Source organism: Oreochromis niloticus, linkage group LG7 (assembly GCF_001858045.2).
Source record: "Oreochromis niloticus isolate F11D_XX linkage group LG7, O_niloticus_UMD_NMBU, whole genome shotgun sequence".
NCBI lineage: Eukaryota > Metazoa > Chordata > Actinopteri > Cichliformes > Cichlidae > Oreochromis > Oreochromis niloticus.
Genome location: NC_031972.2, coordinates 32212720 through 32334615, shown reverse-complemented (window position 1 = coordinate 32334615; position 121896 = coordinate 32212720). Strand labels below are relative to the sequence as shown.

General features: G+C 40.6%; 4 protein-coding genes across 9 annotated transcripts; 1 reads left to right on the top strand and 3 right to left on the bottom strand.

Moving 5' to 3' along the window:
* Positions 1–391: 391 nt before the first annotated feature.
* On the bottom strand, positions 392–26696 carry cfap44 (cilia and flagella associated protein 44). Of its 5 annotated transcripts, none has more exons than XM_005470477.2 (35): positions 26611–26695; positions 26424–26518; positions 25455–25608; positions 24683–24845; positions 23774–23876; positions 19140–19356; positions 18855–18969; positions 18271–18435; positions 17333–17488; positions 17201–17248; positions 16868–16967; positions 16468–16562; positions 16173–16382; positions 13122–13232; positions 12872–13024; positions 12329–12541; positions 11425–11567; positions 11036–11315; positions 10711–10760; positions 8864–9026; positions 8554–8684; positions 7592–7803; positions 7371–7515; positions 7111–7264; positions 6715–6956; positions 6350–6578; positions 6051–6254; positions 5181–5376; positions 5004–5108; positions 4671–4801; positions 4433–4549; positions 3457–3658; positions 3062–3222; positions 2786–2920; positions 392–2484 (listed from the first exon to the last, which is right to left on the bottom strand). In XM_005470477.2, the coding sequence occupies exons 2-35, from the start codon at positions 26497–26499 to the stop codon at positions 2263–2265; spliced, it is 5301 nt and encodes a 1766-aa protein (XP_005470534.1). In that variant the 5' UTR covers positions 26500–26518; positions 26611–26695; the 3' UTR covers positions 392–2262. The 5 variants fall into 5 exon arrangements, with proteins under 5 accessions (XP_005470534.1, XP_005470535.1, XP_005470536.1 ...); XM_005470478.2 differs by having other exon boundaries at positions 5004–5105; XM_005470479.2 differs by having other exon boundaries at positions 12872–12994.
* A 241-nt stretch (positions 26697–26937) lies between these two features.
* pum3 (pumilio RNA-binding family member 3) lies at positions 26938–38213 on the top strand. The gene is made up of 18 exons (XM_005470475.4): positions 26938–27200; positions 28499–28583; positions 28665–28853; positions 29182–29365; positions 29456–29531; positions 29995–30088; positions 31240–31306; positions 31505–31679; positions 31825–31928; positions 33088–33166; positions 33290–33388; positions 34461–34514; positions 34947–35027; positions 35330–35472; positions 35585–35807; positions 35956–36043; positions 36766–36856; positions 37281–38213. Exons 2-18 carry the CDS (start codon positions 28511–28513, stop codon positions 37408–37410), a joined length of 1950 nt encoding a protein of 649 aa, XP_005470532.1. The 5' UTR covers positions 26938–27200; positions 28499–28510; the 3' UTR covers positions 37411–38213.
* On the bottom strand, positions 37872–45545 carry kcnv2a (potassium channel, subfamily V, member 2a). Its single transcript, XM_025909214.1, has 11 exons — positions 45241–45545; positions 44254–44391; positions 43110–43288; positions 42815–42998; positions 41588–41779; positions 41255–41509; positions 41053–41169; positions 40845–40970; positions 40248–40442; positions 39971–40112; positions 37872–39840 (listed from the first exon to the last, which is right to left on the bottom strand). Exons 1-11 carry the CDS (start codon positions 45376–45378, stop codon positions 39812–39814), a joined length of 1695 nt encoding a protein of 564 aa, XP_025764999.1. The 5' UTR covers positions 45379–45545; the 3' UTR covers positions 37872–39811.
* A 3614-nt stretch (positions 45546–49159) lies between these two features.
* vldlr (very low density lipoprotein receptor) lies at positions 49160–112686 on the bottom strand. 2 transcript variants are annotated; one of them, XM_005470472.4, is made up of 20 exons: positions 112210–112686; positions 99875–99994; positions 93010–93132; positions 82442–82564; positions 80698–80906; positions 76279–76441; positions 74983–75105; positions 73043–73165; positions 70590–70709; positions 69558–69683; positions 67611–67782; positions 66972–67196; positions 66762–66880; positions 65578–65717; positions 63372–63513; positions 62237–62386; positions 54125–54184; positions 51626–51703; positions 51345–51514; positions 49160–50322 (listed from the first exon to the last, which is right to left on the bottom strand). In XM_005470472.4, exons 1-20 carry the CDS (start codon positions 112280–112282, stop codon positions 50287–50289), a joined length of 2595 nt encoding a protein of 864 aa, XP_005470529.1. In that variant the 5' UTR covers positions 112283–112686; the 3' UTR covers positions 49160–50286. The 2 variants fall into 2 exon arrangements, with proteins under 2 accessions (XP_005470529.1, XP_019216861.1); XM_019361316.2 differs by lacking the exon at positions 54125–54184 and having other exon boundaries at positions 112210–112685.
* Between the last annotated feature and the right edge of the window lie 9210 nt (positions 112687–121896).

Sequence of the window (121896 nt, the reverse complement as noted above, 5' to 3'; positions counted from 1 at the left end):
TAACACACCATAACTGACAAGATAGCAAAGCAAGAAAAAGGAACTGAGTTTTGGTTTGGATCGGGTGGCAGGAAGTGAAACTCTCACACACTCACTATCTCTGAGGTAAAATGGCGCAGCGAGGAATTCAACTCGACCAGGACAAACTCTGCTGTTCAATCTGTTTGGATCTACTGAAAGATCCTGTGACTATTCCCTGCGGACACAACTACTGCATGAACTGCATCAAATGCTGCTGGGATAGAGGCGATCTGAGGGAAATCCCCTGCTGCCCTCAGTGCAGACAGACCTTCATACCAAGACCTGCTCTGGTGAAAAACACCATGTTGGCAGAGTTAGTGGAGGAGCTGAAGAAAACCGGACTCCAAACTCCTCCTGCTGATCACTGTGATGCTGGATCTAAAGATGTGGCCTGTGATTTTTGCATTGGGGAAAAAATGAAAGCTGTCAAGTCGTGTCTGCAGTGTCTGGTCTCGTACTGTGAGCAGCACCTCCAGCCTCACTATGAGTCTCCTGCCTTCAAAAAACACCAGCTGGTAGACCCCTCCCAGATGAGAATTATCTGCCCTCGCCACAATGAGGTGATGAAGATATTCTGCCGCACTGATCAACAGTCCATTTGTTATCTGTGCTCCATGGATGAGCATAAAGGTCACTGCACTGTCTCCGCTGAAGCAGAAAGGAAAGAGAGGCAGAAAGCACTCGGGGCAAGTCATGAAAAACTCCAGCGGAGAATCCAGGAGAGAGAGGAAGCCAAGAGAGTGTTTCAGCAGGAGGTGGAGGCCATTAATCACTCTGCTGATAAAGCTGTGAGGTGCAGTGAGAAGATTTTCACTGAACTGATTAAAACGATTGAGAAAAGAAGCTCTGATGTGACCCAGCAGATCAGACTTCAGCAAAAAACTGAGGTCAGTCGGGTTAAAGAGCTTCAGGAGAAGCTGCAGCAGGAGATCTCTGAGCTGAGGCGGCGAAACACTGAGCTGGAGCAGCTTTTCCACACGGAGGACCACACACAGTTTCTCTGCACTTACACCTCACTGTCACACATCAGCGAATGGACAGATTCACCGAGCATCAACATCCGTCCTCTGCGCTACTTTGAGGATGTGACAGCAGCTGTGGCAAAAGCCAGGGATAAAATGCAGGAAATTTTTAGTGATGTTTATGCCAACATCTCACTGACAGTGAGTGAAGTGGATGTTTTACTGCCACAACCAGATCCCAAAACAAGAGCTACATTCTTACAGTATTCCTGTCAGCTCACACTGGATCAGAGCACGGCAAACTCATTATTGATATTGTCTGAAGGGAACAGGAAAGCAACAGGAATGCCCACTTTGCTAGCGGCAGTGGCACTGGCAGTGGATTTATATGCCAACAAACCAGAATCGCATGCTTTCACTAACAGGTTTCAGGTGCTGAGCAGAGAGACTCTGACTGGACGTTGTTACTGGGAGGTGGAGTGGAGCGGAGGAGGGGTTACAGTGGCAGTCACATACCGGGATATCAGCAGGAAGCAGCAAGATGAAAGTGAATTCGGACACAATGACAAATCCTGGGCTTTGCAATATGTCAACCAAAGATGCTTTTTCAAACATAACAAAATAAAGACTCCCATTTCAGTCTGCCGGCCGTCCAGAGTAGGAGTGTACCTGGATCACAGAGCAGGGATTCTGTCCTTCTACAGCGTCTCTGGCACCATGACTCTCCTCCACAGAGTCCAGACCACATTCACTCAGCCCCTCTGTGCCGGACTCGGACTAGATATGGGATCCACTGCTAAGCTGTCTGACCTCAAATAGACTGGAGTTATTTAACAGCTGGTGTGAGTGGATGGAAGCTACACTAATCATGATGATGTTTGTTATGTTTCTATGATCATTTCTTTGACTAAGTACAGTAATTTGTGGGAAGTCTTGATGCATGCTCAAACATGCAGGTAAGGAAGTCCCAAAAAGTTGATTCTATTCATCTGGTTGTAGTGTTGTGGGATCAAAATACAGAAATACTGCATATTTCATAACTTCATTTATGTTTCTAATCATATCTCATTAAATAAGTGTCCCTGTACTGGGTGCTTATTTGTTTTATGTTTCTTTAAGTGTGTTAATATCTGAAAGCAGCAGTAGAGAAAAGGTGATGGGGGTCACTGAAAAGCAACAGTCCATGATTCTTAAGCCTTATTGGTGTGCAAAGTGTTCATGATATAAATGGGTGCATGTATATTTCGTACTCTGTTCAGCTGCGCTATGTGGACATTCTTTATTTTCCAGTGTTGATGCTGCCTATGTGGGTGCGCAAGGGGGAAAGTGGTGGCAGTCTGGTGTGATCAGGGGGCAACATGTGACCCCCTTTGCACGAAAGGAGGTGGATCTCTCTCCTGAGGGCTTCAGCTTGATGAGACTGCCTTATCACCAGGTCTTGGAGATTCTGGATCGCCTCCTGGTCTGTGCGTCTCCTGTAGTCCTGGAACTGTTGTCTGCCCTGGATACATGCACACATACACAGAGTATAGAGTATATGGGCAAAGTAACATATGATAGCAACAAATACAACTCAAGCTAAAGGGCACATGAGACATCCGGGGCTCAAACTTGACCCAGGACCATTTTGTATAAGTCTCTGGATCCGAATGAGAAAAGCAGAAGTGCATATAATTACAGCAGGATTCACTTTTTTAAACGACACTATTAAAATAAACTGTACACCTGGTGACTGCATTATTTAATTATATATGTCTGTAACACCGTGGATCCCAGGCTCATCAGTCTTGCACGTTGTTTACCATTTTCTTTTGGCTGGTGCTGAGTTTAACCTGTAGATCCTTCTTCTGTTCATTCAGGCTCGTTGCGCTGCGGAGATGCTCCGTATTACACGTGGTCACCTCCATCAAAGCCTGACGTGCCTCTTCTACCTTGGCCTGAACACACACACACACCCCAAGTAGAAAAAAAACTTAACCTGAAGTGGTTTTAAAATGTTCACTTTGCAAATGATGAAAGCACAGCACAGATTTAGACACTTCGCGCACCCACACACACACACACACAGGTAAGCATACATCCCACTGTTTGATCTCCTTGGCATAAGCGGCTTCTTTGAGGAGTTTTTCCTGCTTTAGCTCCTCCAGCCTCCTGTTCCCCGACAGCATCTGCAAAGCTTCCAAATCCACGAGCCTCCCAAACTTTGTCCTCATCAGCTCGTTGCATTGCTGCTCCAGTGCTGCACCAAGATACAAGCAGGCGCCCAACAGCACAGATCAACAAACACTTGATCAAATCTACGCATGAACAAAGTCAGAGGAATGTTTTCTTGAAGCCATGTGGCAAATCCTGCAACACAAATCTGGATTTGTTTTCATCTGCACGTGTGTTTTCTTTTAAAGCCAATGTCTACATGTGACCTGTGAACTTCTCTGTATCTTTACATTTCGGCTTTTCCATGTCAGAGACTTACTCTGGATAGTGGCAGCCATGCTTCTGCGGTCGTGGATGAGCTTGGTGTGCTGCTGGCGAGCTTGACGGTGCAGATCTCTCTGATAGAGCTTTTCCCCCTGCAGTTGCTGGATGCGCCCCTTCAGCCTGTCCAGCTCACTCTTGTCCAGCACCAACGCCTCGCTCAGATCTGACGGCACTGAGCCATTAACAACATACTCAATCTGGAAGACGCAGGGTGAAAGTGGAAGGAAGGAGAAAACAAAAAGAAAAAGTTCAAGAACTTCTGTAATATCCACTAAACTGCACTGTAGCCATTTCTTTTAAATAAAACATCACAAAGTATTGCATGGAAGTTATTATGGTCAATATTCATATAAAATCTGTAAAATCCAAGAAAATGTTTTGTTTTAATCCAGTTTGGCTTTGGATCAATAAATATCAATAAAATCATGCATGCAAAAGAGTGGCAGTTGAGGTGTATATTCTTCTACTTTCTTTTTTCATTTGAATTTTTGTTTTATTCATTTTATTTAAAGACTTAAACATCTGTGGGACTTGATAACTCCACGAGGAAAAAAAACATGTACACAGAATTTTTTTTAATGGCTATTAAAATGTGTGGATATTGTGTGATCGCCACGGTCCAAATACCCATTCTGAGAAAAACGCTTTATTTCCTGCAATATTCTTTTAAAATTTATGATTTCTAAAGTTTGTTTTTAATTAACATACATTTAGAAAAAAAACAATTAATATTCAAAAAAAAAAAAAGCAGGATTCACATAGATTTTGTAAAAGCTTGCATGTTCGGTGAAATGGACCAATCAATTATTTTTGTAGAGACTGATCTGGTTGTACTTTCTCACTATAAGTATTTTTGACAGCAGGCTGACCACTGCACTATTAACCATCTGTTATGTGTTGCTGTATTACTCGAAAGACTTGCTTGAAGCAGTTTTGTCAGCAGTGAATATCCAGCATGACATCCCATTTACCTGGTGCAGTCTCAGAGGAACCACCACATCCAGTTCACTGATTTTCTGCAGTTTCTCCCTGTTGATTAAATCCAAGTCATCTTCTAGTGCAGCCCGGCTGCTCTTCACCGATTTCTCCTGCAGAGCAGATCAAATCCACACAAAAACACATGCACAATAACATGAGTGCAAAGCACGTGAGTGATAACAAAAGCAAGCTACAGAAAGCACAACAGTGATGAAAAGCGATGAGTTTGACCTTCTTTGCGAGGCTGTCGCTCTCCTTCTTCAGAGCTTCAGCGCTCTTTTTCTCCTCTGTTAACAGTTCCTCCAGGTCCAGTCGACGTTCACGCAGCTGCAGTGTGTTCTCAAACAGCTCAGGTTCACAGCCTGAGACACTCAAACACAGACTTATGCTTAAAGTCAAATTAAAGAGAGCTATTTTAAGGCTAAAAAATGAAATGACCTGAAATCTGTCTTTAATGATGTGTTTCAAAGTACCGAAACGTTTCTGTGCTCTTGCTGGAACAACACAAAAGTTTTCACTGTTAAAAAAGTAAAGGAGATGAATGTTTTTCACCACTTTACTGACCTTCAGGGCAAATACTGTCATTCACAGCAGCTCCTCCTTCTTCACTGTCATAATCATCATCCCAGTCATCGTCTTCTTCAGAGTCTCCATCACTGTCCTCTTCATCTACAAACACACACTGTGATCATAAAGTACTGATGCACACATCGTTACATACACTGTGTTAATTTCCCTCACCTTCATTTCCCGTCTGCTCCTTCATCTTCACGCGTTTGATCTTCTTCTTGAAGACTTTGGTCAGAAACTCTTCATATTTATTGTTTTCCCCGAGCGAAGCCTGGAAGGCAGCAGTCAGAGCCTTCTCCCTCTCCTGCAGCTTGGCTATGTCTCTCCTCTTCATCTCCAGCTGTTCATTACACTCTTCCAGCTTTGACTGTGAGTGATCAGAGGAAGGACGTGTGAGGACTACAACAACTGCAGGCCCAGTGTTGTGCTTACACTGTTTTTTGGCAAACATTGATTTCCTGGCCACCAGTGTTTGGCAGCACTCACTACACAATTATTGTAGTTATGTGTGAAAAAATAAATTGTAAATTTGAGTCACAAATCTGAGCCAGTGCAGACTTGTATGACTGCATGGCAAGAAATATCTCCTGTTTAATAAAATCTTCAATGCTTCAAGTCTGTTTTTTTATGTCTTTTTATCAATTTAAAGTAAGTCAGTGGTATTTTAAAGCACATTTAGGAGCAGAAAAAAAATTGAACAGAGAAAAAATAAGGAATATCACTGGAAGATGGCATGATGTATGAAGCCATTGTGCTGACCCTAAACAAACAAACAACGTCTTCCTGTTATGACAGTCACCATCCAAAAACCTCCTCTTTTGCTTTCTCCATCTTTAACATCTACCTTTCAATAAACCCAATATCTCTCCTCTGCTCATGGTCAAATGAGCCACTCTGTTTTATCCCTAAACTGTCCATTCAGAATAACGATGCGTGTGGTTGTGCAAAGGTGAGCTAAAACATAAGAACACTGATATATCCTTTTAAGCAGATTACTAAAGCATATATAACACCAACTCCAGGCTAATGAAATCCACCTACTGTGATGCTGTTCTCCTCCGTAATGCAGGTGTTGAGCTTCTCATGTAAGCCTCCCTCTCTCCTCTGAAATTGTTTGAGGAGCAGCATCTCCTGGAAGAGCGTCACCAGGCGGAGGTCAGCCAGCTTCAGCCGCCAGTCCAGATGCAGCTTCTGTCGACACAGCAGCAGCAGCTCCGCGTCAAACTGACAAACCGCAGTCTCCATCTGAGGAAAAAATCCATCCCCACATCAGTTATTATCCAGAAGACATTCCAACTAGTTGGCCTTTTATTCAGTTAAAAATCATTAATGACAATGACCTCCTCCAGCAGAGTGTTCTGCTCATGCAGCAGTCTGATCTCCTCCTCCTTCTGCAGCTCCTCCTCCAGCTCGCTCAGTTCAGATCCTTCGTTGGTTACAGATGACACAGACAATCTGGGAGTTTCTTTTTCATCACTCCTCTGCTCTTCTTCCTTTTTCTCCTCCTCCATTTCTTTCTCCAGCTGCTCCAACAAACTCGCTGCTCCCTCCTGCTCCAAATCCTTAAACCTTTTTAAAAACAAAACAAAAAAAATCTGCAGTTTTTGTTTTCTAATGTTTTTCATGTCATTGTAGCAACAATGTCAAGCAAACCAACTGAAACCATTAACATTTTTGGCTTTCAGAGAACAGCTATCCTCTGTACCTCTGCTCCCTCAGTGACCGGTATCGCTCCAAGGTGGAGTGGCTGCACCGCAGCTTCTCCTCTGGCACTTCCTCTGGTAACATGTTGGGCAGGATGGGTGGAGGCCGGCGAAGATGAACCGCCAGGCGCTGCTGGACCTTCTCCAGCCGCTGAGCCCGAGTGTGCAACCAAGACACCAGACCAAGTTTGGAGTCCCGCAATGCCACAATCCGTCTGTTCACCTCACTCTGCTTTTCATGCATCTAGTGATGATCGAGTAAGTCATTAGATTATCCAGATAATTTAATAATGATATTTAAGGACCATAATTATATGCCTGCACGTAGGTGTGAAATAGATAGCACAAAGTATATTTAAAGCAGATGTGAACATCTTGGTATTTGTGTGAGTTTGTACATTTTCCTCCAAGGAAATCAGTTCTTCTCTCTTCATCTCAGCATTCACCCTCCGGTGTTTCACCCCGATATAGTCCCCGATGTTCTCTTTGGCTTCACGGATGGCTTCCACGTCCTTCGGATCCTCATAGTCCTCACTTGGTTTCTCTGCATAACTGAGACACCAAAAACCAGAACTCATTTTTGAACCAGCGTCATAGTAATCATTTAAGTCCCAGCTACTCCTTAGTGGGTTAACCTGACACCTGCAGAGTCACTCACATTTGTGCCCATTCCTGCTTCTTCTTTTCTATTTTGGCTCGAGCTTGCTCGGCTTTCTCTGCAGCCTTTCGAAGTCTCTCTTCCTGACGATCTCCCAGCTTGATCTTTGCTGTACGAATCACTGGGTGGCGTAACACCTCCTCCTCTGGATACACACAGGTGACAATGCAGGTCAAGATACATCTTTGATGTGTAAATCAAAGACACAATCACTTTCTTACCGTCAATTTTGCTGCTGCCTTTTGCAGTCTGTGCTCTGACTTTCCTACAATCTACTGCAGCATCTCTGTCTCCTGCAGGCTCTCTTGTTGTGCTCCGATGCCTGACCCGAGCTGAAAGCTCGGCAAGCTCCGGTAAATGGTAAGTGGAGACTCTGTGGCTGGTCTGGATGGCAACCACAGTGACCATTTTTCCACCAAGAGAGTCCCTGAACCTAACATCAAGCATAGGTGTTTGTCAGTTGGCTACATACACTATTCTTTTTTTTTTGATCAAGGTCTTTTTATTGAACAAAGAATTGCTTTTAACAACAATTACGGCAGTATTAACAAACAGTCGTGCCTCCCCCCCACCCATCCAGAACAGTGTAACTAAAACCCAGCCAGAGAGGACAGAAGAGATAAGATAAAAAAAAATTACAGATAAAAAGTAAATAATAAAATAAATGAATAACAGCAAGGGAAGAAAACAAAAACAAAAAAAACAACAACAACAACAACAAACAAAACAATAACAAAGAAAAAAACAAAAAAACAAAAAACCAAAACCAGAACCAAACACTCACACACACATTAAGCGATAGTATCCGGACCTAACCTTTCAAAGTAAGTAAGAAAAGGTTGCCATGTGTCATAAAATTTCTGAGCCGAACCTTTTACAGTGTAGCTACATACACTATTCTAAAGATGCATGCTCATATTTCACATGGCCAAAGTTTCAAGTAATGAAGTCTGTGCAGGTTAGTCAAGTCAGGAACACAGCTTTGTCCCACCAGGGGTTCAAACTTTCTGTTTGAGGGGCAGCCAATCAGAATCAGAAGAAGGCTGGCTGAAAGGGAGGGTAACCTTAGAAGGAGAGGAGCTAATAGTTTGTTTCACACCACAAAGGTTTGTTTTAAGATAAATTACTATTGTTTTGATTTGTGAATAATATAAATAGTTGTATAATAAAAACTTGTGTGTACCAGTCTTGTAGCTTTTTGAGTGCTATGCTGCAGCGCTCCTGCTCCCAGGCTAGATGCTTCCTGACCTCCATCACCCGCTGGGCCTTCAGCCTCTCTGCCTGTTTGTAACATCGCTGGTCCAGCTGCAGCTCCTACAGACACACACCAACACATACATCTAACAACAATCTACTGTGTCTATCCCTTAGTAAAACATTACAGATCAGATTATTTTTCAGATCTCTTTGAATCTCAGTTTCAGTGGCAACCCAGCTGAATTTCCCAACTCAGGGATAGTGCACACATACACATCCCAGATTTGCATTTGTACCTCAGGTTTCAGGCGAATGTGCTCTGGCAGATTCTGGTTGTTGTTCAGCACTTTCTTAAATTTCTTCTGGAGTTCACTCAGGTTCTTCTGCTTTTCAGAAACCTTTAGCTCAACCTCCTGTTGCAGTTGGTCATTTTGCAGCTTTTGCTTAGCCTTCTCTAAGCTGAAACAAGGAGACAATTGAAAGTTAGAAGAGAGAAAACTTGAAAATTTTCATTGTGTACAGTCAAGCTTTCGCCACCCCCACTTTGGCGGTGTATAACATGATATCACGAGCTGTGAAACCGAGCAACCCTGCATGCTCATATTCTGCCTACTTGTCAATACTGTAAAGTATATGTAACTCTGATGTCCAAAATAAACATAACGCATCAATAAGACTTAAAAGTAGTGACTGAGACCATTAACTCATCAGGAAAATGTTTACTTAGGTCACAAATGTGACGGTTGTAGGGTTATTTTCTTTCTCTGTCTTTGTGAAACAGGATGAGTCTCCTCCTACTGGCCGTTATATACAGGTGAAACTGAATTTGAATATCACGCAAAAGTTCCTTTATTTCACTAATTCGACTTAAAAGTTCAAATTACTATATGACATAGAATCATTACATTCAAAGCAAGATAAAGCAAGATATTTAAGCCTTTATTTTTCATCATTTTGATGATCATGGCTTAAAGCTTATGAAAACCCCAATTTCAAAATCTCAGAAAATTAGAATATTACATGAAATCAATAAAACAAGGATTTTAAATGGAGAAATGTCAGACCTCTTAAAAGTATAATCATACATATGTACTCAGTACTTGGTTTGGGCCCCTTTTGTATGAATTACTGCCTCAATGCGGAGTGGCATGGATGCTATCAGCCTGTGGTACTGCTGAGGTATTATGGAAGACCAGGATGCTTCAATAGCAGCCTTCAGCTCTTCTGCATTGTTCAGTCTCATATCTCTCATCTTTCTCTTGGCAATGCCCCATAAATTCTCTATGGGGTTCAGGTCAGGTGAGTTTGCTGGCCACTCAAGCACAGCAATCCCATTTTCCTTTAGCCCAGGTAAGATGCTTCTTATGTTTGTTGTTCAGGAGTGGCTTGACAAGAGGAATACAACATTTGAAGCCCATGTCCAGGTGGCTCTTGATGTGTGTGGTGGCTCTTGATGCACTAACTCTAGCCTCAATCCCATCCTTGTGATGGTCCCCCAGACTTTTGAATGGCCTTTTCCTGACATTCTTCTCCAGGCTGCGGTGGTCCCTGCTGCTTGTGCACCTTTTTCCTCCACACCTTTCCCTTCCACATAACTTTCTATTAATGTGCTTTGATACAGCACTTTGGGAACATCCAACTTCTTCTGCAATTACCTTTTGAGGCTTTCCCTCCTTACAATGATGGTTTTCTGCACAACTATCAGGTCAGCAGTCTTCCCCATGATTGTGATTCCTACTAACCCAGACTGAGAGAGGCTCAGGAACCTTATGCAGGTGTTTTGGATTAATTAGCTGATTACAGTGTGACACTTTGAGCCTAAAATATTGAACCTTTTCACAATATTCTAATTTTCTGAGATTTTGAATTTGGGGTAAGCTGTAAGTCATGATGATCAACAAAATTTTAACAAATAAAGGCTTGAAATATCTCGCTTTGCAAGTAATGAGTCTATATCATTTATTAGTTTCACCTTTTAAGTTGAATTACTGAAATAAATGAACTTTTGCACGATATTCAAATTTTTCAAGTTTCACCTGTATATACGGTTTATGAGAGTCCCAAAAAGAGAAAATGATAGATATACAGAGGAAGAAATTATTAATTGATACCAAATTATAACAAAATTGCTATTTATTCTCACCTGTAGGCTGCTGGGTCTTCAATATCCTCAGTCTCATTCCCAAGAGTTATCTAAATCATGCAAAAAAGATGATATTGATACAACCTCACACATATAAAACAATTTTATTAAACATTTTTTTTCTTTGGGTTTTTTTCTTCTTTGGTCTGTCTTCCACTGAACTGTTTTACTTGGGAACACGTGACCACAAGTTCAGCATTTAGGCCTATAAAGTGCCCCTTTAAACTTAGATTACATAAACTAGCTCAATTTTAGTCCCTTACAAACTGAAACTGATTATTATATAATTGGCTTAAAGCCAATAAGCCAACAAAATGTGACTGACCTTGGGTGATGGAATCTTGGCTCTGTTTCTCTGCAGGCTTTGTTGCATCTCCTCCGGAGGAAGCAAGCTGAAGGAGAAGATGTTCCCGTCATCTCCCGCTGTCAGCACAAACAGGTCGTCGTGGCTGCAGCGGATGTGTCGCAGGTGTCCATACTGGTTGTCGTGGATGCTGAGTGTCCAGTAAGCCTGCATGGAGGTGAGGCTGTGGTCACCAGGCTGCAGGGGATAAATCCTGATGGAGCCCGAGTTCATGCCGCAGAGAAGCAGCTGTCTGTTGGAGCTACAAAGCACCAGGAATTGCACTTCAATCACCACCTTTATCATTCAAAACATGTCAAATGTAAACAGCTACACAAAAGTTTAGAAAAGCTAGTTTGTCCTCAGACTACCTGAAGGTGATGGAACAGATGGGGTCATCCTCTGCATTATGTACAGGCAGAAAGCTGAATGGTTCATCCTGGCGCTGCTCAGGATCCTCATCTTGATTCTCAGAGAATTTGCAGTGATATAAGAAGCCTGAGTCAAAGCCTCCCTACAGGGTACAGAGAGACAGAGCACCGAACACAGTTAGTCGTGAAGAACAAATCACACTTAAGAATATTTATCTATATCTTATCAACTTCCAGAGCTAAACAGATATTATAAACTCCTTTCTATAAAACTGCATGGCTGGTAACTGATAAATAGATATCTGCATAGGATTAAACAGAATCTCTAGACAAGGCAGGGCTTTAGCCAGAGCCAGCATTGTAACAAAATTCATATAAACCTGTTTTGTTCATTGGTGATTAAGTTCTTCAAATTGTCCTTACCTGCCCAGCTCCATTGTAGAATTGACTCATCATCCTGTTCAGTTTAGTGCTTTTCAGTTGTTACAACTTTCTGATGCAGAAAGTTAGACTGATGCTTGCTGATGAATGTGACTGTAGTGTGTGGCCATTGCATTCAACTACACTAAAGACTCTCGGAGTGCACAATATATTTGAAAGTGGAGATTCTTTTTCCAGTCTTCTTGTTTTTTGGACTGTATCTGATATTGCACAATGGTTTGTTTTTTGGACAGTTTTGATAGCTATCAAAAAAGATTTGGTACCTCACCCTTTTTAACTGTGGATTTTACATGTTTTTACTCATTGACAGCAAACGAACGAAGGCTCTCTCCATGTATGTGGATCTGGTTGTAGTCTAGTATATTTTCTACTTTTGTGGGTGGAGGAACTTGGTATCATATTCCTGTATGACTGTAAGAAACAGACACATTATGGGTGTGTGTGTTTGTGTTTGTATGCATACCATGGAGAGCCAGAAGTGGCCAGGCTGTGAATAGAAGCCACAGCAGAGAGGACTTGGTGGATCAGGGATATAGATAATAGGTAATTCTTCCTTCTCCTCCTCTTTTTCTTCTTCTTGCTCTGCATCTGGCTGTTTTGTATCCTTTAACCATTCTTCTTTCACTTTCTTCTTCTTCTCCTTTATAGCTTTATTTCTTGCAGTATCCTCCTCTCTCTGAAACACAGAATTTAAAATGCAAAACTTCTGATCTGAAATGATTCTTCCATTCAAGCAGCAGTTCTTTTAAACAGAGTAAAAAGGAAAAAATAAAGAAAAACTGAGTACAAAAACACAGTTAGGTAATGGAGCCATAAACGTTAAGCAGCCATAAAAGTTAAGGCGGGGGGGGGCTTGTTATAGAAGAACGAAGAGGTCCCAGCACAGAGCTGTACTGCCAAAACATGAACGCTCGCAGAAGTAAATGTTGGTCTTTTTTTTTTACCTTAGTGGTGCTGATGAAAATTTATTCAAACAGACTAAAGTCAAGAAAGACCACTTTCAGACCTTGATTCGAGACTTGATGCTTTTAAACTTGAAGGATCTTCTGGGCAGCTCTGACAGATGAAAGGTGTTGGTTGGTTTCTGAGTTGCTGGATCAGGACTGCGCACCTCAACCACATGACCACTCTGACACAGGATAAGCAGATTGTTATCACTCTGTATAAAAAAGTACAAAAAACAACGTTATGAAAATCATTTACTATCACAGAGACCCTTCACATTCACAGCAGCGATGATTAAACACTGAGCTTACGTGAGAATGCGGTGACCACTCCAGCGCCTGTACTGGCCCAGGGACGTGGATAAAACCAATGGGGTTGTAGTTCTCTCCAACAGTGAAGAAGAACACAGTGCAGTCAGCACTCTGAGGAGAAAGATCAGAATAAGAAGAGATATCAGAAAGATACAACAAACACCAAAACTAACCTTAAAACTGATAAAGTGTCGATGTCACACAGTGGAAAATTGTGTTTTTATATTTTGTTTTGAATCAGACTGTGTATTGCTACATAGTGATTTTATTTGCATGTTTTATTGTTATAGTGCTATTGCATGATTGTTTATTGATGTTCTTATTGCATGATTTTATTCCATATTTATACTGTGTTTTGTGTTGTTGTACAGTATTCTTTTTTTTTATTCCACTGTGGATTGGACAGATAATTGCGTGCACCTGTGAGGTGGGGGCGTGCCCCCCGAGGTGACCTATTGGCCGCCAAACGGACTTAAGGGAGATGGTGAGCGCAAAGACGCATGAACAGCGAAGAACAGGAAACCGAACGTGGGGTGCAGACGAGCACATGTATAGAAGGACCGGCCTGCCTGTGCGGTGTCACGAGACTTCCGGCGATCGGCCAGCATAACCCGGCGATCCAGTTCCGACAGACAGAATAGTAACAGCGGGAGGCGATGTGTGAAATTCACAGAAGGCAGAGGGGACGCCTCTGCCTGTATCAGGGCCGGGCTATGAGGGAAGCCGTGTGTGGACGCGGAGAGCGGCTGGACTGCACGGCCATGCGCGGCCAGGTGGGGATGGGAGCCTCCTCCCTGGCCTTCTGCTGGCGAGATTTCCCCATCCCGGAAGAGGGGCCCCTTCTGTCTCTTTCAGCTAAGGAACATTTGCCCGAGTGTGTGTGGTTGGACACTGGGAATAGAGGACTCTGGGGGGGGGGACGTTTTATCCTATAAAAAGGACATCCATTTAGCTTTTTTTTTTAATTGTATTTTAATCTCTGCCGGCAGGACTTTTAGCGGGTTGTGAACATTTATTTTTTATTGTATAGTGGGGATTTTAACTCCTACTTGTGATTCTGGCTGTTCTTCTTCTAAAAAAATAAATGGTGTGTTTAAAGCCGGCCCAGTGTCCGTACTCCGAGCGCTGATTCACTCTCTCCCCTTATGCTTGTATGTATATAGACGTGGTGGCGAAGATTTAGGTCACCAGTTTAGCGGCTACATATTTTTGGCGTTTGTCGACAGGATACAAGTTTGGGAGCAGTGTTCAGTGCCTGGGCTACAGATATAGATGATGGAATGCAAAACCAAGTGTTTAAATCAGCTACCCTCGCTGAGGGTTGTAAGGAAGGGGTGTGCAGAAAAGACTTTTTATTGCCACGTGAGGATTCATGAGTAGTGTTCAACCACAGGGATATCAGGAGTTGAGCTTCAAGAGTTGCTGGCTGTGGGATCATGGGTTGCTGCTATGCAGTAGTGCTTAGGAGAAGCACGAAGACCAGGCTATGCCTGGAAGGATCCCAGCAGTGCCCAGCTGAGAGGAACCAATGGTCTGGTAATCCCATACATTAGCTATGCTATGTGGTCACGAAATTGAAGAAAAGCAGGTTACCTGGATGTGGCAATTGGACTGTATAACTCACCTATGCTGCAACTTTTCTAGGATGCATTCAAAGGAACTCCTCGGTAGCAGATTATTGCTGATGTTTTGTGTGTTACGTGTGCAGAAGGGACTACCAGAGACACAGTAGCCCGCTAGGTTAAATGTTGTCCAGCCACCCTCCTGGACAGAACACCTGAATGTTGTGACAGGGACTGTCACAGGTAAAATATGGGGGGATGTCACACAGTGGAAAATTGTGTTTTTATATTTTGTTTTGAATCAGACTGTGTATTGCTACATAGTGATTTTATTTGCATGTTTTATTGTTATAGTGCTATTGCATGATTGTTTATTGATGTTCTTATTGCATGATTTTATTCCATATTTATACTGTGTTTTGTGTTGTTGTACAGTATTCTTTTTTTTTTTTTATTCCACTGTGGATTGGACAGATAATTGCGTGCACCTGTGAGGTGGGGGCGTGCCCCCCGAGGTGACCTATTGGCCGCCAAACGGACTTAAGGGAGATGGTGAGCGCAAAGACGAGAGAGACACATGAACAGCGAAGAACAGGAAACCGAACGTGGGGTGCAGACGAGCACATGTATAGAAGGACCGGCCTGCCTGTGCGGTGTCACGAGACTTCCGGCGATCGGCCAGCATAACCCGGCGATCCAGTTCCGACAGACAGAATAGTAACAGCGGGAGGCGATGTGTGAAATTCACAGAAGGCAGAGGGGACGCCTCTGCCTGTATCAGGGCCGGGCTATGAGGGAAGCCGTGTGTGGACGCGGAGAGCGGCTGGACTGCACGGCCATGCGCGGCCAGGTGGGGATGGGAGCCTCCTCCCTGGCCTTCTGCTGGCGAGATTTCCCCATCCCGGAAGAGGGGCCCCCTTCTGTCTCTTTCAGCTAAGGAACATTTGCCCGAGTGTGTGTGGTTGGACACTGGGAATAGAGGACTCTGGGGGGGGGGACGTTTTATCCTATAAAAAGGACATCCATTTAGCTTTGATTTTTTTAATTGTATTTTAATCTCTGCCGGCAGGACTTTTAGCGGGTTGTGAACATTTATTTTTTATTGTATAGTGGGGATTTTAACTCCTACTTGTGATTCTGGCTGTTCTTCTTCTAAAAAAATAAATGGTGTGTTTAAAGCCGGCCCAGTGTCCGTACTCCGAGCGCTGATTCACTCTCTCCCCTTATGCTTGTATGTATATAGACGTGGTGGCGAAGATTTAGGTCACCAGTTTAGCGGCTACATCTACAGAAACTTTACACACTTCACCTCCAGCTAGCTTAACTGTAGCAGAACTTTTAATGGGTGGAAATTCCTTCTTGCCAAAGCCAATTAATCCTGACAAAACCTAGCTTTGTGTAGCTGATGAATTTAGCCTATCTACAGAAGTCTTGTTACTGGTACTCCATATTATATGCTTCCACAGTAGTAAACTAGAAAACCACTTACTCCTGTGGCCAGGATCTCTCCGTTTCGTTCATATGCCACAGCTGTAACAGCAGCATCATGTGGTTTGAAGGGCTGTCTGAGGCGTAGCTCGGCATCTCCTTCGGGGCTCTGTCCTGTGATTGTTTGCAGCCTCTGTGGGTTGTACAGCTCCAGCAAGCGTACTACTCCATTCTCAAAGCCGGTCACCAGTAAACCTCCACTCTGGTTCACCTTAAAGCCAACACCGGAGCCATCGTTGAGCCTTTTTAGTTACACTGTATGGAAGAAGAATTCAGTTTTCTACTGACACACTCACCACAGGTGGAGCCCAGCAGAGAGCAGTTCCTCCCTGATTAAAGCGTCTGGTGGTCAGTTCTCGTTTTCCCAAGAAGTCAAAAACTTTGACAGAGCCTGGATGACATGAACAAAATAGCAGCTCTTACAGAGTTTGTATGTGTTTTCACATATATAGTATATATAGTATATACTGTATATATGAGAACAAGCATATGTGATTTTGGTGATTTTTCTCATATCTACTGACATGAAAGTGGTTCCAAATTCGGGCCCAATAGCTTTGGGGTGTGGCGACAGTTTAAGTGTAACAGCCTTTTTCTGTGAAATGTATGAAACTGCTAGTAGTTGATTGGCCACTAGCACTGAATCAATGGAAAAGGAGAGCATGTGTACAGGTATGTAAGCACACATGGACTCACAGTCCAGAGTGGTTGTTGCCATCAGGTAGGATTTCTTTGATACGTCCAGGCCTTGAATCATCCCAGCATGGAAAGAAAACAGGCACTCTGGATCAGGACTCTGCACACAAAAGAGTTTATTACACAGGCCAGAACCTGCACACTGTATTATGACACACAGTGGTATAATGAAGTTCCTATGAAGAACGGAGAATATAACATTTTGGTCTTTATCAGTTACAATCCATCCATTTAGAAATGTCTGCACTGTTACTTGTTCATTCAAATCCCCAATAAACAAACTACTGTATTTACATAGCTTCTCCATAGAAACAAAAGAGGCAGGAAACTTACTGTGTTGGTGAATGAAAGGTCCAGTTTCCAGATGGCTCCATTAGAATCCTACAAGTTCACACAGGAGAGTGATCAGGACCGAGGTGAGTGTGGATCGTGTGTTAAAAAAAAGTGCAAACCTTTTTTTCTGACCTGGGCAAACCAAACAAAGGAGTGAGGCAGGGAGCTCCTCACCACAGAGGAGAGGCACACATTGCGTCCGACCACCAGCTCATTATTGGGCTCCATCTCAAATCTACTGCCGTCGCTGTTACTGTCAGCTGTGTTGATCCTCTCAAAGTCCCAAACCTGATGGGAAAATTTTACTTTCGATATTCATACATTGATACAATTTTACAACTAGAAAGAAGAAAAGAATGGTATTGGTTAAAAAAGATAATGGTAAAAGTATTACAGAAAATTGGTTGTACTGTAAGCACCAGGATTATCTTAAAAGAGAATATGAGCATTTTTTTAAAATAACTGCTTGACATGATCTCAATAAATCCATCTGCTCAAATCCACGCTCAACACAAATTCCAGTTTCTTCAAGTGGAAGAGAAAGTGCCTCTATATTTCTACTCTAGCCATTAATTTAAAAAAATTATGCTCGTCCAAGCAGGCGCATGTAAACAGATTGAAATAGAGCCTCTGTACTCTCTTTAGACCAATATCAATGCTTTTGCTGGCATGATGCCAGGTCTCTCTTGGAAATGAGATTTTTAATCTCAATGAGATTTTTTACCTGGATAAATAAAGTACTAATAATTAAAAATAATGTATTTTAATCCACCAGGGCAATAGTCCCCAACATAGTTCCCAAAAGAATAATTATTTCCTCCTTCAGAAAAAGTTCATTGTTAATTTTAGCTGTAAAAAATTGACTTGCAGTGGCAGTAGCCTCCTTCAGGATCAAGCATGTTTGGCATGTGATGGAACAAGCTGGAGGACAAGAAGTATCTGCTGGCGGTTACTACTGTTCACACCCAGGGGACACATGGCCATGCTCTGACAGGTCAAATGTTTTTGTTTTTGGCAAACGAAGGGGACTCTGTGGTTTAATGTTGTGATTGGTGTAGCAAGGATCTTACCCTGACAACACCATCAAAGCCAATCGTCATCAGCTGTCCATCTTCTAGGGAAAATGGCTGGACCGTCCCTGCATGACAGGTTCGGCCATCATTACGGCAAATCTCCACTTTGATGGTGTTCCCATCCCACAGCAGCAAATTGCCCCAATCTGTTCCTGACAACACCTAAAAGGAAAAGGTAAAGTGAAATATTAGTTCTCTTGTACGGAGCGATCTCGCAAAAGTTCATCTTCATTTTTTTTCTCCAATGTCCCTTGCGAGGCTCCATACTCTTGACTAAAACATGAAGTGGTATGTAAATACTTCTTTCCGAGTATCACTGACCTCTAAAAGCTACATTTACCCGTACTTTCACACAGAGCTTTATTTCATGCACACCATCTACCTCTTATCTACAGTTAATGACAAATCACCAATTCACTTTAATTTACACATGTAATCAAGACTATATTTGTAAAAATGTAAAATTCTTGCTTTTTATCTGGAAAATTCACTAGATGATGTGTGGCCAGTTTCAATTTAAATGGATTAATGGAAAGTTAAGAGGCTCTCTTGGAGGTAGCCTCTGACTCTCGAGTACAGACCTTTCCATCAGGAAGTTCCACGTAGCCCTCGATATCAGTTGGTACAGTTTTCCCAAAATGTCCTATAAGTCCTTGTAATTTAGGACCTGTGAATGTGTTTGCCATTTTCCAAAACCTAAGAGAGAGAGAAAGAAAACAAAAACATTTGATATTGCAAAAGGGTAAAAACCTCAAAACCTTTGTTATTCTGACCCCAGAGTTTACCACAATATCCTCTGCATAAAACAAGAAACTAACTCAAAGTTGTTTTTGCAACATTTTCAGAGGACTGTACTCTGACTTTACTTGATGTGCCCAAATCCAGACGTTGTGAGCATTCCTGGGTTGTATGGGGAGAAGCTGACTCGATAGACCTCCTGTGAAATGGCTTTGCAGCTCAGCATCACCTCCTCCTGCCTCCAGTCCCACAGTGTCAGTGTGTAGTCGGGTGCACTCCCCACACTGGCCAGCATGCTTCCGTTGTGGTTAAACTCCACAAAACTGTACTCCCGCTCGGTACCACCTACAGACATGCAGGTTAAATCAAGAGCATCAAATAACACTAGAAAAATTTGCATTTCCTGCGAAAATGCAGTGTGGATGCTTTAAAGCTGAAGCTTTCTGCTGAAACTAGCTGAAAAAGCTGAAAAGTTGCAGAAATTGTAAAAACTTTGCAGAAGCAAAGGAACTTTGCTAAAATGTAGTAACTTAGCAGAACTGCAATATCTTAGAGGAAACATAATACTTGGCAGAAATACAATAGCATAGCAGAACTTAGCAGAAATATTGTAACTTACCAGAAACACGATAACTTCTCAAAAATACAAGAATTTAGGACAAATAGTATAAGATAACAGAAAGAATATATTTAGCCAAATATTCTTAAACATTACAGAAATAATATGATTTAGAGAAACAGTACAACATAGCAAAAATGCTGTAATTTGACAGAAATACTACATTTGGCAGAAATACTATGTTTCAGCACAAATACACTGGTTTAGCACAAATATTTTAACATAGCAGAATACACTTATATAGCAGAAATGCTATACTTGGAAAGAAAAATATAATATAGTAGAAATACTATGATTTAGCAGAAATACTGTAATCAGCACATATACTGTAACAAGACAAAAATTCCTCCACTTAGTAGTAATACTATAACATAACACAAATGTTATGATTTGGCACAAAAACCATAATTTGGCAAAATACTATGATTTAGCAGAAATACTATGATTGAGCAGAAGTACTAAGATGTAGTAAAAGTACTTTGATTTAACAGAAATACAATTATAGAGGAGTAATACTTTAAAATGGGAGAAATATTGATAAACACACACATACACAGAGCCTAAAGGGAAGAGTATTTGTGCCATGGAGTGTTAACAAGAATCTGAGGTCAATATTAGAAAAGCTGCTAAAATCATAAAAGTTTGCAGAATTGTAGTAAATGATCAATATGAATTAGTGGTCTGTGACAGTGTAGTAAATTGTAGGTAAAAAAAAAAACATGTTGACCAAGGTGTAATTGAACCCACGACCTTTGGGTTGCAGACCTGTGTCATTACAAACTGTGCCACTGGGAAAGAGAGCGAGCACCTGGAAAACAGGGTGATGAACTGTCAGATTTAGATCGCGGTGAGAGGCAAAGAGTGCCGTTTTTTGGAGTTACAAAACGTCGTGTAACTCAAAAACTAGGTGGACTAGAAGCATAATTCTTATACTGGGTGAATCAGCGGACTTTGGTGTACTTTGACTGTGATTTGCATTGCTCTTTGTACATCTGTCGCTGAGATATGACGAGAGAAGGAAGGGCAGACCTCAGATATGATTGGCTGGCTGGGAAGCCGCGCAGGCCCTGATACGAAAATTTGAATGTCTCAGTCCTCACAGAGGACCTGGCAAAAATATATAGAAATAGTATGATTAAGCATAAATACTACATTTAGCAGAAATACTGTATTAAGCACAAATCCTATAAAAAGCAAAAATACTATATTAAGCAATATAAATATCCTATAAAAATCCTATGAAAAGCAAAAATACTGTACTATGATTTGGTAGAAACACTATAATTAATCAGAAATACTATATTTGGCAGAAATACTATATTTAGCACAAATCTTATAAAATAGCAGAAATAGTATGATTCAGCACAATAGTAATAACTTAAACCGAAACATTGGAAAAGCAAAGTGAATAGCTGAAAAAATGCTGAACATGCTAAGGGTCCCTCAAATGTAATTGTGAAATGAAAAAAAAATCAGCAAAAAAAAGTATAACAGTCACACAATCACAAATATGGACACATATGGAAACACACATGCACAGAGAGACACACAGGATCAAATTCAGTCAACCAGTTTAAATATATTGAATTTAAATCATACAATAAGATGCTTCCATAAAAAGGCTCTCTCGCCCTCCCTCTCTCTCTCTCTCTCTGTCACACACACACACACACACACACACACACACACACACAAGATCCAATTCAGTCAACCAGTCTAAATATATTGAATTTGAATCTTACAATGAGATCATCACATAAAAAGGCTTTCTCTCTCTCTCTCTCTCTCTCTCTCTCTCTGTCACACACACACACACACACACACACACACACACACACACATACACACGATCCAATTCAGTCAACCAGTCTAAATATATTGAATTTGAATCTTACAATGAGATCATCACATAAAAAGGCTTTCTCTCTCTCTCTCTCTCTCTCTCTCTCTCTCTCTCTCTCCCTCCCTCTCTCTCTCTGTCTCACACACACACACACACACAAGATCCAATTCAGTCAACCAGTCTAAATATATTGAATTTGAATCTTACAATGACATCATCCCATGAAAAGGCTTTCTCTCTCTCTCTCTCTCTCTCTCTCTCTCTCTCTCTCTCACACACACACACACACACACACACACACACACACACACAAGATCCAATTCAGTCAACCAGTCTAAATATATTGAATTTGAATCTTACAATGAGATCATCCCATAAAAAGGCTTTCTCTCTCTCTCTCTCTCTCTCTCTCTCTCTCTCTCTCTCTCTCTCTCTCACACACACACACACACACACACACACACACACACACACACACACACACAAGATCCAATTCAGTCAACCAGTCTAAATATATTGAATTTGAATCTTACAATGAGATCATCCCATAAAAAGGCTCTCTCTCTCTCTCTCTCTCTCTCTCTCTCACACACACACACACACACACACACACACAAGATCCAATTCAGTCAACCAGTCTAAATATATTGAATTTGAATCTTACAATGAGATCATCCCATAAAAAGGCTTTCTCTCTCTCTCTATCTCTCTCTCTCCCTCTCTCTCTCTGTCACACACACACACACACAAACACACACACACACACACACACACACACACACACACACAGGGAGAGAGAAGTAAGTTTCTAGGTCAGTCAAGCAGCCTGGGAGCTGCTGAATTTGAATCCACCAATCAGAGAGGCTGTATACTTTTTCCCGCCAAAACAGGTGCAGCCGTTTTTACACACACAGAGCACAGAGACAGGATTTCTGCAGTGAATTTCTCATAGTGAGGATTCCTCTCAAACAAATGGCCATAATTTCCTAACCGTAGGGGCTAGAACGGTCATTCTTATACCGTTTTGTTCAGAAGAGATCAGGGAATCTTAAAGTGTTGACAATTTATCATTAAAATATGAATTATTAAAGATATTTGACTTCTAATGCACCATAACTGAGTAGAGCAAAGCAAAAACTGCCTTGACTTGCCCTCAAACAACGCTTTCTAACTCTAAATCTATTTGGAGTATCAATATCATTTTTTCACCGTAAGAGACAGCAGGCTTTGGTGAACAATCTTGGAAATTTTCAGGTCTCTGTTGATATCCATTAAAAAGATATGACGAGAGAAAAAAGTGGATCATTTCCAGAGTTTGAAATCTGAAGAAATCTGAGCGAAGGACGAATTTCCTACCCTCAAACAAGGCTAACTCATTTCAGAATGGTAATAGGTGAGAAAGAAATTCTTGAATTGTGAGTGTCAGGAGTGTCTGAAGATATACTGGGACAAGCCTCATGTTTTAACTTCGCTTTGTTAAGGAGATATGATGATTCAAATATGCCTCTCATTACAGAAATCAAGCTGTGATTTTGAACAAGCTCTCCATTGACTTTCTATGGGGATTTTTGAGACTTTGTGTTGGTCTGAGGAGATTTGCCAAAATTCTATAAATCTCACAACAATGATGGTGACATTTTCTGAAAGCCAGCAAAAATACCTACGTTTTGATGTATAATTTGTGGAAGTTGAGTGAAAATTGAGCAAGTAGCAAGAAGTTGTTCGGACATGAAGAGAAGACTGCGAAACCTACAGTGGCACACTGGAAGCCAAGTGCATAGCAACCATAACAACGCATGTATTTTCTGAAAAATCACAATTTTGCAACTCAAAACTTTAAGAGGCATAAAAATAAAACGGTAAAAGATTTGAAAAAGCTGATTTATTCCTGAATAGCCCAATAATTTGAGAACATTTTAAAGTTTGAATGGTTGTTCTACGTGAAAGTAGGAAAAAGTAGTTAAGTTTCAAAAACAAGCAAGTTTTAGCAGAATTGCGGAAGTTTCCCATTCATTTCAATGGGACAAATTAAAGGAAAAAAGTGTAATATTTTAAAAAGTATAACAGTTAAAAATATCAAAAGATATAGCGTACATTAGCAGAAATAGCAGAATAGTTTAAAATTTGAACGGTGAAAATCGGCTGAAAATTGTGGAAGTAGTTAAGTGCCAAAAAGTGTACGGAACGCAACTAGAATAATAATAATAATAAAGAATAAAGAGAAACAGGAAAACAATAGTGTGGATGCCTTAAAGCATCCACACAATTAAGATAATAACTGTAAAATGAATCAGCTTTACCTCTGAGGATGCGGTAAGGTCGCAATGAAGGATATTCATAGACTATGATGTTAGGCTGTTTTCCCTTCTCTGCTACAACGAAGTACTCCTTGCCAGGGTGGGCCTTTAACCACACACACACACACACACACACACACACACACACACACACACACACACGTCTGAGAAAATGCAGTCATCAAGTGATTAATTATGCAACTGAACCAAATGCATTTTATAATAAGGGGTTGTAAATCTTCCTGTAAATACTGCATTAAAACAATTGAGGTATTACGTGTATGTACCTCAATCATTTCTGCTTGAAAACTGTAGGTGCATAAATGTACACTTCTGCAGGAAATCTTTGGAGTGCCTACGATATAACCTACTCGCCTCTGTCAGTGCGCCCCAGGGTGGCTGTGGCTACAATGTAGCTTGCCATCACCAGTGTGTGAATGTGTGTGTGAATGGGTGGATGTCTGGATATGTAAAGCGCTTTGGGGTCCTTAGGGACTAGTAAGGCGCTATATAAATACAGGCCATTTACCATTTACATAAGCAGCTGACCAGGTTGCTGGCATTTATCCTGGAGTTTTACATTTGATGCTAGCCACACTGTTAAATTATAAAACTAGAGCAGAAAAGTTGCTGGAAATGCATAGGAGGAATTTGCAGTAGTAAACAGGTCAATCATATTAGTTGCGGGCTGAGTCAACATGATGTGTAGTTACATTTCTAGAGAGGTGCATGCTGGGTTACACCATGGGCTTTCAGAGGAATTTGGGGTTACGATGTAGTTATGCCGTAGATTTCCCGCTAAAGCTTAAATCCCCAGTAGCATTATTTATCTCCTCAATGTGCCTGCTGCCAGTCACAGAGATTGCAGATTCTGTGGGACAGTTCACTTGCATGATGAGTAATTTCCCTTACCGTGATTGCTCCGATTCCCCCTCCACTGCAGGAGCGCAGGTATCTCTGCTCCTTGGTGTTCACATCGAGCAGGACGAGCATGTTCCCCGCTATAAAAATCAGAGTTCTGTCATCCAGCAGCTTCAGGTTTGCCCTGCGTCCACAGTCATAGCCAAAGGAGTGACTGATTGCATCATTAATTAAGGATATCAAAGTTAAAATTCACATCAGTGTTATAGAAAAATGTTTTTTTAGCAAAAGAAAATTACAACTGCTTTTTTATAATAATGTATCAATATACTAATATCTCTGTTCCACATACTGTTTATACATACTATTACTTTAGAAGCATTAGTATTAGCAGAGAAATATATGACACATACCATAAGATAATGGCACTATAATGCTACTCTATTAAACAATATTACTGCTTAGTCTATACTACATATTACATACAATATACACAACGCATGTTTAAATGTACAGTATATTATACTGAGCATTCATACTTACACATACACTTATATAATACAAGCTAAACATATAATGGCTGCAAACATAAGCACAATATAGAGTTAGGTAGTGTTTATAACATATTTAAATAAAATCGTAGGGTCTTTACCTTACAATATAAAGTGCCTTGAGGCGACTGTTGTTGTGATTTGCTGCTGTATAAAACTTAATTGAATTGAATACATAAAAGCTGGAGTTAAAAACTACTCAAAATAAACTATGTGCACTATTCTTATAATTGAACATGGGAATGTGTAAAATATTTTTCAGCAAAGGATACGAGAGATGCAGGAGGTTCTCTGGGATTTCAGAATCGGGTGTGATGTACGGTCTGGAGTGAAGCTCTTCATATTTGTAGTACATGTCTGCAGGGAGTTGCTTTTTTGATTGGCTCCCAGCCTCCTGCTGCATTGCTGAGTGCTTGGTATCACATTCTGCGAGGAAGGAAAGATGTGAAAACAGTTTTTAGTCGCTTGTGACTTGTACCATTTAATTAACTTTATTTTTCCAGTATTTTAGCAGTCATAACTTAGGAACTACAGGGGATAGCCACATTAAATTTTTAGTGCTGAATCACATTTATGTATCAATTTTACACCCACTCCAAGTGTAACATCTACAGCCAAGACCTTTCCTCCAGGACACTGTCTTCACAACTTATTTTCTGATTCAACCCAGCAACCCCTTCTTGCTTTAAAGTGATAGTGCTACCACCTCACAACGCAAACTTTAGCATTGTGAGGTGGAAAACTAAACGGAAAACTCGGATATCAGGTATTGTGAAATGGTTATACTGAAACTGGGCTTTACGTGGTGCATGACATAAAATGATCAGCAAACTGCAATAACAACGAAGTATCTAAAACTGATTGGGTTTAGCTTGGTACCTTTATTTACCCCAAAGTTGGGAGATTCCTTTGCTACATTAGCCAAAACTACTTAATACAACCTAGAACAAAGCTTAGATAGGTAGAATGAGGACATTGCTGTGTACAATAAAATTCAATATATCAAAATAAATGTCTCAATAAAGTAAAAAGAGAAAATGAGAGAAAAATACAACATTTTAAGTTCAAAATGTAAATATGTAAATTTAAAATATGAAATAAATTAATAATTAATAATAATGGATTTTCATTCATTAAAAGTTGCAATAAAGCGGGTTAATAAAGTAAATTAAAATATCTGACATAAAAAAAAAAACAATTATTAATTAAACTTGGGGGAAAATAGCATTAAGCTGCCTGACCTTCAATGTTTTCCTGTAAAGATGTCCGTGTGCTTTCAGTCTGTTCACTAACAGAAGCTCCGTTTTCTCCCAACATTTCCTGTTTGTTACCTGCTCTGTGAAACACACACAGACAGTCTATTATTCAAAGGTATTTATAGCTTGAAATGAAGGAAGTTAAGCTTTAGAATACGATAATACACAATACCACCAGATGGAATTAAAGTCCTATCGTCTGGATACGGCTCTGTAAAGTCTGTTGCTACGTTGCCGGGCAACGGCAACGGAGTTGCAAAGCCTTGTGGGTTATGTAGTTCTCAACCGTTGTCTTGCGTTTTTTTAAGTAATGGGTCGTAATTTTAAAGAAAATGACATGATTTTTTACAAACATGATTAACTTTAATATCAGATTAAACTAACTTGATTTTTAAGGAATTTTAAAGAATGTCAATTTCTAATTCACATCGATGTAACCACAGTAACGAGGTCTGCCCCTTTAAATCACAGTCTGTAAACAAACATGGCCGCGTTATAGTGGCTCCGAGCTCCACAAATCGAAAGAAAGAAGTTCACTTTTTGTCGGTACACTTTGGAACTGCACAACCAATTAAAGTGTTAAATATTGGTAGCTGAAACTAATAAATTTATCGGTGCGGCGTTTTTTGGCGATAATGAATTGTCGCAACAACCAACGTTTTACGGCAGTGGAGTTTAAGTTTGATTGGACGCTTTGTACCGTAAACCGTGTCGGTTATAGAACACATGGGACGGAGCTGAGGTAGCGTGTGCATCTGAAATGTGAGTTAACTGCTCGAAAAAATCATGTTTACGTCGTTATGTTATAACAAAATGCTATTTTTATTTGCGTAATAACAGTTGCTAACTTGTGTTATTTATGTTATTTGCTAAGTAGCTTGGGTAAAAGCACCAGAAGCGCTTTATGGATCGAAAACACACTTTAAAACTGTTATAACTGATGGAAAAGTGGTTCATTAAAACTAAAATTTAAGCAGAGTGTCGTCATTAACAGCACGGGAAGAAAAAAGGCTTGGTGTAGTTTCTTGTCTGTGGTTCTAGATTAACGCCTTAATAATTTACAAAGTGAGGAATAAAATAGTTGGCAGAGCCAGTAAGTGTATCACAGGGAAAGTTCCCATCTGAAAGTCTTCTAAAATCCACATGAATCTACTTCTGATGTCCTAAATGTGAGACGTGGAGAAGGTTTTGAAAAAACTGTGTTCTTGTCTCAGAAGCTCGGCTTTCTGTTTATTTTTATTCTGAAGCTAAAAGGCCAGGTCAATGTTTCTAAAGCCAAAATTGGGACCCCCCCCCCCCCCCCCCCACTTGTATTGTCGTCTGGTACAATGATTGTATTGTCAGATGAAGGCACTTTTGAACTTCACACCTACATTTATTGCTTTGCAGAAAGCTTCAATAGCTCATAACTTAAATCCAATTAGAATCAGAGAAACATTATCGTCAGACACTTTCGCCCAGTCCAACAAAGCTTCTCACTGCCTCGGTAAGATGATAAGGAATACTTTATTTTTCCCATATTTGGTTATTTGTTAAAGCAGTTTAAATAATGATCAGATACTACTAATATTTATTATTATTATCAACACCTGTCAGGTGCTTCAGATATATTGCGTTATAGAGGGTGATAGCATAGCAGTTTTTAGTTCTCATCAGTTGCAATCACAGAACCAGTCTTCCTGATTCCAGTTCGTAGAGTCTGTTATTATCACCAGCTCTAGTGCTGCTTCTCCTGCAGATCACAGCAAAGTACACTGTACTCGCAGTAAGTGATGGATAGAAAATGTCATCATCACTTTGCTGCACACAGTGAAGGATTGTGGTGCCTGCTAAGCCTCTTGTTGTATACAGCCTGAGTGTGACAGCATGAGCGGTCACTCAGTGGTTTGATGAGTATGAAAGATATATTGATCACATGCTAGCCATAGCCAACAAATTTCAACCCAGATAACCGCTTGTGGGAGATTGGCGTTCCATCCTTTTTTTTTTCTACTTTGATTTGTCACCTGCGTGTATGTGACTTGTTAATCTTCCTACTCTTGTCTCACTTTCTCTTTCAGACACACATTAGGATGGAAACTCAATCAAAAAAACCTTTTTCTCCTAAAAATGGGAAGAAGTTCATGCAGAAAGGAAAAGGAAAAGGTAAAGCATCTTTTACAACAATGCTTCCACGCTTCATCACATCAAACCAGTTTTGTGATTGGGTTGTCTCATTTTGCCCAGATTCCACAGGGACCAAATTTGGTGGAAAACCAGGCAGCAAAAAGCCCTTCAAACAGTACAACAACGCAGAGAGGAAGAGCCGACCGGGGAAGGGCCGGGATGGTGGCAAGAGAGAAACAAAGTTTTCTTTCTCTAAAGGAGGAAAGAGGAAACTGACAGATGCTAAAGATGAAGGAGGAGAGGGTGAAGGTGAGGAAATATCTTCTCTTTCCAGACCAAATCTGACACTGCCTGTAGACACTGGAGTTGGTTGTATATCATGAACTGAGCATAATTAACACACATACATTCTGCACATATACAGCACGTTATCAGCTCACTGCTTTTTAGTTTTAGAGTAAAAATAAATAAATACATGAGACGGACTCTATGTGCTACAGCGTGGATAGTCTGGCTGCTGAAACGACACATTCTGCTCTAAATCACTGATTCTGTTTTCGGCTCCTCCTGAGAGACTTTCTGTTAGAGGACGGCCTTCAAAAGCAAAAGTTCTGTTTCCTCTTTTGTGTGAGATCAGGTCCTGTGGCTAAGAAGGTGAAGAAAGGTGGGTTTAAGCCAAATGAGAAGCTCACAAAGGAGGAGCTGAAGAAGAACAGGCAACAGAGAAAGAAGGACCTGAAGAGGAGCCGACAGGAAGCTGAGAGGAAGGACATGTTCGAGATCATCAATCAGTCCAAACATATGTGGGGAGACCTCAGGAGGTACATGTACACACAGACTCACAGGGTTGGAGACAAGGCCGTCGTTTGTGTTGCTGCGGTTGGTTCAGTATCGGATGTTTGTGTCAACAGGAAGAACTGCGAGAAAGACCTGAAGAAGAAACTGCTGAGAGAGCTCCGAGACCTGATCCATGGAAAAGTCAAACAGGTTCGTCTGTTTGTTAGAAACTGCACATTTGGATTTTTTTTATTTTTAAACCTGTCTAACTTTTCTTTAAAATGAACCCATCCTCAGATGACCATATAATGGACATCCACTCTTGTTGACATCATACAGAGCCAAGAGTGGGAAAAAAACCTTCCTGAATCCTGATCATTTGGCTCACAGGGATTACTTGTACATACACTAGCCTAATCATATATGACAGAAAACAAAAACAAACGGGATAGGCTCCCATTAAGATGTACCTTTTTAAAATATAGTTAGGGTCATATTCTCTTAGGATTGATTATCATGTCTGCAGTTGACTCAGCAAGTAAACAAGCTTAAAAGTGGACACATGGAACACAAAACATCATAAAAACAAAAGAAAACCAGCAGATTCTTGGATTTTGTCTTTATTTTATGGAATAATTCGGATTGTTACGTTACTGTGCTCTCTTTCCCCCAGATGGCGTTTGCTCACGACGCCGTGCGAGTGCTGCAGTGTTACATTCAGTTCAGCAACCACGAGCAGAGGCAGGAAGTGTTTGAGGAGCTCAAAGGTGAGGATCAAAGTTTCATCTACTGTCTTTGCAAGTGTTACAGTCTGTCTGTGAGTTTCGTCAAATTCTGAGCTTTTTCATCACCAGTTAAACTACATTCAAAGGTGACATCTAGAAAATATCCCAAATACAGACAGAATGGGCTGTGGGCATTTAGCAGTTCTGGATTTTACTGTGATAGTGCATAGTTTTCCCTTTTCTCTTTTTTGTTTTAACTTTTTATTCTTGCACAGAAGAAATTTTAGAAGTGGCAAAGAGGCTTTTAGCAAGAAAGGGAAATCACAAGTTGTCCACACATGGCGCTTTAGCCATCCAGAATCTGAGAAATGACTGACGCGCACGAGCAATGTACGTTCATTTTTATGCTGACATAACGGGTGTGAGGGGGTTTTGGTTTTTATGGAGTTTTCCTGTTTTTTCTGACATTTTGGTGAACAAAATTGTCCCTAGGACCACTATTGGGACTTTCTCTGTGGAGCTTTGCATGTTCTTTCTGTGCTTGCGTGGGTTCTCTCTGTTTACTCCAACTTCTTCCCACAGTCCAAAGACATGTATTTAGCAGGGTTAGGTTAATTGCTGATTTCCTATTGGCCATAGGTGTGACTGAATGTGTGAATGGTTGTTTGTCTTTCTCTGTTAGCCCTGTGACAGACTGCCGAGCTGTCCAGGGTGTACCTGTGCCTCTTGTCTGGGATAGCCTGGGATAGGCTTCAGCCCTCCCGCAGCCCTGATAAGGATAAGCGGAAAAGGATGGATGAATGGGGAAAATGTCTTATATGTTTGAGTAAATGGGACTCCAAACCAGCAAAACTGGTTAAAAATATTAGAATTCTAGTGAGGTTCCTTTGGACCTTTTCAATACTCATGCAGAAACGGCCCTGATAACTTTACTGTTGACGAATGATTTTTGGGTCGAGTGGGTTTTCACTGCTACTTCTCCCCAGAAAATTTACATTTTTGTCATTTATCAAAACCATCAGAAGTCTATCAGCGCCAAAGTCATGCTGGTTGATACTGAAACCACCACATTTTTCCAAACACCTCATGAATAGGCAGCACATTTTCCGTTTAACATAGAAATTTAATAAATGAGACGTAAGTAGATATATAAAGATCCAGTTATACGTCGTGTCCTTGTTTTCTTTTAACAGATGACATCCTGAGTTTGAGCAAGTCACAGTACGGCAGACATGTGGTGAAAAAGCTGCTGATGTACGGGTGAGTCAGCTTAGAGGGTTTTTTCCCCTTTCTGCAGATGCCTCTTGAAACAGGTGTTTCTATTATGTTGTTCAGTCAGTTTAAATGAATTCAGCTAAATATGACAGAATAAACTGCTCAGCAGCTACAATGAAGTTCTGCAGTAGATAAGTGTTATTTTAGGCATATTTATTATTTATGTCTTTACTTCCCCCACAGGAACAAGGAGCTGGTGGCAGCAGTGATTAACAGGTTTAAAGGCCATGTGCGACAGATGCTCCGGCACGCCGCTGCCTCATCCATCATCGAGTATGCGTACAATGACAAAGCGGTGCTCGCACAGAGGCTCATGCTCACAGATGAGCTGTACGGCAACACCTACACTGTCTGCAAGGTAAACACACACACAAAGGCTCGAAAATATTGTTTTATATCAGCGCCACCAGAGGGCAGACAAACACACCGACCACTATTGTGATTATTATTTTTAAAAGGTGCGTTTATTCATTGCTGGTGTGCGTTTCTTTGTCCGTGTCCAGTCGTATGAGTTCAACACCCTTGAGAAAGTTGTGAGGACGAACCCGGACAAGCTGAACAACATCATCGATGAGATGAAGCAGGTTCTCACACCCATGGCCCAGAAGTAAGACCAGAAAAAGAATCACCTGCGAAGTTTGATTATGAAGTCATTTGCAAATGTTTTCTGACAGAATTTAGTTAAAGGTTTCAGTTTTTGTTAAACTAATGAATAAAGCAGTTCACATTAAGTTGAGGTAAAATGGCAAAAGAGTCAATAAAAACAATGTTTAAAATGTTTTTCCTAAAGATGAGAACAAATCTGAGCTGATGTGGAAACTTTGATTTGGTTTGAGTCACTTTTCTCGTCTGAATATAATTGTTTTAGATGAATTAAAACCTAAAAGAAAGTTAAAGTTATAAAATTTCACTAATGAACTTAAAAGTTACAAATAAAATCTTGAAGTTGATTCGTCCACACGTATTTGAGGTTTTGTAAGTGAGCGAGAGAGATGTTACAAGCTGTTTTAGACATTTGTACGCACACAAAGGTTTTTGAAAGTCAGAATTTTTGGATTCTTGAGCTGAACTCTTTCAGGTTTGGATGTACGCATTTGTAAAATAGTTTTAGGTCAGATTTGGTATTTTAGTTATAGTTTAGTTTTTAGTTTTAGATATAGTTTTATTTTATGTTCAGGGCTGGACCACAGACCACCACAGACACACGACTCTTTTTCTCCCAGTATTCAGCCTGAGGGGCTAAAATGGCTCTTTGGTGCTGGAGACCCCTGATTTACACCTAAGTTACTGTCATTCTTTTCACTCAAAGTTTGCACGTCGTGCATATGGGTGGAAGAGGGAGGTGATTTTACGTGTTTGAATCATAGGCCCCAGTTTTGAAAAATGAAGCACTGGTTTAGTCCTAGGTGAGAGTGGCCTACATCAGCTGGCACCACTGTGGATTTTCTACCATTAGAAATTAAAGGTTAAAGGTTTAACCTCTTTTGGAAAGGCACAAATATTCTGTCCAAACTTTTTAATCTTCAGACCAAAGCTCACAGAAGCTATCAGATGGATTTCAGATATGTTTAACTGAAATCGGCTGCAAAGCTGTCAAACAGGAAGTGAGGTCGTATGCCAGGCTTGCTGTATGGGTCAAATGGAATGATGAAAAATGAATCTTAAGTGGAAGTGCCAAAAACTGCAGTTGCTCCATTGAAATTCTATTTATATGTTATTTTATCTGGATGTTTTGTTAATCACTTGGACTCTTTTTCGTATTTCAGGGAACAAGTGATCAAACACTCTCTGGTCCACAAAGTCTTCCTGGATTTCTTCCAGTGTGCTCCTGAGAAACAGAGAACGGTGAGCCTCTTTTTAAAGTTTCCATGTATTAAAGAACAGAAGCTGAATATCGCTGCTGCACCAGAACTAAAAATGGAATAATAATTGTTTCTCCTTGCTCTGTGTTTGTTGCGATGCGAGCAGGAGATGATCGAGTCCATCAGACAGTCGGTCGTCTACATGGCCCACACTCACGACGGAGCTCGAGTGGCGATGAACTGCTTGTGGCACGGCACGGCCAAGGTGTGCACACGCTCAACTTGCAACAGCTTCACATGCACATACAGGAGTTCTGTTGTTACAGACATTTGAGAAGCAGCCTTCACTCTTTTCTTTTTTCCTCCATGGGAGTTATTTAAAAAAGGAAGCAGCGCTCTTACTTATTCTGCTCAAAAACAAACTTTTGGGCTCAAAATACACGAAGAGAGAGCCTGATTGGATTTTGTTTGCATAAAAAGTCTCTAGTACCCAGTTTAAAATCGGTGGCATAAATGACCTCAAGTAATCACCTGTGCTTATTTATCCATCCCTGAGGTTAGCAGGAGGAGTAAGCGAGTACAGGTAACAGGGTAAAAGGGTTGCAGGTCCATCCACTGTGACCGCTATAAAATAAAGGTTAGGCTGAAAGTTTTTTTTATTATTACCTACATTATCAGAATTATTCCATGTACCACAAGCCAGGGTAAACTGATGTTGTGGTGATCAAAGATATTTTCTTCTGCGGTGTCAGCAGTGATGTGGACGCTGTGTTGATCTCTTGTGGTGAAGGCGGAGCTGAGCGTAAAAGTGAAGCTGTCAGTTCAGTGGTGCATCTACACTCTTACCCTCAAGTTCTGGGTAGAACCCAAAAAATGAATGGAAATGAGTTTCCTCTGGAAGATGCAAGATGGCCTGTTCTTCATTAGAATAGGGGTGAGCTCAGAGTAGAGCTTTATTCATTGAAAGAAGCTAGTTGAGGTGATTCATGCATCTGATTAGGATTCCTGATGGAGGCTTCCTGGATGTCCTGGGGCAGACCCAGGATACACCAGAGGGATTGTACTCTCAGCCGGCTTGGAATGGCTGCTTTTCCCACCACATCAGCTGGAAGACGAAGTTCTGGGCTTCTCTGCTTGAACCACATTCTGGTCAAGTGGCAGAAGATGGATGATCGTAATTATTTCCCAACATGCCAGCTGCACTTAAAGCTTCTTCAGTTCCCCATAATCTTTAGATTGGCACCATCCAAACTTAATATTTATGTAACTGATGTCGATGACTGGCAGGAAATGGAACAGTCTGCTTCGTAAAGTCATTGTTTTATTTTTTGTTTCAGGACCGAAAAGTCATCATAAAAACTATGAAGACCTACATGGTGAAGTTTGCCATGGTGAGTTCATTAAATCACGTGTTGATTGATTAAACCAAAAGCTAAGTTTATATGTTAACACATGCATGTCTGCAGGTCAATTAAAGTGTGGTATAATCAGTTTGGATGTTTTAGTGTAGTGTAAAACAGCTTCATGGTTTTATCTCTGCCAAAAAATAATCACTGCTTTACTTTATATTCTCACCTCCACTTCTACGTCTCATTAGTCTTATTTTTCTTGTGGATTTCTGTCAGTGTTTCAGAAGTTTTGTGATGAGATTCTCGGTTCTTGATGTATCTTCTAAAATGTCTAAGACAGCTTGTTATGTGCACAATTGTTCAAAACTAGAAAATAGCACCTGGTTATTATATCTCTTTAAAGTTGCATTGTTCAGAAATGAAAATTCCTCAGAGTGAGTAAGAGTGTGGACTGATATATGTATTTATCCACAGGGGGAGTTTGCTCACCTGGTTCTTTTGGCCATATTCGACTGTGTGGACGACACCAAGCTGGTCAAACAGGCCGTGCTCTCAGTAAGTCAAATGCAAAATACTTCATTGGTATGCAGACTCAAATGTTTTTGGAGCCCAGCAGGAATCTGTAAACTGACTAGAGAGTGCAGAGAAAAATGACTGTGAGTGGCCTGAGCCAAAGTGCAAGTCTGTCTGAACAGGAAGGAGGGCAGACACGCACTGCCTCAGCAAAAGAAACCTTAGCTTCAGACTAGGATGGTTCCTGGACTCATATGGTCCTGACTGGGAGGGGAAAGAGTGCAAAGCATGACATGTTTAAGAAGTATCCCCATTAAAACCTCCTTTGTGTCCCACCTTTCCAGGAGATCCTAGAATCTCTGGATGAGGTCGTAGGTAACAAGTACGGTAAAAAGGTTCTGGTGTACCTGCTGAGCCCCAGAGACCCGGCTCACCTGCTGCCGGAGATCATCAAGGTGTTGGAGCAGGGAGACGGAAACGCACACAGGTAACAGCAATATGGACGGTTTTGTTTAATCCAAGAAAGTAAAGATAAATAGTAATGCTGACATATAAAAGTCTGAGATGGAGTGAACGTCACATGTTTCTGCTCTGTTCAGTAAAAAGGACAAAGCAACTCGGAGGAAGGAGCTGCTGGAGGTTGTCTCCCCACCTCTGCTGGAGTACCTGTGCAACAACGCAGCTGCCATGGCGATAGACAAGGCGACCAGCGTCACCATCAGCGACATCTTGGCGTCTGCTTGTGGGGACCTGCGGCCCGCCATGATGGCTGTGGCTCAGCTGGCCAATCAGGAGCTGGTGCCAGGAGGGATTAAAGGCGAGGTGTGTGACAGCAGTTAGAAACCAAGCACAAAAGTGTCAACATTTAAACAACAAATATGAATATGAAAGGATTTTTTTAACTTGGATATTCACTAAAAGAAGCTTTGATGGTGACTTTGATGTGCTGTGCTCTTTGTGCCCTCTGTAGCTTCACATGGCAGAGCATCCAGCAGGACACCTGGTGCTGAAGTGGCTCATAGAGCAGGACGTCACGCTGGCAGAGGCCGGCAAGGAAGGTAAGGACACACTGACACACACAGTAAACTGGTTTTAATAAGAATGTTGTTGAATTCATATCTGATTTAAGGTCATTTCTGACAGTGTGCTGAGCATTTAAAAAAAACCTGTTTAAGTGGGTTTCTTACATTAGCTTGTGTTATTTTCACACAAACTCCAGACATTTGCAGGGGAATCAGGCTGGGTTCAGATGTGTTCACAATGCTGGAAACACTTTGCGTTGTTTAGACAAGCAGGCAGGACACATGGCACCTGCTTGGAAGCAGCAGCTGTCACACTTCTTGCAAACCGCCAGGTTAAAGACCAGCTAATGCATGATTCAACTGAGCTGGACATTGTGTTCTCATTGGCACCTCTCTAGAGCAATGTCTCCAAAAGTTAATGGCCACATGTGAAAACAGCTTAGCGCCTGTCCCCTCTAACCCGATTGAGGCTTTAGTCAGTTATAGCTATGGATCAAAAGAGAGAAGTGAACTTTTTAAAAACATGAATACACTGGAGGCAGACAGGTGGTATTCAGTGGACTAAAAGCCAAACACAACTTTGGAGTGTGTCTCTGCTGAGCTGAACAACAGAACCACAGAGTTCACCACAAACTGCAATACTCCTACATACCTGCAGGAAAATCACTTCACATCAGAGCTAGAAAGTGGAAACTATATATCTTGTTATCTCTTGTCTCTGTCTTGTTCATCTCTGCCTGTCTGTTTTACCCTCTCAGAGCGATTTGGGAGGATCCTGGTGGACACAGTAGGAACAAATAAGATGAAGAGCTGGGCCAAAGTCAACAGAGGAGCCATGGTGCTCTGCAGGTCGGTGAACAAACATTTCTATCACTTCAGAGGATGTTTCTTGAGGGCTGTATAACAACTGAAGTTCAGCTCAGTCAGTCTTTTTATTAGCTGGCTGGACAACAACTAAAACCCCAGTCAGGGATGAGGGGTATCATAATGTCAAACATCACATGACTCATCTATAGCACAAAATAACCTGATGATAAAATGGTAATTAAAAATCTATCAAGAGCATAAAAATCTAAAAGTAAGAGCAGATAATCGATAGTGATTTTAAAACATGCTCAAAGAACCAGGGAAACATGGCACTTCCAGCTGGTTTTAAACTGAAGATAACCATGCATTTGTTCTACGGACCAGCAGGGGGCGACTCTTATCACAAAGAAACCATTTGCCCTCTTTTTTTGTAAATTAAAGTTTTGGGTTTTTTTTCTCTTTGCAGTTTGCTGAACAGCTGTGACAAGTCTGTTGCTGCGGAGGTGAAGGCGGCACTGCAGTCCATCAGGTCGGAGCTCAGCAGCATCAGCAACAACAAAGGCGTGGAAATCCTGCTGGAGAATCTGAACAAGTAGACCTTTCTCTTCCAAACAAACTGCTGATTTTTAACCCATCGCTGCCTCTATGGCACCAACACCTGCATGACTGCGAGCAATTGAAGCAGCAAATGGGAACATTTTTCAGGAAGTGGATACAACCTGACACACTGATATGTAATTACAGTGGATGGGAATTTGTTTGGAATCTGGGAAATAAGGAAAAGTGTTTGGAAAAATGGTCACCGCTACAAGAAAACAGATTACAAACATGGACGAACAGCTGGCAGTTCAAAAGTCAACGGACAGCACACACAAATTCTCAGATAATCAGTTTCGAGTCCATTACTGTCTTTGAAACTCAGCACTTCATCATTTACATTAAAGCTTGAACTAAACAAATCTGGATGAAGTGATGGGTTTCATGGACAGAAGCTAAAACGTTTAGATACAGAGCTGATTAGTGAATGGGAAACGGCCTCTGTCTGTGATTGATGAGCTTAGCATGACTGAATGAATCATGACAAGATCTTCAAGAAATGAACAGAGAGGTCTCTTATACTTACTGTAATTATAAGAGAAAATCCTGCTTATTTTATGCTTGGGGTCTCTCCAATTGACTTGAGTTTAAAATCTGTGTTCAGTCCAACACTCTGCAGGTCATTGAAAGCACAGAAAAGTAAAACCATGTGCATTAACATGACAAAGCCCCAAGTTTTTTGGTAAGTTGTGTGAACTAGGATTCATTTGGTCAGCCTTCAGATTTGTTTTGTAAGATTTTATATGTTGTAAGCATCAGCTACAAAGTTTATGTGTTTGCAAAATAAAGACTATTGTGAGAATTATCATAACGTGAATTATGATTTTTTTTTTTTAAATAAGAGATTTATTTATGTGATGGTGACACAGAACTCCAAATATGAGTGTGAGCAAGCAAGTAATCAACAAGCATAGTTAAAGTAGACTTTAAAATGTTGGTTGATTTCAGTGAGCTGAAGGACCTGTCACATTTCTGCCATAGATATTGTTCCAGTGGTTGGTGCTCATGGTAAATAGACTGGTAATACCTGTGAGATAAATAATTTTGAACTCTGAATCATGCAAAGCCACTCCTGTAGAACCCAAGAATAAAAATATGGAGGCGGAAATGAATTTAACAGGTCCTCTTTGACAGTGTTATGCATGTAATTTGACTACATCACTGTTTTTTTTAATGTTGCTTTCCTGTGAAGGAACCTGGCTCAATCCTTCTTTTCGCCATTTGAAAAAAGAAATTGCTTCAAAAAAATCTGATATTTTATAAAAGTTGTTGGCTCCAGAGATGCAGTTAATATTTTGAGGATAGCAATTTCTGTACACAAACTGTTGAAGACAAGATAATGAGAAACAGTTTTATTCTTACAGAGACTCATGGGGCAGATAAACAGGTCTCTCAGGCTCTGTCCAGATGTCGGATGTTTCAATGTTATCTGGTCCCATGTTGTGGATGGAGGCTTTAACAGCTTCACCACAGACAGGTTTGGAATAAATAAACACCTTTAATTCAGAGGACTTTTTTTTTTTTACTTCAAGAATGGGAATTGCAATTACAAAAAAACAAAAACTTGTACAACAATAATAAGCAAAAGTGATACTACATATAAATTTGGCCACAGCCCTCCTTCAAGGTTATCTCCTTTTGCACCACTGAACTGCTTCCAGTGCTGCTTTCAGTTTGGGTCACTCTCTAGAAGTCCTGTCCTGATCATTTGAAATCCCTTCTGTGTAAAACTAACTGTTGACTTTTGTGCCAAGGATCATTGCTGGTGAGGGTTGAGACCTGGGATACATCAATGTGACCAGGAGCATTTGTGGGAGTGTTCATGAACAGAGGCAGATATTCCTCTACAAAAGGTATTTAAACCTTGGTTAACAATAAATTTGGGGGCTTGTCCAGGATCGGTACTTCTTGCCTATAACCTGAATTTTTGTTGCTACCCAGCTCACAAAGCTGAAACATAAAATTGAGACTGACATCAGATCATTTAGAAATGTGAGTTTTTATTCAATTTCTAAATAATCTAAGTTTACATACAGAAAAAGAAATTTAAAAACTGCAGCCAGGAGAGCATGACCTAGTAAGAAGAAGTAGTGTTGCATTAAAAACCAACTAAGCCAGTTTATCAGGACCATGGTTATCTGTTAAGGTTGTGCACCCCCAAAGGTTTGCACTGCAAAGCCAATAGGTGCAGGTAGCACAACAGAGCAAGAGCATAGTAACCAAACCACCTGTGTTTTTTTTGTTGTTTGTTGTTTGTTTTTTTAATGGGCAGGATTACATCATGTATAATGGGAGGATGGATGAAAATTTGCATAAATAAACAGGTTTGTCAATTCAGTGGCCAGAAAGTCCTCAAGTTTGACTGCTGGAAGCTGTTTCACTGAAATGTCTCTTGCCACATTAGTTTCCACTTCCACCGGTGCTAGCATCTGAACAGTCAAATAGTTCTATTATGAACAATAATATTGCTCTGAACATTGTGAGAACAAGTTGTAAAAATAACTGAATAACCTGAAAAAAGAGGTAGAATGACAAGTACAATTCCTGGTGTCTATTTACCTGTGCACCCTCTAACTGATATCAGAAAAGTGTTGTTGGTGGAGGAAGTTTCCAGCAGCATCTCACCATCCAGCAGCTCATCCAGATAGAGTCTAGTTGTTATGGAAATTTCAGGTACTGTGCAGTATGTGTGATCAGGAACCTGATGTCACAAACACATGTTTCAGGATTTTAATTCTTCTCTTACAACTTCTACAAGGTACTGTCATCACTTTTGGTGAATGGTGTCATCACAGAACTCTGAGAACTTCTTTGCTGCCCTCCTGGCAAAGCCCACCTTCCCACGAGCCTTGGTCACAGTAGTGTACTCGTGGGCCTTGAGCTTGGCGTAATAATCAGAGAACTTATTGTAGAGGACGGAGATGGGCATGCCATTGAGAATGATGCCAAAGGAGATGCAGGCGAAGGCAAAAATACGTCCAAGGTTGGTCTCTGGGTACATGTCACCATAGCCCACTGTGGAAATACTCACCTGAGGGGTGAAAGAGACAATAACTCTAAAGATTCAAAGGTAGAGCTTGAATGACTTTAAGTAGGATTTACTGAAACATTTCTTTCTTTTTTCCCACCACACAAACACTTACTTGTATACAGTGTTATGTTGTATCTAAAACACTGGTTCTAAAATGGTGTCTTTGGGGATTCTGTGACAACCATACAAAAAATACACCTTGCTTGCCTTAATTGGCAAAGATTCAACAAGTTGCTGGAAACATTTCTCAGAGATTTTGGTCAATATTAAGATGATAGCATCAGATTTGTTGGACTTACATCCCTGATGCAACTCTCCTGTTCCACCATTTATTTGCATTAATGAGCAGTTGAACAAGTGTACGTAACAAAATTGTTGGTGTGTATTTGTGTGTCGACTCACAGCAGCCCACCACCATGCGTGTGGCATGGAGGTGAAGTTGGTGTTGTAGCTATCGTGCTCCACTGTGTACACCATGGCTGAAAACATGAAGATTCCCATGCCGATAAAGAGCAGCAAACATCCCACCTGGAGAAATATTTTAGAGCAATTTCAGCATTTTGTTAAACACTTTCTTCATATTTCTCTCAACCTGCAGATAAACCCTGACCTGCTGGTAGCACTGTCTCAGCGTGAAGCCAAAGGCTCTGAGGCCCGTTGAGTGACGAGCCAGCTTCAAGATCCTGAAGATTCTCATCAGACGCATGATCCTCAGAACCTGCCCAACCTACAGAGAGGGAAAAAAACTATTAAACATGGATAAGACCACCATACTTAAAGTTTAACAACAACAACTCCCGTCTTTTCTTTACCTTCCCGACACGTGCTACTGTCTCAATGTCTCCAGAGTGCACATGGATGTCCTTGTCCTCAAAGCATTCCAGGATCATCTGCAAGTAGTGCGGCAGGATAGCGATCAGATCAACTGTGTTCAGCATGCTGCGTCCAAAACACTTCAGGTCAGGGGTGGAGATCAGGCGCAGCAGGTACTCCAGGGTGAAAAAGGTGATGCATAACGTCTCGACGTACTCGCCGTAGAACCTGCCGCTGGGCTCACCTGATGGCGTCTAGAACAGAGAATATAAAGTTACAGCTTCTGTTCTGAAACAATAAAGGATCAGTCATGGTTTTAGTGTTATAGACACCTTGTACTGCATCTCCTCCACGGTGTTGAGGGTCATAGCGACCAGCGACACCAGCACAAACATGGAGGATGCGACTGCCACTAGCTTGGCTGTGATCGAGGAGAACGGCATCTCCATTAGGTTCCAGATTTTCCTCCGGGTCTGCCCAAAGGCCATGCCGTTAAATAACACCTCATTCTCCTCGGTTTCTACCTGCAGGATGGAAATGCATCAGCAACAGCATAAAAACAGCATTTTTTATTTGTTTTTTAGAGGGGAGTCAAACTTGATGCTCACTAGAAACAACCAGAAAAATAGGCGGTATAAAAACATCTTATTTTTCATTGAGGACAAAACTAGACAAATCAAATATCAACACAAGTCACAAAGCTGAAACGCGCTTGAATTAAAGTAAAAAAACTGGCACAGCAAACTGTAATGGAAACATCTGTATAAATCTGTGCCAAGGAAAAGCTTATTCTCTTCTCCCCATCTGTCAAGACAGCAGAGCGGAGCGGTGATTTATAATGTAGGTCAAACAGACTCAGAGTCAGCCAGCAGATTACTGCCAAATCAGAGTTAAAAAAATAACTGCTGAACCAATGAGGCAGCAGCAGGTGATGAACCCATGACATTGTATTTTGCAGCACTGTTAAACATATGGAGTCGAACTGGTGGTAAAATAAATAAAGTCACTGATTACAAACCGCCTCCTGTGTCCTGTGGATTATCCACTTCTTACGGAGAAGGGTCTAACTTTTCTAGGCTGTGAGGACTGCAAATATGGCCATGGCAACATATATGTGTGTATTAAATTTAAAGACGGAAATCCCAAAAAGGGTCACAAGATAAACATGAGGGATCCTGACATGAGAGCTTGCACTTATTTTTAAAAAATATAAAAATAAAAAAAATCATATAAAAGCTACTTTTCCTATTTGCTCCTCCAACATTTAGCATCCATGAAAAAAGCTCCACCCACCTGTAGTTCAAAATATTTATTTATGAGGGGCAGCCAATCAGAAGAAAAATGGTTTAAAGGAAAGAGACAGGGAGCTATAAAGCTTGTTTCAGACAGATGGTGAACTGAGCGCCTGCACTATGGTGGGGTATAAGATGAATATTGTGAACTGTGAATCATGCAAAGCCTATTAAAGTCTATTAAACTGAGGTGAACTTGAGCACAATAATGTTTATTTATTACACACAATTTAAGTAAAAATGCAGAAAAAGTATGACATTACTCACCAGAGCACCCATCTCTGTGATCAACTGCTTCTGTATTTTCAGCTGCTCGTTCAGCTCGTCCTGCCTCTCTTCAAAGGAGATGCGGCAGCAGCGCTGGCTGTTTTTGATTCTGACGCCCCAGTAGTTTATCTCCTCCAGGAAGTTTCGGGGACACAGCTCGTCTTTAATCCACAACACTCCAGTTCTGACAGAGAGGAGAGAGACAGGAAAACAGCATCCATGATCATTCCAAGATATCACAAAGGAGATTAAAGTGTCCCTGTGTTGACTTATAACCTCACGTGTTTTATGTCACCTGTAGAAATTAAAGATGTTGTGGAAAATTGTTGGGTCGCGGTCAAAGAAGAACTCGTTGCGCTGGACGACGTAGTCATCACAGAGGTCCAGCTTCCTGCTGTGGTCTGTGTATGTGGCCAAGCGACCAATCCGAGTCTTCGGATACCTGGCGGCTAACCTGTAAGGTAGGTGATACACCTGAGAAATAAAAAGAGAATGAATCTCTTCTCTTTAGCATAGACATTTGAAAAAACATGGAAAAAAATTTCATTACAATTACAAAACACTAATATCACAAAAAACATGCATGTACAAAACCAGTTAAAAAATCCAGTTCTTATTCATTGCTCACAACTAGCACAGTTGTAAAACTTATAGTAGCTTTGTTTGGTGGCCTGTAGGTGGCGATATTTGCAGCTCTTCAACTTTCAAACCGAAGTTCCTCTAGTAACCACTTACAGGGAGTCCCATCCCCACAGGCTTCATATAAAAAATGCTCAACGTTACAGCATTATAAAGCATGTTTATCATTTGGTACAAAATATCATTTTTCTCTTCCTCCCTTCTGTGAGGGTCAATTTTTTTCTGTACTTCATCCATCTGAATAGTAGCGATATGGAGCTGGCTGCTACACCTCATCTTTACCAAACGAGACATGCATGTAGAGATCATCTAAGCAGGCTACGCCGTTGTTCTAGTCAACAAAAATCTAGTATTTTATTTCTCTGATGCTCTACTGTGTGCTGTAATCTGCTGATAAGACAGCACTCCACTGGTGGCCCAAAGACTAAGGATGAGTCTTCAAAATGCAGATTTGGAAACCAGCGGATGATATCATGGGGGCTAGATCCATCTTTTATATACAGTCTTTGGTTTTAACACTCTCTGATGACTGCGAGCTTTGGGTAGTCACTGGAAAAAGTCAGAGTGAACTCAGAGGAGACCTCCTAAATCTGTAAGTTTCTATGGGATTGGATCAGAACCACTGATTCCACGGGGTCAGCAGTAACATCTGAGCAAGACGCCTGTGACAGATATGCAGCTCACAGTCTGATAATGATGAACAAGTGCCTCTTCTGCTGCTTGTTAATAAGTGTCAGGTTCAGTCTTTCTAACAGTAAAATAAAAATATTAGCATTTATGCAAAAGTGAAGTGGAGTTACCGTTCCTCCAACATTGATGTTGAGAATGAAGTGTTTGGTTGGAGAATTCAGCAGGCGGGAGGGAGACACTGGCAATCGATCCTCCACCTCCTCGTTTTCATACTCGGCATAAATATCGTAGATGTCTCTACCAAGGTCCTTCAAAATATAACAAAACACAAAAGGAACAGAAAAACTGAAAAATATCAGCTTAGATATGATCATAGTAAAACAGTAGTAATGTGTTTGCTCATCAAAGTTCCAATTAGGGTTCTTTTTGCTCTACTATACACCAAACTAGGTGTACAGTAGTATCTTTTGTGTCATTTTTACCTTATTGGTTGCAGTGACAGATGACTTTCCAAACTTGTGAGATAAATAAGTGGCATGGTGGTTCACTAAATAGCATTACTGCCTCACATCATAGCAAGAAGGATCCCAGTTCACCTGGTCATCTACAGTCTTCTGTGTGGAGTTTGCTTTGAGTACTTCAGCAAATTTAAATTGAAGATTCTGAACTGGCTGTGGATTTCAGGAAAACAGTGCTTAAGGCAGATGGAACACCAAGTCCATTTCCACTTCCTGTTTGGCATCCTTGCCAAAGATTTCACTGAAGAGCTCCACATCTGTATATTTAAGTTCCAGTTTTACTTTAATGTTGCTGTTGATTTGTTGTTTATAGTAGACTGTACTATTTTTATTCGTTATCCTGCTGCTGTGAGATGACAATTTCCCCTGTGGGATCAATAAAGTACCCATCTACCTCTCCATATCTATCCATCCATGCATCCTACTTTATCTTATATTTGAGTCTTAGCTTGAGCACTAGAATGTTGTTCAATGCTGAAAAAACACAGCACCTGTAAAAACCTTGGAAGCTGTCTCAGCCTCACTGAACTTGTTGAATCTATACAAAAATTAACCAAAAGCCAAAGGTATAGCTCAAATCTATTTTTTAAAAATAGCTCCATCAAATCAAATCAATCCCAAATGGACCGAGTGACTGACCTGCATGGAGTTCCATGGTTTAACGAAGGCGCTGATCAAGTCCAGGTGTTCCACCGTTTCTTTGACCTCTTGAGTCCGGCTGCCGGGCTTGTAGCTGGAGAATAAACTCCTGCTTCGAGCTCTGAGGTGGTTAAACATGATCGCTGCTTTAAGTGTTAAGTGTAAACTGCACAGAGACACGTCGCATTCACAGACACATGCAGTAATAAAGAAATCATACTGTTCACACACATGCACGCAGCTGACAGAGAGATATCACACTCAGAGTGATGGGGGAAGTGATTCTCCTCGCCTAATGCTGCTGACTGAGATGATCCGGGTGCTTAAAGTTTTAAATACTATTATCCTCTTCTGTCCATCTCCTGATCTCTCACGCTCTCACTCTCCTCCCACTTTCACGGAACTTTACAAATCTGGTAAATTGGGGTCATAAATGTGATGATTTTAATACTGTTCTAAGATGTCAGTCCAGTCCACTGCTTTGTACAAGACAGTATTTGTTAACAACTGCTAGTTTTGTTCAATACCCAAAGAAAACTCTTCATTTACAACAGCACCTGAAACGTAATGATAGCTATAAAATGCAGTTCTGACATTCATTGCCAACGGATAGCATAAGAAAAAATTAGAGTAGCAATTTCTTTGTAGGTGACTGTAGGTGTCAAAATCTCTGTACCTACAGTACACATGCAGATCTAAAGTTCTATCATTGTTATACTTCACTACACATGGACATTGATCTGGTCAGTAAAGTAGCTGAGGGGGTTGTTAAACAGTTTCATCTGCTTTGGTGTACATTTTAGTTTGGCATTCCATTAGGATCAATGACACTACTGTTAGCGATACCTGGACCTTACAGTGTTTCCAGAGCCCAGTTCCTCCAGGCTGGCACATCAGTACATGCCATTGCCAGAAGGTTTGCCGTTTCCTCCAGCAGTCTCATAACCATGGAGGAGATTCCAGGTAATAGGCAGTTACTGTAGCAGAGCTGGGCAGGCCTGTAGAAGGTACTTAACCCATTAGCAGGACCAGTATCTGCTCCTTTGTGCAAGGAGCAGAGTTGCATAATGACCTCCAGCAGGCCACTGGTGTGAACGTCTGACCAAACAATCAGAAGACAGCTTCCAGAGGTTGACCTGAGGGTCCAACATCCTCTAGTAAGCTCTGTGCTCACTACACCGTGGAGTACGACTTACATCTGCCACTAGTGGGACGATGAAGGAAAACCACTGACTGGCCCCACACTCACCTGTGTTAAATCCAATAGAACACCTCTGGGACATTATGTTTCAGTCTAAATCTGGGAGATGATCCCCTTAGACTTCATTCATTGTCTCATTAGGAGATTTCTCCAACGTTTACAGGCACACATACAAGCACGTGGCGGGACAAACGGAGTACCAATGCTGCCAGGCTGCACCTCTGTCCATCCCTGGTTCCGACCTGGGATTTTCCCCCCCCCCACCCCCACTCAGATCTGATTTTGTGTGTTCTTAAAATGTTCCTTTCAGTTTTTTTTTTTTAAAACAGCATAGTTTATGAAAGCAACTTGTGAGCTGGTAACTTGGCACACCGTCTTGGCCAAACATGGTAATTTCTGGCTCATCAAAAATGGTCAATATCGATGATTTGACATAATGTTGCAGCATCTATGTCCATCTTTTATACAGTATATGGTTTCAAGCCTCACTGAAAAATTTATTTTGAGGCTCGGAGGGGAACCGTCGTTTCTTTGACTCAACTTAAACTAATCAGGCATCTGATTATTTGAGGGTTTCCAGCTTGCAAGAGATCCAGAAGACACTCAAGGATCCTCCACAGTATGGACAAACTAAATTAACCTGCTGCCACCCTGAGCCAACTGTGGATGAACAGATGGATTTTACATAATAAATAATATTACTGTTTGTTTTCTAAAAACAAAAAACTGGAAAGCAAGGCATCTACTGTTCCCATCAGTCAATTAAAAGATTTTTGGTTTTAAGACAAAGTTTGGTTATTTCAGCTGATACGATCTTGGGAAAGATTTTCCCCTGTTGTTCAGAGCGCTCCTTAAATGCATCACAACAAACCTCGATTTTCAAATATCTGATGTAGCCTTCCTTCAGATGCAACATAGACTTTTGCATTTTAAATCTCTGCCTTAATCCAAGTGTGTGTTTGATGCAATTATAACTCAAGTAGTTAGGTGGAGATTAATCCTTCCTTCAGTTAAACAGGGATAAAAAGATGGAGGCAAACTCCGTTTCGCGACCCACTTCCCTTTACATACATGCATCCTCATGTTTGCCCCTGATCTGACCGAGGGCAGATTAAACTGTGCTGGAAGCAGAGGAGGAGAGTTTAAGTCATTACATACAGCAGAGTCAGTCCTGCTTGTGGTGATTGTCATTTGCTGCTAAAGAAAGTTCTAATTATAAAAGAAAAGAAAGCTTTAAGGACTTGTAACTGGTAGTTCAGGGGCTCCCTAATAATTATCTAGGAAATTGAGCATGCTCCTCATTTATCTGATCCACCTCTAACTCGCTGTGTGCTGCTGAGGACTTTAATGACTGCAGCGGCGAGTCCTTAGACTTGGATAAAAGTTGTTCTGTTACTACTACCTGTTCCAATTGGTCCAGGGGAAGGTGCGCACACACATGCATTAACGTTTTTAATTCTCTTGCACCCAAATTTAACCTTATAATTTGCTTTGAGCTTTGGAGTATGAGAAAACTACATATTTCTCCAGTTATGCTTTCAGTAAATGCACTGCAACTTTAAACAAGAAAACACTAGAATATAGCATCTAATCCACTAAATTTCTGGCATATCCATCTGGCCAGTTAAGTCAGAGTTGGTGGTTAATGAGCTGGTTTGTTTTAATGAAGGTGCACTACAGGGGCAACAATGAGAACCCCCAAAACAGGAATGGTTTTACAGGTGGAGGCCAATCACATTTTTCCCCCTCATCCTGTTTTTTTCTTTTGGAGAGAGTTTTGCATTTGGCTAAGGTCAGTGTCACTACTGCAAGCAAGCAGTTGTGCAAGTAGTCCAATCCTCCAGGATGGCACATCAATGTGTGCCATTGTCAGGTTTGCTCTCTCCCCTTAGATTTAAGATCACGGAGAAAATTCCAAGAGAGCTAGACAGAAGGAATGTATCTGTTCCTTTGTGCATGAAGGAACAGGATGAGCACAGCAAAATGACCTTCAGCTGGGTACTGCTGAGACTATCTGAACAAAAACTGACTTCATAAGGGTCGCCTGAGGACCCAACATCCTCTAGTGGGCCTACTGTTCACTGCCTGGGATTTGCCATAGCATAACAGAATTGGCACACAAAACTGATCTTTTGTGCTTTTCACAGATGTGCTCGTGGTGAACTGGCTCATGTGACAGACGTCTGGAGACACCATGGAAACCTTGCTTAGCATCACCTGTTTGGTGGGTCTGTGATAGTCTGGGGAGGAATACCCATGCAGGGACGTACAGATCTTTACAATACCACGACTGCAATCAAGTATTGGGATGAAATCCTTTGACTCAGACTTCATGCTGATGCAGTGGGTCCTAAGCTCCAGGTTCCTGCTGGTGCACAACATTACATCCATACTATATCTGCATGATGCTGGGCAATGGTTAACAAAGTTACAACTACTGTTGTAATATCAGTCATGTCCTACTGGGATTTTAGCATTTGTCAAATCAGCAAACGTAATGTTGTGCTTGCTTTGTAGAATAATCAGCTCTGCTGAGTGAAATTCTGATATTTTGCCTGCAACCTACCACCTCTAGTTTTCTTGATAACCAAGACTTGACAAAAGAAAAGATTTTTACAGCTCAGGAATAGGCTTTAAAACAGCCCACAAATCAGTGGGTGAGGTCATAGAGGCCATATACCACACACAAAACATTTACGCATGACAAAAAGAACAAGATTTTCTGAGCAAAGTTGTGGATTAAATTTTAATTCCGAAGTGATTCGCAGATCAGTTTCTTCACAGATACAGTCTTCCCGTTTTATTCGTGTCCCCCCTTCTTTGTACAAGGCTAGAAAAAGTTCACAGCAACAGCACAAACATACAAAATAGTTTTACCAAATTCATTGTGTTTTGTTTTTTCCTTCTTAAATACATCTGAGCCGTTGGTATGATGCCCAACCATAGCAAAAAACTGATCAAGTCAAATGTATACAATCTTATTTACACAAGGAGCATTTGATCAAAGTGCATTGAAGAGTCCTGATTGACGATCATGTCCAAAGGATGGGCAAATATGTACAGTGTTTACAAAAGCTGTAACCATGTAAGCAGCATAATAATAACAATAATAATGATGATAATAATAATAATAATAATAATAATAATAATAATAATAATAATGATGATAAGAAGAAGAAAATGCCTGTAAGAACGCATTCTAAGAGGTGGTGATGGCAAGAAAACACTTAAATTAATGAAAGAAAACTTAGATTTTAAATATTACTGCCCAAACATGATCGTACATAAATATTCACATCTGAGGAAGCCACAAATAAAGTCTGGACCACATCCTCTCCCCATTAAAGCCTTACTTCTAAAGGACCCTTGACCCCTCGTGTTTCGTGCAGTCTTCAAACATTTGCCGTGTCGGGTTCTGGGATCCCAGATCCTGTTTCAAGTTCTGGTTTTAAGACAGTTTACCGAAATAAATCTTGCATCCACAAAACCCCACGAGGAGGAGATCAAACTGACAATTCATCTCTCTCAACTGTTGCGACACGAAGGCGGCAAGCTCCTTAAAGAGGGCGGGGCAAAGAAATGACTGGAAAATGTCTGCGGCCCAAAAATAATGAGAAAAAAAAATCCTTACAACTTTGGATGTGGAGTGAAACCAGTCGGGACAGAATTCATTGCAATATTTACATAATAAATAACATTTCCTCTTCACCACACACAGTGGTTTAATGTACTTCAGAAGGCATGTGGTCGTACTATAAGGTCTGCTGCTGCTGCTACGGTCAAGCGTCGGCACTGGAACGAGGCGGCGCGGTGTGACCGTGAAAAATAAAAAAGACCCAACATGATCAGGATAAATCATCCTCTGTGCTCACTATCGAAATCTGGAGGAAGATGAAGGGAGGGGGAGGAGAGAGGAAGACCGGTTTAGAAAGGCTCACAACAACAGCACTTTAAAGGCTCATTCATTCAAAGCTGCACCGTCTGCTGCATTCATGAAGTAAGACAGTGTGCTGGTTTAAAGGGAAGGTGTGTGCTGCAGGTATTGAACTCATGTTGCCTTTTGAAACATCTGCTGCAGCTGTGAGGGCGACAGCAGAGGCTCGTGTCCATCTTGTGGCCCCGGTCGGGCTTAGGTTAATCTGTTTAATCTGTATACGGAGTGATGCGCTTTGCAGACGGCCAACAATGAACATTAAGGATTACTACGGGCCACAAGGTCGTGGTGAGAGTGGAGGTCATTAACATGCAGGCTCCATCTTCCGAAGCCTGGCTGGAATAATTTAAGCTGCTCAGAAACTGCAGCTCGTGGTTATTTTCACCTTCGCTGAGGAGGTTACGTGATTGGTTCAGTTCATTTGTTGGGAGGATTACACAAAACGCTGGCTAGGTGTATGAGGGGGTAAAAAACAGGCATTGTTAAGGACAACTTCACAAGGACTCGAGCCCTTTACCACTGCCCACGCCTGGTTGCCAACTGACTGATTGCATGTACAGAGCGATGGTATTGTTTGCATAAATAAGCAGCTGCGCGTTTTAGTTACTCTGGTGATTTGAGGCCATGTTTATTTACAGCTCCAATAATTTATGAGTAAATTGAGCTAACATTTTGTAAGCGATTGCTCACAACCTAAGGTGGCAGGTGCACCGAGTTATTCCTGGTTTGGTTTTATTTGCTTAGAATTGTTTATTTCGATGCCTTACATACCAACATGCGAATCAAAGCTCCCTTACATAAAAAAGGAAGCCGTTTCAACTGTTCCTGCAGCTGCGTCTGAGACCTTTACAGAGCTTCACCAACAAAATGTCTGAAGCTGGAATTTCCAAATTCCCAGTCTGAATTTCATCTGGAACACACTGTTAATCACTACCCTGAGTTAACGTTGTTCTTGGATTCTTCACTCACCGCGGGGTACGTGTGTCCTACATTGGCGCCGTGCCTCGTGATGTCAATGTTGAGGTCTTCTTCTGTGGTCTTCAGGTAGACTGGGTTGTCAAAGTTCATGCTCTTCTGGTTCTTCAGCTGCCAGTTCCTCCACATCAGGTAGCCGCCTGCTGCCGCCATCGCCAGTAGCACTGAGAGGAGACAAACAGTCAGGAGTCAAATCACCCCACCAAAAAAGTGCCAAGGATTTGAAATGAGGATTTTAATTAGTTTGCACAAGTGTGTGGGTGGCATCTACTCACAGACGGGTAGTATGGCCCAGGCAGCAGCAGAACCTCTGGCTGTTGAATTCACTTGAATTGACGTGCTCACATTGGCTTCTGAAAGAAAACAAGGCACATGTCAACAGCCAACACGTTTAAAAACATTTCCTTAGTCACTTTGACTACCAGTTAGGTTTCCAATCAAGAAGCAGAATAAAGTGAAAATCCAAAATCATTAGTGAAACTAATTTTGGCAACTGGTTTTTAACCTTTTAAAGAAAACAGCATCTGAAGAGCATTTCCCCAGTCTACTTTACCCAGTAAGTTCTTGTATCAGTGTCAAGTGAGGGCGGAAAAGAAGCTCGGCTGAATGCAGTAACAGGCCTCAGGAGAAGAGAAGGTTTGATTTGCTCGTACTACCAGCTGGCCCGCTTTGCTGTCAACTGTGAAACCATTAAATTCTTGCAACCTGTCAACATTTTGGTTCAGAGTAAAATATTGAAACTACTCCTGGCCTCATCCTTTCAATGCATTCATACCTCACCCTTCAAATCAGCGTAAACCATCATTTTGGAGCGCTGATCGCATATGTGACAAAATCAGTAGAGGTAATCAAAGTTCAATCTGTCCAAATCTTTGGTTTGATTTATTAAAGCTAGAACCAACATCCTTAGCTTCACTTTGTTTACCAAATATCAGCTCCAATCATTATGCTGCAATAAATACCTTGTTGATCAAAGCAAAGCAAAACACACAGACTCATATACGAGAAATAGTCTGTTCAAGAAGATTTCAGTCTGAGATCCAGATTCACTTGGATAAAGAGACTGTAGGGGATTTTGTTTAGCTTTTGTGGACAAAGGTATAAGCTCAGACTTCTCTTGTTCCATGTGGGACACGCTGAATTTAAGCCATTATTCTATATTTAAAAAACAAAAGCAGAAAAACAAAAAACCCCAAAAACAAACAAAAAAAACCAAACACAGGTAAAGTTCTACAATTCACCAGCATACGTGGTTTTTAAAGTTTAGTTTCTATGACATGTCAAAAAAAAAAAAAAAAGTCAGGAGTAAACTGGAAGCTCTTTAACTGCTTATTGCAGTTTAAATAAATAAAGCATTTCCAGAAGAAGAAAGTGTGTTTGGAGCCGCGTCAAACTAAACTAGAGCTTGTGTCTTTATGGTAATGAAGGATATCAGAACAATGCAACAGTGTTTTGCAGCAACAATGGAGCTCCGTGACAGAAGAAGAGGATATAGCAGGCTTTGGATACTGGGCCATGATTTGGTAGGAGGATTAATTCATTGTTCTGTCGTTTGCTGGTAGTCCATTTTTCTTTGATTTTTGACATCCTGCAACACCTCATCTAAAAATAGGACATTAATCAAAATGTTCAGGACTGCAAGACTTCTTTGACTCTTCGTGTAAGCACAAATTTTATGCTCTTCCAAGAAAGCTGAGATCACAGTTTGAAAAGAAGCGTTGGGGTGGGGGGGCAGTCTGAGAATTGCTGATTCCTGCTCCTCTTGCACAACTTCATTTCTTGATGATGCCTGAAGGATTTGTGCTACAATCCCTTTGTGTTGCAGTAATATAACAGTCACGTCTTAATTACCAGATTATGCCAAACTTTAAATGGGAAAGTGATTTTAGTGATGAAGCCTCCTTGTTCCTGCCACTAGGTGTTGCTCATGTGCTGTGCTCTTAATAGCGTATTGAACTGTGGTTTAATCAGCTGAAACAGAGGCAAACAACAGCTTTTACCTCCAACTACAGCATAAAAAACCCTCCATGGTCAAATTGCCTATATGAGATTCATGAGAACAAGCTCCAATTTAGAAACTGGGAGGATCTCATCAGCAGTCCTTGTGTTACCGATTAGGGCTGCTGTATGCATTTTTAGCATTTTACAGAGGATTAGAACAAAGTTCCTGAAGTTGCTGGAGTTGTTTATGCAGTAATCACATTTTAGACCTTGTGAGTCTGATATGTTTGACACATGGCCGACAATTCACACATCCAACATAAGAGTGCAGCGCAGTGCCCGCTTTGTTTCCAACAAATGTTAAACATGTGACACCCTCTTGACTATTTCTTACAACTACCTGAAATCAGCCCACTGCATTTATAAAACAAAGAAACAAACCAAACACCTATTGCGCATCATTAGCACAGATAAAGACCAAAGCACAAGCAGAAGCTAGCATTACAGATGTGAAAAAAAAGCAAGCCCCAAGCGGTTAAAAATCTCCACAGCACCATGGACACAAGAAACCTTTAATTTTGGCTTTAATCAAACAAAAAGCTGATTAAATGAGTAGGTTGGGGAAGGATGGGATGTACCCAAAAACATTTAAGACAGATGTTCCCCAGTTAACAATTCAAATGAAAATGCCTCCTTGATCCATGGTGAGGGAGGAGAAAAGCCTGTTTGTTTTTTTTTTTTAATTCACTTTTGAATGAAGCCCAACATGCTTTAAAGCGAGCCACCAGCGAGCCAGAGACAAACGCAGTGCAGGCGTCAGCTGACGGTTTTACCTGGGGGTGGCTGTATTAGAGCTTTCCCAGCATCCTTTGAAGGACCTTTGAAAGTAGGGTCTGTACAGAGAGAGCCAAGAATCATGGTTTTGACGACAGCGAACGCACACAAACTTCACAGAGGGTGTCCTATTTTTTAAAAACCAAACAGCACACATGCAAGCAGGCCTTCTTTGAATATAGACCAGATCTCAGGAGACTAAGCTAGTAAATAAATGCTCTGAAGCACTGATCCACTTTTGTTCAGCGAGAGGAAAGCTAAGCTAAGTAGAGAACCATCACAACGGCAGCAATGTCACATCTTGAATTAAGATTACTCTTGTGGTTCTCCTGCTTTGATATGATGAACGCTGGACAAGTGAGAGCACGACTCTCAAAGGCAATTTAGCAGATTCAAAGCTGCAGCGCACTATAAAAATGCATCAATCAGGACGTCTCTACCAGCATCTGTACAACCAGGAAGGACAGCTACAGCAACAATAAAACCTTTATGGCTGGATCAATATGCTCTTGATTAGCAGAGGCAGCAGTGTTAGGATGTCTCAGGGCTTGAATGAACAAGTCAGACTGAAAAAGCAATATTAACACAGTCAAGACCAAACTAAAGCAGTTTCCAAAACCTTTATCTACCACAGAAAAACACTTTCAGATCAGTCACTGTCATTTAGAAAACTGGCAAAGATTAAAATTGGAATTGAACCCCCGTAACCTTGTGTGAGGCCATTAATCCTTTTGTTTGCAATTATATTGACTCAGACTGCACAATATTTTTGTCCATTATGATGCAACTGTCAGGTTGAAACTTCCCTTTTCCATAACAGACCAGTTTTTCTATGACACTTGTCATATGTCATGAGGAAGGTGGGGCTAGCTGGATGGCTATAAACAGTCAATGGGAAACAAAAGCAAATGTATAATTGGGAGGCAAAATGTACACAGCTCTGGTTTTACATCATTAGGCTCAAATGCAGTCATTTTAGAAAAACTCAGATTGCAGATTTCCATTTTCATCATGGAACAACCTACATACGTAACCCTGACCATTGACGGGTTGATCAAAGTCTCAGGTAGGTTATACAAGCTTCAGCTAACATAACCCCGAGCATAGCCTTAAGTAGAGATGAGCAACATGCCACATGTGTCCGATAAGCTCACCTCTTTCCTTCCAACACCAAATATCTCCTTTCCAAAACTCCATCTCCAGACCCTAGAAAGGTTTTATACTTCAACATGTCAATATGTCCACACACACAAAAAGAAAAAACACAAACAAAAACAAAAGCACCTGCAAACTAAGGATCATCTTTGAGGCTTTGGTTCAACTTTACTTTTTGGGCACACAGGAAAAGCCAGGAACAAGCCCTCAGCCTTCAAATCTGCAGAAGGGTAAAGCAAGTGTTTGCCACTCTCCTTTGACTTTACATACATTTGACTAATCCAATAATCAGTAAGTTCCAAATGCAATGAAAACATATCTGATGAATGGCAAGGAAGTTTAGGAGAGTCTGTAAAACACTGGTGGTCTTAGTATGTATTTTGCCTAACATCAACAGCCTGTCAGTTTTATAGGTTTGTGTGTGAACGGCAAGAGAAAAAAAAAAAAAAAAAGCATATTTAATTAGACAATGTTTCATTCAGATAATTCAGAAAGTTTAGATACAATATTGGCAGCTTTATAGAAAGATGGGACCTGTGATGAATGATACCAAATGATAAACAGTGGAACCAAGTCTCAGCAGAGCTGGAAAATCCATGAAATGCGCTGTATTTCAGCCTGAGATGGTGCAGTCTGAAGCAAAAAGACTCCCCAGTTGCCTCTAAAGACTTATACGAATCCCTTGGTAGTAGTTTGAGGACCAAACCCTGAAGTGAAGAGCAATGCTTATTACTTTTTTCCTCTCACTAACAAGATTAGGGCCGGTCCAAACTGCAGCCGCACAATGCTCTACAGTTCCCCATTCGGTCCAGCTGCGACGGCTGTAAAATGGGATAAATGTGTTATCTGCTGGTTTAGTAAAGAGCAACGAGGCCTTTGACAACGAAGCCTTTGAATACGAGGAAGGAGGAGGCGCTTTCAGCGAGTGACAGGCATCCCATTTTAACTCCTCCCAAACTATTCTCACTCTTTATTAACAGGACAGACAGGTGTGAAAATACAGTTTCATATAAAGACATTAACAAAAACTCTATACAAACAGGTCTGTACAGAATCACATGCTCATAGCTGCAAGCACATAGATGCCAAGGAGATAAAGACAAGTATGCACTCACATCCTGCCAGTCAGGGTGGTACATTCAGTTATTAGAGTGGCTGTAAAGAGTCTGGAGACCGCTCGAGGTTCCCTAACAGTCTATGAGATGGTGACTCTGGCTGCAGGGATTCTCACTACACGAAGGTCTTGTATATCTGCAAAGAACGCAGGCTGTAAAGTCTGCTGCAGAGCACCAGGAATTTACTGGTGCACAGTTCATGGCATCAAAGCTTTAATGACCCAAATGCCAACTGGGAATCTTCATAACCACAGTATTACCCACCACCATCATGCAGAAGACACCGTTACATGCCCCTCTTCGACCCCAGCAGCCTCAATCTGCATGCTCAGCAATGTCGGATGCTGGACTAAAACTTTCTAACTACAGCAGTGATAAATCCATGTTCTACCACCCTGACACTATACAGCTGTGGTTCAAGCTTTTTCTGAATGACCCACCAAAAGCTGAATTAGAGCTCATGCCCCACACTTCAATTTTTAAATCAAATGAGCAAAACAAAAAGCATCCAAGTTGAATTTAAGTTAACAAATTTACCTGCACTTTTCTCTTTTCATTCTAGCTGACCATCTAGAATTCATCTTATAAGTTACAGAAGAGAAACTGAACAGAATCTCAAGAGAAAGGACCTGTTGTGGATGCTTCCTCCTTTTGCACTGGGAGCTTCATAAAGTGTTCCTAAAGGGCCACCACTGACACATGAGCCAATTCTCCGTCTGCTGCAAGCTCAGGTTATAGTGGCCCTCCAGCTTGCAGCACATCTTTAAATCACCAGCTACACTCCAAGACTGTACAGCTGGAGGAGGCCTGAGCCTCTCTGGAGAGGCAGCTGAATGGATCAAGTTTGAAAAGTCTGGAACCTGCTGCAGGGAGCTGGGATTATGCTGAGCTCAGTGAGTGCCCACTCAAGCATATTTAAAATCAGCTGGAAACTGTTGAACAGTTTTATTTGACTGAACCAGCGAGTTTCCCTTTCACAAGCTCTCGCCTTTAACCTTTAGACCATTACAGACCTGACCTGCTGTGCATGAGGCCAAGGGACTGATAAAAATTCACCAATATATATTTAAAAAAAAAAAATAGATCTGAGGAAAATGAAACTTGTAGAACCACCAGATATCATACACTAAGAAAGAAAAGCTGTAAAAACTGTCAAAACTCCCAGAACTCAAAAATAAGGAGGGAAGTGGAGAAGAGTCTTAAAGAAAGCCGAACAGGCTAACTAGAGAGACTTTCACACTGGAGGACAGGAGTGCAGAGAGTTGTCACGGAGATATTCCAGTACTTTGTGTACACCAGTGTCTCGGTCTACAGCTTGAGTCCAATTAGGAGAGAGTTTGTGTGCTGAATTCGGCTGTCAGGTTCCTATCTGACAGTGCTTCACTATGAAAAGGATAATCTGTGGGAGCAAAGAAAGGAGCTGGACTGCTCAAGACAGAAACAACTAAGGGAAAGGGACAGTGTTTCTAGGCAACCTTTCCAGGCAAATAAAAAGGAGGCAGAAGGAGAGAAGGGCTGCAGTTTGATTTTTAGTGCACTAGTTCAATTCTTACAATTCTCACATCTAAGAGTAACAAGCACACTGGTACTTGGCCATTTCTGGTGTCCAAACTCCTTGCTTTCAAAGTTAAAATAAATCTTACAAAGTTGATGGAAATTTGAGTGCCGATGCAAGCAGATGTAGTCTTGCTCGAGACAAGTTTCAAGCGAAGTTTTCAGTTTTTTTGCAACATCTGCAGTCACATTAAAGCCATCTCAGCTCTATTGTCAAAGTACAGAGACAAGGTTAAACTACAGTAGTGCCAGTAGAACCATCTGAAAAGGTACCAAACAGTGGGAGTGTTGAGTTCTAAGGATCTGTGCTTGAACCTGCTTTCGCTATAATATCTCAGAATATGGAAGAATATATGCAGGTCCATAACTAAAGTCAAAGAGTTACTGAAGAACCCTGTGAAGTGATTAGGGTCCCATATGATCATTAAATGGTAGCTGCCTGCAAATATATTACATGTAGGTTCCATATACAGGCTTGTTAGATCCATCTCAGCACCATGCTGTGCATCTTAAAGCACGAGCCTCAGTAAAAGAAAGGAACAGGAGTGTCTGCCTTCATTTTATCAGTGTACCACAGTGTAAGGTTTCTCTGCAGCCGTCTCAAAATAAAACAGACAATACAAAAATCAGCCAACAGTCTCATCCAGAGCACAAAGCACACTTCAGTGAAGTGATCAGACGAAAAAAAATTGAACATTTTCCCTGAAAGCAATGCTTTAATTACTAGTAAGTAAAACTGTGTTGCACAAGTATGCAATTCAAAGGACCAATAAAAATGAGAAAGTAGGAGATGTTTATTGCACTGCCACATGTAATGCTTCTGCTACAAAACTAACCCATCTTCTCAATGTCAAACTAAACTCCTGCAATAGTTACTGTTAATATTTACTGAAGTCTACAGAAGTTCAAGCAAAGGATGTGTCAGTGTCTTATGTAGTTTAACTAGATGTCTACAAAAGGGGAACCAGCAGTTAAACAACTGAACTGGAGAATATTTGATCCCAGTGCCAACAAAAAAAAAATCAAAAAAAAAAAAATCAAGGGGCCGGTGAAATCCTTCATAATCAAGGTTCAAAAGTTCAGAGTACAAGTTTATTTCCTAAGGATGTCGCAGCAGTGACACCGTTGTGGTTTCCCATTCTGATGTTCATTTCATAATACTGTGCAAGTCTTTCATGAAGCTGGCACAATCAACCTTTTCCATTATTCATGTCAAGATTAAGCCAATCCAGCATTTTCTTTTTAAAAACCAGTCATCCCATCAATCTGTAAGCATAGTTCAACTATGATAGTCTGGTTAATACTGAATGGAGGGGTAACACAGTACAGTTTGTGTACTTGGTTTTTTTTTTTTATTTTATTTTTTTTAGGGCTTCTTCATAATTTATTATGTTTCTTTGGTTCCAGCTTTTGTTTTGGGTATGTAGTTGCATTTTCTAAGTTATTTAATAATATTTGTCCCTGCTCAGGGATTGTAGATGGAAATTAGTCTCGTCACTTCATCTCTCATGAAATTAAGGTTTTAGTTTTATTCCTCATCAGAAACAAAAACAAAATTTTGGCCTGGGGCCATTTTCATAACTTGGACCCATTAGGCTCAGCAGTGGTAAATGTCTTGAATTATAATTAAACTATGGTAGGAGTTTGTATTTGGCCCTTTTGACCCCATTTCACATAATGTTGCTGGTGTTACGAGCCAGGCCCAGTATGATGTGGGCTGTGGTATGACTGGTATGCACGGAGTCTTAACTCAGGATGCTGAATTAAGAAAAGCTTCATTCATCCATCAAGGCTGGCACGTTTGTGTGACAACTGAATCACATGCAAGGCCTTTTCATACAAACGCCATTTTCAGATTCTGCATTCAGAATCAGAGATAAAACAGCTGCACTGCATTTGTAAAAACCGGTTATGCCTTTTTATGATAACAGAAATAAATCAGGAGTCAATATATTTGTCAATAAAGAACAAAGACTGCAATAGTGTCAAATAACTCATTGTCCCAAAGGGTTGAGGTCAGAGCTCTGGAGGGGTAAACTGAAGCATCGACTCGGAACAAACCAAATCCCTGCAATCGGTTTCCAAAATCTTGTGGCAGATCTCACAGCAGCCGAGGCCGGCCACAGACTTGAAAACGTTAAACGAGAGCATTTAAAAACGAAATGAAATCATTTAACAGTCTCATGGTTGGTGTTGTGCCCATTCAGCTGCCACAGTCACACTCAGTGCAGAGAAATGAAGACTGCACAGGGTGGGACTTAACCCCCCAGGAAAAAAGAGCCGGGGGTTACTTTCAGCAGCAAAACGCAACAATTGAGTGGAAGAAGGATCAACGTCAGGATCCGACACAATTCAGCTGTCAGGATGAAATACTTCCCAACACAGGAGGAGACGAAGCTGCAGCTGAGATGTGAAGGAGGATGATGTTGAGACTTGCCAAAAAGAGGCGCTGAAAAACTGGATCACAACACCGAGTGACTCAGCTACTGTTCAGCTGTCAGACTACTAATACAAACAGACAGCTGGGTTTTTGGCTGGCATGGATACAGATAGAAACCAAGACACACAGCGGGAGCACACACCATGGAAACATGCTTGGAAAACCGTAGAATTACACTGAATTTATTCCGTCTTTCAGCTGATTTTGTGTTTTGGTGGCTAACCTGTGAAACCTAAGCTCCATTTTACCTTTTCTTTAATAGAGTCACATTTGAAATGAGCAGCAGGGAGTATGAAGCAGAAAGAAAGGGAAACAATTGGCTTTAAATCACAGGTGGGTGTGAACACAATGAGCAGGTGTACCCATTCTGAGAACCACTGAGGTTTGGCACCTTCCTGCTTTCCATTTTTCCTAATACTTTTATGCAGTATTAATGTCTTACTAATTTTATTGTGTTTTAGGGCTTCAAATCTCCAAAACTACAAAAACAGCAGAGCTTCTAAACCCACTTTGCTGGAGATTCACAATAGTGACTGAAATGAGAACTGACAGGAGTGTGCACAATTTTCTCACAATTCATCAGGAAACCACTCTACCTCTGATGGGATGTTCCTGCTGCTGAATAACTTTGTTTCTCTTCATGTAAATCTGAAGATTTTCCTCCATGTTCTCTTTCCATGTTGCAACTAATACAATATTTCATTTTGTTTAGATTTACACCGCATTTGCATTTTTTAAGATCACACAGTCCAGGGTTTCCATCAGCATATTTCAAGCCTGGCAGCCCACAGGACCAAAGCACTGGGAGTGGTTACCATTTATTTTTAAGATGCTTTTACATAAGAGCTACAAGTTCAGGAAGTAGGCAAGCAAGCATTCACTTATGTTCTTGACAACCCTACATTACTTTTTACTTCATGCTGCAAGTGGGGGAAAAACAAAAAAGAAAAAGAAAAACAAAGTAGTGTGCTTGTGAAGAAGCAGTAATGTGAGAACCACAAATAGCTCTGCTGTTCCACTAATCCACACAGTAGGTCATGTGGTTGGCCGTGCAGCTTTTATTGAACAAGACCATCTGACCAGACTAAAAGTAGGAAAACACTTAAAACATTTCAATCTAGAGGCTGGACACTGCCCAAATACTGCATGTATCATCTCAAGCCATCACTCATAAGCATGCAGTGTTGTGTTTAACGTTCATGACAAGTCAATGTCGTTAGCTCACCGAGTGTGTAGCTAATGTTTATGCAACACCAGCAGCATTGTTTTCACTAGCAAAGATCCACCCTGTCTGGTTTTTGTCAGGCCTGGGGTACCGTCTCCAGAGTCTTGACTCCCTGTTTAAAAATGGTGACTGCAACCAAATTCTGTTGCGTATACAAATTACTGACAGTTGCTAACACGAGATAAATGCAGAGAACAGAACATCGCCTTTGCATGGGATAGATGTTAATAATCACAGTATGTGTGAAAATGCTTGTCCAAACATGAGGAGAGATCATTAAAGAGGTGGATGTAGTTCATGTCACCAAAACAAAACCGGATGGCATCTTTACAAGCGCTGTGACCGTTTTACAGTACAAGCTTGTACGCAGATCATGACTTGTACCATTAGACTTTATAAACAACTGCCGCTGGCACACTTCAGATATATCTGAATACTGCTCGTACTTCAAATGCTCACAAATGAATCATTAGTACAGTATTTGTTTCAATTATATAAACATGTCAAAATGTATGTCGTAGCATTCAAGTTCGCAGCTCTGGTGAGATTTGCTCCAGGGTTCAGGTGTAAACACAGATGAAGTGCCAAAACAAATCAAGAACTCACGGGTGCCGTGACTCACCAGGTCTGCAGCGCAAGCCGTCAGCAGTCAGCTCCTGCCCCTCGGGACACACGCAGGTATATTTGGGGGAGTGTTTGTTGATCTGTGGTGCAGGCAGGCACATGTAGCTGCAGCCTCCATTTTCACCTTTCTCCAAGCACCAGTTAGTACCTGCACACAAGAGTCAGCAGCTCTGATCAGACTGATCTGAGGGGCAAATTAAAGCTAATCAAACCATTTCAGTTAACAAGTGTCACATGGGTACATTAAATCCACAGTGAAAGGAGCTTTAACACCCTCTTCTACTATGAAGTATATCCACAGGCTGACTGAACAAAATTAGGGTTTAAATCTCATTCATAGTGTGATCGTCAACATTTTCATCCTATGGATCTTTGCACACATGATCGTTATAAACCAAGAGAGCACATTTTGATAGACTAAGTGCAATAAAGTTTAAATATTACAGGATAACCACAAAATATCAAAAATCTAATACTGTACACTTAGAAGCTGTAAAGTGGTGGTATGTATTGCATACTTAAGTATACTGTACATCATGGGAACAAATACTGCTGAGAGTTTCTATACAATCACTGGCCACTTTATTAGGCCCATTTAGCATTACTGTGTTGGACCCACCGGTGATCTTTGATACAGGTATAGCCCACTGAGAGCTCACTTGTCATGGATCTTTCCATTTCTTATGAGAACTTTATAATCCAGTCAATCCTCTTAAAAGGAAACATAAGCCAATCAGAGCACAACATGTGACTTTAAAGCTTCACAAACATGTGAGGATAATTTAAAAGATTGGGGCTTGACATACTAGCCTCCTCTGTTCAACCCTTTACATGATTCTCAACTTAGTTGCATCATTAGCTATTAAAACTCGTGTCAATTATGGCGACATGATTACAGCTTAAAATTATAATTATCACTAGCACTCCTTGTACCTTGATAATGTGTAATTACAGTAATTTCTGATTACTTTCCCCTCATTAGCCTTCATTAACTCAGAAGTGACATCAGCTCTGATACTGGGGTTCCTGTGATGTCACAGAGCCTGCAGGAGTAAAGATTTCCAAGCTTAAGTATTAATATCCGTCAGTTCCTCCAGCCTCGCTCTGCTAGTTTCAGCTCCCTCTTTTCTTACCTGACAGCTGAATGAGCTCATGGTACACAATGATGTCCTGGGGGTCGTTCAGGTTGCTGGCCAGCGTAACCACGTCCGAGCCGGTGAACTTGTTTGCGCCGTAGATTGCTTCCTTTTCCCCATCAGTCCAGAAGACTCGATCCTGGACAAAGGGCAGAAGAAAAAACAAAAACAAAAAAGCTTTAACGCTGAACAAGTCTACTCATAAACATCACAGCCAATACAAAACATCCATAAATCACTGTCATCACACAAGTGCTTAAGTGCCATCACAGACTTTGCCGTCAGCTTTGTCTCATTACAAGAAAACTTGCTCCTAATTAAGATTTGGGCAGATTTGTAGACTGATGAAAACTTTGTTACAAAATTGCAGAATAAAGCCAGAGTTAGCGCTAAAGTATTAAGTAGCACAAGAAATGCATTTCCTTCAGGAAGCAATACATGACTTCTTTAAGTAGTAAGTCATAATTTGACTAAAGTCCTCCAACACCATTAAATTATCAGAAACAATTTCAGTGGCATAACATACCAACATTTATACAACTTAGAAACAATTACATGCCCTTTTGTTGTGATATTGTTTTATACCAATATAAAATAAGTTAATTCTACAATAATCTGTAAACTAAGTAGCTAAGTAGCACTAAGTAGCACGTGCAGTGCAGGTGTTCCTGCACTGCACGCTGCAAAGTTGCATCTAAATTTTCTGATGAAGCTGCCACGTGGCTTTTGATGCTTACGTTAAGCTCGTTCTTCATGTGTTAATTAAAAGCAAACTAAGGACGAGGACTTTTCATAAAGACTGAACGCGATTAAAGCCCTGAAAAGCTTTATGGACTCTAGATATCAGCAAAATTTAGCTTCAACATAAATGTTCCTGATGATATTAAATGGATGGATTTTTGTAAACTGTGCTGTTAGGAGAAATCTGATTGTTTTAGACCTCATGCCATCGTGTGAATAAATGTGCCATCTGTCTGAGTGAGAGCATGTTACATGAGTGGGTGTAGGTCGATTAGACAGCAAGAGCGCTACATGTAAATGACTGTGCTTCCAAAGGTTAGATGTGGAAGAAGTGGTCTGAATGCAACGAGGAACCCAGCTTTGGAAACAACCAATTCTGTTAGGATAGTGATGCAATTATGGCAAACACCATAATCTTACAATTAATGAACTTTGATGTTGAGCCTAGTCAAGCATGTGTTTTTGACCTCAAAGCAAATCTCACACAGGCAACCGCAGAGGACTTGTGCACTTGGAAAGCTGCACAGCGGACAACTAATGAACACCTCAATCATGTGCTGGCAACAGGGGACCATGTGAGAGACCCTCAGATTGCTGTCTTATGTCATTTATGTTTGCTAGAGTTTCGCACTTTTAGGAAGGCTACCCAGCTCTAATTGTAATATCAGTAACCCATGTAGGGCTAGGTTCACATCTATACTTTTATACAGAAAACCTGACACACACTCGATTTGAAAGGTAATATCTTGTAGTCGTTTTGCATGTTAAACACAAACAACATCCTCAAGTGTTTTGGGGGATACTAAAACATGTCAACACTGTACCTGCACACTGTAGTTCTATAAGATATGCAAGAAACCGATTTTAAAAAGCAGAATTTTGGTGACTGGGTTGATTGGGTTTTGTTGCACAAAATCCTTTATCATACTTGTACATGGTTTGAAGCTGTGAGCAGCTTTTCCTTTCCTGTGTTAGAGAGTTGCAACAAAAACAAAACATTAAGCACAGGAGATTTGTTTGATTTTTGTAATTTTACTTCTTGTAAAGAGAGCTGACCAGGATACCAGTTTGTTTTGGTAGGTTAAATGCCATCAAGGACAAGGCAACTGGCACCAAAGACACATTTAAAACATGCAAATAAACTCGTGTACACAGGCGATGAGGTCAGTGGCAAGTTTTCCCAGACAGATTTCTTAAATGCAGTTTGCAATAACTGATTGTGTCATGAAACCAATTTCCTGGATCAGAACTACATTTTAAAAAAAAGTGATGTTTATTATCCTCAGATATGTGATGTAAAGAGCTCTGATGGCCAACATACAGGTCAGACAGTTCAGAGAAAGCAAAAAAAAAAAAAAAAAAAAAAAAAAAAAAAAAAAAAAAAAAACCCCACACACATTCATCTTCCAGCTGTCTACATAAACTGACCCAGACTGGCTTAGAGAAAAGACAAATGCAGTACCTCGAAAACGGTGAGAGCAAAGGGGTGAGCGAGGTACTCTGAAGACTGGAGCACTTTATTCCTGTTGTCCCCGTTTAGGTCGACGCTACAGAGCATGTGCAGCTTTGAGTCGACCCAGTACAACCTGCCTTTGATCAGATCTGGGGTGAAAAGGAAAAAAGAAAAGAAAAAAGCAGAAATTAAATGGGAAGACTAAAGAAGGGAGAACAATGGCAATGAAAGTGAAAAGCAGACAAAAACAAGTGGAATGAGATGAAAGGGGGGGATTAAATTGCTGTACTGATGATTCTTTAACAGGATGAATCAACTGACTTTTAGTCTTAATGGTGCAAATGTCACAAAAGAAGGCCGCACTGCAGTTTGTTTACCCATTTCTTTCTGTGAAAGGTCACTGTCCAAGTCAATTTAAAACACTTCAAGCATTTTCTGTAATGATATTTTCAAGCTTTCCAGCACTTTGTAGTTATTGTAAGTAAATACTGAGATTATGCCATTTTACTAGAAACAATGTAACAAAACAATCAGATGAATGAAAACCTTTTAAAACACATTAACCTAGGAGTTCTGAAATTTTTGGAAACAATAAAATGAACATGCTGGACTCAGACTGGTTTGTATAGGCACATATTTTAAACAGTATTTCACCAGAAAGCCAGACTAACAACCTACGAGCATCCACAGCTGCTACAGCGACATAACCATCACTTCATTTCACAACAAAGGCAGCAAAAAACAAAACAAAAAACAAACGACTACCCTATTGACTAGTATTACTATGGTATCACCAACTCTGTTAAACTGAATACATCATGACTTCAGCTTATTTAATGTAAAATTCACTAACTACAGCCCCCCTCTTATGTTGTTACCTGGTAAAAAGACTCATCTTAGAGACTGCACAATTGGTTACTCAGAGTTTAGCTTACAAACAAACCATGATTAAAAAAAAAAAAGTAAAATTTTCTGCAACTTATTTCTTTAAAGGGTGAACTATTCAAATACCAAGTGATTTATAGTCAAAGTATTAAAATCACAGGCAGCTTTAAGCGCTTGTGCTGAAATTCTCGCAGTGACATCACTAAAATTTAAGACCAATCCAGACTGAATTTAAGATTTTTTAAAATGACCTGTAGACACCCCAGACTTAAAGAAAAACGTGCAGTGACTTGCTGGTTTGTTCCTACCCAGTGTGATTCCATTAGGCCACTGGATGTCTGTCGCCACCAGAACCTGTCTGTCCACTCCGTTCATACCAGATTTCTCTATCTTGGCTGGCTCTCCCCAGTCAGACCAGTACAGAAACCTGCAGGACCGACACAATCATGAGTAAAAGCGGACCATCAGCGGGAAATTAGAAGGGTTTCATCCAACACCAAAATGAGCCGTCCACTCACCCAGACAGCGGATCCACAGCAATATCGGCCGGTTCTTTGAGGCCCCTGTTGAACAGAACTTTCTGCTTGGTACCATTGAAACTGGCCACAGAGATGGTTTTGGTTCCGAGATCAGACCAGTACAAGTTCTTGTAGATCCAGTCCACAGCGATTCCCACTGGAGTCTGCACGTTGTCAATCACTTTCTTATGGGTGCCAACGTCCACACGCTTGTCCAGAAGAGTGCTGAGTGGAGAAGAGTTCAGCATCAGACACAGACGGATACAGAAATTATCCATTTACAGTTTTTCAAAAGCTGCTAGGACTCCCAGTATATTATCCTTTCAGTCTGAGACCTCTATATCACATAAAATTCAAAACTATTGCAAGCAGCCCAGTCAAATAGAACCTTTCATTCTACACATTTAGATTTTTTTGATGAAAATATCAAGCAGCTGAATTGCAACACAGCTACGAGGGGAAAACTTACTGCTTTAACAGACCAGAGGAAAAAATTTAAGTTTACCTTACAAATAAAATCCATTTACTCTGTGAAGTTACAACTACATTGTGCTCCACTGTCAATGCCTCCCATAGTCCTACAACAATACTCTATTGCCCGTTTGCCTGCGTCATTCCCTCTAATCACCTACTACCTACCTGTAGATCGCCTTCTGGCCCAGGTCAGCCCAGAAAATGGTCTGCTGGTCAAAGTCTGCATCCAGAGCCACTGCGTTTCTCTGTTGCTCCACAATCTGAGTGTACTCCTTCCTCTCCAGGCCCAGACGACGGATATCACGGCGGTTGGTGAAGATCAGGCAGGGCTCCTTACCTGAGGACAGGAAAGAGGTTATTGAATGAGGTGACCGCAGCCCTTGATCCCTGGTAGAACCAGTTAATCTTATTTTTAAAAAAAAATTTAAAAATTCACCTTTCCAAGGTGTTTTATGCCTTCTATTTATTTAGGACAAATTATTGGTCACAGTTCTTAAAACCATTGTAACAATTGGGATTATTGTGTGTTTAAAGTGAGGAGAGCTTGTTTTCACTCACCGTTTTCTATTCATCAGTAAAATAGTGGAAGGGAAGTCAACAAGCTGCACAATTAAGCTTTTTTTTACTGTAGAAACACGTGATAAGACCTACAACAGATGACATAACCACCTGCAGCCAGATAACGCCAGACCCTGTGTTGTCAAATGTATTAGGCTGAGTACATCTCAGGTTGTACACAACTCCTTGCTCCCCCCAAAAAAATGACTTGCAAATGAAAACCTGACATTGTTCAGCCGTGTTATTGTTGTGATCCTAAGCCTGCTTTGAAAATATACACCTTAAAAATCAATTCACCACCCAGCTCTAGTGCCAACCCATCATTTTCCCCATTATTCCACAGAATTGTCATTCTGCTGGATTTTTTCCATAGCTGAAAGCTGCATTAAAATCACTGTGCTTACAGTTAATTAGCTTCACCCATTTAATACTAATGCAATCCAACAACAGCCCTGTGATAAAACGCTGCCTTCCACTCTGAAAGCCTTTCAGAAAAGAGAAACAGACCATTTTAACTTGTGGACCTTAACATGCTGTAAACGTCCCTCCTACTGACATTAAAACAAGTGGGTTTTTATAAGCGAACAAGCCTAAATGTTTAATACTGATTTGACATACAAAGGCACCATCATTACTTTGCATCTGCAAATTATGGACCATTTTGAGTCAATGACGTGAACCTGCTGCGCTTCAGAGTGAGAGCCCACGATATAATGGTTGAACTCACTTAGTTCTTTTGGACTGCAATCTATATATATATTACTGTTGGCAATAAAGGAGCCGGAGAATCTGAGTGAACTCCCCCCAAGAACAAAAAGATCTGTGGGTGTGTTTCCAGGACTCTTACTTCGATGTTTCTGAAGCAGTTAGTCAACTAAAAGCTCAAAGCTGCCTGTTACAAGCGATGACAAACCAAATGCAGTGCCTACAATTCTCCCACACAGACTAACACCTTCAGACACTGAGTGCGAATCACTAGATGTTTTTCTGTCTGGCAGCAAATCATACGCACACCAAAGGTCATGACCCTGATCAGACAGGAAGCTGCCAGTTCAGTCACATCAGCAATCTGTAAGGGTTCAGTGACATCCAAAACCACTGCAGCTCAGACACACTGGATGCAGCTGTTTGTGAAAAGTAGGTGTAAGTACTGGGTCTGTACTGGACAGACGTCTCCACTTATGAACAGTTACACATGTGAGCATCAAAGTGACTTTCCCCAGTACATGAATATATCCTGAAATGTCTTTTCTGCAATGATGATGATACTTCACCACAATCTTTCAAAAGAGCCCAAGGTTGCATTGCTCAGGACTATTCCTGCAGGATCTGAGGGGTCAGCTCAGACTATTACTACTTCTTAATCAGGAGATGAGACCTATTTTCACAATACTTAACAAGACACCAAATTTGTTTCGCTCGAGGGGTGCAAAACACTATTATCCAGAGATCGGGACCCAGACAGTAGCAGAACCAACAATACAGACTAAAATATGATCAAAATGTTGAGGTGAAATTAATTTTTTTAATAAGCTCTCCCAGCTGCTGACTCACCAACAGCCTTGCAGACGCCGGTGGTCGGATCCATCTGGTAGCCGTTGTGGCATTCACACTTGTACCCTCCCTTCAGGTTGATGCAGATCTGACTGCAAATTCCGGGGTTCATGCACTCATCGATATCTGCAGAAGAGGAGCAGAAAGGGGAATCATGAGGGGTGTGTGAAGAAAGAACAGCTGGTGTGTGGCATGTTTAATCTATCAAATCTGCTAAATGCCTCAGTTTGAATAATCAAATCTTTCTATGGGAGCTCAACAGCTGTATAGTCCGTGTTTATTGATGAAAATTCATCTTGCTTTTCAAAAATAAAATGTTCCTGGGATTCCTACTGCATGAGATTGTAAAGTGATTTGAGCCACGAATACACAAAACGCAAATTAAAACTAGCTTTAATTGCCGCTGATGTTTTGCCAGAACACTCGACGAGCTGCTCCCATCAGAATTAGATGTAAATTTATCAAACGTTTTCCAGAGTTTAGTGATCATTCTACATCCTGGAGTAGATTAAACGCCTCTGTGGGACCAGTGGGGTTCATGCAGATGGGATTATACACGTTTACCAAATATCCAAAGCAGCGTTTGAGGCCAAGATTGGCTCAATAACAGAACTGTGACGGATCAGTGCCTCCTAAACGTAACCAAGAGGATTTCTGCTTTTAGGAAAACAGATTACAACACGCCCAATCACATTACACGCCAAACCCTTCAGAGGCCAGAAGTGCACAACACCACCAGCCCACTGTGTCTGACCCACCCCTGTGATTAGATATTTGAGGGCAAGCATAATGAAATTTTCCTGAAGCCTTCAAGTTTTCAGATTATTGAAGTTGTTTGGTTTTTGGAAGGATGCCTATACTTGTGTATATTCAGACAGGGTCTTACACTTCTGAACCCTTTTAGAAATAACAATTCATCCCGTGTTGAGTAATAGTTTCCCCAACGCCAAATACTGCAGTGTTGTCAAAACTGATTTAAAATTTTATCTTTCAGCATTTTTCACCAAGCTGTGTAATGCAGAGATCGCATACCTCCGCAGGTCTTGTGGTCTATAAGCTGGAGCCCAGGCGTGCAGTCACACTCGTAGCCAATCACCATGTCTTTGCAGATGTGTGAGCAGCCACCGTTGTTCAGGAGACACTCATTAAAATCTGGAACACAGGAAACAGCTCTGTGGTTACTTGTGTGTCCAATTAGATCTAAAAAGGTTAAGATAAGGTGGTTTGGGAGAAGTCTGAGTCGAAGCTAAGCAAGGATTGTATTCACTGAAAGATGTCTTCAAACCACAAGAGGTTTGAAGATTATGATGAATTGGCATTTGTTAGTAGACTCCGAGGGTGGAACACGATATGGAAAAGCCCCATGACTTTCAAGAAAAATAAAATTTAAAACCAAAGAGGCTAAAACGTGCATCAGTAGTTCATCAGTAACCTGTGTGGATGTGAAGCAATGTACTGTGTAAGGTAGCCAGAAGATAAGCGACCAATGGAAAAATCAGTGATGATGAGCGACTGTTCAGCCATTCAAATTTTTTAATATTTTGCTTCCAAGGAGAGACACTAGTTATTGCCTTTTAAAGCCTTTAAAATGCCTTGTAAAGGTTCTTTGGACAGCACCTGCTTTTTTACTCATTTATCAGAGGAATGTTTGTTAAGACACTTATGTAGTGTTAACTAAAAGGCACAAACCAGTGTTGCGTTAAGGCCTTTGGAGCACCACAGTGCCATAATGTAAACAGGTGTGGCCTAATTGCTTTCAAATCTGCTTTAAAAAAAAAAAAAACCCCTGCAATTTCAACCTCTTGTATTAAAGGAATCTGGCTTTCTGATGTCCTCATCTTGTTCTTTATACATCAAGCGTGTGTATGAAAGAAACAGGCAGCAACAAGAACCAACAACTGCTGGCCTTGTCAGGATTAACCTCCTTTAACATGCACTTGGCTGACCATCATTTACATCAGCAAAAAGTTTGTAATTAGTGCGCTTATTGAAATCTTAAAAAGCACAACTGTTATGAGAATAAACCAAACAGCAGGGAGAGACTGACCTCCCAGAACCCTGCAATCACAACAGTAAGCACATGTGCATCTTCTGGGTGGTCAGAGCAAATCTCTAAGTATCGAAAAACCTCCCGAGGCTGAAATAGGAGAAAAATGAACCAAATGCATGACAAACCGAAGAAAATCCCTCAGCATGGCATCAGCTTAAAAGTTGGCGTAAACTTCAGTTCACGGTGCTTTAGTTTGTCCGCAGGCAGAGAGCGTCAGTACAGAGATGGCTGATGTTTACCATCATTAAGCATATACAGTGTGATTTATTAAGGTGTAAGGCTTAATGAGCCACAGGCGAACATCCTTTCATGTGCTCAAGCTACAGCTGTTATTCATTTCTAAGGGGGGGTTAGGATGTCAGATCAAGTTTTTTTAAAACCCAACATTGCTTTTCATTTCCAATTCAGCACTCTGAACACTTGTTTGGCCACCAAGAATAAATTATGTACCCAATATGCATTTTGACAATATACACAAGTTCTGTACAATAATCTGTAACATTCTTACATAAATGGTCATGAATTGTCATGCAAATTTGTGAAGGTTTCTTCATGAGTGATTGTGGATTTTATTATTTGCAGATCTTTTCATCTGTTTGAGCTGCAGCCGAATTCATACATTTAGTATTCTGATTGTGGAAAGCCTGATAGTCACTTTTGGTTGAGTTGTTTGATCCATGAAAGAGAATTATTTAGACCTGAACTGTAGGACGCATGAAAGATTCATGGACTGATTTACGTAAAAATCCACATATTATCAGCATAAATCCATGTGTAGCACAGAGGAAGGAATGTCATTGCCTGAAATAAACTCTCCCGGATACTTTGAGGCCCACGGGAAAAGACATCTGAACTCACTGAAAAGTAAATCATCTCCTGAACACGTTTCATCTTTTCATTGCAGTGAATGTCAAAATCAGCTTTCTGGAAACTCCAGTTTAGACGTTTGACTGCTTTACATCACTGACGTTTGGAAGTCTCAACTGGGAAAATATCAGAAGACGTTTACAAGCAGTGACATTCTCACATTATACAAGACTCTGGGATGACTGCATCTGAAATTAACAGCATTGTTTAGATTTGCAGATTATCAGGAAAATATGATAACAAGGAGAAAACGCAAACATTTTTATTTTGGTCATGTGGTGTGCCACTGATGGGAAGACTTGAGGAACTTGATGCTTTGACCACTAAAAGTCACTGCTGCCCAGACCACACTGAGATGTTCACGCTGTTCTGAGCTTGCAGCTCACTGATGTGGGAGAAATATGGGGGGCATTTTTTTTTTTTTTTTTAAACTGGTCTGTGGAGAAAAGGAGCAAGTCTGTGACCTAATGGGGACATGACCCAGACCTTGAAAAATCAGTAATGGATGAATCCCATTAAATTTTTAAAGTTAAATTTTATAATTAAAAAAAGAAAAATGAACACTTACTGCATTCCTTGATCGGTTCATCGCTCCAGTCAGGACAGTCTCTGACCTTGTTGCACACTTTGCTCATCTCTATGCACTCCCCACTGCGACACTTGAACTTCTCTGGACCATTACACTGAGTCACTGCAGGGAGGAGGAGGAAGAAGAACAACCACCTTCAACATTTGGATGTTAGGGTCAAAATTAAAACATGAAAGCAGGGAGTTCAGGCCATTTGTTGTTGTGTGATGATGTAGAGGATATTGTCTGGGCACACTCTGGGCTCCTTAGTACCAACTGAGCATCGTTTAAACGTCACAGGCTGCGTGTGTATCGCTACTCCATCCCTTTATGTCTGCAATGAACTCATTGGATGGCTGCTTCCAGCAGGACAATGAACCATGTGTCAAAGCTCAAACTGGTTTTTGAACATGAAAATTTGTGACACTGGAGACTATTTGAGTACAGTGAACTCAAACGGCCTCTAGCGTCAGACCTCAAACCAGAAGAGAACCTTTGGGATGTGGTGAAGTAAAAGACTTCAACTATACGATTAAATATTAAAGGCAGTTCTAAAGGCAAAAGGAGGTCCATACAACTATGGAAGGATTACTTAGTAAACTGCTTCGGGGCTTATTGTAGGTCCTCAGTATATCCTGTGTGAAACTTAGCTCCTCTCCCTTTAATCCAACTTTCTTCTCATTAGCTGCCTCTAAAAAGCCTGGAAAAGCACATGTGGGCGGAGCTTCTAAGCTCAAAGCCAAAGGTGTGTGCCTGACCCAGGCTACGTCCACGGGTATTTTTGAAAACGGAGATTTTCCGTTTTCGTTTTAAAAATTAATCCCGTCCACACGTAAACGCAGAAATGAAGGAAACGCTGCTAGGAACATGCCAAAACAACAGGTGGCGATATATTCCTAATCGTGTAGAAATGTTGGCCAATCAGAAGTCTAGAAGCCTCGGTAGGAAATGGTAAACAAAGATGGGGCATAGAAGCAGAACCGAGTCCTATGTGTGGAGGGACAGTAACTGTGTATATGTAAGCATTTAAACACTGCAGAGTGTAAAATTAACAGTATTGTAGAAATTCATTTCACCGAAACAATAACGTGGTGCACAGTGTGATGTTAAAGAAGGCGCACACCTTTGACGCTGCGTTTTCTCCGTTTTTCTCGTCCACACGTAAATGCAAAAACTGAGTTTTCAAAAATATCCACCCTGGCAGGTGTTTTTAGAAATCTCCGTTTTCAGTCACTGAAAACGCCGTTTACGTGTGGACGACAGGTGCAAACGCATAGAAAAAAAAAAAATCTGCATCTTCAAAAATACCCGGGTACGTGTGGACGTAGCCCCATTTTACAGGACACACACACTATATTCACCAACCTCATGGTTTAAAACTAGACTTGTTTAAAATAAGCATTCAGCGCTGTAGCAGTATACACAGGACAGAAGGTGGCCTTGAACAATGCCTTTAAAAAACTGAAGTTGCTTAATATTCATCAATTTTTCCAGCTGTCAGAATAGATATTACAAAACAAATGTAATCACTTAAGTTTCTAAAACTACACTGAAGCAAAATCAAACTCAAGGAAACAAGATAATTGGGTGTTTGTTTTCCCACCAAATATACATCTTCTAGATTAGGACACAAAAATGAAACTGCCACAAACCTGGAGAGTGACAGCTTTCCTTTGAAGAAACAAGGAACCACTGAGGTTGACTATTCAAAAAAACAAAAACAAAAAACCACACCCTAAAAAATGTCAACATTTGCATGCCCAGCAGCTTTAAAAACAAACACTGTTGGTACCTCAGGAGAGCCTCGAGTAAGATGTAAAAATGGAAACTTGCATGTTGGAGAAGAACCCCCCCCTCCCCCTCCAAAAAACCCCACAACATCCTGATAATGCACTCAGGTGACGAGTTTGTGAACATTCACACCAAGACACAGCACTTACTGTTTCTACAGTTTGCCTCGTCTGATCCATCTGCACAGTCTCTGAGGCCATTACACTGTCTGCTGCCCAGGATGCAGTTCCCATCGTCACATTTGAACTGATCCGACCCACAGGTGCGAACAGCTGCCAAGGACACAAACATGAGTTACACATGTGCTGACATGGACTGCTCATTAAACACTTAACCGACTGACAGCAAATTGATCAGACAAATATTTGTGAATATTCAGTGAACCATTTAAAATCCATTCATCAGTGCAGAATAACTAAAACACCCAAGTTTGTTTGAGCTCAGCCAATTTGTGATAGCTGTTCACTCAAAGATGAGTGAAAAGAAAAACCTCACTAGATAATGTTTGTATTCATTAGCACCATATTAAAACTACCAGCCATGAAAGCTCTTGGAAGTAAAAAGAAAAAAACAAAACAAACAAGCCAATTAAAAATGTGCAGATGACTGACATCTTGTTTGGTTTTTTTACTGAATCCTAATCACAGCATGGATTAAAGTGGAGAGCATCGGACTGATAGGCAACAAAGAGATTATCAGGTAATTAATGAAAGGAACGTAGGAGTGTAGCACCCATAGCTGGAGGGTTTGTTTTATTAAACCACTTAACACTGAAATAATTTAAGCCAGTTTATAACAAACATTTTCCTTTGATACAGACCAAATGAAACAAGTGAAAGCCAAGCTTTCTACAGGGGCAATACTGCTATTCTGTTCTGTAGAAATTGATACTCAGCACTTTTGTTAGAACAGCTGTTTGATGCTATATCCAAGTGTGCATCTGCTTTCTGCCATTTGTCTGCGTTTGGCTAACAGGGGGCAGCGATCTAAGCAGAGATGCCCAGACCTCCCCTCAGAGGACTACAAAGGCATTCCCAAGCCAGCCGAGGGACACTCTCCAATGCGTCCTGGGTCTGCCTCAGGGCCGTTTCCCCTGTAAGACATGCCCAAAGCTACTCAACTAGGAGGTATCCAGAAGGCATCCTAGTAAGATGTCAAGCACCTGAACTGCCTCCTTTCAATGTGGAGGAGTAGTTGCTCTACGCCAAGTGCCGCCAAAATGGTGGGTGATAATCATTGTGTGACCATTTCACTTTATACGCGAACAGAAGCTCCACCTACTGGCTGTTGGGAAAGGCTACCCATCAGAACAACGCTGGATCAAATGGAGTTGGAAAGGAGCCCAAACTGCTTGTTTCAGATAGAGGATAAACTACAGCTTACTGTCCAGTATCAGCTAAAGACTATTTGGGATTGTGAATCACGCAAAGCTTGTGTGCACATACGACAGTTTGCTTCGTCACTGCCGTCCTTGCAGTCGGAGTCTCCGTCACACCTCCACTTCTTGTGAATGCACTCTCCTGAGCGACACTGCATCTCGCTGGGCGAGCACTTGGCCGGGGGTGTTGGGTGTCGACCACAGTGGGATGGAGACTCATCTGATTGGTCCTGTTAGGACACAAGAGGTGACTTTTAGGGCACCGCAAGAGCGGATACTCATTTACTTTACAGAGAAACTAACACCATTTAACCAATCAGGAGGTCCTGTAATATGATCATGTCAAAGTGTTTTGCATTGTTTGTTTCAGAAAATTTTCAGCTTGCAAAATTTTCTGTGTGCCGTTTACTTGCCTCTTCTAGCAATTTCCTGGAAGGGAGCCTGCCATATCAAGTAAAAGTATGTACCAGTTAAAATGGAAAACAGGTTTGTTTTATAACAAGGTGTTTGACCTTGTGACCATCAGATTAAAGACTGCCAGCAGGAGCAAAAACCAAACATGTACAGTCTAAAAAGGCCAATTTTTTGTCTTCTTGGTCAGTGGTAGTTCTCAAAAATACACTACACAATTTAAAAGACTTAAAAAAAAAAATTAAAAAAAAATCCTGAATTCAAATTGCTTCTATTTGATGTGGTCTTTGGAAGGGTTTGGAAGACTTGTCTGTTGAATAGTGTTGAGTTTACAGTTAAGCACAGCCATGCCATGAGAATAAAAGCACTTCAAATTTTATTTGAAACGAGTGCCTTGGAGTTCTTTGATTTAGCATATATAATTTAGTTTTACACTTTCCATCTGCAGCTTTCATTAAGATTTGAAGCTTTCAAATTAATCCCCTGGAAATGCAGAGTGCTGACCAAAATTACATGCAAATTATATAAAGAACTAAATTGAATGCTTCTAGCTTTTTAAATGTGCAACTCTGCAGTACTTTTACATAATTTAAAGGTCTGAGGTGTTGGTTGAACAAAGCATCATTGTAGTGGTGTCAAGCTCAGCTCTGGGACCATCTTTTGGACTTTTGAAAGCTACAGAGCCCACCTGTGGGAACCATTCATCCTTTTAGTCGGGCAAAAAAAAAAAAAAAAAAAAAATTCAGGTTTTTGGGGACTTGAGACTGCTTGTCAGAAAAAAAAAAAAAGTTAAGCTAACAGATTCACAGCTGTTATGCCACCTTTTCAATTAACCACAGCATCACCAGTTGCCTGACAGAAACTCCCAATTTGCACAGCAGTACAGCAACATTAAGTCCCTCCAGCTGATCCAAGCAGACAGAAAAGATTTGCCAAGCCAGGTGTAACAACACTGTTTGCCACACATGAGCAACTGATGTTGACTTTTTTCTTCTTTTTTTTTTTTAAAAAATAATGCCGACTGACAAAGCCTCCATAAAGTAATTTCACGGAGGCATCCTGGAGTATCAACAGCTGTGGATGGAGCTGAGGGGGAAGGTTTCTTTACATTATTCCAGTAGACAGGAAAAATCTGAAGGCACAGACTGCCTCCCATCACCATTCATAAATACAACAGGTCTGAACTCTTTAACTAGAGTTAACTCTAGTTAATTTTGCAGAGAAGCAACATCGAGTGCATAATCCTCAAGTTTTATTGTTGGCAAACTCCCGACAACAAAATTGTGAATGTATGACTTACAGTAAACCTGGCAGGGAGAGCTGATGGCTCAGACTCAGTTCACCAGGCAAGCCGACTGGCCAGCCTGAAATTGATGTTTAAGTCACTGTATCTGAAGTATCTGTATCTGAGACACAATGTCTGACGAAAAAGCCAAGGAGTCCTTTATTAAACCAGCTGTGAAACAAGTTAAAACAAGCACATCTGGTATGTAATACTTTAATACAAACTTATTTTCTAGGGTCTGGCTTCAGTGTATGAGATAAACTTTTGTCAAGCTGCATGTTAAAGGCCATTCGTGGATTTTATCATTCTAATGAGACATGTTAAAACTTTAAACCCAGGCTTTGCACCATCAGCCACTGAAGGACAGAGCCCAGACACATCACGGTTCCTCTCACACAGATTTACATATGATCTGGAGGTGGAGGGGGCATACAGGTCACAGATGACATAGCCAGAAGCATTTAGCACTTAGATCTCCGATGATTAGCTCATTAATTAGAATTAATCTCTGCCAAACAGACCAGAACAGGATCAAGAGAAGCAGCAGGAAGGAGTTTCTCACACTTTCATCATCTCAAAGTCACCGACTCACATGGGAGCAGATTAATGGAGTGTGAGAACGCATGTGTCTGCTGCTCCGTAATATTGACGCAGGGCAGGTGGGGTGTGAGGAGCAGAGAGGGAACAATAACGACATTCCCACTGAACACAGCCCTTTAAATATTTGTGGGTGTGAGCGTTTGTGTCCGGTGATAAACACAGCCAATTAATGGGTACACAGCATATCGTTGACTCAGTAGAACTTGTTCTGCAGTGTGTGAAAATATTTGTGCGTGTGTAAGAGGCAGGTCAGTGACTGCTGGATGGTACGTGAAAATTAAGCTTGCAAAACTGGTGTGCATAGATGTGCGCGCCTAGGGATGTCATACTGCTTTCATTACAGTGAGGCTACACCCATTCAGGAAATGAGTGAACCTGCATAACATTTCCCGCATGCATTTTAAGTAACTAATTTCCATTCACTTATGTGAACTACTGCAGATGCATAAGGCTCAACAAAAACACCTGAAGACAAAGTGAAGATGCAAAGCCAGAGTCAGGAAACCCGAGTTCTAACTCTACATGTCTCCGTCACAGATTTTGCCTATTCAATGTAGGATCTTAAAAGTTTTAGTGTTATAAAAGAAAAGACTGATTTAGAAGAGACCAGATTGTATTCATGTACAAGAATGAGTTTCCTCATAAAAAGGAAAAAGTGAGCTTAAGCTTTTATTCATCAAGTGAAGCACATCAGTATTTTAGGGGTAGACTAATAAAGTTTGAGTTAACTATGCATATAAAGGGTCTCAAGTATTACAAGAGCAGAAAATGATTTAATACCTCTTCATGAATACGTATTGTAAGTATTAGTTAATAACTACTATGGTGGGGGTGTTAAATATCAGACCATTGACAGATTTGAGGCACACTGCCAAATTAAGACAGTCTAATCCTACTGCAACCCTGACAAAGGTTCTTTTTTAATATCTTGATGTAAAATGACTTGTCATGTCCATCCATTTCATGGAGTTTGGCATTATTCAGCGCCTCCTCCGAGTCAGATTTCAGTTCCGGCATTCAGTATTCTCTAGCCAAGTCAAAATGGTCCTCTAGAATAAAGTGCAAGATCAGATTTGTGTCATCTGACATGTGGCAGATGCATCTCCCCTCCAGCTTGTGTGTGGGTGTGTATAATGCTGACACAGGAGGAGCCCTGTGACCAGTTAACTCAGCGAGTTTGCAGTTTCTGGATTGGTGCACTCGTTGTCTGCAGCCGACATCCCCCTCATCCCTCTCCTCTACTGCTCCCACTGAAGAGCCAGCATTCATTTCTCCGTTTTGTCCATACAACCGTTTTAAAGACAGACGTTAAAACTGTGACATCGCCCACTGGGTTTCAACTCCACATTTTGGCGCTACATCTGTAGCATTTTGGTTGCTGTCATGGTAGTTTTTGGTACCAGAAGTAACCATTCTTAGATCAGAGGGTGGAGTGCACTGTGGCAGTTGAACAGCAAGCTGGAGTCATAATATGGTTGTGCTGATGGACGTTGTCAGTGCTCAAATATGGTCAAAAATAATGTCAATTATATCAAGTTTCTGAGCCACACGTCAAGTGTGTATAGCACTACATCAACCTCCTTTGCTGCCCAGTAGTGATGCTATTGGCGACTGGTGATGCCACAGTGGTACTGTACCACTGAGATATCACCAGTATCTTGTAATTCTAATTAGTACAAGACACTAACACTAGAATTTCACTCTAAAAACAACTTCATCACAAACTCTTGGACAGATCATTACACAGCAGCCAATTCTATTCTAAATCCAGTTTTAAGGAACACGAGAATTTATGGAAAGTGCTTTTGGCACATCTGTGTCAGCTTAATGTTTTGGTCCTGGAGGTTGCAGCTGGGTTGTATTCATTAGATTTAATAAATTTGGGTCCTAAAAACAAACGTTGTTCTGGGTTCAACACATTCTCATAGTAAGTAAAAGAGCTAAAAATCTACACTGGTCAAAGGTCGGGTTTACTGATCAGAACGCCATAAGGATTTTATCCTACACGGGCTGTTTACTTTGAATCAGCATAACACTTTCCTGCCACGCTACCATACTTTACTCAGACTCCCATTAATCATCTGCTCCCATTAATAAATAACTGAAACAGTCTGGGTCACAAGGACCATATCCAGTTAAGAATTGTGTCAGAGTGCATGTTGCAAATTAGTGTGTAGTATTCTCCCTTACCTGGCAGTCAACGTCATCGTCACACACCCAGCTGGCTGGGATGCATGAAGAGTTTCCACACTGGAACTCACTGGGCCCACAGGAGGACGGCGCGCACTCCACCTCATCTGAGCCATCGCCGCAGTCATCCTCGCCATTACACACGAAGTTCCGGGAGATGCAGCGTCCACTGGCACACGTAAACTCATTTGGGGCACATGTGATGTTTCCTGTAGAGGTTTATGGAAAAATGTGAGTGTGTTGTGAAAGGACTGACAGCACAGAGAACTTTTAATGCAGTAACAGTAATAAGACATTTTTTCAAAGAGAATTTATTTATGACCTCTGTTTACTGTTATTAAGTTTAGCTTATTGTTTTTAAGCTGTAAAAAGTTTGAAGCCTCAGCCTTATTTGGTTTCCCTGGACGAGCAGCAGAGCACATGTCTCAGATTAACAAGCACAATGCCACGCTTCAACTGGAGCAAAACATGTGTCACATGAACACACACAGACCGAGTCCTGACAAGTTCACACATGGCAGAACTGAGTCAACAACTTGCTGTGTCCCTGTTAATGACTTACATCCAAAATACTCAATATTTAAAATGCTGCATTTCGTGTTTACAAGTCCAGCTTGATGACCAGTTTGCACCCGTTTTTAAAACCTCAACAGCATCCAAGTCAGCAGGAAAACCCATCATGTGTGCACCTCTCTGCTTTCTCTAATAACACCAGTATTAGTTTAGTGCAGCAGCTGGAAGCTACAATAATGTGTGAGACATTGAGGTTGCAGGATTTTGATTTACACTGTATTGTGGCAGCTCACTTTAAAAAAAGGTCACCGTCTGAGCACGCTACGCAGCAGTAAATCTCAGCACAGTTCAAGGACAACAGGGGTGCAGACTCAACAGGAACAAGCTACTAACTGTAGCTGAGCATCTGTGAGTGTCTTCAGCTGATTCAGAGCTGATACTAAGCAGTATTTAAACAATGATGTGTCTAGTGTCACATTCGTGCTAATGCTCAAAATTGGCACCTTTTAGACAACATGAGAAAGTCATTCACTCAGCACAAATGTGGAAAGCTGATTATTAAAATCTTCCAAGATATTATGGCTTAAGAGTATGCAAGCCATTTTAATGTGTATGAAAAGTAATCATTTGCCCTAATTAAAAATCAATGTCTACAGGGTGCTTCACTGTCAGACTGAGTTATCGTTCAGACCGGGTTGTGCAGGAAAAGCCGTTAGTGTGTTTATGCAAGAATTTAGGATAAACAGCTGGAGGAGGCAAACTGATGATGGCGATTAGAAGCAGTTTTAGTACTTCAATAAGAGCTGGAAACCAAATGTTACAAGTAATAAGCAGTACTTTGAGACACACCAAGAACTTCTTATGTGCACTTGTGATATTAATGAGATGGCAAGGAAAACTACTGAGCTGCAGCTCTAAAGGAGACTTCAAATGGCTTCACAGTGATTGTCTCAATTCATTAAGTCCATGACAGCATTTCTGCGGCTCTCAGCATCGCGGTGCTCATCAATGAACAGCAAACATACATCTGGAGAAATGAAGACGTCACTGCTCAGCCGTGACAAACTACACAACGAGCGTTTAATGGCAACCTGGGAAGGTTTTAAATCCCAAAGGATTTCAAGTATACTGAACAATATCCTCATCACTTCAAATGGATTTAGAAATGAATAGCCAGTTTTTGAAATCAATTGAAGTCATGTGCACTCCAAGCCAAACAGCGTCCACCTACCACAGTTGACCTCGTCCTCGCCATTGTCGCAGTCCTTCTCGCCGTCACATTTCCAGAAGACTGGGATACACTGGGTGGAGCCGGCGCCACAGCTAAACTCATTCATCCGGCATGTCCTCATGTCTGTACGGAAAAAAAACAAACAGACCTTAGATATTTTCATGTTCCGTCATACATATATTTTTTTTAAATGTTTAACATTTTGTGTTTTGTAAATGACATGTTTTCTCCCTTTAGCAGCAACACAGGAAATCTAATGTAAAGACAGAACAGCAGAGATGTTTGGCGTTCTGCTGCAGTCACTAAGGCCAAAATGTACCACTAAGCGTCCAGCTGACTGCTGGTGCTGTTCCAATGAATTCTGTATTCTACCTGGATATTAAAAAGGACCAATTTAAGTAGAGATGGCTCAACTGTGTGTGCTTTTGTAAGCTGAGGTAAGAATGTAAACTTCTTTACATGGGTTTAGGAAACGTTGCACATGTTTACGTGATGAACAAAATCACAGTATCATCTACAGGCTGCAGCGACTCCGTTACCTTTAGGTTCATTCGTGCCAGCCCCCTATGACAATAAGTCACATTTTGTGAGAGATGGAGGGCTTGAGCCAAAGTTATGCTGCACTGAGGTGCGACTGAAAACAAAGTCAATGTTCAGAACACCTCAAGAACCATACAACTGCAAGCTGTTACATAATCCATTTTGCTGGAACAGCAACAGCTTTGTTGTATAAATATGATTTTGCTGCATCAGTGTTGATATTCCTTTCATGTTTACGGTGCAAATATTTTTCCCCTGGTTAATCTGTCAGAATGTACAGGGTGGGCCATTTATATGGATACACTGTAATAAAATGGGAATGGTTGGTGATATTAAAGGCCTGTTTGTGGCACATTAGTATATGTGAGGGGGCAAACTCCTCAAGATGGGTGGTGACCATTTAGAAGTCGGCCATCTTGGATACAACTTTTGTTTTTGTTTTTTTTTCCCATAGGAAGAGGGCCATGTGACACATCTAACTTATTGGTAATGTCACAAGAAAAACAATGGTGTGCTTTGTTTCAACGTAACTTTATTCTTTCATGAGTTATTTACAAGTTTCTCTTTGTTCACAGCCATTGACATGTCGAAGAGGTTAACACGTGGGGAGCAGATTGAAATTATGTTGATATCTGGTGAACACAGTAACCGGGTCATTGCAGCAGATTTCAATGCAAGACACCCTACGAGACCACCCATCTCCCATGCTACAGTTAGCAAACTGCTTGCTAAGTTTCGTGAAACTGGTTCAGTGTTGGATTTGCCAAAAATGTGGACGCAAGAAAACTGTCACTAATGAAGAAACATCAGTGGCTGTCCTAGCTTCATTCAGCAAGAGCCCACAGCGCAGCACTCGCCGCATGTCACTGGAGAGTGGCATTAGTCGAACATCCCTTCGGAGGATATTAGCTACTCACAAATGGCACCCTTACAAACTCCAGCTACTGCAGCATCTCAACGAGGATGACCCAGATCGGCGCACAGAATTTGCAGAATGGGCAAAACAAAAATTGGAACAGGACCCTCAGTTCACGCAGAAGATTTTGTTCAGTGATGAGGCAAACTTTTATGTGAATGGTGAAGTTAACACAAAACCACCGCTATTGGTCTGACACTAACCCACATTGGATGGATCCCTCCAAGACTGTTGGAACAACAAAAGTGATGGTTTGGTGTGGTATATGGGGTACAACGATAGTGGGTCCATTCTTCATCAATGGAAACCTCAAGGCCACTGGATATTTGAAATTGCTACATGATTATGTGTTTCCCTCTTTATGCACTGAAGCTGGCACGTTCCCTGAATTTTTCCAGCAAGATGGTGCACCACCACATTATGGGTGCCAGGTCCGAGCATTCCTAGATGAACAGTTTCCTGGAAAGTGGATTGGTCGTCATGGGCCAGTTGAATGGCCCCCCAAAGTCTCCCGATCTGACCCCCTTAGACTTTTCTTTGGGGTCATCTGAAGGCAATTGTCTATGGTGTGAAGATATGAGATGTGCAGCACCTGAAACTACAGATACTGGATGCCTGTGCTGGCATTTCTCCTGCGGTGTTGCTATTAGTGTGTGAAGAGTGGGAGAAGAGGGTTGCATTGACAATCCAACACAATGGGCAGCACATTGAACACATTTTATACGTGGTCAGAAACTTGTAAATAACTCATGAAAGAATAAAGTTACGTTGAAACAAAGCACACCATTGTTTTTCTTGTAACATTACCAATAAGTTAGGTGTGTCACATGGCCCTCTTCCTATTGAAAAAAAACAAAAGTTGTATCCAAGATGGCCGACTTCTAAATGGTCACCACCCATCTTGAGGAGTTTGCCCCCTCACATATACTAATGTGCCACAAACAGGCCTTTAATATCACCAACCATTCCCATTTTATTACAGTGTATCCATATAAATGGCCCACCCTGTACATCATCTTTTCCATTGTCTTGGTTTGGTTTTAGCATTGAAAATAAAGTAGAGGATTAAAAAAAGTTGACAAAGCCAGCTACTGATACAATACGATCCCCTTCATGGCCAGAAACGGGGTTAAATTCCATCTGCAGAAATGCGACTCATAATCCTACTGAATTATTAGGAAGCCCCTTTTTCTCCCCCAGGGTACATATTCCCCTAACAATACTTTCTTCCATAAAATTTCAGCTTCAAGATCAAGTTTGCTTCTTATCCCTTCATCTCACACTGGAGATAAGCAGCATGCACATAAAACTGGCTGTGCAGTGATAAGAGCTGCTCGGTGGAGCAGCAGATGAAGGTGAATAGAAGAGTGACTCCCACAGATGTATGAATTATTGACTATGAGAATTGTAGTTTGGGTGATAAGCCAGGCTGGTGATATACTGACATAATTCTGAACCCAGTTTGGTCTCTCAGCTGCACACTGTATAATGACAGTGCACAGAAGCCACTGTGCGCACTAACACTTATCCCCATCACTGACTAGTTGATTTTGCAGTCTCCTCTTCACTCTTAAGAATAATGGAACTGGAACCTTTCACCCTGTAATCAGTAGAGTACAAGTTTCTGCATAATGTGTACACTGCACGCACACACAAAGTACTTGAGCAGGCTGGTTTGATGTCTGCATCAGAATGAAGGTCATTTCACTGAATTTGAATGTTGAACGTGGCATGCTTGTTGGTGCCAGACAGGCTGACCTGAGCCTTTCAGAAACCACTGATATGCTGGCATCTGCTGGGCTGGGGTTAGCATTCATGCAGTTTTAATATCACTCTGGTTTCTTGGCTAGCTTAGCTTTAGCATGCTGGCTGTCCGTGCAGATAATTGCAGAGAGCTGAAATTGTGTTTTCAGAATAATGTAGTTCAGAATAATCTCGTCCATGCTATAAACCATGCCATCATTTTCCCCCCTTAGACACATGGATTGAAATCAGCTGATTGCGGTGGAAGTGGAACCAATAAGCAGAATCGATAGGCAAGCCAACTAACAAGACCAAGAAATTGAACTACTTGCACTACTGGGAACTAGTTCTTGTAGAGAACTGCTTCTCCATTCCCATCCCTATCCAACCAGGTAGTAGCAAGGTATACAAAAATGAAGTGACTGAAGTCAAATTTGAGTTAGCAGTTGGTAAATTCCAACAGCAACTACAACTGGAGCTGAACAAAATTTGCATCATGGCATTTTAAGATTCTGGTAGTTTCACAGCAAATGACATAGTAACATTTCTCATTAACATTTTCGCCTAAGGAGGCCTTTATAGGGGCCTACAAAGGCTCCTTCTCCCTTTATATAGACAATTTTATTTCATTTTTTAATTTATAGTTTAAACTAGTGATGTTTCCGCAGTGAAGCTGGCTTAGAAACAAACTCCATTTGGAACCTTCCTTCCAACCTTTGTGGCAAATGACTGCCTCCAGGTAAAACCTCCATTACCATTGCCTCAAAATTCTTTATATTTTATTAACTCTGTAAAGTCTGAACAATGAAAAAATCAAACTCTTGTTTTGAATCGAACTGGACTTTTCTTTCCTCAGATTCCATAAAAAGTCTTGAAAACTGAAACTCATGTACACTCAAAAACAAAAACACTTGTTGGCTTAATCTTTGACTTAATTCTTTGATTAAATCAAAAACCAAATGGCAGCTCTGTGTTGTCCATTTGTCTTTACGGTTCTTGAACGTGCAACCGCAGTACAAAAGTCCTTCATGCAAATGTGAAGGAGAAACAGGCATGTAGCCACTCAGACGGACGTCACTCTGTTCCCTGCTGTAAAGTCATGTGCAACAGCTGGTCAAACAGTACAGAGATAACTGCTACAGTAGCAGTGTTGACTGGCACGTACACCACTGTAGTTATGACTGAACTTCTCTCACACAGACTGCAAACTGGTATCCCATTCAAGACCTTCAGTTGACCGAGACACTTTTCCAAGTGAAACATACTCTACAAAAGCTTGTAGTGCATAAAGCCTACAAAAGCTCAAGCTGATTTCAGAGAGAAACACTTAGATGAGTTTCATGATTTCAATCAGGGGAGAAAGAAAAAAAAAAAAGAAAAAAAAAAAAAAAAAAAAAAAAAAGGGGGAATAAGTGAATGGCAACTTAAAGTTACTTTGTTCTTAAACTTGGGAACATGGCACCCCCCCCGGGGCCATACTCACACCTGCCAACATTCCTGTTTATCCTGGGGTTGTTATTCTCCTCAAATGTGTTACTACAGTAGAGTCTCACCACTTCAAGCTTCTCTAACAACTCGTCAGTTAAAGTTCATAAATACACAAACGCCTCTTTCCACAGATTATAAATAATATTTATGAATGTGAATTTTTAAACACCAGTTATATACAAGTTCCCATTCATAAATATTTTCTATTCCATTGTCTTGTGTAGCATGCTCAAACCTTGATAATGTTGCAATGCAGACCTCTAACATTTGCTTGCTGGCATACTTATGTGCTGTGTATGTTGCATTTGTAATTGCATCTTGTAACCAAGCTAGTGGATGGATAGACAGACACTATATATACACACAACTTCAAAATGAGAACTTCTTTTTGACAGGAGGGTTTGAGTTCTGAAAGCTCTCCCAAATACTCTTAACCTGCAGCTCACTAACCTTGTTTGCACCCCCATTATTTTAGCATTTTGCCTGGCTGTCCCTTCGTGTCCTTTGGACCCCCTAATGGGGTTTCATGCTCTTGTATTAACTGTAAAATAATGTCCAATGTCAGTTTTTACTGTTTACATTGAGTATTGATACTTTTAAAAATTGGTGACCTATAACTACTTTTTCCACTTGTAGTCTAATCCAATACATTGTTATGGCCATTTGGATACATCTGGTACAAATTCATTACCAGTGCTAAAATATGAAGTCCCCGAATCATTTTATGGGTTAACCCCCCCCCCAAAAAAACCAAACAAAACACAAAGTTCAGCTTGATTTTGTTATTTAGTAAAATAAAGTGTAACAAAGGCCTTTAAGATGACATCACTTATGTGTTTGCCTTTATTTAAGCCAAAACTAAACAGTCCCAGGATAAATACAGTGAAAGAAAAACAGCAAGTCATTTTTCCCCTTAGTCTTTCGACTGCTGCATCCTGCTGTCATTTACAGTCACCATATTCTCCTTTTCTTGCACCTCCCAAACCTGCGTTGGCTTGTGGAGCTGACAAGATTCAGCAGAAGTCAAATTATATTTAATGGTGTCACCACAACATGCTGTGTTACTATAAGTAACAAAAGCTACCCAACAGGTGTTCAAACCAGCATCCATCAGGCTTCTGCCTTTTGACTGAACGTCACGGGTGAACAGTGGAGCGACTGAAAGAAAAGCACAACTACTGTTGGATCTTTCCAGCCATGTCAACTTGCTTCACTACAGTTGGCAGTTAAGTAAAAAGAAAACATTGTTACTCCCAACACTAGTTTGCTTTAGCCAGAACACTGAAACCTCATAACTGTCCAAACTAGTCTAATCATTTCTTTGTCACATTCAACATGATCCGCTTTACACTGGGTCAAAATGTAGTGCACAGGCAAGAATACATGTTTTATTGTCAAATATACAGAGAAGGGTTTGTCTTCAATTCATCCAACGCAACCTGGCTGCTTAGTATTCCAAGACATTCTAGTTCTCATTTGTCCCATCTGGGAAGCCATACACTGATTTGCAGTTACTCTGAATGGATAACAGCAGGTGGTCAGCCAAGTCTGTATAATACAACCATTGTTAAACAAAAGAAGTCACTTCAAGGTTTGAACTGATGCACAGGGGATGAATTCGAGATTTAATTCTTTTTCATTAATTTCACTGACGACTTTACAGTGGAATTTCTCTCCATTTTATAGGCCTAAAAGTCTTTGTTTTCACTTCACCCACTTTGTCTTTCTAACTCTGTAGAAATTTGGTTGGAGCCTTGGCAACACCTAACAGCCAATGGCTTGGAACAACCCCAACGGGTCCTGCTCTTGTTTTGGCAGAGAGCGCCAAACATCCCCTCACAGGAGGGCAGAAGGGATTGGCCCCAACTCTAAGATGTTGCTTTTCTGCTAGAGGTTGTTACTTTCGTATCGTTTTCAGGTTTGTGCACTGAACCTGCTGAGTTGAAATACTGCAGTGGGAGAAAAGGGACCATACCAGACACACGAGTGCTCATTGTGAAAACTCAGAGCTGGTGCGTAACCCTGTCAGACACCTGAAACGCTCTGCTGCCCCAGCAAATCTCACTCCAAACACTGACAAAAGAAGTGTGGACACCCAGTGTTCCAAGTTAAATTTAGTGCCTGGTTCCCATAATTGGTACCATTCGCTTGAGTTTTCCACCCACCCCCAATGTTGAAAGTCATGTCTGTAACAAGTTTGATACTGTAACTGTAAAGTCATTGTTTTAGTCCATTTATTGAATTTAAACCCCCACAACAAAACTCAGTTCATTCCACCCTTCACCGTCATGCAAGTCAAGTTAAATTCTAGTTCGCAGAAATGACATAACAGGAATTCTCAGCAAACAGGGTCTGTTTAGGACTAAAATGCAGTTTGATTTTCTGCTTTAAAAATATCAAAGGAAGGGTGTTGATGTTTGCCAGACCAGGGTTTCAGTATTCTCTTGCAGCAGCATTCATGAGCTATACTTTCTGCATTTTTATCATCTGCAATCAAGATTTTAAAGCTGCAGTGAAACCACTTTCATCTCCACTCTGATGTTTATCTATACACCTGAGGAGACACCAAAGTCCATTTGTCATTAACGCAGCACAGTGGAGGCAGCACAGAAGTGATTCATTGAAGAGCATCATCATGAGTCATCTGATTTCAACAAGCGCCTTGGTGAGACCTCATATCGCACAACATTTAAAGCACAGCAGCTTTCCCATTTAAACAACTTATTTATTTGACAGTACTGCTTGTAGGGGACTCCTCCCTCACTGCTTTTAAGTACCTCGCTGAATTTCTGCAGCGGCACGAGCATCTGTTAGGAACAGCAGGAAGACTAAGCATCTCAAAGTGAATAGTAAAAGAAACAAAAAACCAAACAACCCCCCCCCCCCAAAAAAAAAAAAAAAAAAAAAAACACCCCCCAAACAGTTTGACCTCATGGAAACCTTAAAGTTTACTCGTGCTAGAGCATATTCAAAGGCAACTGTGCTTGAAAATACAAGTTCAGCCACAGTTTTTTAGCTTCACACAAAGGGCAGGTATGAAACTTTAACCAGTTAAAATCTGTAGAAAGTTATGCATCGGGAACACCTTGCTGCACTATTTGAATACATTTCAATGTGCAAATTCAATTTCATTAAATGCTGGCCAAGGATTTTTTTTTTTTTTTTTTTTTTTTTTTTTTTAAAATGAGTACTTTTGAACTTTTATTTTGCCATACATCTATGAAGGACTGTAGAGCACAAATGGTCAATCACCCTGATGTGGACAGCTGATTATACACTTTGCATTTTGAAGCCTCAACTTTTACTTTTAAAAACTGTTGGTTTTGGGGGCCTAGAAGTTACCATTTTTGGACAAGTGTGGGGACTGTTATCAGCAAATGTTATCAGTGCTAAGCCACATTGATGAAATCTTAAACCAGCTAATTTGTGCAGAGTAAGAAACAGTTTTTTTTTTTGTTTTTTTTTTTAAAAACATCAATTTCACCCATTAAAACTGAAGCACAAACTTCACCAACCACATCAAGACATTAGTCACTTTAATGCACCAAGATGCACAAATGACAAACACAGCAGAGATGGCTGGTTCAGTGACAAGTCCCCCCCCCAAAAAAAAGTTTGTTCCAGGCTGCAAGCATGTTTTTAATACTGTAAAAGGTGGACCTCAAATGGGCATTACAGGACCAGCAGCTCCTTGAGCCAATGCAAACCTAATACTGTACCAGGCAGCAAACCAAACATGCAAACATCCAATCTGCTCTGTGAGCAAAAGAGTGACAAGATCTCGGATTCGAAGGTAAATAACATCATGGAAAAACTCGCAGCTATCCAACGGATGATGGAGGGACCAGTGTCGGAGTGCTAAAAGAAACAGCTCGAAATTCTCATGAGTTGGTTGGAAGACAATTGCTATCATAATGTGGCTACCCCTCCGGCGCCAGCTGCGGGCTCAAGGCTGGAGCCGATCAAAACAATCCCTGATAACGACTATGTTGAGACTGTTCCTTCCCATCCCATGCAAGGCCACCTGGGTTGGCTGGAAGACTGTTTACTTAGCCTGGCAGGGCGAAGGACACTGTCTCAGCTGAACTCTGAACACGCACACACATACTGATACGCACTCACCGACGCATCACCCTCCCTACCCCGGATCCAACGCCACCTCCAACGCTTACCTCCCCTCTGATGTGGACATCGGGTCAGCTGGAGGCGCAGTCGTAAGATTGCAGCGGTCCCAGATCAGATGTACACACTGGAACTCTTTCCCATGTTGCTCGTCTGTGTTTTATTGTGCTATGGTGTGTTGATATCTGTGCATTCCTGTATTATCCTTTTGTGTTACACATTTCGATGTTTTTTCCTCGCTACCTAGCCTGACCTGTCTCCCCAATGTGATGTTGTGTAATGTATGTACGGTCGGCAAGGTCTGTCATCTCGGTTGCGGGCAAAAGACCTGCAACTGACAAATAAAGGCTATCTCATCTCATCAAACTAACATGCATAGAGACATTTGATCATGGTGCTTCAACTGTCAACTCTAATCTTAGAATTCACTTAATTTTCACTTAGTTTTTAATGCATGTTCTGGGATCCCGGTCACGACCAGTTATGGGGAAGCAACTTTAGCTTTCATGCACCAAGCTGCTGGAGCAACAGACTAACTGATAACAGACATTTGAAGACTAGCGTTTAAAACCACACAAAAGTCAGACGAGCCATTATTTTTACATCAAATTTGGGTTTGTGAGATCATTTTACTTGTGTCATTTTTAAATGGTCTATTGTTGTCTTTATTATCACTGGTTATGATTCTATTATTAATTCAGCCAATTACACATCAATTCTGTTTTCCATAATTCATATAGTGCAACTTGTGCTTTTTGGGGTGACAATGGACTTCCACCTCAACTAAAACGTGGTATAAAAATAACATTTTGCTTGCTTGCTATAAGTGTGATGCGTGCTTGTGTCTGCCCCGACTCCATAGGAGGAAGGCCGACCTGTTTGTGGTGGCCTACATCCTTGTGGCTGATGTGAGCCAGTCACAAGGATATGAGCCAAAGAAGGCTGGACAAACAATTTTTAGGTCAGTTTATCCTCGCTGTTTTTGGGGGCTGAACCTACAGTTTTCACTGCAGTTTGTGTCTTTCACAGAATTAAAGTATCTCATGCTGCTCAACCTCCTGAGAGAGATGTGTATACAAGCTCAGGTTTCACACGTTAATGTTCATGATATTGTTCCTTGTTGTTAATCTTAATCTGTGTGATGGCTGCTGTGCAAACCTGTGAATGAACCCATTTTTCCTCCAAGTAATTTATAAATTAACAGGAGTAACCGACCTGTGTACAGCAGTGTTCTCTCCAGCGGCAGATACAGCAGGAACTATAATCAATCTTGCAGCATGCAAGCCTTTTACTCAGCACTAAAAAGACTTCAGTTCTGGGGCTCTCACTGTGTGCCATCTAGGCTGATTTAGACCCCAAGACCAATTCTTTGCCCCATTGGTTTTATAATAACCGTACTCTTAACTGCTGGGGGAAACTAAAAGCGCTATCCCCTTCCTGTTTGTTACGGCCAAGCCTCGATTTTCTTACAAGATTTCCATGGGGCTGCAGACCGAACAGCACACTGAAATGACCACCACCACCTTAAAGTTGGTGACATTTCATGTTTATTGCATTGTCAAATTTACAATAAAGTAAGGTTAATCTAATGAGATAATCAGGCGTTTAGACAAATATTCTTACAAACTGAAAGTTTCCACTTTAACAGCTTACTGGTTCAAGACTAAATTCTTACCAAAAGTTAAATGTGCAACTAAAATAAATATGAAACACTTGACTGTTGGTGTAGCGCAGTGTTCATCGAAAACCATGTACTTACGGCAAATGTCCAAGCTCTCATCAGAACCATCTTCACAGTCTGGCTCCCCATCGCAGTGCCACCGCTTCGGGACACACTGCCCATTGTCACACACAAAGTCCACCTCCGCACAAGTCTTTTTAACTGAAACATGGAGAGAAAATGAAATCACTGTTTGAATGAAATGTCTGAGATTATACAAAGAAAAAACAATATCAAGGGAAAGATCAAATCCATACTAGCACACTTCATGAATATGAAGTCATTTTTGCTCCTCTCCTGTGAAAAGGTCACCAGTTTACAACCTGTTCTGATTAAGCGAGATTCAAACACTACATTTGCATAAGGAATGCAGTCAATACAGTCCTCGGGAGGTTTGAGTGTCTCGCTCATTTTCCATCAAAGGGAGACTGGAAAAAAAAAAAAAAGGAAAAAAAAAAAAGAAAAAAAAAAGGAAGTGTAATTTATATTTGGTTGTACGTCTGTTCTGGGACCTCCCAACCCTTCAAACAGAACAGAACATATCAGCGACAGGCATGAAAGGGAAGATCAACGGCTCTCACAGTGCTCTAGATTTACAGATTTATTGCACCACAAAGATTTTGACATTTCAAGCGCCGCTGCTTTTTAGACTGTATAGTGATGCAATCTATACTGAAGCTACATGCACCCCCCCCCCCCCAAAAAAAATAATCTGCCTGACAACAGACATGTTGAAACCCAAATCCTCATGGTCCAACTAGAAACTACATTAGCTCACTTGTGTTTGAAGACAGCCAAGCACAATAAATGGGTGAAACTGAAGCCCATTGTGCGAGCCATTGCTTCTCCCCCTGTGTGTACATTTTCAGCTGAGCACCCATTTGTTAGATGTACATTTTTAAACAAGCAATGTTACTGAGTCACATACAGCATGAAACAGAAGAGCTGGGGTGGAGTTTGGTTGCAAAGTGGCTTGCAAACTATAACATTTACAGAAGGAATGGAGGAGCTGCAAACCGTGAGCTTCAAAGAAAGAAGAACGATGAAGCCTATTATAGTAGGACTGTCATGTGCAATCCTAGACAACCGGTTCAAACTTTATCTATACACTACCAATATCTTTCACCTCTATATACCAACTATAATATTTACTTCAATTAAAAACTACAGGTTCCTTTTCCTGTGTACATCAAAACTGTGCGATTAAGGCCCACTCTGGAACATATGCTGTTTTTTGCCTGGAAATTGAATGCAACATTTTCATGTTCAAATGCATGTTGTGACACACATTTTAAAAGATCAAAGGGTTCAAGTTTTAAGAATCTGACCACTTATTTCCTACTTGGTGTGCCTTCACCATTCTACCATTACAGATGGCAGAGATTTTTTTTGGCTATAGACTGCGTGCTACAGCCAAAGAACCATGGATGCCCAAAGTCTGTAAATGGTTGTGAACGACTGGCTTGGTGGTTTATTCCTTTGAAATTATTGCCCTGCCTCAGAGATTTCCATCTTTTACACTTTTATTTTATTCTCCATTAATATCAATAAAGTGGCTAAAACACCGTTTAAAGCCACGGGCTTCCCCCCATTTTAGTGACCATATAAACATGAGGGTTTTTTATACAAACCTTTTGTAAAATCATAATTAGCAGTACTTAGGTAATAATTTACAGGTCGGTCAACTTTTACAAACAATATATATGCATAAGCACTCAGAGTGCAACTCCACCCAAAGGGTGAGGGCTATAATAAAGTGTTATTTTTTGTTGTTAGCATTGGTAATATGGAAATTAGAATGACAAAGATGCTGACATCGGCACAAATGCTCTATGAAAACAATGCAGATTTCATTAATGGGGACGCCATGTGTATAAAAATGTTTTACGATCTTTGAGCTCATTATGTCCCCGATAACTAATTTATTTAAGAGGTTTGGAGAGTATCCACTTCCTCCCCAATTCGTGTGACCCTTACCCTTGACTGAAGCATTACATACTACAAAAAAAAAAAAAAAAAAAAGTGTGATTTTATCATCTTTACTCATAGGATTGGAGCAGAACTAGCTGAAATCTTTGGGTACCATACGCTGGGCATTCAATTTTGACCTTGGCTGCAAACAATCAACTTCAAGGTCAAATGCTTAGGCCTTGGGGGACATGAGTACCTAGGTCGGCCATTTTGTTATTAGCCTCTACATCACAGTATTTGAAAATGTTGGTCTAGTATCCAGTTTTTAAGCTAGACTGCAAACAGACAAACTGAAAAGATCACATACTCCCTTTGGCAGGAGAATATTGTTCCTAGAATTTCACTCAAAGTCTGGAGTATAACAGTTTACTTTTACCATGTTAGTTATGTGGTTACACCTTGGACTTTCATAAAGCAACCTTCAGATTATTCTCGGTAACATTCTTACATTAAAAAGGAAAAGACCCCTTTATGCAAGTGCAGTCTCCAGGCTATGTTGGATTGATGAATCTCAAATAAACCAAAGTTTCAAAGAATCCGATAGGAAAGAAGAAATTTGGGGGAGGGTTTTAATTTCTCATGTCTGATAGAAAAGACAAGGAAGGGTTTAAGAAAACTTGTGAAACAACAAACTCCAACACTAGCATCTCTACTGGAGGCTCAAGAAAACACTTCAGCCCTCTTCACCGTCTGACCAGAATACAAATACAGACTTCAGAACCAACTCCAATTTGAAGCTCATGACAACAGCCAGCCACAGTGGGACTCATTACCAAACTTCTTTTATTAATTAAATCTGGATTCTCATCTTTCACGCATCAGTGAGCCTCAGTTCAGTCTGGGCTGAAAGTAAAACAGCTCTGATCTCCCAGAGAGAATAACAGTCTGAGACTCAAATACAACAACACGTCAGCAGCTGAGAGAGCGTGAAGGAATAAAACTAATTTTTAGTTTTCAGTTCACTGTCACTGTTCGCAAAACCAGTCATCTGCTTCTGTTCTAACTGGCTATAAATAAAACCCCAAATCTTCCCTGCAGTCACTCTGGATGCTGTGTATAATGCAGACTTCCACAAAACCCATTTGAAAAAGTTCCCAGTCTAATTAAAGTTGGCCATCAGCAAATCCTGCAAAACATTGTTGGGAATTGAGTATGGTCATTTAGAGAGTGCTAAAGCACAGTACTGTATACTGATAAACCTACACACGCTCTTAAAAAGGAGCAATATAATCGTTCCATCTCAATTATCTTGTTTTTAATAATTGTTGGAAGCCATAATTTCAATTAACAGCAGAGCCCTACTTCCTCTCCCATCATCCCTAGTTCTTTTCTCCCTCCCAGCACCGTCACATGACCCAGATAGATGAAAGTATAGGAGACACAGCTGTAACTATATTTAGCTCTGCTCTATGTGCCACCTTGACATCACCAGGTCATCATGTCCCAAGGGAACCTAGCAAAGCTGATGGGGACTGAGCCAACGTGGCAGGTTCTGAATGTCATGAGATTATATTCATGTGTGCAAATGTTAAGAGGAGAATAAGCCATCTACTCCACTCTTAAAACTCAGTGAAGGATATGAAAGGAGTGGATGATGTGATTCGAATGCATTTATCTGCATCACAGAAAATGTGTGCAGCATTCATCAGGTCCTTTTATGACTTAAATACTGGTGGATCAATTTGAACCTCCTATGTCGCTTTGTTCAAGTTATTACTTTCCAAACCTAGGCATCCATGGTGCCTGCCTACCCACCCAGCATGGTGACGACAGTCTTTATGGCTGACGAGTAAAAGGCAATTGAGGGATTTTTAAACAAAATGCACGTCATAATACATTGATGGGATAAACAATCTTTCATTTCAGTTTGAAGAATGAAAGCAGCAATCAGGCGTAATAAAAAAAATAATCTTAATACAGTGTGTCCCTTCTAGCCAAGTATAAAGAAAAAAAAAAATTAGTGCAAAAAGAATTTTAGTACCCGTTCTAACAGTTTTTTTTTTTTTTTTTTTTTAAATACAAAAAAAATTAATTAAAATCAAGTCAAATCTGGCACCCCGTGAGCTGACCTTTACAGACCGCTCAGATGCCATTTCCTGCTTAATTTACATGTTGTTCACATTGGCAGGGAAAACACGTTTAATTGCAAGCAAGGACTGTCGTTCAGTCGCCCACACTCCATCAAAAGGCCACAAATGGTGTAAATAATTCGTTTCCAGCCCAGTTACAGCAAGAGAGACATAAATGGCAACTGATCCACAGAGCAGTGCAGACAAGCTCCAGGCAAACATCGACTCTGAGGGCTTTCAGGAGGTGAGCAAGTAAGGAAGAGGCATTCTGATTAAACTGTGATGACAAAAATAAAAATCAGTTTGTTAATCCATCTGATTTTTCACTGTTACACTGTCTAGTGATCTGTATTGAGGACAAGTGTCTTTGTAGTAAAAAAACAAAACATTTGTTTAAAAAGCTCAGATGAGTCATGCTCACACCTCAAAACTACAAAAGTAAAATTGAAGTTTAGTCAGGAAATCAGCAATTGTAGCACAGAGTCCAGTACAGAGACTAACGCCGACCTGACCGTGGGACCAACCAATTTATTCTGGCTTATTAGTTTCACTCCTCACCCATGTAATGCATTTGATGGATTATGTTAACTTCACATGTTTACATTTCTGATGGGACTGTGACATAATCTATACGCCAACCAAATCCAGAATGAGTTTTGTTGTGTCGCTACAGAAGTGAACCAAGGCGGTGACATTTAGGCCACCAATTCATACTTCCATGAGCATGATGGCATGTGGGAGTGGGTCAAAATAAACTCCCACGTGTTCAGTGATGAAGGAACATGTCACCAAGTATATTTGGCACTAGGATATATTTTTACACATTTCTCAATAACCATAGCTCTACAGCAGGTAAGATACTTGTATAACTGGAGCCTGGGAGACTAAGTGTTACTAACACAATCACTTCATTGGTGATTTGAAAGATTTGATATATTTAACTCCAGAATTATCTGGACAGCTACAATTTCTGGCTCTGTATGTCAGCACAATAGATTTGAAAATTGACAAGATGCAGAAAACCTGTTTTGACTCTTTAATGGTGAAAGATTGAGCCAATTTGATGATGGACTCTGAAGCTTCTTGGACACATATACCCGACACTGGGGAGGTACCATCCCAGAAATGTAGTTGCACATTCCAGAGACAGACCTCAACTACTGATGGGTCTATTTGGTAGCAATATGCAGTGTAAACTGTATTACTGCTCACTGGAAGGACAACTGCATGAAAAGCATCCGTCACTTGTTCACTACTCTAATAACCAGGATTCTGAGTGTTTACGAGACATTTCTTATTTTCATAGCTCTGTTAAAAATCAGTTAAAGGTTCTTAGTAAAGTTAACAGTGAAAGATCAATGAGCTCCAAGTCCAACATTAGCAGCTCCGCTTCACTCATAATAACAAGAATACAGACAAGATTGCAGGTGTAAATGTAACCTGTGATAATGCCATCGAAAAAGCACAGAACCAACCCAGCTACAGGCTGCAGCACTCTCTCAGAAAGTGTCTCAGGAAGCGTGCGGGCGATGAATGTAACCACGGTGACGTCACCGATCCTTTTGTTTGCAAAGTCGTGCTGCAACATCTCAAGTTGAGCACATTCGGAATCTTTGTGTTTGAAACCTCTGAGTCCAACAAGGACTATAATTTACAAAATGATCTCATCATAAACTTGGAAATAAGGACTCAGGACAGCAAAGCATTCATCAAGGTCAGAGCAAGGGAGCCGAGGTCCGTTTCAAAGATTTCTATAAATGTCCACAGTGCTTGCTGGCCATTAGAAAACTAAAGTCTGTCCCACACCAAATGGCTTTTCAGAGCCAGAAAACCACATTCATCTTTTGTATTCTACAGAGTTGGTACATTCTGAAAATATCCTTTTTGCCCCAATAAAAATTCCTTCAGAACATTCAGTCAAGAGAGGAACCCTCTCTGGGAGGCACGCAGATCATTATCCAAGTCTGTCAAGGAGGAGAAAAAACAAAAAACTTCACGAGAGCACAGTTTTCCACAGGGTACAAACCAGTTAGTTTCGAAATAAGGCCACTGCCAGAATTTGCCAAAATGCATATCTAAAAAAAACCAAAAAAACGTAGGATTAGCTCCAAAACGGATTTTTAGAGATAACAGAAGATCAGTCAGCACAAGGATAACTGGAAGTAGTAAGTATTGCGGAGGCTTTGAATGGGCATGATATGAACCATACAATAGCCTCATTAGAAAGACAGTGGAGGCATGTCTATGTGATGCATGGGCATGTGCAGCATCGTACAGAGAAGCTGGATGAATTCTGATGTGCATCAGAACATTTAGCTCAGATTCAGCCAAATGCAGAAGAGTAGTTTGGACAGTGCCTCTCAGTACCAACCGATAACAACCCAAAGACATACAGCAGCTTAAGTGGAATATTCTTCAGTGTCCAAGTGCAATACATTTCTTCAACTACTTGAATTAAAGCCTAGAGTGTGCACTTCAACTCCATCGCGATCATTTCCACTGTGGTGGTTTACAGAGGTAAGATTGTTGAATTTTCTTAAATACACTTCAGCCAGTTTTCAGAATCTGGCATTGGCTCCATTCAAAAGATCTTCATCCAAAGAATACAGATGATAATTGGTGTGTGGCAAAGGTAAATTACATTTCCTGACATAAACATTCAGGTCATCAGACCTTTGCATAAGTTCAGACTATGATAATCTATTAAAGTATGCGACATTTGGAAACCATTTACTTCAGTGATTCGTAACTGAACAAACATGCTCCTTTGTAGCAATCCGTTATCTGGCCACATGCATTAGTCTTAGTCCTTCATGCTTCAAGTTTTTGGCATTACTGTGTGACAGCAGAGTGTTTTTCCTCACCACATGAGTTCTCGTCGCTGCCGTCGCTGCAGTCCTCATCTCCGTCACACTGCCACACGGACGGGATGCAGCGACCGTTTCCACACTGAAATTGATTGGCTTCACATTCCGTCTTCGTACCTACAGAGGACGACACACAGCATTTGAGAAAAAAAACCCCCAAACAAAACAACAAACTCAACTTATTATAGTCCCAAATGTTTCCACAAATAATTTAGTGTCTGGGATGTCATTTCCATTTTGTTTTAGTTCCAACAAGGCTCGCTCCAGTGCTTAAATCTCCTTTTAAAGAACATTAGTTGGCACATATGTTGGAAATCCACAGAAACTTGTTTCACAATTCAAACTACTAAAATGTAAGACTATTTAAGAAATTAAAATTTTATGTCAATGGAAAACATGTTCAACAGTAAACAGAGTAGTTGTTGGGGCTTTGCAATTAACAGTTTGATTACAGCAACAACTTTGACTCAGAGCTTAAGATAAATAAATTGTACTCGTTTTAACTTGGAGCCTATCCTAGTCTTAGGGTGAGGCAGGGTACACCCTGAACAGGTCGCCAATCTGTCGCCGGGCTAACACAGAGACAGACAACCAGTCGCACTCACATTTACTGCAGGCAATTTAGAGTTACCAATTAACCTATCCCCATTAACTGCATCTCTTTGGACTGTGGGAGGAAGCTGGAGTACCCAGAGAACCCACGCGAACACTGGAGAACATGCAAACTCCACACAGAAAGACCCCAGCTTGAACTTGGGATGTTCTTGCTGTGAGGCAACAGTGCAAACTATCGTCTCAAGGTCAAACCATCACCCAGATATATGCAGCGAGTAACTTTAAAAATCTGAAATAATGCTACCATGTGGAACTGATTTAATACTATACAAACAGGTTTTCTTGGCTAGTGAAAAGAAAAATGACAGGAATATGAAAAATTTGAAACTCATTTTAAGTAGGGTTAGATTTTGTTAGAACATGGATTTCCCCACAATGCCTTAACTATAGGAAGCTCTTACGTGCTTGGACGGCTCCAAAACCCACCAGTTCCCCCACTCTTATTTTGAAAGTACAATGGCTGCAAACTAGCCTCCCCCAGTCAGGCATTCTTATCTAGCCCTATAGCCAAGTTGCTATTGTGTTAGGTTCTTTATATCATTCAGATACTTCCCCTTAGAACATTTCATCCCATGTTTGACTACAGCTGGTGACTAGTTCTATGCTCCCAGAGGACTGCCCTAACCAGACCCTGAAGCTGAGAACTGCCATCCCCAGTGGCACTCTGAGAAGCAGCTGATATTGCAGCTTACTGATGTATGACAGTATGATGATAGGTCAGTGGAGCCTAAACAGCCAAGATTACCATGTTTACCACATCACTATAATTTAGTAAGCGGCAATAAATAAGTGGGGTGGAAGAAAAATAAAATAGATGGCTTAACCAGAAGAATGACTTTTAGGTTTCTCCATAAAAAACAGATTCCAATTATGATTTTTAAAAGTTTACTTGTGTCCTAAATGACAGCACAATCCCACTTTCAATACACTGTAATGCACCTACTCACAGCCTGCAATGAGATATCAAAACCTCTTAGGAGACATTAAAATGAAAACCTTAAGCTCATATTTTGACACTTCACAAGTAAAACAGACGTAAACAAAGCACCGATTTGCAGACAGTACTGTGCAGCGCAGTCTATTACTAGAGTACTGGAGGCGCCAACTACTCCAGGTCTTAAAATACCACAGTCTGACCTTGCTTTAGTGTGGACTGTCTGCCTGACCAGGTGGATAACTGGAGCACATGATGATTAAAAGCAGCCCAGAGGAAGTCACGGTTCAACTGAATCTGTATGCCACTGAGGTCAATGAATTTAAAAATGTATGAAACAAGTTTCCCCTCAATAAAACTTGAGGTGTAGAAAACAGCAAAAGCACTGCAGGAACATACACCAGAATTATATCTGTCAGGGCAGAAAGCCTCTAAAAACTGCAGTCAGACACTGAAACGCCATCTGAAGGATACTTAAGTGGGTCAGCAGCTCCTCTAGAGAGAAAAAAAAAAAAAAAAAAAAAAAAAAAAAACACCCCACACTGATTTGAACCTGAACAGCTTCGGGCCTTTAGCTGAAGCTGCAACACTTTATTCAGGATCTACATGAATGAAACGTGCCACAGTTTCAAGACATGTGCTGCAGCCAACACTGACGACTTATATTGAAATGCTTTATAAGAGGCCAGACAATTATTTTTGGTTTATTTTTTTTTAAACAAACAGCCTTTTAGATTAAGAGTGTAACTAAAGGCTTTATAAGCAGAGGTCAAATTTACTCTTGTCAAACCATCTACAGAGATGCTAAACACAAGCACAGCGCTGCACTAACAAAGCAAAGACTTGAACGCTTCATCGGAGCATGCCGTTGATCAGAGTCCAGCAGCTTCACCGCACAGAAGGACGCAAATACACAGCCTGCAGACAGACATCCATCCAAGACTACACCACCTGTACTTAGAGTTCATTTCATTCATTTTCCATTAAATCAGGAAAATTGCAAGCATTTTCACCATATTAAAAATATAAATCATTAATCTAAAGAGACCAAACAATCATTAACCAAGAAAGAAATCACGGAAAGGAGGAAGTGTTTAGAGAGAAGGCCAGTGGTAAAGGCAAATTATTTTAATCTGCAAACATTGAAAAAAGGAAAAAAAAGGTATATTTTTCTACTGCAAAACTATTCATAGCAAGTGTTTTGATGGTGGAGGCACTGTGGGAAACCTACAATGAAGTGGATAAGATCCAACAGCTTTAACCTTCATATTACTGAGGAGTCATAATTGACTCCTCAGTAATTTGTTTGCTCCAACTTCTGAAATTTTAAATAATGTTTCCGACAATCTCCACCATAACTTCATTCATTGATATATTATGGCTCTTGTTACCATTGCAGGCTTTGATTTTATTAACAGCCTTTTATAAGCTTAACTCCCAGTCTTCTGCAGCAATAAAGTATCTTTCTCAAAAGTGACAATGAAGAGAGCCTAATTGAAGGAAATCAGTCAGGCTGATGCTTTTAATCAAACTGACTGGAAAAATAAAAAAGGCAATAGGCCATTTTATAATCTCTGTAAGAGTGAAAGGAAATGCATAATTAAAAATGCCATTTTTAAAATGAATGATTAAATGACTCCACATGTTATTTTGAATTTGTGTAACTTCTTTAAAACCTTTCAACACTGTACTGAGGTATGGCATGATTCCCTCATATAGCCTCATGGCTACGTTTGTCACAAGTTTCATTCGACTTCAGTGACATATGGACTTTGATAACGGGCAAGATGATTAGAAATGATAGGAGACCAAGATTCTGTTAGTATTAAAAAAAGTTACTAGAAGATCATCTAAAAACATGACTCATGTCAAGATGTTTTGTTTTCTGATGACTTGAGAAAATGAAGTCTGAACACGACCAATACATTTCCTGAAAAAAGGAGAAACCGCTACATGAGTCAAGCAATCACATAAAAACTTCCCATTTTTAAGATGACCATAACAAACTGGGTAAAAGCAGACAAAGCTGAACAAATAAAGCACTCCGAGAGCCTCACTAACATTCACATTGGATCTGGGAATTCACTGAAGTCTTCATAAGCACTGCCAAACCAGAGTGTTGAGGTGTTAATGTTTAATTTACAAAAAAAAAAAAAAAAAAAAAAAAAAAAAAAAAAAAAAAAGCCTCATCCAGCACCTAGTGTTTTCTTTAATCCCTCAGCACTGCAGCATTTCTGGAAAGACCTTATATTTTATGAAGAAAATGAATAAATTAAACTGTTGTGAAGCCAGACACATTGGGCATCAGCTCAGTGAGCAACAGAATCTATTAACAACTGGGTTCAACAACTCCTGACCCATCCTCTGAACATATTCACATCTACGCAAATAAAAATACACAAGCAGATGGAAAGTTACTCATGATTGCTCAAAACTACCAACATGCCAAGAGTCAATTTTTCTCAGAACAACAAATGTCAGGATACTGTACTGGAAAACCCCGGCGATAGTCATTTAATACACCAGTAGTAAGTTAAGTGAAATATAGTTCATAGAACCATTTTAGTCTATATCATCTTCCTTATTAAGAAAATGAAAACCCAGTGGACAGGTGATTGTCAAAGTAGCTGAATAGATTTTTCCAGTGAATGTGAAATGGTGGCATTTTCGCTTACCCTGACATACTAAATGCATTCAAGGCTTGATTTTCAGTGAGTGATTGCAGATATTGGGCACAGTTTAATCAATTCTGTGCAACTGCAACTACTCTAAGGGCAATGATTACAGCAGTATTTGTATCTGACCAAGAAACGCCAACCAGCAACTTGCAAGTTACTGATTTCCCATGCCATTCCCAACGATATGACGCACTTTGAGCAACCGCTTTGGCAACAAGTGGGAAGGAAAAACCCCTTTTAACAGGAAGAAACCTCAAGCAGAACCAGGCACAGGGAGGGGCGGGGAGGGGGGCGACCAGTTGGGGTGAGAGGAGGAATGAAGAAACGAGATAAACCACAACATTGATATTAGTCACTCATAAGGCTCATGATTATTCACAATTCAAATGTAGCCTTGACCTTGTGCACAATGATCACCCTATTGCTGTTCACCCAAACTGTGCACAAGTTTCACTAAAATCTGACCCAAGCAGCAACAATTTGTGAATTATGAAACCATAGCATATAGTTCTTCGGTCCTTCAACCAGATAAGTTAATAACCCTGAGAATGACCCTCACTCCTCAGCACAATCCCTACATGGTGAGTGACTTTAGAATAAGTCTACTAGTCCCCTTGGCCTCCATCCTTTTACAGCACTTAGTGTGTTCACCTTCATACTACTCAACCCAGTTGTTCATGTTTCATTTAAGGAGGGGGAAAAAGAAAAAGGAAAAAAAAAAAAAAAAAAAAAAAGGGTTAGTAGAAAACCCAAACTTGGAACTGCATATCTGGATGTTACAGAAACAAAAGTCCAACTCACACTGCTGACGTACACTTAATGCCGACTGAGGTAAAGAGAGTGAGATCACATAAAGAGAACCTGCCTATGGCACCCAGTGGCTGTTAATTCCAAAACAAATCGCCACCATGTGAACCAGAAAAAAACCCAAAAAAACCCCCAAATCATAAAAAGGTCCAGCAGCAACACTGATGCAGCTTTGGCACTTTGAGAGTCACCTCTGTTTTCCGTGGGACTCCAAAGTGAATCCAAAAAGAAACCAACAAAGGCCAAAGCACATGTAGAAATATAAAACACATGCAACATTTGCAGAATATTTGCTAGTGTAAACATGTGTAGTAAATGGGGCGCAACAGCCCATGCAAGTAACCACGAAGCCAAGCTGCAGGGAATGGTAAATATATTCCTGTTTTTGATTTCTTTAAGTGCGTATCCTCCTGGGTTACTATTCCAATATCTACACAGAAAACCATCGACTTGCTGTCTGGAAAACTGCACAGCCTGCACTTTGATCCACACATCGCAACAACACACCTCAGTAGTAAGCTCGAGTATACAAACCTGTACGAGCTCCTTCTCCCTGCAGTGTCAGATTCAATTTTGACCAGAGAGTTGAAGCCTAAACCCTCCAGACTGTACAGAGTGAGGACTACCGCTTACAATGACATGAGAAATGTCGCTCTGCTTTAATGTCATTCTTTGTTCGCACCTTTATATTAAATATTTTAACATTAAAGATCACATTACTTGGCCATGTTTTACGGACTCTGCATACATCAGCTCCCCCCCCACATCCAAGAACACAAAACAAAACCAAAAACCCACCAACAACACACCTGGCCCCTTTGATTGTAGTTATTTAAATATTGCTGCTAGCCAGCTAGTCTGACTTTCAACCATTTGGTAAATAGAAACTTTATTTCTGATTTGCTGTTTACTTTTGTTTGGGCTGCACAGAAGCAGGTTCAGATTGGTCTGTCATTTTCCAGATGACTGGCTCGAGCGCACCGACTGCAGTTTTCCACCATATCGAGTTTATAGCTTAAATTTTTTAAAGGTTCCAGTTGGTTCAGCAGCTTCCAGTTCATACATGCTCTATTAAGTGTGTGCAGCCACCTCACCCTCAGAATAGTCACAATATTTGGTTAGTAACAGCACTAGAGCATTTGAACAACCATGATTGAAAATGTTCAACTTTTCAGAACAAGCAGCATGAGCAAAACTTTAGTGCAGTAGCAGATGATGATACCTGGAATACAAGTGTGATTTCTACACAGCTGCCCATCCATAACCTCAACTGGCTCCTGTGACGACACTGAGCTCAGAGACTGCAGCATGAAATAATTTGAGCCAAATTGAAATGCTTTTGCTCTGCGAAAGGAGGACTACCCTCACCAGCTGCTGTCCAGCACAAATGAACCGTGCTGAATCAGCAGTATTAGGAACTTACAAAGGCTGCTGGTTACTTTGTTCTGTTATTCATTGTCACAAAACAGACATGGTATTCTTAATTAAAGAAAAGAAGACTGATGTGCATGGACACTGCCACAAACTCTACTGCACTAATTTTCTGTTGCACAGCCACTCTCTCCTCAAATCTACCATTTAAAAAAAAAAAAAAAAATTTAAATTCAGAGTTTAAAATAAAGTTTTTAAAAATTGTTTTTTATTTTATTGATTTTCTAACCTGTCACACTAACCTCGTTTCATGCTTTGTGCAATACAAATATTGGGTACCACCTTTCTATTTGGCACCCACAGTAAAAGATGCTTAAGCCATTTAGATTTTAATATTGCGTACACCAGTTAACTGAAATGTAGCGATGCCACCATCCAAGTTTGCATTCCTGGAGAAATTAGAGCACTTCTACGTCTCCATCACTGCGAGGTGGAAAGCACTGTGAACCAGCACTGTTCTTCATTACTCGGCACAGAGCATGAACTGTTTTATATGTCAGTAAACTGTCCAAAACACAATCTGGACAATAACGTGATGAATGAATGCTACTGCTGCTAGCTCTGCAAACATCAGCCATTACATGTATGCATGGAACAAAGCAACTTTAAAATACACATTAACATGCTTGACTACATACATTAGACCGTTCAGTTTGTTTCATTACTTTAAGACTAATTTACAGGAAAATCTCTATTACTACTGTGAGAAATAGAACCCAACTGTGTCAGCTAAGGATTTTGTAGATACACATTACCACGGAAAATACAAAACCTTAGTGGCACATAGAAAGCAGCTTTATCTCTTTCACAGGAGGATGTTTAGGTCATTTTCAGCTCCATTTTCATTTGGCTGTGAGAATGCGGTTTGTCTAACAGCATGAGTTCTTGACAAGTCAAACTGTATTCCAATAAAGTCATAATTACTGTCAAATTATTCTAAGTTTACAGAGAGAAACATTACTTCGTTATGACTTATTCAAAATCATATTTGTGGATTTATTAGAATCAACTGGTTCTTTCCTCTGTTAACGACTCATTAAACAAAAATTCGTTTTAACTAAAGACCTAATTATTTTGACACACTAACTGAAGACATAAGCTTAACGCATTTTATTTCTCATGATCTGCTAGTAGTACCCCCCCTAATTTAAACCACAGATTCAACAGGCATGGAGCTGTAATGAACCATCTCCTGCCCAAAATAGCAGCTCATTGTGTGCTATAGAACCGCTTTCACAGTTGAGGTCATGGTGATGCAGTTTTACCCAGTAACAAATGTTTGCAGTGCTCTCCTCCTCCTCCTCCTGTCTACCTCCCCGCCCACTTCAAGAATCAAGCGCACCCCCACATAGCCGCCCCCCCTTATAGCTGAGGATCTGGGTCTAGCATGGTATCACAGTAACCATGGAGGGGAAAAAAAAAAAAAAAAAAAAAAAAAAGATACATCCATTTTAATCAGGCCAGGGTTGCCACTGCTGATCTCGCTGTTGCCTAATTTGCGTGGCATCTTGTTCAAATAGGCTCACACGGTCTGTGTGTGCGCGCGTGTTCGTTCAGTCTTGGTGAGAAGCTGAGAATGAGACGGTGGTGGTGCTGGTGGGTGTATTGTGTGTGGAGTATGTGCGCATTACAAGCACTTCTGATTCACCAGTTTCCCCCAAAGGCCATTTTGCCACAGCAGGCTGGAATTCAAGGAATGCATCTCTTTCAATAACTAGGAGTCATTTCATGATTAAATTTAATATTTCGTGCACAGGTTCATTTTATTTATACATCGCCAGCTCACAACCACCATTTTATGGAGCCTTTTTATTATAAATCTCTACAATAGAGAGAACCCCAACCATCAAACAATTGATGGGAAGGAGAAGCTCCCTTTTAACAGGAATAGAGCGCCAGCCCAACCAGGCTCAGGGAGGGGCAGTCACCAGTAGAGGGTGTGAGAGCAGAGAATAGAAAAAAAAAAAATAGCGATAATGTTAAACACCTTTAAAAATACATACATAAATTTAAAAGAAAATATAAGTAATTGGGGCCAAAATGGAACTGCTAAAATTTCGCCAACAAGCACCAACCAAAGAAAATATAAACCAACCAAGTAGTGTCTAAAAGCTGCACCCCTAATGGTCAGCAAGGGGCAACTGCTATATCTATATACAAAAAACAAGACTATGGGGAAAACAGCCCTCACCTTACTCTGACCTCAGTTGACATTGAGCTCAAGCACCAGTCAGTCTTAGAGTAAAACATGAAGTTTATTTTCCAAATTCTGGTCAATATTAGAGTCAGAAAGGAGAATTATGAGGCTAAGCCCACTGGCTAACTACTTGTCACTCAAATGGTTAAGCAGTGATTGTGCTGCATCCACAATTTCAAAGAGCTTGCTGAAAGGATTCTCTCTCGGTTGGCCTGGGAATTCCTTAGAATCTCCAAGAGGAAAGTGTTGTGTGAAGGAAGGACTGGAAGAAAGTCTGGAAAACCCTGATGCTCCCAAAACATGACTTCAGATAAGTGGAAAACTGATCAAAAGATACACATGGGGGGTTTTTTTTAGGCTTTTTAAAGGGACTGATAAATGTGTCTGTGAAGGTTCTCAGTCATCCAGGTCATTGTAGTCAAAGGAGTTTGCAAAGAAAAGCGTCTGGACTTCTTTAAGTTGCTTGAAGACGTTTCACCTCTCATCCGAGAAGCTTCTTCAGTTCTAAGGTCAAATGGCCGAGAGTCCCAGATTTAAACCCAGTGGGAGTATTCCCCCCGAGGAGGGACAAAGGACCCCCTGGTGATCCTCTAATCACATGCGCCAAGGTGTGAAAGCGGGTGTGGGACCTAATCAGCCAGGGTTTCGGGTGAGCTCATTGTGAAACCTGGCCCCACCTTGTCATGTGAATTCCTGAGGTCAGATGGCCCAGGATGTGAGTGGGCGTTAAGGCGTCTGGGGAGGGAACTCCCCAGACTGATAAATGTATAAATTATTGAATTCTTATAATAACTTTACAAAAATGCTCTACTACAATGCAGCCATTTTCACACAAAACTACTAGCTTGATAGATTAAACTGAAATAACCCCTACAGCACAGCGTTTAATGCTTTTCTTTGTTACACATAATGGTGAATCTGGGTCTGTTGAGCAAACTAAAGATGTAACTGATCAGTGCATTTCACTTAGTGTTCAGAGTTTCTACCAGTGTGCTGCATACTGCCAGGCCTAAGAGACCACCACAACGGAGAATTTTCAATTTTTAAGACATGTCTACAGACAAAAGTTAGAGTACAATGTTACCAAAACTGCACGTGATACTGCAGCTGCTCAATTCTGTAAAGGTAACGTGTATTTGTTCAACACCCGACCTTGGGGTTAGGATAGGAAACAACTGATCTCATCCAACAGTGATCAAGCTTAATGAAAGCTGCATGAGGACAATGAGATGCCATCTTTGAGCAAGTGGCATGAAGCCAGAAATGTAGGACAAACATCTTGTTTTCCTGGACTTTAGACTTTACAGCCTTAATTAAATAAAAGCGCTTTAAATAGTTTAACACGATGTGATGCCATAAAAACCTGTTAAAAGTTGAGGGGGCAAGTTCAAAAGCCAATGAAAACATCAATATTCACATCCCCCACATGTTTAAATGTTAATCGTGAGACTGACTTTATGTTGTTAGCTTATGGTGTGTGCTTTTGATCAGCTTACCACATTACTAGGACAAAGTTTGGGGGTTGGGCAGGTTTCGACAAGTTTTAGGCCTTTGGAAATGAATCATTTAGGGGTTAATGTAAATGTCTAAACCTAGCATTTTGCTAGTAATGCCATTGTTGCTGAAGAGTTTAAAAGATTCCTGAAACCTGTAACCAGATAGTATGTGTTGACAAGGTTTAGGAAAATCTCCAGTATTGGCTGCAACATTGTGCTAAAACTAAGCTATCCGCAGTGCACAATTATGAGGAAAGAAACTAATCAATGACAGTACTTATAGATACCGACATGTGGACCAGGTCCAGAGTCATGTATGCACCTCAGTTTAGACCAATATGGATGGATGCATGAAAAAAAAATACAAAAAAAAAACACAAAAAAAAACACTAGCAATACTGAAGCACTTTTATAATAACCTACTTTCAGCTGCTCCGTTATTCCCAAAACAATCCCAAAGGGACTTCAGTCTTTTCTATTGGTAATCTTTCTTTTGTTAGGCAAATATGATAACCATTAGACTATGAAGTCATCCTAATCAAGGAAGACAAGATGTGTTCTGGATTTTGCATTTTGAGGCTTTAACGTCACAGCTGCTGCCATGCTACACTGATGACATTAGAATATTACTTAAAAATTAACAAAAACTCCAAAACCACACAGCAAGCCATGTCATTTAGAAACCAATTCTATTAAGAATGCTCCAAGCAGCATGAAGTTCAGAGGCTCTAATTAGATGAAGTGAGGCCCTGTAACAGACAATCTGTTACAAAAGCCTGTGTTGGGACACCTGATAGATGAGTTATTAAAAATATAATGAAAAATAAATAAATCACCTTCTCTAGCAGTTATTAAGAGGGGGGCGGGGAATCCACCAATAGAGACCAAAATAAATGTGCTTCTAATTCCTCAAAGTTTTGGCACTTCATAGTTTCAGTCACAGATGTTGCCAAAAATGGCTGCGTTTACCATTTATGGAAAGCCATATATAGATTCTAGAGGTCCCTCTACATCTACGCATCAATCTTTCCATTGATACAGAGTTTAGATTAGAGAGGATAGGTGTATGACTATGGTTCAGAGGCAATTAACTGCAGTTTACCTACCTACCTTAGCAGGTGCACCACAGAATTTAAGTGAGGGGTTTGTCTGACATACAAATATTTCTCCAAAAATGTTGCTCATATTTGAGTGTATGCAGCCCAGTTGTGCTTAGTCCACCTCCACATGCCCATTTCTGAACCCGAAACAAACAAAAGCCCTGCAACTTTTTAACTTTTGATTGTTGCTATGCTCTGAACTTTTAACCGACACTCCGTGACATTTTCTGTTAATTTGCAGACCTGAGCGCTTTCTCCATTCCACAACCAATCATGAAAATCATCAACAGCTGCAACCCCAGTGCGCACAGCTCTACAAGTACCACCAGCTGCTAACGGCTCGAGCTTGGCCACTTTGCTCTTAATTGGGCCTTCACTGGGATCCCCTGCAGTACGTAATTTGCACCCCCCCCCAAAAATTCCCTCAGCTGCTGATACCTCTTTCCCTAAACTACGGGGCTGCTTACTACCCTTATTTGTGGCTTTTCTCTCCGTGTTAACGCACTGTGTCCACCCTTTTCAGCCTACCCAAACCCCCCCCACCCCTCTCCTCAGTCCGCTTCCACTTTATGAATAAATAAATAAATTACGAAGCTCGATGGGGGTGGAGATGGCAGGAGAAAATCCCAACAGTCGAAGTAAAGGAGAAATCAGAACGACAGGGGTTTACAATTTGAAGGGCTGCGGGTCTTCAGGGATAAATTAAATGACCGTGGGGCTAATTGGCCATCAACAAGCAGCGCTGAACCCAACGGGGCCCCTCCATGTAGTTTCCAATAAATAGAGCTAAAATAATGCCACAGATTAATTTAAAGCACGTATTTCTCATTTTGATCCCTTAAAAAAGACGCAGTTTGAGGGCTTTCCTCGATTAGAAGCGGCAGGGGTTGAGTGGCCCAAGGTGCAGCCAAGCACGGTCTTTTCTTCAAGGAGCAGCCAAGACAGGTGTGCAGCTCCGTTTAAGGTTAGCTAACCTCACCGCACACGGTGCGCGTTTCGCCGGTACAGTGACTCCAAATGCGCGCGCGCACTCTCACACACGCACACAAAAAGAAAGGGTGGCTCGGGACTTACCGTGAACGTTAACGAAGTGCTGGAGACATATTAGCATCGGCAGCAGAAGGATCCCCTGTGTGGACGTGACCATCTCTGGCAGTGCAAAAAAAAAACAAAACCGTGCGGCTGCTAGCTGGGCTACCTCAACACTGCCCGTCTTTCCTGGCTCGCGCTGGCCTGCTTTGCTCTCTGATTTTGCCGGTTCACAAGCAAGCCACACATGCGCACACAAAGAATAAGTGGAGTAGAGCAGAAGGGCCGCTTTTGCCTGCCGACGCCACACAGACCTGAGTCCGGCCGAGGGGAGAGGAGCGCTGAGAATAAGACACGGAGGCGTCCGCCGCGCACACCACGCGTCTTTTGATCTCCTTCTACAACCACGCGCCGTGCGGGCTCGTGTCCTGTCCTATCAAGGCTAAATCCATTTCCCCAAATTGACGGTAACGAGCGGAGACCGGTCAGGTCGTTAGGTATTGGTGCCACAGCTGAGGAGGATTTTTTTTTCCTCCTTCAATACGTCTTCGGCACATTGTTAACCCTTCGCTACCCGCATGAAGTAATAAAACAATAAAACACATTTTATATGGCAGGAAACACTTCAAAGAAAACTGGTAACTGTGTATCATAACACAGCAGTTCTATCTTAAATCAAAGATTAATTAAGACACAGTTGGCTTCTTAAATATCCATTATGAATATATTTTTGCATATACTTCAAACATAAGGACAGTTAACTATGACTGCGATGCTTATATACAGCAAACGTGCTGTATATAAGCTTTGTTTTCACACTTAAAGAGGTAAAATTATTATTGTTATTATTATTAATGGTAAGTGCTATCTGTGAAACAGCATAATCAACACTGCACATCCTCATTGGTGTGACATGGCATAAGTGGGTGGGGCTAGCATCAAACATGAAGAAACTATAGGCTGAGATGTCATCAGCCTGAGTAGTGTCTGTCATGTGGCCATATCAAAGATAAAGTGCAAACCACTTATCGAAACATGAGTTTTATCTACTTCTGCAAGAAAAGCAGTAAAAGAAAATTAATGTGAGGTTGTGATGTGTCTGTTTATGAAATTAGTTCTCATTTACATTGATTTTAGAAGATTGGGCATGTGTTAAATGGTCTTGTACTAGAGTAGAATATTTTATGTTCATGTTCTGTATTTTTTAGATCAGGGATGTCAAACTGTAGGGCACATACTTTTATCTTTAATGGACTACAACAATGGAGCTCCCTTTCTTATTTTAACTACACATTCAATCTCTGAGATGTCCTAATATTAGAAAAAGTAGTGCAGTTTCATCTCAGTTTTTTCCGTGATTACGAAATTACGGAAAAAGGTATGATAGCTCATTGGCAAGGCTATTCTGTCAATATTAAACAGAAAGTTTTTGCTAATTTGAATAATTTCTGTAGTAGAGAGTTAAAAAACATGAATGTACTTTGGTGTCGTATGCAGTGCCATGGTGGAGGTCTTCATCATTAAGAAAATCTATAAAAAATTTAGGTCTCGTTTTCCAAAGCCATCCAGGGAGCCAGATTACTGTCTTTGTTGGGACAATTCCTTTCCTCGTGCCTTATGTTTGACACGCCTGGTCCAGATTACTGGCTCCAATATGTTGCACAGACTCTAAATCAACAAGTTAATGTTCATGCGCCAGCCGAATTCTGTGAGCAAGATATTGCTAATTCCACAACACGTCTTGCTAATTTGGAGGATGGGTGGCCACATCAGTGCATCTGTTTCTTTTTTCTTTTTATCCAGCCGTCCATCTTCTCCCACGTCACATGGCCAGCAGTCTAAGCAGAAATTCCCAGACCTCTCTCTCCTCAGCCACCACCTCCAGCTCTTCTGGTGGGAACCTGAGGAGTTTACAACAAATCAAGAGACATAATCTCTTGATTATGATTGTCTGAGTGTTAGGTCTACCTAACACTCAGACATGGCCAAAATACATAGGACGTTTTCGGGAAGCATCATTATAAGACCTGCTGAACCCTACCGTCTTTATTAGTCCACTAATCAGGTGGTTGTAGCTAATGTAGTAATGCATTTGAAATACTTTGCCTTGACCAGTGAGGGTGGCAACACTTTCCAGCTCACTCCACTGAAAAGGGAGTTGTTGGGATAACGAAGAAAGCAGCTTTGTACTATTAATACTATTATAGATTCATTTTTAAACCTTCAACAATATCAAAGTACAAGGATAAAACAAATTGTGCTATACATGTCCTAAACCTAGAACCTAAAATAATGACAAAGAGACAAAAAAAGCAAAGCAAAACAACTCCTCCCTAAAAATCTAAATGATTCCATAGAGATATTAAGCAACTATAAACACAGATAAAAGAAGCAATACAACTAATGACTGCATAATATTACTTTCAGTCTATATATTATCCTGATTAGAAGAAGAAAAAAAGATCTGGACGATTTTTTTTAATGTATTGATAGGTTCACAAAACAGCAGCCTTGTATTGTGTTGAATATATTTTTCGACTTTATTACCAGTGCAATGAAGTCTGCGGGATATATTTGTGTCCTTTCAGTAAGCAATCACTGCACCTTTTGCTTAACAGCGGCCCCTGTGGCCATAAGTGGTAATTACAGAACAATGGCGCAAAAAAAATTTCCCGGCATTTCCTTTCAGGACTCTGGCTCTTCCTTGATTATTTTCAAAGAGGAAATAAGGCTTTATCTATAAAACGTGATACATTTGAAGATTATGTAAGTACTGAATCCAAATACCCAAATAAGAAAAGCAGGAGTTATCCCATTTACACAATTTTATATGTGGAATGCTTGGAGATCAAATGTGTTATCATTTTGGCACAGAAAGACTGAAATCACCTAGCACCTCAAGAGCACCATGTGTTGGTTTCACTGCCAGTCATTTTGTAAGAGCATATGTCTCACTTTCCAAATATGGAATAATAAATTTCCGAGCCAAATTCAGCTGTAGGTTTTTTTTTTCCCTCTATCAGTCTGATACTATTTCCCCCCCATTTTGATCACCAGGCCTTTGGGATTTCCACAGGGCTGTGTGGTGCCAGGTTTTATAAACTCTCAGAGTTCTTATCACAGGATTGAACCTCATTCTTAGTGATGGCTTTTGGCTGCTGATACACCCCTAGGCTCACTCTGTCCCAGATTTTCACGTCCCCTGAAAACACACACACACACATACAGAAACCACTGTATAATTCTGTAACAGGAAGTGCTTCTCTCTGATTGTGTCTTTCTTGCAGTCATCTCCAAACATCCACAGAGTGATTACAGATCTAAAGGTTTAGAAATTTAGTCTGGTATGAGATACAACCTTGAGGGTCGAAGTAGTATTTTCCACTTGTAGAAAATGTTCAGAATTTATTTGCCAGGCTTGATGCATATTTCTTGATGTGAATCATTTTGAATGCTGATCAGACACAATAGTATTTCACAGCAGTTTAAAGTACTGCACAATACAATTTCACAACTCTGGATACAATGACCATCTTTCTTTTACTCTGCATAGTGGTGATTGGCAGGTTAGTTATTAAAAAAAAAAGCCCATTGCTATTGATCTTAATCTGCTATAATCCCTGTTTCTATGTATTTGATTTGCCAGCTAGTGCAACTGTAGATAATTTTGCAGAAGACAATGGAAGGTGCATACTGGTATTTCTACTGTGCCAACATAATAGCCTCAGTGAAATGACTGCGAGGACTGTGTTTCTTGTGCAACCCTAACTTTAAAGGAGTATTATGACATTTTGGAAATGTTTTTACACCAGTGTTGCATCTGTGCACCAAATGAAATGTAAAAAAAAAAGGTTTTAGAGGAAGTTACATGTTTCCAATCTTGGAGATTGATTTCCTGGAGAGGAAACCTGACAGTGACAGCAGGTTTCCTGTCACAAGAATAATCTTTATAATATTGTCTTAAATTACCCTCTATTTCTCTTACTTAAAGTATGTATTAAACTGAGATTACACCCAGTTACTTATGTGTTATCGTCATCTGTTCCCTACCTGAGTAATGTTGCTGACCATGTCCATCCCTTTATGACCACAGTGTGCCCATCTTCTGATGGTTGCTTCCAGCAGGATAACACACCATGTCGCAACAGCTGGTTTCTTGAACATGAATTCACTGTACTCAAATGGCCCCCACAGTCACCATATTTCAATCCAAAAGAGCACTTTTGGGACGTGGCAGAACCAGAGCTCCACATCATGAATGTGACAAATCTGCACTAACTGTGTGATGCTGTCATATCAAAATAAACCAAAATATCTGAGGAATGTTTCTAGCATCTTGTTGAATCTATGCCATGAATAATTAAGGGAGTTCTGAAAGCAAAAGGAGGTCCAAATCAAATCCACGATGAGGATATGTCTCTGTCAGGCGTCAGATAGCTTAGTAAACTAAAATCACTGCCTGGTGGCAAAAAGAAATGAATACACCCCAGCCATTTATACTGTGTAAAATAACCCTGCAGGTGAAAAAAATATATGTCAGCATCAGTAAGATAACAAATGCTTTCTTTAGCCCATATTTACAGGATAAAATCAGTAGTGTCACATGGAAAGATTGGCTGCATATTCTGAAGTAAAACTGAGTTATACTATGTACTATATTTTTAAAAAAATGTGTTATCCTAAGAAGCATCATTTCACAAGGAAGTCTGGCCCAACCAACTAAACAATCTTCTAAATATCTCTAACCATGGATATAAACCTGTGTCAGATGCGCAAGGAACTGTTATGTCAAAGAATGAAAATTAGACATAAACCATAGATGCATTTCTTTTATTCTAATAGTGACTGTAATCATAACTGCCTGACATCCATTCACTTTCAGGAAAGTTCAAGTTGTGCGATAACTTACTGATGTCGTTGTGATTATGGCATTAGTCACACTTTCATGTCGAAAATGAGCCAAGCAGTGAACAAAGTACACACAAGCAACAGGATGTGACCTCGACTCCATGTTTGAAGAATCCAAACATGTAAGATGGGTAATATTTACACTTGTCTACATATATAGAAGTAAGTACTGATCTAATATCTGACATGTTATTGTTGGTGTTCACATTTTTATCCTTTTTTTTCACAGAAAGGTTTGAGATTAATTTAAATTAAGTTAATTTGAGTTTAAAGTGAAAGTTTCAGTGCCATGACGGTAACTCTTTTAAGCTGACTAGATCACCATGGCAGATCCTGAATACAAAACCTGAGTAGGTTTAAACTGAAATAACTTTATTAGTATAAATATGCACATGTGCGTGAATGTCTAAAGAAGTATATTTGACATTTAAAGACAGATTTGGGACTTTATTAACTTACTAAAAGATCAATTTTCTGGGGCAAAAATGTTAAAGGAGCTTTCTTAAGTCTTCTAAAACAGGAATATATTAGCACTCAAAACATGCAGTAACATGAAAATGTAACTTACAGAGTATGGACACAAAATCTTTTCAGGGCAGGAAAAAAGGGGATTGTTCATCTGACAGTGAGGATGTGAACTTGATGAGAACGATAGTGAGGAGGAGTGGATCTCAAAATGATGTTTGAGGAGCACTTACAGTAGGAGGTCAGGAGTCAATTAAGTGTCACTGTTGTGTGCTGAATGTCACGGCTCACTGGATGATCATGACTGACAAGAAGACCCCAAACTCAAAAGTCCTCTGTTTAACATTCATCAGCATCTGTTCCCCACAGAACAGTTATCAATGTCATACATAATCAAACACACAGAAACATATACAATCAATTACACAAGCAGACTAGCCCATGCATACATGCATACCCTTGGAATTTGATGATGTATATATTAAAAGGCAATTTTAGGCTTCCTAGAGGTAGGATGAGTTATTTTTTTCTTCAAAAAAATGAAAGTCATGCCATAGAGAGTTGGATGACTCTTTTTATTTTCAGTGTGCTGTAAGTGTGGTACAGATTCTCTACCGGAGAAATATTTTTTATACATGTAACCTGCTGACAACAACATCCAGTGTTGGTCAAGTTACTTGAAAAAAGTAATCAGTAACTAATTACTGATTACTTCCCCCCAAAAGTAATCCCGTTACTTTACTGATTACTTATTTTCAAAAGTAATTAATTACTTAGTTACTTAGTTACTTTTTAAAAACACGATTTACAACCTGAATAGGTGATAAAGCGATAGATCTTTCAGCCCAATTCTACTTTTTCTGCATAATCCATCATACAAAACGTAATCAGATGGAAACGTCTCTTTTTAAAACTTTAAACTTTAAATCTTTTACCTTTATGCATCAAGCAAAAAATTTAATTATATGCAACATTCTCTGACTGGAAGAAATTTGTTTAACATTTAAACCTATTTTCTGCACATTCCAGCACATAAAATAAAATATTTTTTTGTGTTTACACTCACTCTTTCAAATAGATGCAAGTAAAACACAGCAGAAAATAAATAAAATCAAAGACTAGCGGTCCTGTTGCTCTATTTTCACCTGTAAAGCAGGAGTGGGGTAGGCGGAGGTTTACCCTGGTGCAGGTGTGCCGCAGCGGTCAGTGGAAGAATCCGCGAGTTTCTCTGTGAATTTCACATTACGTCGTAGCGCACTCGCTGCTTGCTTGGAAGTTTATGGGTTTTTTTCGCTGTAAAAAGAAGTTTTCTTCCCACGCACAACGGACACTAATGTTTTTGTCACTTTTTATGGAATCAAACTCAAAATAAGGTCAGTACTTCCACGCTTTAAACGCTACACGCTCATACTCTCTCCGCACTCGATATATTATCCATTGTTGATCTGCAGACAGCTGTTGTCACGAACGTCGCACTCGCTTACGTCACTGTCATGAGACATTCTCGCAAAAATCACGGTTTTAGTAACGCAGTAACGCAGCGTTCCTACGGGAAAGTAACGGTTTTTGCAATAGTAATCCCTTACATTACTCGTTACTTGAAAACGCGTTACAAGTTACAAGTAACGCGTTACTGCCCATCTCTGACAACATCTGAGATGTGTGCAGCCTTAGGAACATGGAAGGCCCCAGTCCATGAAATCTTTAACGCACCCCTCCAAAACCCAAATCCAAAAGCTTGAGCTTCAGTTGAAAAAATAAATACCACAAATTTACCCAGTGAAATAATGCAGCTTGTGTGAATGCCTGGATTAAAAATAGGTGAGTCCTAAAAATATTTTTAATTCACAAAATATTAGCAGGTAACGAGCTCACATTAGGGGCCTTTTAAACTCATTAACTGTGAGCCAGAAATCTTGCTGATTGATAGGTGATCAAATACTTATTTCATATATAAGTTTTTTGAAATGCATTTTTGGGGACTTTTTTGTTATTGTTCTGTCTCTCACTGTTCAAATAAACCTACCACTGAAATCATAGACTGATCATTTCTTTGTTAGTGGGCAAAATTACAAAATATGCAGGGGTTCAAATCATTTTTCCCTGACTGTATCTGGTGTGTAAAGGTGGGTAAAGTGTTAGCAGGGTAGTGATGAAGGCTGTCAAATTTGATCATAAGACAAATTATGGCTAAACTCCTCACATGCGGGGCATCATTCCCTGTCGCTTAGTTTGGCATTTATTTCATTTGAGCATTAAAAAGCAGGAACAAAATTATAACTTTTATATAGACTCCCTGAGCAACATGGCGGCTACAAAGAAATATCTAACTTCAGCTCATACCCTTCCCAAGCCTGGTTCTGCCGTTTCTTCCTGTTCAAATTGTGTTTTTCCTTCCCACTATCACCAAGAGCTTGCGCAAAGTTTTTTTTTTACCTTTTATTTTTGGAGTTTTCCCTCTTTTGTTTTAGGGTCTTTACCTTACAATATAAAGGGGTGACTGTTTTTGTGATTTAGTGCAATATACTCATGTTGTCCCATGGCAAAATGAATTGCCCAACCTGAATCTATACAGTACACTACTGGATTTTTTCATTTAAGTCACTTTATTGATAAATGAACATCTAAAAACGTTAGTACATCATTTTCAGTCTTAGAATTTTTCTGGACTATGTCGCTTTTTTGCCTTTTTTTGATATGTCTGCTTTCCTGGAGCGCGAGTTAAAGCAGGAGCACAAACAGAAATGTGAAGTGACAGAGCAGCTTTGGTTACACAGAAGAAATTTAAAAAAAGTAAAAACACTGAAGTTAGGCAGCTTCACACACTTTTTCAAACCCGAGCCCAGAAGGCTTTTATTTTTTACATTTTAATCTCTTCATGGAAAAAATATGACCCTGTTCTGTTTGTTCAAATCCAGCAGAGAAATTGCATTTCTTAACCAGAGCGATACACACAGCCTACAGATATCAGTGCTTCCTCAGACCAAATAGCTTTATCCCCATCTCCCCAGGAAGCTGCGAGAGCTCACCACTGGCTGAAAGCAGATATTTAATCATGGTCAGATCTGGGCCAGGTTTCTGAAGATGCTTGTTACCAAAGGGGGAGCGTCTTTATCTCTGTGAGAAAGCAAAAAGCTGCAGACTCTCTTTAGGATTAAGATTTTCTCTACCAAGCCTTCCGAGAAAGAGGTAGAGAAGAGAGAGGCAGTTTGTGCTGTGATCTAATGACACATTGTAATGACTGATCTCATCACTATAAGCTAAATATATAAACCAAAGATCTGGAAACTGAAAATCTCGACAAAAGATTGGAAATCAGAGGGGTGTGCAGGCTCAGAAAGTGAATACAAGCCTCAGATTAACACAATATAATTGGTTAATGTGTATCGTGTAACATTTGTAACTCGTGTCATATAATAAAAATATACCAAACATATGTGCTTAATGCACAGAAGCCAAAGGAACGCTGTGTCACTGTGTTTGGCAGTGTACACAGAGCAGCATGTAAGAAGATTATGTCAAAAGAAGATCTTCTCTACCTGGGTTGTATCCAGAAGTCATTTAAATAAAAGGAATAAACATTATCTTTCTTATCAACGTATTTAGTGTTGATGTTTATGTTTCAGTGTTATATGCCTTTTGGGCTTTTTTTGTTGTTGTTGTTGTTGTTGAAAGATTACTTTTCTCATATGCCTGAATTTGGTTTTACTTTGTGGTTTTGTTTCTGTCCTCTGTGATTATCTAGCCTGCCCTCGTTACCTGTGAGCTAAACTGCTTTGATTTTTTTTAATCATTAATGAAGTGCTCTTTTATTGTTCTGAGAAGTTATGTGAATTTGTGTATTCACTTTTCTTTGCTTGTCTGCAGTTGCTGAATGGCTGTAAAGAAAGGCTGTCATCGTGGGTCACCTGCAGATTAATATGTCACAGGGGTTTTTTTGCTGCCTGTGCTAAACCCAAGGTGGAAATCTGCAAGTCATCACAAAGTCACAAGCTGCACAGAGTTTTGTGGTATACAATGAAAAGTACCTCACATAAAGGGAAATGCAGCTGCACTGAAGATGACAAACTTGTGACAGGTGTGTGAAGAGATAGAAGGTGATTCTCTAAGGAGAGTTTTTCCCGTGTTTTTGTTAGTTAATTGGGGATCTCACAAGAAATTGGTAATTAAAAAAGAGATGTACCAGCTGATAGATGCTTCCCCACTAAACCCAAATGATTACCACATGAAACAGAAACCGAAAAAACAGTTAGTTAACAGTTTATAAAAGTTACTGTGATTAAGAAAATGAGAATATATGAGAGAAAAGAGACAGTTAAGAAGACTGCATTCAAATTAAATATGACCATTACATCTTAA

Excerpts from the sequence above, each read along its gene's own strand:
- cfap44 (XM_005470477.2), bottom strand. The coding sequence starts at position 26,499 with ATGTTGGGAGAAAACGGAGCTTCTGTTAGTGAACAGACTGAAAGCACA. Across the intron at positions 13,025-13,121 it reads AGTGGTCACCGCATTCTCAC|AGTGATAACAATCTGCTTAT; the intron begins GTAAGCTCAGTG and ends TTTTTTATACAG. Across the intron at positions 3,223-3,456 it reads CATGGCTGCCACTATCCAGA|CACTGGAGCAGCAATGCAAC; the intron begins GTAAGTCTCTGA and ends ATCTTGGTGCAG.
- pum3 (XM_005470475.4), top strand. The coding sequence starts at position 28,511 with ATGGAAACTCAATCAAAAAAACCTTTTTCTCCTAAAAATGGGAAGAAG. Across the intron at positions 33,167-33,289 it reads CTCCTGAGAAACAGAGAACG|GAGATGATCGAGTCCATCAG; the intron begins GTGAGCCTCTTT and ends CGATGCGAGCAG. Across the intron at positions 35,473-35,584 it reads GGAGACGGAAACGCACACAG|TAAAAAGGACAAAGCAACTC; the intron begins GTAACAGCAATA and ends TGCTCTGTTCAG.
- kcnv2a (XM_025909214.1), bottom strand. The coding sequence starts at position 45,378 with ATGTTTAACCACCTCAGAGCTCGAAGCAGGAGTTTATTCTCCAGCTAC. Across the intron at positions 43,289-44,253 it reads ACATCAATGTTGGAGGAACG|GTGTATCACCTACCTTACAG; the intron begins GTAACTCCACTT and ends TTTATTTCTCAG. Across the intron at positions 40,971-41,052 it reads TGAGACAGTGCTACCAGCAG|GTGGGATGTTTGCTGCTCTT; the intron begins GTCAGGGTTTAT and ends ATATTTCTCCAG.
- vldlr (XM_005470472.4), bottom strand. The coding sequence starts at position 112,282 with ATGGTCACGTCCACACAGGGGATCCTTCTGCTGCCGATGCTAATATGT. Across the intron at positions 99,995-112,209 it reads GCACTTCGTTAACGTTCACG|GTACGAAGACGGAATGTGAA; the intron begins GTAAGTCCCGAG and ends CGTCCTCTGTAG. Across the intron at positions 50,323-51,344 it reads TAGGACACACGTACCCCGCG|ATTTCGATAGTGAGCACAGA; the intron begins GTGAGTGAAGAA and ends ATCTTCCTCCAG.